Here is a 116,476-nt window from a genome sequence, read left to right on the forward strand (position 1 = left end):
TGCTCAGGACACGCTCCGCGGCGCGACTGGAGGCCACCGAGGGGGAGGTATCGTCTGGAACTTTGAGCTTGCTCACTTCGCCCCCATCGCCTCGTCTGTCTGGCCCCGCCCCGGCCTCGATGATTGAACAGCCGCCGGCACGTGACAGCCCGAGGGTCCGCCCTACCACCTGGGGGCGGGGCTCAGGACTGACTACCCCTACAGGGGGCGACTCTGATGATCCCACTCTAGGGCCAAAGCCACTAACTACCCTGAAACAGCCTCTGTGAAACTGCTTACTACAGATCCCTCAGCTCCAGGATGCTTAAAAGACTTCTTTGCTGCATTAAGTCATTTGGTCATTCATTCAGCAAATATTTACCTACTAAGCATCTACCGCGTGCCAGGAACCTAGGCTCCATGTGGCGCAAAAGGATGTCCCTGTGTGCACAAGCCATAGTCTCAGCCCTCCCAGAGCTGACATTCTAGGATAGGTAAGGGTATAACCCTGGATCCACAACCACCTCACTTACCTGTGCAGTGACTCTGGTGGAGGAAGAGCAAGAGGATGGGGTATGGGGCTGTGGGCTTTGATCTGCTTCACCTAAACCCTGGCTTCAGGAACTACTTAGAGTAGTGGGTACCTCACAGTAACCATATGCTAGCCCCACCAGGCAGCAAAAACAGGCTTGGGGAAAGGGGGCTAACTAACCATATTCTTTCTGTGTGTCATATATACAGACACACACAAAGCACAGGAAGTGGTCAGGGTAAGAAGGCTATAAGAAATCTGAAATTGTGGGGAGGACAGGACTATCAGTAGCTCCAACAACCATCTGAGTGAGGTCAGGGGTGTTTCCTTTGCACAATCCTGTCCCTTCTCCAACTTTTCCTTGGATCAAACTAGTTGGCTAAAACTAGAATAAATATCAAATTAATTCCTCCCCTGGCACTTTATAGAGTCATCTAAATATTGCCTGAACCTCCTCCCCATTTCTCAGTGGAGAACAGACACCTCAAGGTCATCCAGAGGATAAGTGGCCAAACTGAGATGTGGACCCAAGTTTACAAGCTCTTCCTGATGCTTTGAAATGTCTCTGAGACTTCAGTGAGCTTGCCTTTCTTTCTTCCTTTCTTTTTTTTTTTTTTTGGCACACCATGCACAGGATGGTCAGTTCCCTAACCAGGGATTGAACCTGAGTCATGGCAGTGAGAGCCCAGAATCCTAAACACTGGGCCACCAGGGAACTCCCTCAGTGAACCTTAAGATAGAAACCTAGTGAGCTAGGAGCTGGGCAGTAGCAGGAAGGCCCCTTCCCCCAAGCCACACCAGGTCAAGCCAGGTGTTTTGCTGAGCTCAGATGTAAAAACTGGGTCTTAGGTCATTTACCTTATCTCTGCCCCAGGGGCCTCAGACTGAAATCTAAAGCCCACCACTAGAGGGCAGGGAGCTGAGAAACCAGAGCTTTATATATCCCATTGGCTGCCCATGAAATAGGGAGCTGCTGCTGCTGCTAAGTCGCTTCAGTCGTGTTCGACTCTGTGCGACCCCATAGACGGCAGCTCGACAGGTTCCCCCGTCCCTGGGATTCTCCAGGCAAGAATACTGGAGTGGGTTGCGATTTCCTTCTCCAGTGCATGAAAGTGAAATAGGGAGGGAAAGGAATAAAAAAATCTGCTTTTTGTGGAAAGGGCATGTTGTCTGCTAACAATAAATATTGCCACTGCAGCAGCCACTGTAGCTGACCCCACAATGGTGTGCCCAGAGGGGAGTTCAGGATGAAGAAAAACAGGAAGAGTTATGTGCATTTTTTTAAAGAAAACTGTTTATTTTATTTATTTATTTTTGGTCACACCACATGGCATACGGGATCTTAATCCTCTAACCAGGGATCAAACCCATTCCCCCTGCAGTGGAAGCACAGACCACTGGACTACCAGGCAATTTCCAAATATTCAGCCTTTTTTTTTTTTTTTTTTTGCCATAGCATGTGAGATCTTAGTTCCAGGGCCACAGATCCAACCTGCGTTCCCTGCATTGGAAGCATGAAGTCTTAACCAATGGACTGCCAGGGAAGTCCCAGCAATATGTGCTTTGGTTACTGGTTTCTGTCTGACTTACTTCACTTAGTATAATAATCTCTATGTCCATCTGTGTTGCCATTATTTCATCCTTTTTTTATGGCTGAGTAATATTACATTGTGTTGGAGAAGGCAATGGCACCCTACTCCAGTACTCTTGCCTGGAAAATCCCATGGACGGAGGAGCCTGGTAGGCTGCAATCCATGGGGTCTCTAAGAGTTGGACACGACTGAGCGACTTCTTTCACTTTTCACTTTCATGCATTGGAGAAGGAAATGACAACCCACTCCAGTGTTCTTGCCTGGAGAATCCTAGGGACAGGGGAGCCTGGTGGGCTGCCGTCTCTGGGGTCGCAGAGTCAGACACGACTGAAGCGACTTAGCAGCAGCAGCAGCAATATTACATTGTATATATGTACCACATCTTCTTTATCCATGTCAATGGACATTTAGGTTGATTCCATGTCTTGGCTATTATAAAGAGTGTTGCAATGAACATTAGGGTACTTGCATCTTTTCTCTTTTTAATATAATTTTATTTATTTATTTTTGGCTGTGTTGGGTCTTCACTGCTTTTTGTTGTGTGGGCTTTCTCTAGTTGAAGTTAGCAGGGGATACTCTTTGTTCTGGTGCATGGGCTTCTCATTGTGGTGGCTTCTCTTGTTGCAGGGCATAGGCTCTAGGCTCTCAGGCTTCCGTAGTTGCAGCAGGTGGGCTCAGTAGTTACGGCACACAGGCTTAGTTGCTCTGCCACATGTAGAATCTTCCTGCACCAGAGGTCGAACCTGTGTCCCCTGCATTAGCAGGCAGATTCTTATCCAGTACGCCACCAGAGAAGTCAGCAAGCATCTTTTCGAATTATGATTTTATCTGGATATATGCCAAGGAGTGGGATTGCTGGATCATATGGTAGCTCTATTTTTATTTTTTAGGGAACCTCCATACTGTTCTCCATAGTGGCTGTACCAGTTTACATTCCCACCAACAGGATAGGAAGGTTCCCTTTTCTCCACATCCTGTCCTGAATTTATTTATAGACAATTTGATCATGGCCATTCTGACCCATGTGAGATCATACCTTAGTGTGGTTTTGATTTGCATCTCTCTAATAATTAGCCTTTCTCTTTTTTAAAAACAGTGTGTGCTGGAGATTTCTGAAAGACCAGGTAAGGGAGCTGCAGACCTAGACAGTCCCAGAGGACTCTTCCTAAAACAGCATGGTAGGGACCAGAGTTTTGGGCTAGTCCCTGCTACTCGGGATACTAAAGAATGGTCAGTTCAGGAGTGTCACAGAAGCCAGAGCCAATACAAAAACATGTTCCCTCAGTCTTGCAATAATCCCTTTCTAAATCTTTCCCTTCTTAGTTAAAAGTATCTCAAAAAAAAAAAAAATAGTCCATCTTCCCAGCCTCTACTCTTATCTGCACAGTACACTGTAACAAGTCTTTTGCCCTTTAGTAATCAGGAAAAATAATCTTAGTTGCTGTAACAAACAACTCGCAAACTCAGTGGCTTAGCACCATAGTCCACTGAGGGAGAGAGGAAGCGCTCTGTCCCATGCAACATTCAGAATTCTCTACTAACTACTTAACTGTATGTAACTATGATAATAGATAAGGCAAGAGAGAATGTGTCAATAATTTCACAGATTTTAGGAGCCAGACATTGAAGTGGCATACATCATTTCTGCCTATACTTCATTGGCATCATTTCTGCCTATACTTCATTGGAATCATTTCTGCCTATACTTCTCACCTAACTACTGAGTAGACTGGAATATAATCTGGCTGCCCAAGAGCAAAAGGAATGGATATGTGAATGTATAGCAACCCCTCTGCTACATGTCCCTCCTGAGAAACTCAATGACCATTTCCCATCATTTAATAGGACCACTCAATTATATTTGACTGTGTTGACCTCTCATTCCATCATTCTCATGTGCGAGGCTACAGTTTTCCAATTCTCTTCTCCTTTATGTTTTATTTATATAACTAGCACATGACAAATTGAAAAAAGTAGGGAAAACCGCTAGACCATTCAGGTATGACCTAAATCAAACCCCTTATGATTATACAGTGGAAGTGAGAAATAGATTTAAGGGCCTAGATCTGATAGATAGAGTGCCCGATGAACTATGGAATGAGGTTCGTGACATTGTACAGGAGACAGGGATCAAGACCATCCCCATGGAAAAGAAATGCAAAAAAGCAAAATGGCTGTCTGGGGAGGCCTTACAAATAGCTGTGAAAAGAAGAGAGGTGAAAAGCAAAGGAGAAAAGGAAAGATAAAAGCATCTGAAAAGCATCTGAATGCAGAGTTCCAAAGAATAGCAAGAAGAGATAAGAAAGCCTTCTTCAACGATCAATGCAAAGAAATAGAGGAAAACAACAGAATGGGAAAGACTAGAGATCTCTTCAAGAAAATTAGAGATACCAAGGGAACATTTCATGCAAAGATGGGCTCGATAAAGGACAGAAATGGTATGGACCTAACAGAAGCAGAAGATATTAAGAAGAAGTGGCAAGAATACACGGAAGAACTGTACAAAAAAGATCTTCATGACCAAGATAATCATGATGATGTGATCACTAATCTAGAGCCAGACATCTTGGAATGTGAAGTCAAGTGGGCCTTAGAAAGCATCACTAGGAACAAAGCTAATGGAGGTGATGGAATTCCAGTTGAGCTGTTTCAAATCCTGAAAGATGATGCTGTGAAAGTGCTGCACTCAATATGCCAGCAAATTTGGAAAACTCAGCAGTGGCCACAGGACTGGAAAAGGTCAGTTTTCATTCCAATTCTAAAGAAAGGCAATGCCACAGAATGCTCAAACTATACCCCACAATTGCACTCATCTCACATGCTAGTAAAGTAATGCTCAAAATTCTCCAAGCCAGGCTTCAGCAATACGTGAACCGTGAACTCCCTGATGTTCAAGCTGGTTTTAGAAAAGGCAGAGGAACCACAGATCAAATTGCCAACATCCACTGGATCATGGAAAAAGCAAGAGAGTTCCAGAAAAACATCTATTCCTGTTTTATTGACTATGCCAAAGCCTTTGACTGTGTGGATCACAAGAAACTGTGGAAAATTCTGAAAGAAATGGGAATACCAGACCACCTAACCTGCCTCTTGAGAAATCCGTATGCAGATCAGGAAGCAACAGTTAGAACTGGACATGGAACAACAGACTGGTTCCAAATAGGAAAAGGAGTACGTCAAGGCTGTATATTGTCACCCTGCTTATTTAACTTATATGCAGAGTACATCATGAGAAACGCTGGACTGGAAGAAGCACAAGCTGGAATCAAGATCGCTGGGAGAAATCTCAATAACCTCAGATATGCAGATGACACCACCCTTATGGCAGAAAGTGAAGAGGAACTAAAAAGCCTCTTGATGAAAGTGAAAGAGGGGAGCGAAAAAGTTGGCTTAAAGCTCAACATTCGGAAAACAAAGATCATGGCATCCGGTCCCATCACTTCATGGGAAATAGATGGGGAAACAGTGGAAACAGTGTCAGACGTTATTTTTGGGGCCTCCAAAAATCACTGCAGATGGTGACTGCAGCCATGAAATTAAAAGATGCTTACTCCTTGGAAGAAAAGTTATGACCAACCTAGATAGTATATTCAAAAGCAGAGACATTACTTTGCCGACTAAGGTCCATCTACCCAAGGCTATGGTTTTTCCTGTGGTCATGTATGGATGTGAGAGTTGGACTTTGAAGAAGGCTGAGTGCCGAAGAATTGATGCTTTTGAACTGTGGTGTTGGAGAAGACTCTTGAGAGTCCCTTGGACTGCAAGGAGATCCAACCAGTCCATTCTGAAGGAGCTCAACCCTGGGTGTTCTTTGGAAGGAATGATGCTAAAGCTGAAACTCCAGTACTTTGGCCACCTCATGCGAAGAGTTGACTCATTGGAAAAGACTCTGATGCTGGGAGGGGTTGGGGGCAGGAGGAGAAGGGGAGGACAGAGGATGAGATGGCTGGATGGCAGCAGGGACTCAATGGACGTGAGTCTGAGTGAAGTCCGGGAGATGGCGATGGATGGGAGGCCTGGCGTGCTGAGATTCATGGGGTCACAAAGAGTCCGACACGACTGAGCGACTGAACTGAACTGAACTGAGCACATGACACCACATGCCAGACATTAATTGCTTTGTAAATATTAACTGGTTTAGTCTTCATCACAATAAACGATGTCCTTTTATTCATCCCATTTTACAGATGAGAAAATTGAGTTATAAAGAGTTTAAACAACTTGTCCAAGATCACACAACTAGTAGGTGGCAGAGGCCAGGTTTTTAATTCAGTCTTTCTTTCTTATCACCGCACTATGCTGCCTTTTTTCTGCTGCTTCTGCTTCTCTTTCTTTATCACTCCCCCGCGGCTGATAACCTTCAGTTGGTTTACAAGGCCCTCCTCTCACATTTTGTGCTTCTGAATAAAGAATTGTCGGCCCCCGGTAAACCCCACGCTGTGTCTCTCCTCCATGCCTTTGCTCTTGGAGAAGGTCTCACTGGCTCACTGCAATGCCCTTCCCATCTCTCTTAAAGACACTGCTCAAGTGTCACCGCCTCCAAAAGCCTTGCATACGTTCCCAAGTTGAAGAGCCTCCTTCCCACCTTCTGTGCTAACAAAGGAGGGCATTTACCATCTCAAGTCCCGGAAGGCTCTGCTTCCGGGTTCACCTGCTTCACCAGTCAGTGAGCCCAGGACGGCCAGTCCATTCTGCGTCTCACCGCCACCCTCTCCTACCGCAAGTAGGACGGCAGTAGAAGAGACCCCGCCTAGAGGCCGGAAGGCCGGCAGCTCGGAGGGCTTGGCCCCGCCCCCTCGCCTGACGCGTGCGGCGGCTCCCCGCCCCCTCGGAGCTCCCGGCTCCCCACTCCCGGAGAGATAATGGTTCAACCCGAGAGGCGGTGCCCCGGCGCCCTGGCAGTTCCGATTGGCCAGGGCGAGCCGTACCACGGCGGTGGCGGGGGAACGGGTAGTAGACCGCGCGCCGCAGACTCGGAGGCAGTGAGAGTCACAGCCTCCCGCCTCGGCACCCGCTAGCGCTGCACTGTGCCAGGCCACCCACCGGCATGTGTTGGGGCGTGGGCCGGCGGTGGGCGTGGGCCGCGCTGCTCCTGGCGGTCGCGGCTGTGCTGGCCCAGGTGGTCTGGCTCTGGCTGGGCACTCAGAGCTTCGTCTTCCAGCACGAAGAGATCGCGCAGCTGGCTCGGCAGTACGCGGGTGAGCCGGCGGGTGAACGGGTGGAGGACCACGGGGTTGGGGCGGGCCGGGCCGAGCTGGAGGTTCCGAGGGCACCGTTTCCCAGTTCCGGACCGGTGCTGGCCCTGACTCTTGTTCCTCTACCCCCGCCAGGGCTGGACCACGAGCTGGCCTTCTCTCGGCTGATCGTGGAGCTGCGGCGGCTGCACCCGGGCCACGTGCTGCCCGACGAGGACCTGCAGTGGGTGTTCGTGAACGCGGGAGGCTGGATGGGCGCCATGTGCCTTCTGCACGCCTCCCTGTCCGAGTACGTGCTGCTCTTCGGCACCGCTCTGGGCTCTAGCGGCCACTCGGGTCAGTGCTGGCGGCGGGCCGGACTGGGAGGCTGGGGCTGTACAAAGGCCCATGCCCTCCTTTCTGCCGTTTGGCCAAGCCGTAGGATACTACGGATACCCTGGTACTCAGTGTCCATTTGATTGTTCCTCAGGGCGCTACTGGGCTGAGATCTCGGATACCATCATCTCTGGCACCTTCCACCAGTGGAGAGAGGGTACTACTAAAAGTGAGGTCTTCTACCCAGGTGGGTTGGGTGACTTTGTCAGAGAGGTGGTCTTTTCATTCTTGGGTACTTGTAGTTGGGGGAAGGAGCGATGCCATGGAAAAGGGGGTGCATTGAGGGGCCCTCCACCTAGTTCCTTTGCCCTCCAGGTAAGCCACAGGTGGTTGGTGAGGCAGTGTTGAGGGTTTCTGTGACTTTTCCCCTGTCCAAGTGCAAACATAACCTCCTGTTAACCATGTCTGATTTTTAATCATCCAGTATTCCCAGCAGTTACTGGAGTCAGTTGGGTAATCAGAAATGCTATCATGCCCCAAGACAAGGCAGACAGTTGTCTCCCCTTTTTTGTATAATGAAGCATTTGAACTGCTGAGTAACTTTGGTGTTGAATGTTACAAGCATGGCAGGCATGAGATTTCCCTGACAGTCCAGTGGTTACAACTGCACTCCTAGTACAGCAGGGCATGGGTCAGATCCCTTGTCAGGGAACTAAGATCCTGCATACTGCACAGCACAGCAAAAAAAAAACCAAACAAGTGTGGCAGGTATTGTAATTGAACAGCTACATTTCTCAGAAAGCCTAGCAAGTTTCATATTTATCTCACCCTATCTAATAGGCCCAGCCCAAGTTTAGCTAAACTTCTGCTTGACATGAGTGAGGCTTGGGAATGCAGACTTCCATGGCTCCCAGACAGTGGTGCAGGGCCAAGTGAGACTTCCCCCCCGAGAGGACATGAGCCAGGTGATGCCACAAAGGAAAGTTCAGGATTGGCCACCTTAGCCCCTTACCCAACCAAACCAGTGAGGTAAAGCTTTTCCTTTCCTGAAGTTGCCTGTCCATTCCCTACCCCTAGAGAGCCTATAGGCCAGGGGTGGGGGTGGCCATGGAAGGGGAGAGCAGGGCCCGGATCCTCAGGTGGTTGCTCCCTGTCCCCCCAGGGGAGACAGTGGTGCACGGGCCTGGTGAGGCAACGGCTGTGGAGTGGGGGCCAAACACATGGATGGTGGAGTATGGCCGGGGTGTCATCCCCTCTACCCTGGGCTTCGCACTGGCTGACACTGTCTTCAGCACCCAGGACTTCCTCACCCTCTTCTACACTCTTCGAGCCTATGCCCGGGGCCTCCGGCTGGAACTCACCACCTACCTCTTCGGCCAGGACGCCTGACCAGCCAGGCCTGAAGGAGGACCTGTGGATGGGCAGGAGCGGGCAGGCCCGCACACATCCACTTGCTGGAGCCCATGTGAACAAACAGGAACACACCACATGCAGATACTGAATTCCTGATGTATGAGCAGGGACATACATGCTTATACAACCAAACATAAAGAGTCATGGGAACACATAAGACGCACATTCAGATACTGAATCCTGTGTGTATGGCAGCATTCACACCCATCCAGAGAGGGAGCCCCACGTGTACCAAGGGAGCCAGTCATGTTCTAACACACATCCCACAAGCTCCACTCACTAACTCAGGCCTCTCCAGAACCTCTCTGCCCCTAGTCAGAGCTCTGGAGTTAGAGATGGGGGTGGCTATTTCAAACTGCCTGGGTGTGAACCTTCAGCCCAGCAGCCATTGCTTAGGGGGGATAGGGGAGAAGAGGGGCTGCCTTTGGAGGCTCCTTTCACCTGCAGCTATGATTCCCTTCCCCTTCATCTCCCATCCTCACCATATGCCTTACCCCTTTTTGTTCCCCTGCTATGCAAGTACCCTCATGATCTGTCCCCTACCCTCTGGAGAACCAGGAGAATGGAAAATGCTGAGGTCACACCTCCCTCCAGAGTATGATGGGGAAGCTGGCCTCAGCCCAGGGCCCACTGCTGGGATGAGTACCTGGACAGGTGGGCCCAGGTCCAAGGGGCTGTCGCTGGCCTAAAGAAAGCCTTTTCTGCGCACACACCCATCACAGCTTCTGGACACTGCCCTTGCTGCATTCTTTGTCCATCTGTCTATCTCTGTTAATAAAGACCTGTTGAACAGTTTCATTTCTTTTCGTCTCTGAGCAGCAGGAAAACCTCTAACTCCTGGAGGCCTCAAGAAGGTTTCTCCCTCACTGTGTGATTCAGTTTATATGACAGCGGCTTTTTACTCAATACTTCAGTGTTCCCAGGAATCACCCGCAGGCTCATTGTCTCTATGGATTATTGTGCCCAGTCCCCAGAGATCAGTTCTGGGTTGAGGCCTTGAGATCAGCATGTTTAATAAGTTTCTGTCCACCAAGTCTGAATGCCACAGTTTAAGAAATTCAAGGCTAACTGAGGTGTGTGTCTTCCTCTTGGTGTCTTGGTCTTAGCTCTGCTAGTGCTGTTCTGGGATCAGTCCTGGGGTTCCTACCCTGAATGATCACTGGGTGGCAGTGTGCAGCCACCTTTGAGCTGTAAGGCAGCATCATTCTCCATCTGCTTTGTACTAGGTTTCCAGGGTAGCATGTTCACCTCCACCCAGAGCAAGAGTTCCTCGTCTCCAGTCTGCTTTTTCCAGGATCCCTTACTTCGGTGGAGGCTCCCAGGAGTGGGCAGCAGGCACAGTATCTGGTGATGTCTGAGGTAGTGAGGGCTGGGACTAGGATGAGATCAGAGAGGTTCCTGAAGTGCACACTCCCAAGGGCCCTGCACTTGCCTCACCCTCCTACCTTGCTCTGAGGTTGAGCAAGACTCAGGCCTCACTTCTTTGCACTCTAATATATTTAAAATGGAAGAAACATGGTTATAAAAAATGTCTTATTCTAAAGATTTGACATTCTAATGAACAAAAATACAAAAGACTACATATATAACCACTGAGAACATCAAAAAAAAGTCTAAATTGGTCACACAGAATGAATGTGAGGCCCAGGCAAGAATGCCTCCTGAGAGTCCACCACCACCGTGTCGGCCATGACAGGCTCTGGCTGCAGCCTCTCCATTTGATCACAGGTTGCAAAGTCAAGCCTCAGAATTTCTCTCACCATGAAACCCACCTTTGCCACTAGGCTTAGAGCCCACATCTATTAGGGATGCCCCAGCTCCCTATGTCATTTCTTTCTTTCACATAGGACTAAGCTCCGAGGCTCCTCATCTCTGCTGCTATGTCCAGTGGTTATTTCTTCTCACTTTAACTTGATACAATCTTAAAACGCTCATGTCGCTCAGAGGACACTACTCTTCCTTCTTTGCCTTCTTTGCTAGATCTTGCTTATTTCCTCAACCTCTGACTTCCCAGGTCTATACTGCTCTGAGGTGATTGCAACCATTTCATGACTTTAAATACCATCTAAGGAATCCCCTAGCAATCCAGTGGTTAGGACTTGAGGCTTCCACTGCTGAGGTCTGGGTTCAATCCTAGGTCAGGAAACTAAGATCCCACAAGCCACACGGGACAACCATAAATAAGTACCATCTATATGCCTATAAACCAGCTATACTGAGATACAATTGATATGCAAGGTTTTATTAATTTTGAGGTATACAATGTAATAATTTGATAAATGTCTATATTGTGAAATGATTACAAGTTAACATTCACCACCACACAGTCATAATTTTTTTCTTTTAATGAGAGGTTTCAGGATCTACTCTCTAAGCAACTTTCAAATATGCCATATAATATTGTTGACTATAGTCAGTATGTTGTACATTACATCCCCAGGACTGACTTATCTTATAATTGGAAGTTTACCTTTTGACAACAATCATTTCTCCCCTGCCCCCACATTACCCCTAACCTCTGGCAACCACCAATCTGTTCTCTGTTTCTATGAGTTCAGTTTTTTGTTTTTTTTAGAGTCTGCATTTAAGTGAGAATGTATAACATTTGTCTTTATCTGATTATTTCATTTCACATAATACTCTCAAGAATGAATAGATAAAGAAAATGTGGTATATATCTATAAGGAATATTATTCAGCCATGAAAAAGAAGGAAACCCTGCCATTTGCAACAGTGGTTGGAACCTGAGGACCGTCTGTGTGTCTTGATGAGTCATTTTTGGTCTCCTCTGAGCTCCAGATTCAGATAGCTGATTTCTTTTATCTTCACTTGGTCATCTAATTGGCATCTCAAAATGCTCAACACAAACTGATTTCTCTCCCAATCCTGCACCTCCTGCGATCTTTATGGCCTCAGTTAAGAGCACCTCCACTTACCCAGGTGCTTTGGCCAAACACCTTGAAGTCATCTTGGATACCTTTCATTCTCTCACATTCTACATTCAAGACATCAACAGATCCTGTCAGATTTATCTTCAAAATATATTCAGCATCTTACCACTCCTTGCCACCTCCACTGTTACCACCCTGGTACAAGGCATCATCATCTCTTGCCTGGATTACTGCAATGGCCTCCTAACTGAGCCTCATGCTTACATCCATCGTGGAAGGTCAGAGTCAGACTCAACAACCAGAGTCAGACTTTCACTCTTTGCTCAGCCATTTCCAATGGCTTCCCATCTCATCCAGTCCTTTCACTGCCTCCAAGAGCTTACTCCAAGGTCCATGTTACCTCTGACCAAACATCCAACTGGTCACCTTGGCCACTGTGTTCTAGACCAGTGGCCTTACTTTTCTTCCAGTACATCAAACTTCCACTTCAGGATATTTGCACCTGCTGTTCTGACTGCAAGGCTCTTCCCTAAGTATCTGGATGGCCTTTCCTCCCCTCCTTCAATTCCTGCTCAGTGAGTCCTTCCCTTAACATTGGGTAATATCAGCCCTTCTGTGTTGGTTTTCAAATAGTAAATTTTTGATACTCTTCCTTTTAAGAAGTGAAGCCTAATTCCCTTCCCCTTAAGTGTAGGCTGGATTTAGTTATGTACTTTTAACAAATAATATATGGCATAAGTGACAGTGTGTGACTTCTAAAACTAGGCTATAAAAAGCTCTCTTCCCTCTTCAGTCACTCTCTCTGGGGGAAACCAGCTGCCAGGTTGGGAGGACACTTGGACACGAGGTCCTCTCCTATGGAGCGGCCCAGCTGGGGAGAACAGCCTCTTGCCAACAGTCATGCGAGCAAAGTGGATCTTCTAGTCCCAGCCAAACCTTCAAATCACTGCAGCCAACATCTTGACTACAACCTCATGAAAAACAGTCAGCACCCCTCAGCTAAGCCACTCTCGAATTCCTGATCCACAAAATAGTGAAAAAATAAATGCTGTTTCAAGCTGCTAAGTTTGAATGTAATTTGTTGCACAGTAATAGGTAACTAATACACTATTCCCTTTCTATTCCCTCAACCCAGATTTATTTTTCTCCATTTTGCTTACTATACAGACTATATATTTCTCCCACTGGAATTATGCCATTATAATAAGGACTTTGCTATATTTACTCCTGTGTCCAACAGTGCCTTGCATAATGTAGGTGCTCCATAAGTATGTGTTGGATGAATGGAGGTCTAGATCTATCTACCTGTGAGGTACAGGCTCAGAGGGGGGCTATATATGGGTATAAGATGCCTTTCTTCTTCGCAGATGGAGAGAGAGAAAGAGAAACCAGGTTCCAGTCAGCTTATTCCTTCTCCTCTGCCCTTCCCCGTTGTGCCTTCCTAGCCTAGACCCAACTGGAGAAGGCAATGGCAACCCACTCCGGTACCCTTGCCTGGAAACCCATGAACGGAGGAGCCTGGTAGGCTGCAGTCCATGGGGTCAGTAAGGGTCGGACAAGACTGAGCGACTTCACTTTCACTTTTCACTTTCATGCATTGGAGAAGGAAATGGCTGCCCACTCCAGTATTCTTGCCTGGAGAATCCCAGGGACGGGGGGGGAGCCTGGTGGGCTGCCGTCTATGGGGTCTCACAGAGTCGGACACGACTGAAGCGACTTAGCAGTAGCACCAGCAGCAGCCTAGACCCAAATGTGAATTTACTATGCTTCTTTTTTAAAAACATAATTTTATTTATTTTTGGCTGTGCGTGGTCTTTGTTTCTGCGCAGGCTTTTCTCTAGTGGTGGGCTGGGATTACTCTCTAGTTGTGGTTCGAGGGCTTCTCATTGCAGCGGCTTCTCTTGTTGCGTAGCACAAGCTTTGGGCACTCGGGCTTCAGTTCTTGTGGCACGTGGGCTCATGAATTGTGACTCCCAGGCTCTAGAGCACAGGCTCAGTAGTTGTGGTGTGACATGTGGGATCTTCCCGGATCAGTGATCCAACCATGTCTCCTACAACAGCAGACAGATTCTTTACCACTGAGCAACAAGGGAAGCCCCACTATTCTTGAAGCCCCACTTGATTCTTTTCCTTGGCGAGTAGCATCCCAGTCCCTTATCCCTCTCCATCCCCTCCAAAGCAATCTCCAAACCCTCAGAACTGGAATTCCCTCAAGCCAGTTCCTACCTTTCCAATAGCTGCTAAGTCACTTCAGCCCTGTCCGACTCTGTGCGACGCCGTAGACAGCAGCCCACCAGGCTCCCCTGTCCCTGGGATTCTCCAGGCAAGAACACTGGAACGGGTTGCCATTTCCCTCTCCAATGCATGAAAGTGAAAAGTGAAAGTGAAGGAACCTTACCTTTATCCCTCTCCGGGTACCTCCTCTCCTCTGAACAGCCTGAGAAGTTGGAGGGTGGGGAGCGAGGTGGGGCAGCAGAGGGGCCTGACTCTGCCGCAGGAGAACTTACACCACACAAAGCCGTGGGGGCAGGGGGCTTCGGATTTGAAAGTGGTGGGATCGCCAAGGCTTCTTGGTGGAGATGGTGTCTGACTGGCTGTCCGATCTGAAATCTGAGCAGGTGGGCACTGGAGTGATCCAAGGGTATGAGCAGCCCTGAGTCTCACTGTGACCAGGGGTGGGCTAAAAGAGAACAAGGACTTCAGCAGGAAATGAGCTGGGGACGGGATGGAAGCTGGAGCCAGGGAGAGCACAGGGGTGTTACCCACCACAAGATCCTGGTAAGAAGAGTTGGTGGTCCAGGCCAGGGCAACCTGGATCTGAGAGGAACAGATTGATTGGGAGAGGGTGGATGAGGAAGAAGAAGGTTAAACTCACCCCTGAATTTCTGCCTCCTAGAGGAATCTTGGCCCTGGCACAGTATATCTCAGTGAGTATGAATGACGTCAGGTGCCAAGTGCTGTGTTTGACACAGCAGAGTTTCACAACCATGCCAGCTATCACTCCTACAGAGGCCTGATGTTCACTCACGCACTTGGCATCACCACTGGGTGACCCTCGGTGCTTTTAGTAGGTCAATTTCCTTGGGCATAGGAAGAAACTGTGGAATGTATGAGGGTGCTTAAGAGTGGGGTCCAGGCTGCTAAGGAATGGCATCTCCTCATCTGGAGGATAACTGGGGGCGGGGTGAGCCTGGAGCAGTTGGAAATAGTTATGCAAACATGGGTAGAGGGTGTCTGGAAAAATGGGCAAAATCTGATCACCCTTGAAATTCATGAGGAGTGCCAGAGACTCATTATTCTAGTCACTCTTCTTGGGAATACGTTGACATTTTCCATAATAGAACGTCAAAAGAGCTAAACGTGGTGTAGCTTTGTACCTGCAGGTGGTATGTGTGCCCTGACGTTGGTGTGCAGTCAGCTCAGAGACCTCTGAGTGTGTGAGTGCAGAAGTGAGTTCACCATGTGTGAGTATGGTGCAAGCTGCAGCGTGCCTGCAGCTGGGGCCAGCACCTAAGCAGGGCAAGGGGAAGTTTCTGCTCTGTCCAGGCCCTGCACGGTCACCCCAGAACCCTGCAGTGATTCCCCTCCTGATCACAGCCAGTCTAGGCATTGGCACCACAGCATTCCTGTAGCCAAGTGTGAGACACGGCGGCTGTGTGCCTTGAACTCCGGACAGAGTGTGTTGGTGTGTGAACACGAATGTTGTTGTTAGGATGCCGGGCACGGAGGACTGGTGTGGGGCCCCTACGCTGGACGTGTGCGGCCGAGGAAGGACCCCGGACCGGAGTTCAGGGATGGGGGACGCCTCACTCTCCTTTGCACGATCCTCAGAAGCTCTCCAGCGCCCTATCCTCCCCGAATCTGGCTGTATGGAGGGTGGGAGACACCTGTTGGGGGGCTGGAAGCCGCAGAGGCCTCCCCCCGTCCCCGCTCCCGGGGCCTCCCCCTGCCTCCCCGCCCGCCCTGCCCCGCTCGGGTCCCGCCCTCACGGCCGCCGCCAGCAGAGCAGCGAGTGAGCGCACGGAGGCCGGAGGGGCGCGCGGCGGCAGGAGCGCACGGCAGGGGACTCTGCGCGGGGAACCGAGCCGCGACAGGGGCCGCCCGAGAGGCGGGCTGAACGGAGGGAGCGCCGTGGAGACTACGGGGGCAGCGGGCCGCGCCAGGCTGGTGAGTGTGGCAGCTGGGAGCGAGACCCCGGCGTCCCCGGCCCCGTCCCGGGGTCTGTCCCGGGGATCTTCTGTTCCCGCTCTTCCTCGGGTCTAGTCCGCAGCCTCTCTGCCTCGGCTCCGTCTTTTCCCCCGTCTCTGCCCCCTGTCTATTAACTGTTTTGCCCTGTCTCTGTCTAATCTCTTTCTTCCGTCTCTGCCTCCTGCTGCGGTCTTCTCCGGTCCCTCTCTCCCCTGGTCTTACTATTTGTCTGCCTCTGTCTCTCTGTGACTCTCCCTGGACAGCCTGTCACTCAGGTCTTTGATTTTTATCTCTTGCTCCTCTATCTCCTATCTGCCCAGTCTCTTTCTGATGTCTCTATTAATCTCATCTCTCCCCATCTCTGTCTCTGCCTCTCTCCACCTTGGTCCCTCTCAGTCTCTCGTCTCTCCCCATCTCTCAGGCCCGTCTCCATTTCTGTCCTCACATCTCCCTGTCATTCTCTCTCTCCCCTCCATTTCTCTCTGTTTCTTGGTCCTTGTCACCCTCTTTGATCTGCTCAGTCTCTACCTGTGCTCTGTCAATGTCCGTGTCTGTCTCTCTGGGTCCGGTCCCTGTCTCTCCTGCTCTTTTTTACCTCTCGGTGGATTTCTGAGAAAGCGATCTTTCTGACTTTTTCCTCATGCCCCCCCTTGGTGCTTCCCTGAATCCATGACCACCTCCCCTTGGTTGGATCCAACACCCATCATTCCCTCCCCCACAGGCAGCCCTTTCCTCAGGGCCCCGCCTGGTGCCAGCCCCTCCACCCGTGGGGGGACTGCGCCTGGAAGCTGTCATGGAAGCCCTGCAGAGGCAGCAGGCAGCCAGGCTGGCCCAGGGGGTGGGGCCACTGGCCCCTCCACACCCACCACCACCACCACCAGCACCACCAGGGCCTTCCTTTCCTGGATCCCGCACCCTGGAGGCCCCTGAGAGGGGGTTGGGGGAGGTTGGAGCTGAGGAAGAAGAGGATGGCCAAGATGAGGAGGAAGAAGAAGCTGGGGCAGAAGATGAGGCAGCTGAGGAGAGCCGGCCAGGGACCCGGGGCAGCAGCTCACCTTCCAGCCAGCCCCCTGGACCTCATCCCCACGAGTGGACCTACGAGGAGCAGTTCAAGCAGGTAGGACCCTCTCAATGTCAGGCCCTCCCCCTTCCTACTCTTTGGGCAAAACAGAGCAAGGGGATTAATAGCACCCCCACCCCCACTGCACTCTGCAGGATGGAAGGACAGAGACAGAGACCTGGAGAGAGACAGTGGGGAGACAGGGAGAGACAGTGACAGGAAGGAAGAGACAGACACACCCGAGAGACAGAAAGAAGGCATACACCATGAAGTGCAGGAGATACCCAGAAAAATGGAGGCTGACAGACTGAAGGCACTTGTTGTTGAGGCTGGAAGGGCAAGTGGGAGGGGTGTAGGAATCTTCAAGAATTCTGAGGAAGGGGGATCTGGGAACTGGGGATTCCAGTGCCAGCACTATGCCACCTTCTCCACATCAAGTCACAAGGTCAGAGTCCAGCGACCAGTCGAGGTGTCCTGGGATGCCTACCTCTGGCTTTAAAAGTGGAGTGGAGGTTGCCACTCCTTTGGCAAGCTGATATCCACCTTGTCTCTTTCTTGTCGCCTTCTCCCCATCCAAATCCTCTTCCTGGCCTGAGTCCTATGGGGTGACAGTTGCCAGCCCATGGTGACCACTACAGTCACAGTGGGACTGAAGGGCCCCTGGGCAGCTGGGAATGACAGGACCTTACTCACAGGGCCTTAATTTGAGGCTCTTCATCCCCTCAGAACCCATCTGGATGTTACTCTAAGGCACTACTCTAGGCTGTCATTAGGAGGTGTCATGCAGGGCACTGATTCTCAGTGTGCTATTCTGGTGGTGTTACTCATAGGGTGTTGGTTTGGGGTATTTTCCCGAAGTGTTAATCTGTGGTTAGATTCTGTGGCTTTTGTGTAAAACTTGGGCTGTTTCTCAGGGCTCTGTTACTCTGGAGATGTGGCTCTAGCGACTATTACTCGTAGGTGTAATTCAGAGGCTTATTACTTGGAAAGCACGCGTGTTATCTGCAGGTATCCATCTAAGACTTAGGGCTCAGTTCTTGTGGGAGTGCAGATCTAAAGGTGCATCTCTGGGGTTTGTTACTCATGGGTATTTTTTTACTCTGAGAGTTCCTATTAGGGGATGGAATGTTACCTGTCGGTGTTTCTCAGGGATTGTTACTTGGGTAAAAGACACTGTTAACTTAGAGATTGTCCCTCCTTGGGGTATTTGAGAGCTGATACTGGAAGTAGGTGACTGAGAAGGGGTGGGAGGATCCCTGGCCTTTCAAGTCCTCACCCTACAGGTCTTGGGTGGTCCAGAGCCATTGGCTCTGCGGCAGCTTCTGAAGTAGAGGAAACTGTTCCTGGAAGGAGATCAGACCAGAATGTGGGCTGAGAGGCCCTAGGTTTCAATCCAGCTTTCCTGAGCATCCACCCTGCCAGAGGGATGGGTTAGAGGCATCTCTGCCCCTCAACCCCAGTCCTGGCACACGGATGTGTGAGCAGCAAGAAACCCTAGCACAAATGAATCAGTGAATGAGTGACTCAGCCATATCTGTCAATTTCCTCAATGTAGAACACAGCACCAGCCTGACTTCCTCCCTAGGGCTCTGGAAGGCAGGCAGAACATCTGCAGCTTTCTCTTCCCTTACTCCCCTGGTGGGTGGTGTTAACTGCCCAGGGCACAGCACTGCTAGCCAGTAGAGGGTGTCTGTATGTATCAGGGGGAAAAAAAATGTCCCTACCTGCTCCCAGGGCAAAGAGCTCAATGCTTTCTCAGGAAGTCTATGTTTCAGAACCTCCTTGCCCCTTCAGCTGGGGTCCTTTATCCAGGGGTTGGAGTTGAAGGGGGTCCCAGTGTGTGTGGGGGGGTGGATACAGAGCTGGGAAATGACCTGTTTTTCCCCAGCTGTACGAGCTCGATGCAGACCCCAAGAGGAAAGAATTTCTCGATGACCTGTTTAGCTTCATGCAGAAGAGGGGTGAGTGGGTTGATGTAAGGGAGGGACCCTCACGTACCAGGTTCAAGGAAGGGAAACCCCAGGGTTTAATCCTCAGTTTGGGTCCTCTTTGCAGAGATCTGGGCTTGGCAGCACCTATCCTTTGGGTCCTCAATAGCATCTTTAACCTCTGACCCTGCCCCCCTTCTCCACCCAGGGATTAATTAGTGGGCAGCCTGCTGGCAGGTTAATGAGTGTGGGATCAATTGGGAGGGTGGGAGGGTGAAGTGGTAGGGGGCTGGCCTGGGGTGTGGGGGTTTCCAGAATTGGGGTACTGGAAATGCCTTGGTTCTCCTCCCTGGCCCTTCCTCCAGCCTTGTCTCTCCTCAGTTTCCCCTTGCTTCAGGCAGGAAACATCCAATGTGTTTTGCAGCAGGAAGGACTGGAATTAGACCCAAGGAAGGACTTCTCTCGAGGGGTAGGGGGTGCTGTGGAGGAGAAGGAATTCCTTTCCAGAAATCTCAGAGCCAGAAGTGAATGCAACAAGGGTCCATGAAGGGATCAGGGTGGGCGGCAGTTCATCACTTCAGCTTCTCCCCAGATTCATGGGTCCAGAAGACTGACTCATTATCTCTCTCTACAAAGCTAATTAACTCACTCCTAGAGCAGCCTGATAAGCCGCTAATTAACTGGCTGCACTGGCCCCCACCCCCACCCCCTTAGTGCAGCTGGCGGCCAAAGTCCCTCAGGCCCCCACCCCAGGGCCAGGCCAGCACCCCGCGCAGGTCCCTTCCCAACCAAGGACCCTCAGTGGGGCTCCAGGGCCTTTTGCTCCCCAGGAAGGCTGGGTCATTCTGATCCCAATGTCCCCTCCCTGCCCCTTCCTCCTGGTATCCCCTCCACTGGGTGGGATAGTGTGGTCTGAGCAGATCCCAGCCCCCTCTTCCCCCCAGCTCTGCCTCCCTCAGGTCCCTGCCTTACTGTGCTCCCTGTGCGGGGGAGGGTGTCCCGCGGGGCCGATAATTTCCCCCCATTAATCAAACCGCAGCTAATTGTTCGGGTCCAAAGGCGGCAGCGGAAGGGGCCGAGATCGGTAAGGAATTAACTGGGGCCCATCGCTCAGCGCAGACAGGCCCCTTTGTCAGGACCGGCCGGCGGGGGCGGCGGGGACTGCGGAGTCGGCGAGCCGCTGCGGAGGCTGTTTCTTCCATTCACCATCCCCCGGCCTCTGCAGCCACCCAGGGGCCGCTACTTAGAGGAGTCTGGCTCTTCAGCACTATCAGGAAGTCCTTCCTATGGTCTACCCCAGGGGGCGGCAAACTAAAGCCAGGAGGCCAAAGCTAATCGCCCACGAGAAAAAAAGGGGGTTTCACATTTTTAAATAAGGGGAAAATTTGAAAGACGAATAACCTTTCTGGACGTGTGAAATTTGAATTTGCTACTGCTGCTGCTAAGTCACTTCAGTCGTCCGACTCTGTGCGACCCCATAGACGGCACCCCACCAGGCTCCCCCGTCCCTTGGATTCTCCAGGCAAGAATACTGGAGTGGGTTGCCATTTCCTTCTCCAATGCATGAAAGTGAAAAGTGAAAGTGAAGTCGCTCAGTCCTGTCCGACTCTTAGCGACCCCATGGACTGCAGCCCACCAGGCTCCTCTGTCCATGGGATTTTCCAGGCAAGAGTACTGGAGTGGGGTGCCATTGCCTTCTCCAAAATTTGAATTTAAGAGTGTGTAAATAATAAAGTTTTATTGGACTAGAGCCGCGTTCATTCCTTTAAATATCCTCTATATTCTATTCCTTTAAATATCCTTTCAGCCTGCAATGGCAGAGTGGAGTAGCTCTAAGAGACTGGCCTGGAAAGCCTAAAACATTTACCATTTGTTTGGCCCTTTACAGAAGAAGTTTGCCACCCCCTAGTCTAGCCTCCCGTCCTTCCTGCTACAGTGGAGGCTCTGGAGGCTGTGGGCTCCGCCTGCAATCCCACCTCCCCATCGCCAGGGCCTTGCCAAGACTGGTCCAGGCAGCCAATTCCTCCACTCTCTGAGGATGCCGGCAGACAGGGTCTTAGTGTCCTGACTCTCTGCTCACCCCTCATCAGGGACACCCGTGAACCGTGTGCCCATCATGGCGAAGCAGGTGCTGGACCTGTACGCGCTGTTCCGCCTGGTGACGGCCAAGGGCGGTCTGGTGGAAGTCATCAATCGCAAGGTGTGGCGGGAGGTCACGCGCGGCCTCAGCCTGCCCACCACCATCACGTCGGCCGCCTTCACTCTACGCACCCAGTGAGGCCAGGCGCGCGCGAGCGGTGGGAGCGAGGCGCGGGAGCTGGGGGCCGGGGGCTTGGGGGGCCCCCCCGAGGGTTCTTGTCCGGGTGTGTGGCTTGATCAGCTGGGCCCAGCCTCCCACCCCACTCCACCCCACCCCACCCCGTCCGCTCCTAGGTACATGAAGTATCTGTACCCGTATGAATGCGAGACGCGGGCGCTCAGCTCCCCTGGGGAGCTCCAGGCTGCCATCGACAGCAACCGGCGCGAGGGCCGTCGTCAGGCTTACACCGCAGCCCCGCTCTTCGGTCTGGCTGGGCAGCCACCTCGGGGCACTCTTGGCCCCGCCCCCGAGCCCGGGCCCGCCCCGCCCACGCCCGGCCCACGCTCTGCTCATGGCCCCGCCTCCGGCCTGCCGGCCCACGCCTGCGCGCGGCTAAGTCCGAGCCCCGTTAAGAAAGGTGTGAGGGTAGAGCGGCTGAATTATGAGGGTCTCTGAGACCAGAAGAGTGCTGAGATAAAGGGAACATTAAAATATGTGAACACTGAGGTCTGGGAGGCATCGAAGTATGGGGACAATAAGGACTGATGGGCACTAAGGTTTGGTGTATGCTAAGGTTTAGGTGTCGTGATTTTTGGAATCAGTGAAACGTTGGGAGCTCCGGGGTAAGGGTTACCGCGCGGTGTGGGGCTGAAGCTCAGGGAAAGGTCCTTTATCCAGAGCAGCTTCATTCCACACCTGTTCACTGATGGCTTTTATCTGCATGTGGTTTCTGCCTGCTATTTTCCCTGGATTATTTAACAATCAAAAGCAAGGGAGGGGAGTTCAGGATGGGGAATACATGTACACCCGCGGCGGATTCATGGCAATGTATGGCAAAACCAATACAATATTGTAAAGTAATTAGCCTCCAATTAAAATAAATAAATTTATATTAAAAAATAAATTTAAAAAAAGCAAGGGAATTCCCCCAGATTGGACCAACCTAGTCAGGTATATTGGCCTTTTTGAGCTCTCCAGCTTCAGAGCCTCTACGCTGAGACTGGATGGGAGGGGAGATTGAATTTGGTGCTTGAACTTGGGTAACCTCCCTTGGTTCCAGGCCTATGGGGAAAACTAGATGCAGGGACAGAGTTGTTTGGGCCAGGGGAGCTAAATGATCTGTTTTTGGTTTTTTTTTTCAGAGGAGAGCAGAATTCCCACCCCTCGACTGGCACTGCCTGTGGGCCTGGCCTTTGGACCTGCATGTGAGAAGGTGGCACCAGAGGAACCCCCAGAGAAGAGGGCTGTGCTGATGGGGCCCATGGACCTACCTCGACACAGCACACCCCCCAGTTTCCTGCCCCGTGGCAAGGTTCCCCTTAGGGGTGAGGAGGGACTTGTTGCTGAGAGGGCTTAGCCTGTGCAATGAGGGAGGACAGACTCATCACCCAATAGGCATTGGAGGTGGGGCAGATAGATCCCTCAGTAGACACTTCTGCGATTACAGGTGTGGGGCTGAAGTGGGATGGGGGCTGTCTACAGGGATGGAGGGGGGAGCTTATAGCTGAAATCTAATTCCCCAAAATGTGACTTCCCTGCTCCCTCCGGGACAGAAGAGCGGCTGGATGGGCCTCTCAGTCTGGCAGGCACTGGTATCAGCAGTATCAACATGGCCCTAGAGATCAACGGGGTAGTCTACACTGGTATGGGTCCTGTAGGCTGTTTCTGTTCGCATGAGGTCATGGGTATTTATGCTGGCATGGAGGTTTTAGACTTTCTCTACTAGCATGAGGTTCAGGGATATCCAAACCTGCATGGGTAACATGGGGTTCAGGGAATTGCTACACTGACCTGGATTAAAGGGGGTGTCTACATGGCATGGGGTCCAAGGCATGACCTCTCTGGCATGAATACCATGGGATGTCTTATCATGGGTTTGTGTATCAGTGTAAATGTTTCTTGTTTACATGTTGGAGGGTATCTATATTGGCACAAGAGTCTTTAACTGACTCAAGGGACTTGTCCTCGTTGGTTGTGACAGGGCTCTGTGCGTGATATTCTAGCAATCAGGACACTGACTTTTGTTTCCCTCTTCTATTTCTTTGCCTTACTTTTACCTGCTTGTCTTTGCCCTCTACCAATTCCTCATCTCTTTGCTAGGTGTCCTCTTTGCCCGTCGCCAGCCTGTACCAGCTTCCCAGGGCCCAACCAACCCTGCACCCCCACTCCCGACAGGGCCCCCTTCCAGCACCTCACCCTGAGAACTCTTACTTGAAATTGAGAGTCCCCACCCCATTGCTGAGGGAGAAGGAGACCCATTCTTCCAGCATGCCCATTCTAGGACCCAGCCCTGGGAGGTGAACACTACCCACCCCCACCCCCCACTGCCATATGGACTTGAAGCCAAAGAGATTTCTTTTGATGTTACATCTACCTCATTGCCAAAAGGAGGGGACTCCCTCCCTGGCCAACTCCAGCAGCATCTACCAAAGAGTTCTGCCCCTGATAATAATAAGAGTTCTTACCATCATCTCCTCGTGTGCTCCCCTGTGCCAATGTCATCTTTAGAACGCCACCTCTTCAAGTCAGACCTGCTTCTCTTCAGGAGCCAGGTGAAGGGATGGGTTGCGTTGTTGTAAAGGAGATGTCCCTCAATTCATATCTGGATAATAAAGCTGCAATCCCTCCCTCTCCAGTGCCTCCTCTCCTTCTTGTTTGGATCTATGGGTTGGGGAGGAAGAGGAATTATATGGTATACACAGGCTGTGTTGGGCCAGGGGTTTTCAGGGAGGAAGACAGAATAGCAAAGGCCATGAATAGGAGAACTCAGTCTCATGAATCAGACTACCTGAGTTCAAATTCCAATCCTGCCACATCAGTACAGTGTTGAGTGTTCTTGGGCAAGACGCTTAATTGCGTGAACCTTCATTTCAGTTCAGTTCAGTCGCTCAGTCGTGTTCAACTCTTTGCGACCCCATGAATCGCAGCACACCAGGCCTCCCTGTTCTTCACCAACTGCTGGAGTTCACTCAAACTCATGTCCATGGAGTCGGCGATGCCATCCAGCCATCTCATCCTCTGTTGTCCCCTTCTCCTTCTGCCCACAATCCCTCCCAGCATCAGAGTCTTTTCCAATGAGTCAACTCTTCTCATGAGGCGGCCAAAGTACTGGAGTTTCAGCTTTAGCATCAGTCCTTCCAAAGAATACCCAGGACTGATCTTTAGAATGGACTGGTTGGATCTCCTTGCAGTCCAAGAGACTCTCAAGAGTCTTCTCCAACTTCACAGTTCAAAAGCATCAATTCTTCGGCACTCAGCCTTCTTCACAGTCCGACTCTCACATGCATACATGACTACTGGAAAAACGATAGCCTTGACTAGACGGACCTTTGTTGGCAAAGTAATGTCTCTGCTTTTGAATATGCTATCTGGGTTAGTCATAACTTTCCTTCCAAGGAGTAAGCGTCTTTTAATTTCATGGCTGCAGTCACCATCTGCAGTGATTTTGGAGCCTAAAAAAATAAAGTCTCTTAGAAGATTCCAAAAGTATCTCACGGAACTTCCTACTATTCTATGGGAATGGACCAATCTTACAATAATGGGTATATTTATATGTGCAACCTCGGGGAAAGGGCAGGGGAAATCTGTCTGGTACCCTGGAATTCGAAGAAGAGAGGCAAAGTTCGTCTTGACAAGCAGGGGCTGGAAATTAGCGCCTGACAGGTAGTCGTTGCCTAGGTTACCAGGCAGCTTTTCGTAGGCCCTGCCTGCCACTTCCGCATCGAAGGGCTGAATCGTTGCGTCACTTCCTGTATGCAAGGGCTCCTGTCCACTCGGATTGGCCCGCCTTCTCTATTTGGACGGATGTCCTGCCCTCTGGCTATTCCTGGCTGAGGCGGGACAGCGGGAGCCATGGCGGCTGTGACCGATGTTCAGCGGCTACAGGCCCGGGTGGAGGAGCTGGAGCGCTGGGTATACGGACCAGGCGGGTCTCGCGGCTCGCGGAAGGTGAGCGATCTTGGGTCCAGTGGTCCCTCACTGGGGCAAAGAGGAGTGGCCTATTGGCCTGGTCCTGGAGATGGATGCTGCAGCTCCAGCCCCATTGCTCGCAACTAGGCCATTGAAATAGCAAAGGTCCGAGACCTCCCAGAGCATATCGGACCCTTGGGATCCATTCCCATGGAGGGAACTGTGGGCTTGAAGTGGGCTCAAAGAGGAGACTCCGTCTTTACCCTCGCGGGATAGTTGGGGAGACCTGACACACTCGAGAAACTAATGAGTAAGAGCTTTCAGTAAGAGCTTAAGTCACAGTGAAAGGGACGTTGTGGAGCCTTGCCTAATTGCTAAGTGAATTGTGCAAAGAGAGGTCCATGGGACCCCAAAAGAGGCAGACCAGAGATGGATAAGGAAGGCTCCAGGGAGTTAGGGATGAGGTCTGAGAGGGCCAGGATTAGGAGGGGAAAGGATTGAATACTGAGTGTTCAGATATGGACTGACAGTCCTTCCCTCTAGTGGCTGAATTTTGAGAGCTCACTTCCCGTCCATCCCCGTTTTTAATTATGGAAAGACCTTTCACTGAATGTGGCTGTATCGGGCATACCCTGGAGTTGAGTGCCTCAGACGTAATGACGTACATGCGTACACTGCTTGTGGTATTAGTTGTCACCAGATTGTGTTCCATTTGAGAACTGTCTTCTCAAAACATTTTTTCCCTTTGACATCTATAATGCAAATCCTCCTGATTTGCCTCCTGTCTCTCTGGCTGCTTTTACTCAGTAAGATTGCAGGGAGAAATATCAATAACCTCAGATATTCAGATGACACCACCCTTATGGCAGAAAGTGAAGACAAACTAAAGAGCCTCTTGATGAAAGTGAAAGAGGAGAGTGAAAAAGTTGGCTTAAAGCTCAACATTCAGAAAACTAAGATCATGGCATCCAGTCCCATCACTTCATGGTAAATAGATGGGGAAATAGTGGAAACAGTGGCTGACTTTATTTTTCTGGGCTCCAAAATCACTGCAGATTGTGATTGCAGCCGTGAAATTAAAAGACGCTTACTCCTTGGAAAGAAAGTTATGACCAACCTAGACAGCATATTAAAAAGCAGAGACATTACTTTGCCAACAAAGGTCCATCTAGTCAAGGCTATGGTTTTTCCAGTAGTCATGTATGGATGTGACAGTTGGACTATAAAGAAAGCTGAGCACTGAAGAATTGATGCTTTTGAACTGTGGAGTTGGAGAAGACTCTTGAGAGTCCCTTGGACTGTAAGGAGATCCAATCAGTCCATCCTAAAGGAGATCAGTCCTGGGTGTTCATTGGAAGGACTGATGTTGAAGCTGAAACTCCAATACTTTGGCCACCTGATGCGAAGAGCAGACTCACTGGAAAAAGACACTGATGCTGGGAAAGATTGAGGGCAGGAGGAGAAGGGGATGACAGAGGATGAGATGGTTGGATGGCGTCACCAACTCAATGAACATGGGTTTGGGTGGACTCTGGGAGTTAGTGATGGACAGGGAGGCCTGGAGTGCTGCAGTTCATGGGGTCGCAAAGAGTCGGACATGACTGAGCGACTGAACTGATTTACCTCCTCATATATTTGGTCCTTGAATATCAGCATTCCTTACCCTCTAACCTAAAACCTGTGTGAGATCATTCACTTTCATAGTCTCTCCCTCTATTCAACCCTTTAATACTGGAATTCCTCACTCTCTACCCTTAAAGCCTAGATCAATTTAGCCAAGAGGAAGGGATCAGCGAATATATAGTATGTGCTGCTGCTGCTAAGTCACTTCAGTCGTGTCCGACTCTGCGACCCCATAGACGGCAGCCCACCAGGCTCCCCGATCCCTGGGATTCTCCAGGCAAGAACACTGGAGCAGGTTGCCATTTCCTTCTCCAATGCATGAAAGTGAAAAGTGAAAGGGAAGTCGCTGAGTCGTGTCCGATTCTTCGCAACCCCATGAACTGCAGCCTACCAGGCTCCTCCATCCATGGGATTTTCAAGGCAAGAGTTCTGGAGTGGGGTGCCATCGCATTCTCCAGAGTGACTAACACTACTTCATACTAGAAGAGGGCATGCAGACTGGCATGTAGGCCTGCATTTACTATATTAAGTGACCTATGATGGGGTTGGGAAACACTGGGTGGGGGCTGTAAAAACACATGGTAGAGACGTGTAGCCCGGAGGAAGAGAGGCTGTATGATGAGTGGATTAATAAATGTGGCATATCTGTAGAAAATATTATTCACCCATAAGAAGAAATGAAGTACTGATACCCTGCTACAAGGTGGGTGAATCTTGAAAGCATTATACTAAGTGAAAGAAGCCAGACACAAAAAACCACATATTGTATCATTCCATTCATATGAATGTCCAGAAAAGGCAAATCCACAGAGACAGAAAATAGATTAATGTTTACTATGGGCTAGGATGAGGGGGAATGGGCAGTGATGGTTAATGACTATGGTGCATCTTTTGGGGTGATAAAAATGGATGGTATTAAATAATGGTTGAAGTGAAGTCGCTCAGTCATGTCTGACTCTTAGTGACCCCATGAACTGCAGACTACCAGGCTCTTCCGTCCATGGGATTTTCCAGGCAAGAATACTGGAGTGGGATGCCATTGCCTTCTCCAATAGTATGTGCTAGTGCCCCATAAACCCTGAAGTAGTTTATTACTTCCCCAATCACACATGAAACTCCCCGAGGAGTACATGATTATCTACCCCTTCATACTGAGGATTCCCAGAAAGTTGAGTTGGATCTCTTAATACAAGAGAAGGGGGTGATTGTAGGGACAAGGAAGTTTGGAGTCTGAGGAAATGAAGATTCTTTATCTCTTCCAAGCCTTGGGCCAAGTGGTAAATCTTGGAATTAACTTCCACTCCCCTTACAGGTGGCTGATGGCCTGGTCAAGGTGCAGGTGGCTTTGGGGAACATCGCCAGCAAGAGGGAGAGGGTGAAGGTTCTGTACAAAAAAAGTAAGTGTTTCCATGAGGTGCCTGCCTGCCCTCCTCAAGTCTATGCTTCCTGATTCCCTGCCTAGGCCCTTAAGCCCAATAGGTCACTGGAGTTTCCCTTTGGGGATAGCAGGTGAAGACATTTTCCTGATGAAATGGTGAATTGGGGTATGCTTTCTACTTTGTGGTTAAACCCCAAGCCCATGGCAATGTCCTAAGTTATGAGATAAGAGCGCTGCCTGAAAGTCCACTGGGGAAGGAGAGAGGAGGAGTGTGGAATTTCCATAGGCAAGGTTCAGGGGCAGGAAAGAAAGCAGGCACCTTGAGAGCCCCAGCTTTGGCTCAGCCAGGCCTTTTTGATTATGTCAGAGCTAGCAACCTGTTCAGTAACTAGAATTTATATAAAGTTCTGGCACATCTTGGTGGCATAGAGGGGCAAGGTACCTTCTACCCTTGAAGATAGATCAGTGAAAATGCTGAGGGCCCCAGGGTATTGGAGGTAATTGTGTTCCCAGCTGTAAAATTTGACTCTGGCCAGCAAGATGGTTAGATAGCATCACTGACTCAATGGACATGAATCTGAGCAAACTCCCAGAGATAGAGAGGGACAGAGAAGCCTGGCATGCTGCAGTTCACAGGGTCCAAAGAGTCGGACATGACTTAGTGACTGAATAGCAGGTGATCAGAGGGAAGAGACAGGGAAGTGGGGATGGGGGCCTGGTGGACCCTGTGGGTATCAGTTCCTCACTCAAGGCTCTCCCCAAGGCTGACCCTTGCCCTGATATCCTTCCTTCAGAAGACTGATCCCCACTCCTCAACCTTATTCCATTTTCCATCTTGTTACTTTTCTAGTTGAAGACTTGATCAAATACCTGGATCCTGAGTACATTGACCGCATTGCCTTACCTGATGCCTCCAAGCTGCAGTTCATCTTGGCAGGTAGTGCTGGATAGGATGTGCATGTGCATGTGGGGGACGCTGGGCACAGAGATGGCCTCCCTCTCAGTCCTCTCCTGGATGCAGCCTGGGAAGCTGCTCTCTGGAATCTGGACTGAGGCTGGAGGTGGACTTGTGGTCCTCTTGTAGACACTGGGTACAGTAGAACCTGGAGCCAGCTGCAGACCAGAGTGCCAGCCACTGTGGAAGCGACTCCGGTGTTCTATCTATGGCATGCCTCTAGGATTTTCCTTCAGAACCTTCCTTACTTCTGCTCGGCAGACACAGAGCTTCTAGGAAAGGGTGGGGGCAGAGAGCATTGCCGTGGGAGAGATGAAGATATAAGCATGGGTTTCAGCATCTTGCAGGTGGGAAGGTGCTGGGATTTCAGAGTTCTAGGCAGGAACTCTTGTCTTAGCAATGTTTGCTTATCAGTTAGTTAGCTACTCCACAAGGTATGGTTTGCCATCACCTGTGTTTGTTCATGCATTCAAGTGCTCATCTGCTGAGATCCGGACATCCTAGGTGTGAGGTATACAGCAGTGAACCAGAACATCCCTGAACCACTGCTGTGGCTCAGACACCAAGTTCAGGAGGTCTTCTTCTGCACCGATTCTTGAGTCCAGCCTCTCCACCCCTCCGTGTGGCACTATCTCGGTGTTCATCCCCTGGCACTTGAACAGTTTCCTAAGTCCTCTTCTTTTCTTTCTTTTTTTTCCTTTGCTTATTCCTAAGTCCTCTTCTTGACCCTAGTTTCCCACTTCTTGCATGTGGCTCACTATCATCTTCCCAAAACACATTTCCAGCATGCCACAGTGTTTACTTTGGAACCTCAGCGTGTCTATATCTTTCTCTTCCTACTAGGATAAATTCCTAATTCCTTAGCCTACCATTCAAAGCTCCGTATAGACTGCCAGATCTCCCCTCCCATCTAGCTGTTTCCTGTGCTCTCCTTGCTCCAGTTCAGCCAAATGAATTCTTTTTCCTCTACTGATTGACATGCATTCTTGCCATCAGATGACTGACATAACTGTCCTCCCTTCTTGAATCCCCTTCCCACTCTGCAGTCATTAAAACCCCCTGTGCACAGGGCCATCCCAGTCCTGCTGCGCTTGTCACTGGACTCTCCTGTTACTGTCCCAGTTCTCCAGGAACTTGTAATTGTGCTCTCTGATCCACTGAGCACTACCTGCCAGGTATCTTCCACAAGTCCCCTCTTTCAGACTTTCCCAGGAGCCCTTGGGTACTTCAGGTCTGAAGTACTTTGTCTCCTGTGGCCTAGGAGGGGCTCTCTGAATTTGTGGATAGGAGGCTGGGGGAGAGGCCTGAGTTAAAACTTGGAGAAAGGTTGGATTTGGAGGCACTTAGAGATAGGGCTCAAGATAGGTCAGACCAGTGGCATCCAGGAGAGGTGGAGGCAGACTGGGGGAGTGTGCACAGAAAGAAGGGGGCGGTGGACAGAGTGGCTGCCCCTGGCTCCAGGACTCAGTCCTCTCCCTGGCCTGGTCCCCAGCTCCTCACCCAGGAGTGGCTGTGCCTGGGCCCGCCTCACTGCTACTCTCTGTCTGTTCATGCCGCAGAGGAGCAGTTCATTCTCTCGCAGGTTGCACTTCTGGAGCAGGTGGAGGCTCTGGTGCCCATGCTGGACAGCACTCACATCAAAGGTACCTTCTGGGGTTGCATCTCCTCTGCTCTACGTGGGGAGGTAGGATGGGCAGGACTTCCCTGGGATCAGACTGGCTCTGCTCCTTGTCTTTACCCTCACCTGGGGGGTACTGGCCGCCTGCACTAGGATTAAAATTTTCAGGGCATAGAGCTCAGCTTCAGAACTCAGGCAGTTTGGCCCTAAGGACACTCAGGTAAGCCCAGTGGCCTCCCACTCTAGGATTTCTTCTGTTTTCTACCCCACCCCTCAGCATCTGTCCTTCAGGGTGTTGCAGAGGCCAGGTTTTACTGTAAGAGTCCCTGCGGGGGGTGTGTGTGTGAATGTGTGTGAATTCTTCCTGCTGCACTGCCCTGGGCCGGGATTTTGACAAGCAGACAGTGACTTTAATTGAATCCAGATATCCATCTTGTCTGTCTCTGGAGGTATTTATCCCAGCTCCCCCTCCCTACCCCTGATCAGTTTCCTGCTGAGCATCTGACAGTGTTAAGCTGTGGGCCCTGCATGGTGGCTGAGGCTCTGGGTGTTGGGTTCCAGGTGACCAGCTTAGGGACCTTGCATTTGTCCTCAGCCCACCTGCAGGCTCCCTGTTCCCTGGGCCAGGGAGCTCTGGTCCCGCTGGGCTGAGAGCAAAGGAACAGATCCTATAATAATCAAAGCTTTCTTTACCTGTCCTGCTCACAGCACTGGGGTGGGTATATGGGGCACTTCTGGAAACCCCAAGGTTTTGTCTTCTAGGGGCCTGTATTTCCCCTCCCCTTTGGGTCCTAGAGTAGGACTGGGGTGGGCAGGGAGCCCCACCACCACCACCTCCGGCTGCAGTGGTCGATGAAGCTGGCGTTTGTTTAGCTTCTCCACTCAATACTCTAATCCTGCCGAAGACCTAATAGACTATTGAGCAGTCCCGGGGGAAGGCACAAGCATCACTGGGCAGTGTGCGTTGCGTTTTACAGCCGTTCCTGAGCATGCCGCCCGCCTGCAGAGCTTGGCCCAGATCCACATCCAGCAGCAGGTATGGAGGGGAGAGACCAGGTAGGAAAGTAGAGGTGGTGAGGCTCCTTGTCCCCACCCCTGTCTCCTGGGGAAGTAGCCTCAGGAGCTGATGTCAGCTTCAGGGGAAAGTTAGGGTTTCTCCTTTGTCTTGCATGCACCTTCCAGAGGGAAAGAGACTTGCCTAGGGTAAAATCTAGGCCTCCTGCCTCCAGATTAGGGCTGTCCTGAGACACCAGAGGATTGATGTTGGGAGGTGCCCAAGAATTCCTGGGGATGATGTATCCTTGACCATAGGTAGAGGAGCTGTTTTTTCACTATTGCCAGGCTCTAGTGTGAAGTTCAGAGAGGGTTCAGACATAGGGTACAGGGGAGAAGGAGGGATATACCGGTAGGAATAGGTCTTTAAATGTGTGGTTCGCTCCCTCTTCCATCAACCTCAGGACTGCAGTTAGGCTACCCATAGCGGAGCCTGAAAGTGCCTCTTTAGAAATTTGCTCCTTTTAGCTCTGAGGTTAAACATTACCTTTTCTGAGGAGCAAGGGTCCCTGATGAGGCAGGCAGTGGGGAGTGTAGGCTCTGTCTAACGCCTTTCTTTGCCCCACCTTGGCCCCACAGGACCAGTGTGTGGAGATCACTGAGGAGTCTAAGGTGCTTCTGGAGGAATACAACAAGACTGTATCCTTTCCGCTCAGCTGGGCCCCTGAGGAGTGCTGTATGGAGCCTGGCCTTTTATTCCATTCCTAGTTCTGTCTCTCAACCCATCCCGACCAGTCTGTCTGTTCCCCAGCTCCCCCTGCCTTTAGGCAGAGGCAAACATCTTTCTTCTCCCTCTCTCAGATTCTCATTCTCACCTTGACTTGTGACCAGACAATGCTTCTCTCCAAGCAGTTTGTGCAGTGGGATGAACTTCTCTGCCAGCTAGAAGCTGCCAAGCAAGTGAAGCCTGTGGAAGAGTGAATGGCGCTTCCCATCCCAGGGTGGGCTGGGGCAGCCAGGCTCCAGGACCTGTGCCAGCCTGCCCTTGTAACAGAGCAGAAAAGAGGTGGCTCTGTATTTATTGGATTCAAGACCTACCTGGCGGGACTCAGGTGGGGCTCTGAGGTCAGAGGTCTGGTTACTTGAGATTTGCTCTTTGCACCTCCTCCCCTCATCAGTGTCCTGTTCCAGTGACAATAAAACTGTAGAGATCACTGCAGGAGTGTGTTAGCTTCCTGGTCTTGGATGGGAATGGTGGTGGGGATGAGGGTGGTGGAGGCCAGAGTTGTCCATCTTCCTAGGAGTTGGACCACCAGCTATACTCATCCTAGTCTAGCTTTCTGGGAGATATAGAGCCCTCAGGATGAATGCTCTCATTTGCTTGATGTGAGTGGAACATTTGGTTTTATATCTATTTATCCCACATTTACCAAGTACACTCTAAATGTCAGATGCCATACCAGGTGGGGAGGTCACAGGTAAGGGTCCACCTGATCCTTGCCCTGAACAGGATAGCAGGGGAAACAGTCATGGAAAAGGCGAGGGAACCATGTGGCACAAGGGTTCTTTGGGGACACAGAAGAAAAGGATGTGGCAGGTAGCTCTGGAGAGTGATACGCAGGGTCTTTGAGAACCAAGGGAGCAGATGTGCAAAGGAGAGGGGAGCCTCTGTGTTGCTCTCCTGATGCTATAAGAGAAGGGGAGCCTAAAAGCGGATGCAGAGGGCTTTTGGACGGGGGTGGGGCGGGGCGGTGCTGTGGCTGGAAAGGAGGGAGAGTTGGCATGTTAGCAAAGAAACCGATGGCACCTCACTCCACCAAGTGTTTGCTGTCCCCTTGTGGTCTCCGGGACTGCTGCGGCTCCAGGCCCCTTTACGTCGACCTGCCCGCCACCGTACCGGCGCGGCCTCATTGGCATCTCAAATCCAACACGTCTGAAACTGAGCCATCCTAGACTCTTCCCTCCTCCATCCGAAGAGTCGCCAAACCCACCTCGTAGTGTCTTCCACCTTAATTTACTTTTCCCCATTCCCAGTGTTGTTTCTCTGGCTCATTCTTTCAACAAGTGCTTTAACAAATATTGGAGCACTTAAAGGCAGGGCAACTTACGAAGCACCGCGGACATGCCCCTGGGACGTGCGGCCAGGAGTCACCAGAGGGAGGCCCGAGAGCTGCGCACACGAACAAGTCTGACTTGCGCCTCGATGAAAGCCCCTGTGGTTCGCCAGTGCCCACAGGGTGAGGTTAAAGTTCAGAACTCGGTGATCTAGGCTCTCGCCCCCGCAGGGCCACATCACCCGGCACCTCTAGCTCCGGTCCAAAGAGAAACCCGCCACTCTGCTCTGCTACTGCGGTGTGCTCAGCGAGTAACGCCTGCCCTGAATCTTCTAAGGGCCAAATCCTCCGCATCCTTCCGACGCGGACTTCGGACGCGGGACTCCTCTGCTGGCGGCTCCTCTCCCCCGCAGCGTTCTCTCCGCTAGCAAAGGAATGCTCCTTGCCTGGGGCAGAACAGCAAAGACACCCTGCGTGCAGCGGATCCTCGCGTTCGGGGCCAGCTCCCTCCCCGGCGTCCGGAACCTCTCAGTTTGCGAACCCGGCCCCTCAGGCCCCGCCCCGTCCGGCGGGCGCGGCCCCGCGACCTCGGCGCGCTCTCGGCCCGCGCCATCTTGGCTTCAGATCGAGCGTAGGGAGTGCGCGGCCGCGGCGGTGAGAGCCGGAGCCCTGCGGGGCAGGGGCGCCTGGAGGTGCGAGGAGGAGAGGGGAGGCCGGGTGCTGGGCCTCTGCGGTGGCCCGTGGCGGTGGGGATCGCGGAGCCCGGCCTCTCGCGGCCCCGACGCCAGGGGTGGCCCGAGCAGTCGTTGGCGTCAAGCCTCTGCTTCCCAGTGTCTGAGGGACCCTAGGTTGAGGGGATCGACCCTGGAATCTCTGGATGAGAGAGGGGTGCCCGACCCTGTCCTCGGGGTCCAGGAGTTGGGGAGGGGATCGTTTCTGTCTTTGAGGAGCTTTTGGATGAGGGCTCTTGGCTCCGTTTGGTGGAGCATGGGGTGTGGGGGGCCGGGAGGGGGGAGCTTGGCCCTGACCTCTGGGAGCACGAAGTGAGGCGCCTTTGCCCGGTCGCCCCGTGGAGAGCCCAGGGTGAGGAGCACTCAGCCTTGTGCTTAGGGAGTCTCGGGTGAGGGCCTGGATCCAGTCCCCAGGAGCCCCGGATGAGAAAGGTTCATTCCCAGTGCCAGGGAGCTAGAGATGGAGGGGCTTGGCCGGTGTTCAGGGTCGGTGGAGGGTTATGGCCCTGTCCAGAGGACTGGGGTACATGCCCCCTAGGGGGAGGCAGGCATGACTCCTTGTCCTGGGGATGAGGGGTTTAAGGTCCCATTTCTGGGAAGTCTGGGTGGAGCAGCACCCTAGGGTGGGGGTGGCCTGGGACACAGTGCCCACCATCCTTTGACTTCCCTGCAGCTGGGCAGCAAGGCGGACACGACAGCAGGCTGGATGGAGCACTACCGGAAAGCTGGCTCTGTGGAACTCCCCGCACCTTCCCCGATGCCCCAGCTGCCCCCTGATACCCTGGAGATGCGGGTCCGAGCCGGCAGCAAGATCCGCAACCTCTTGGGCTTGGCGCTGGAGCGGCTGGAGGGCGGCAGCGCTCGCCACGTGGTATTCTCAGGCTCTGGCCGCGCTGCAGGCAAGGCTGTCAGCTGTGCTGAGATTGTCAAACGGCGGGTACCAGGCTTGTACCAGCTTACCAAGCTGCGCTTCCTGCAGACCGAGGACAGCTGGGTGCCTACCTCAGCTGACACTGGCCTGGATCCCCTCACGGTCCGCAGCCACGTGCCTGCAGTGTGGGTGCTGCTGAGCCGAGACCCCCTGGACCCCAATGAGTATGGCTACCAGCCCCCTGGGGCACCCCCTGACCTCGGGCCCACACCTGCCTCCAGCTGTGGCCCTCAGCCTCGAAGAAGGGCTCGAGACAGCCGGTTCTGAGGACCTGTGGGCAAGCTGTTGTCTAGACTGTCTAGGATGGCTGTACCTTTGAGAAGCCTCTAACTGCTCAAGGTCTCCAACAAAACTTGAGTTTATGAAAGTGGGCCTCCCTGTCCTGCTTCCCCTTCCCTCTGGCTCCTGGAAAGGGACTTTTGTGAAGAGTGACAGGTGTGGAGTCTCTGCCGGGTTCTAGATTGCTTAAGAAGCAACATCCTAAGTCAATGTGTAGGTCAACTTGCCACAGCGTAAATAAAATATTATGTAGAGAAAGAAGAAGGTTACTTTGCCTTCTACATACAGTGCCTTTCATCTGTCTTCTGACAGAGATCCAAGGAGTGAGTTAGGAAATAAAGGCTCTGTCTCTTTGTCTGATAAACCTCTGCTTGGCCTGCTGTGTGGAAGTAGGATTAGGGGAGTGGGAGTCCCTGCCCTTGACCCCCAGGAGCTCCCAGTCTGGAGACAGGAAAAGTAGGTTCAGATGGGTGCTGGGAGGATCTGGACTGAAGATGCAGCCTCAAGCAGTAACCTGACTGTCTAGATCCCTGGGTAGCTATCTGCTTCCTATTTGGGGCTGGTTGAAGGACTCTGCATTTTTCTCCACCTGCAGCATAGAGACATACCTCATTTTGTTGCACGCAGATACTACATTTCTTACATAAGAAGTGAAGTTCTGTGGCAAGCCTGCACTGAACAAGTCTGGCAACACCATTTTTCCAACAGTGTTCATTTCGTGTCTCTGTCACATTTTGGTAATTCTCAAAATATCTCAAACTTTAATTATTATTATATTTGTTATAGTGATCTATGATGTTACTACTGTAACAGTGAAAACTCAAATGATGGTTAGCATTTTTTAGCAATAAAATATTTTAAAATTAAGGTATGTATGTAGATTGTTTTTTAGCTATAATTCTGTCACATTCATAATAGACTACAGTATAGGGCTTCCCTGGTGGCTCAGAGGTTAAAACCTCTGCCTCCAATGTGGGAAACCCGGGTTCGATCCCTGGGTCGGGAAGATCCCCTACAGAAGGAAATGGTAACCCACTCCAGTATTCTTGCCTGGAGAATCCCATGGACAGAGAAGCCTGGTAGGCTACAGTCCACGGGGTCGCAAAGAGTCAAACATGACTGAGCGACTTCACTTCACTTCTTAGAGTAAACATAACTTTTTTAAGCACTGGGAAATCAATAAACTTCTGTGACTTGCACTATAGAGATCTTCCTTTTATTGAGGTGGTCTGGAACTGCACCCAAAATGTCTCTGAAGTATGCCTGTATTACAATATAGTGGTTGAGATCATGGCCTTGGTCACCAAGCTGTCTGGATTTGAATCCTGGTTCTGCCACTTACTAGGAAGTTACTGCTCTGTGCTTTAGTGTTCTCATCATCCATAGAACAAGATGTAGTGCTTGCCTCGAAGGATTGTTATGAGGATTAAATGTAGAAATATACATATGATTCTTAGATATCACCTGGGCCTGTATACCCTCAGCTCTCCATATCTGTGGATGTAGAACTCGTGGATACAAACAGCTGATTGTACTCCACCTTTTTATTTAAGGGACTTGAGTATTTTGGTAAAAAAAAAATTCATGGGGGCTCCTAGAGCCAGTTCCCTGAGGATACCGAGGGATGACTGTAAATGTTCATTGCCCTCATGAAGGAGTCAGCTTACAAACATGCTTTTTCCTTAAAAACATATGCTCAATTCTACCTTCCCCCTTCAGTTCTCACCCTTTTTACCCCTAGCGGTTCCTCTTCTCTCTCACCTTGGCTGTAGGTTCAGGTTCACCATGGACAGGTCAGGAGCGTAAAGAAAGGTGAAGACTGCAGTGGTAGCCAGGAGGCTACAGGAACCAGAGCAGGATCGTGGGCAGTAGTGGACTCAGTGAAGAGTTGAGCAAATTGGATCTTCCACTGGATTTTATGTTCTCCATTGTGTCCACAGCATGGGTGTTCAATCACTAGGAAAGCATAAAGTGTGGACTCTTCTGGGACCATGTAGCAGGGTGGGCACAGCAGTTGGAGGGTGTTGAAGTGATGTCTGGCTGAGGATCCAGGCAGGTGGGGTTGAAATATTGGGAGAGATGGAGTTGGGGGACTGGAGGCCTCAATAAGGTCTTAGAACAGGCATGAGGGGACCACAGGACCAGCAGGCTGTGGTCAAAACTTGGAATGCTGCATCTTTTTCTTGCCCGGAGTGGAGGGGTGAGAGATTCAGGGCATGCTAGGTAAGACAGAAAAACCCTCTGCTGCTTCCCAGCTGGGCCTCTCAACTGCAGAAGGTCATGAAGCATCTAATACCGTCCTAGTGGCTGTGGTTCTGACTCCGTGTCTGGCTACGAGCAACTGCCTGACTTACTCTCTGTGTCTAATTCATGTTTTTTGCTCCTGCTCAGCTTCTGCATATTGCCATTTCTCTGAATATCTTTACTTGCATGTCCTTTACCATCAACAGCCCCCTGTGTATCATTGGTCCCCAGAGATTTGGGACCAGGCTTCTTGCAGAGTATTGATCTTTGGCTCAGCATCCCATCTTGATCCAGTGTGTGGCGGCCAGGGTGGAAAGAGTATGTGAACTAAGCGTGGTGACTATGTTGAGGGAGTGATTCAGTTAGGCAGCATCACAGGCTCTGGGACTCCCCACTGGGCAGCTCCTCATTAAGGCACCACCTGGGGTCTTGATGATGGCAGGGGTAATGTGGAGGGAAACTGAGTTGCAGTCAAAATCCCTTGAGAAGAATAGGATCTGCCACTACTCGGAGAATCAGGAGAAAGGACACAGGCCGGGAGAGCAAAGGCTAGTGAATCTGGGGCCTTTTCCCTCCTTGGCCACTTTGGGGGCCCAAGTGAGTCCTATCAGAGGAATGTCAGGGAGGGAGCCAGAGTGAGGCGTTCAGAATCAGAAAGCCTGACCAAGCTTAGGAGGGAGGGAGCATAAGTACTATGTACATTTGCCAATTCAATTTCTTCTCACTTTCTCCTTCAGTTCAGTCGCTCAGTCATGTCCGACTCTTTGCGACCCCATGAATTGCAGCATGCCAGGCCTCCCTGTCCATCACCAGCTCCGAGCATCTTCCTCCATAATCTCTTAGAAAAGGTAATACCTTGGCACAAAAGGTAGGGAAGTGGAGATAGCTTTTTCAACAAACTATTGTGATAGGAGGAGAGAGATGATTCTGGGATACAGAGAGTTTTGTTTATTTTTAATAAATTAGCAGAGACTAGTTTATAGGCTGATGGAGGAAGCCAGTAGGGAAAGGCATGGAGATGCAGGAGATTGTGGCTAACTCAGAATGACACTCCTGGGGGCGATGAAAGGGAGTGGGTCTTAGAGTGGGGAGGCATGGGCCTTGCAAAGGGCAGAGGAGAGATGTCTGCCTGTAGCAGGAGGGACAGAGTTGAGGATGGCTATGCACGCAGGTGGGTATAGAGGTAAAGGTGGGACATGGAATTCAGAGTTCAGAGGCTTCTAATCTCAAAGCAGAAGTCCAGCTCTGCTGTTGAGAGTGGAGTAAGGAGGCTGGTAGAGAGTTGTTTCAGCTGGGGAAGACAGCTAGTGAGGTATAGGAGGATGACCAGGCAGAGCCAGAACCCCAGATGAAGTTGGTGACCATGAACTTACAATATCATCAGTCAGAGTGCACTCCAGCAGCACCCACAGGTCAAGTAAGACTCAGGGGAAGCAGGAATAGTGAGACTGGCAAGAGAGTGTATGTGAAGAAGGTCCAAGGAATCCAACCTAGGTCGGGAAAGAAGTGCAGCTAGAAAGGGGCAGGGGTCAGTGGCCTAGAGGTCCTTATAAAAATGGGGTGGAGTGAGGTAGAGTATCTGAGAGAAGTGGGACAGAGTATTGTATGCTTTCCTGGTAGCTCAGAGGGTAAAGCATCTGCAATGCGGGAGACCCAGGCTCGATACCTGGGTCAGGAAGATCCCTGGAGAAGGAAATGGCAACCCACTCCAGTATTCTTGCCTGGAGAATCCCCATGGACGGAGGAGCCTGGTAGACTACAGACCACAGGGTTGAAAAGAGTTGGACACAACTGAGCGACTTCACTTTTACTTTCAGTTTCATCATAGTGGTACCAGTTTCTAGGGCACCCATAACAAAGGACCACCAACTGGGTGGCTTAGAACAACAGAACTGTTCTGCCTCACAGTTTTGGAGACTAGAAGCCCCAAATCAAGGTGTCAGAGCCACTTCCCTCTGAAACCTGCCTGGGAATCCTTCCTTAATGCTTCCTAGCTTCCGGTGTGCCAGCAGTCTTTGGTCTTGGCTTTTGGCTGCTTTACTCCAGTCATTCGTCTTCACATCCGTCTTCCTTTGTGTCTGTTTCTGTCTCCAAATTTCTCCGTTTTATAAGGACACCAGTCATATTTGACCATTTGATCCCAATGGCCTCGTTTTAACTTAGCTCTGTAAAGATCCTATTTTCAAATAAGGTCACATTGTGAGGTACTAAGGGTTAGGACTCCAACATATTTATGGAGGGATGCAATTCAACACTTCATAGGAGCCAAAGGATGAAATGAAATCAGTGAGTTTGAGAGTTTTAGGAACTGGCAGGGCTTGATAGTGGGCATGAGAGTAGATACCTGGTAGTCTAGAGGGAAAGTCACTGAAGGTGAGGTTGAGGAATTTAAGAGGCTGGGAAGGGTGATCATGGGTATGTTGAGGAGGCAGGAGCATCCAGGATAGAATGTGCTGAGCATTCTCACTACCTGCCTTAGAGGTGGCATGCACAGTGAGTACCCTTGAAGTGAGGACTTCAGAACAATATGACTGGAGGAGCTAGACACCTCCCAAATGCAGGCAGGCGCCAAGTCCTGGCAATTTTGCTTGCTAGGTCTCTCCATTCCCACAGACTCTGGTGATTTGTGCCCATCGTTGTCTTACAACAGTCTCCTTGCTGGTCTCCCTGCTTCACTCCCCTCTGAGTTCTCCAACAGTCAGGGAACTGGCTGTTCTCTTTGTTTGGAATGCCCTGCCAGATACCTGCATTGCTATCTCCCTGCCTCTTTAAGGCTTTGCTCAAATGTCACCTCAATGAGGCCTGTTTTGACCACTCCATTTAAAACTGCAGTCAAGCACCTCTGATCTCCCTTCCTCTGCCTTTTTTCTTCTTACTTCCACAGCACAGTCCATCTTTGACTCAGTCCCCTTCGACCCGGGGCTCTGGCCACACTAACCCCCTACTCTTCCCACTTGTCATGACATTTTTCTGCTTCTGAGCCTTTGGTGTTGCCATTCTTTCTGCTTAGAGCTCATCAAGATTTTTCAAAGACACCAGTAGCACTCCCTGTTCAGAGCCTAGCTCCTCACTCCCCACCATTTGCCTGGAGCTCCAGGATCAGCCCCTGTTTGACAGCCCCAACCAGTCCATTCTAAAGGAGATCAGTCCTGGGTGTTCTTGGGAAGGAATGATGCTAAAGCTGAAACTCCAGTACTTTGGCCACCTCATGCGAAGAGTTGAATCATTGGAAAAGACTTTTGCTGGGAGAGATTGGGTGCAGGAGGAGAAGGGGACGACAGAGGATGAGATGGCTGGATGGCATCACTGACTCGATGGACGTGAGTTTGAGTGAACTCCGGGAGTTGGTGATGGACAGGGAGGCCTGGCGTGCTGCGATTCATGGGGTCGCAAAGAGTCACGACTGAGCCTGAGCGACTGAACTGAACTGAACCACTCCCGGGTAATGTCTGGCTGCACTTTTGAGTTTGTCCACAAGATGGCATCATTTGCGAAGGAATAGCGCATTCCTTCCCTTTGCAGGATCTGTGCAGTTAGGACACAGAGAGGGTAGTCAAGGCTTGAAATTTGGCCTTCCATAGGCTTAGTGACCTCTCAGGGCTTCCCAGGTGGCACTAGTGGTAAAGAATCCGCTTGCCAATGCAGAAGACATAAGAAACTTGGTTTCTATCCCTGGGTCAGGAAGATCTGGAGGAGGGCATGGCAACCCATTCCAATATTCTTGCCTGGAGAATCCCCATGGACATCCCCAGAGGAGTCTGGCGGGCTACAGTCCATAGGGTCGCAAAGAGTCAGACACGACTGAAGCGACCTAGCACAGGCTTAGTGACTTCTCAGTTATTCAACAAATAGCTAATTATCACCCATAATGTGACCAATATAGTCACTGGGCTTGGGAGCTCCAGCCTCATGAGGGCTATAAGTCATATATATCAGTGATTTCATTATTAGTGTGATGAGTATAGAAATTAAGCAAGTTCATTAGACTTCAGGAGTTCAGAGTCCCTCATCCAGTCGTTAGGAACAGGCAAAGCTTCAAAGAGAAGGAGGTAGTGCCTATGTAGGATCTCGAATAAGAGCTATGACTATCCTGAGAGTCCAGTGGTTAAGACTCCATGCTTCCAGTGCACGGGATGCAGGTTCGATCCCTGACTGGGGAACTGAGATCCTATATGGCATGTGGCATGGCCCCCCAAAAAAGCTGGAAGAAAAGTGGAAAGGACGTTCTGTGTAAAGGGCAGGAATGAGCTAAGGCATAGAAGTGAGAAGAGCACAGAAATGATCACTGGACTGTGAAATTCAAAGCAGGGAGTATGAGGAATGAGGCTCAGAGATGGGTGGGAGCCAGACTGGAAAGGCCCGACTGCCTGGCTGAGGAGCCTGCACGCTTTCTTGAGAGTGATGGAGAGTTTCTGAAGGTGAAGAGGAGGGAGTGGTGAGGGATATTTGATTGCTCTTTCAGAGAGAGCTCTGGCTGCTGCTGGGTGGAAAGTGGACTGAGGGCACTGGGCAGGGTGAGCAGTGAGGAGGCTGCTGCAGGGATCCAGGGGAGATGGTGAAGCCAAAATTACGGCTGGAGAAGGCCCTGGAGAAGCCCTGCCCAGGTTGCAAGAGCTTTCAAGGCTTGGCACTTTGAAAGGGTTCTTGTCCCTAGGCAGTCTCTCCCCCACCATCTGAGCCACCTCAGTCCTTCTGTTCTGGAGACTCCTTCAGGCTCTGTTCTAGCTCCTCGGGGTATTGCCAGAACTCCAGGTCTCTGTCAGTTTCCATGTGGAGGCCACAATGTCCTCGGTCCCTCTTTGTTGGTGTATCTGTGGCCTTCAGCTCTGCTTAGACCTCAGCCTCTGGAAGGTGATCCCTTCGTGCACTCTCTTCTCTGACTCCAGATGGGAGTGTGACTGAGGGGTCTCCTCCAGCAGGGAACCAAGGTGAGCACTGCTCCCTCGCTGTCATGCCCCCCCCCACCAGAGTTCATGTGCACACACGCAAGTGAGTGTGTGCGTAAGTGCCTGCATGCATGTACTGTCAGCAGGTCTGATGCTGAGAAAAGGACGTCAGCGTCCCTGGAAAGCAGAGGGGCCTCACCTGAGGAAAGGTTGGGAGGTAGGGAAGTATGGGGGAATGTTTGGGTGAGAGGGGACAAGTCAGGGCCTGTGAGATTGGGCCTGGAGCCATGCCTGTGAACTGCAAGCCAGGGGGCATCACAGCCACGTTTTGAGCAGGGACTGGGAGAGTCACCTTCATTCACGGTCTCATGAATATGCACGGAAACCTGTTGAATTATGCAGATAGAAAAGATGTAGATGTATATGCAAATTCAGCGCTGCCCTCCCTGTTTCTATGGAAACCAGAGAATAGCAAGGGGATGGGGGGTCCAAACCCTGGAGAGACCAGGCTGGAGAGACTGGAGACCAGGAGAGTCTCCTCTGTAACCTGCTCTCCCCATGCCTGCTGTTGACCTCACTCTCTGCCTCATTCTGTCTTTGTCCCCATTTGCCTTTCCCTCTCTGCATCGCTCTGCCTCTCTGGATCTTTCTGTCTCTCTCCCCATCATCTTCATTTCTACTTCTCCCTCCTGTTTTTCTTTTCCATCTCCTAGTCTCTGAGGGTCTGTCTATGTCTGTATATTGTTAACGCTGTGTCATGGTTCTTCTGAGACTCAAAGACAGTTCTCTCTGACTCTGTGTCTTGCCTGATCTTGGTCTCTGTGTCTTTAATTCCCTAGCTCTCCCTCCTTCTGCATCTCCGTATCTCTGTGTCTCTGACTCACATCTTATTTCTCCACATCTCTATTTTAGTGTCTGACTCTGATTGTATCTATTTCTTGGTCTCTCTCCCAAGGTTCTCTCTCTCTTCTCTTGTGCTCTGCCTCTCGGAACCCCTTATCCCAGTGCATGTCTCCATCTGATGGGAAAGACAGGAAACTGCACGTCTGTCCTTGCCTGATGGGATGCTCCAGCCCTGGCCCAGCTGCCAACATGTTCAAGGATTCCTCGGCTCTCTCCCCACATAAATGCCTGGTTTTGGTCTGGCCCCTGTCACAGTGTTGGCACAGGATCCCCGTGACAGACCCAGGCTGGCTGCCAGGACATCAGGGCTCTCAGCCTCTGCCTGCTGTGTGACCCTACCTGGTGTGTCTCCCTCTCTGGATCTGTAGCTCCAGCTCCCGTTCCACAAAGCTGGCGGGCACCTTGAGACAATGATGCACTGGGAATAGGGAATTGACCTCAACCCTGGCCCTCTTCCCAAGGGTTGACGTGAGGGGCCTGGCGAGGACTCAGATATGGGGGCATCTGGGACTAGTTGAGACCAATCCTGGCCCCCAGAGAAGATTCCTTGCTGAGCCACAGAATCAAACAGCAGCCTTTCCACAGCCTACCCATGGTTCTGCCTGCTGCAGCCTCAGCCATCCAATTCCCTGTTTGGGGTCCTTTGTATCCCCCTCCTCCATCTGGTTTATGATTCTAGAGCACCTATTTTACGCATGCCTTCTGCCTTCACAGGTCCTGTCTCCCCCAACCCTCCCAAGAAGGAACTCTTTGGTCCAAGTGAAGAACCTAGACTCTTCAACCCCCACAGTTTCCTATCTTGGTAGCCTCAGTTTGGGGGTGCAGAAGTCACGGATCAAGGTTGAGACAGAGACATGCCTCTATACAGGATTTGGGATGGTGTATGGGAAGCTAAGAACAAGACTTGGGGGTGAGGGTCGATAAGAGTGTTTTGAGGGCAGGTAGACCACCCCATGGAGAAGGAAATGGCAACCCACTCCAGTGTTCTTGCCTGGAGAATCCCAGGAATGGGAGAGCCTGGTGGGCTGCCGTCTGTGTGGTCGCACAGATTCGGACACGACTGAAGCAACTTAGCAGCAGCAGCAGACCACCCCATGGAAAAGGAAGTGGCAACCCACTCCAGTATTCTCGCCTGAGAAATCTCATGGACAGAGGAGCCTGGCAGGCTACAGTCCATGGGGTCGCAGAGTCAAGACACGACTTAGAGACTTAACATGCACAAACCACCTCCACATTGAAGTGAAGGGCTTCCCCTTTCAGTCCTGGGCTCTGAGCAGGTTGCCTTACCTCCACACAGGCTCTAAATACGGGGAATCTGGCTTGAGCCCAGGTGTGGGGGTGGCCAGCGCAGTCAGGGCAAGTCCCCTCTCCTCCAAGAGGCTGCCAGACTGAGCCCCCAGTCCTGCCCCTCCAGAAAGGATACAGACATAATCGCTCTTCCCACCAACTGTGATTCACCCATGTTCAGGCCCAGGCGTGAGCCTGCTGCTGGGAATTCCGTGTTTGAATTACAAACCTCCCCGGACACCCCACCTCCGTTGGCCTGGGCTGGTTGTATCAACATGGGTTGGAGCAGAGTCAACCAGGGCTGTCTGGACAGAGCTTGATATGGGGAGAGGACAAGAGAGAGAAAGGTGGACAAAGACTGAGAGAAATAGAGTGATATAGATGGCCAGATGGAGAGAAAGACCAACAGACAGAGGAGGAGACATGGATGGGGAGAAAGCCCAAGCCAGATGGGGCTCTAATACCCACCAGGTTGGTGCTGATCACTAGACTAGATTATCTCATTTCACTGAATCTTCACAACAGTCCTAGGTGTTAGGCGTGATTCTGATCCCATTTCACTCCCTGGGTAATTGAGACACCAAGACCGTAAGTCACCTGCCTGAGGCCACAAGGCCAGTAAGTGATGGAGTAGGTATTTGATGGGGCTTTCCTGATGGCTCAGCAGTAAAGAATCTGCCGGCCAATGCAGGAGACACAGGTTCGATCCCTGGGTTGAAAGATACCCATGGGGAAGGAAATGGCTACCCACTCCAGTATTCTTGCCTGGAGAATCCCATGGACAGAGGAGCCTGGTGGGCATCTGTCCATGGGGTCGCAAGAGTTGGACACAACTCAGTGATTAAAACAAAAACAACAAGGTGTTTGATCCCTTTGGTCTCCCTGAAGAGCCAAGGAGCGAGACAGACTTAGAGACTGAGGGGGAGACAGATTCCCACGGCAGCACTCCCAGGGAATTTGGGAATCCTGAAATGGCCAGACAGCTGTGTAGGAGGAGGGCCCTTCCCATCAGACCAGCAAACATGTGGCTTCCTGACCTTGTTGTCAGAGACATGAGGGCAGGGAGCGAGGGGGAAGGGGAACTCCACAGAACCTAGTGGACCTCCCTCCTTCCTGCCACCCTGAGGCACAGCCTGTCCTCGCCCTGCTTCAGATTCGGCCCAGCCGACACCTGGCTTTGGTGGGGCCCAGGTTGGAAGACTCATTCTTTCTTTTCCACGCCCTTGTGGATCACCTGCTAGCTGAGAGGCACTTCTGCCCTGCGTCTCTTCCTCTCTCTTTCCTTTCTCTATCAAGAAACCCTTCCCATGGTCTTCCTTCAGCACCCTAGAATAGCTTCTGCAATAAGGGACCCAGATTTGAATTGGGGGATTCTTTCATATGGAGGTCAGCCTAGTATACATTGAGGTTGTCTGAGCACAGAAATGAGGTCCCTGCAGGCTGGCTTTGGGGGTCTTCTGGTTAGAGGCCCCTGGTTTGGGGAGGAGGGTCATCAGCCCAGCTGGTGGGGGCCTAGAGAGCCAAGCTGTCAGCAGCAGAGAGGATCTGGCAAGAAGAAAACCAGGAGCCAGCCTGGGGGAGCCGGGGAGTCGGCGTTATGGTTTCTAATGTCTTAGCCCTGGTTTTAATTACCCCCAGGGTCCCCAGGGGTCCCAGACTGCTTCGGGCTCCCGAGCTCAAGGCGGGCTCAGGACCCTCCTGGGAAGTCCAGGGGCACAGGGATGGCAGTCTGGAGGTGGGGGAGCTTTTTCATCCTCTTCTTCCCCTGGCCCTGGCTGAGAGAGGTGCTGCCAGACCAAGCAGGGCTCTGGAAACAATGGGGAGGCTGGGGAAGGGGGCCCACCCTCTGCTCACAGGCCTCTGTATCAGCTAGCTCCAGAGCACCAGCTTGGCCCCGCTGGCCTCCCCCAACTCCTGGCTGCTAAAGCCAGGGCTCTTTCTTGGCCTCACCAGGCTCCTTTTAGATCCTGTGACAACGCTGCCTCCTGGCTCCCCTTCTCCCTCTGGGGCTACCACCCCCTTCCCTGCTCTCTCTGTCTTTTAATCATGCTTCCCAGAGTTTCAGCCTCAATTTTCTCCTCCCCTCCCCTTCATCACTGCCTTTCCCTGCTCTCTGGTCTACCCTGCCTGCTTCCAGCACCTTCATAGTGCTCAGGTCAGTCTGAGATGATGAATGTCGGTGCAGCCGACACGTGCTGGTGTAGAGAGTGTGGGGAGCTGTAGACAGGGACTGCACCCGCCAGCAACCCGCCCTCTCTCAAGTTCTCTGCCCTCCCCCTCCACACCCCTGCTGGCCACCATCCCACAGACCCTTCCACGGGCCACATCAAGCCCTGATCCCCTCTCCAGCCCTGTGGAAAACAACATCGTCTCCCAGCCACATACCAAAAACCTGGGAGTCCTCTGTGCTTCCGTACACAAATGTTCCCTCTGGGCTTGGCACATAGTAGGTGCTAATAAATGTCTGTTGAGGTGAATTTAATTGAGTTTTCTCTCTTGAACTCCCCTGCTGCCTCTGTCTGTTTCCCTGAGACTTGGTGTCTCTGGCATTCAGTCTCCACATCTCTAATCCTGTTCTATCTTCTGAATCACCGCAGTTGAGTTTCTGGGGGGAAAGTGGGGCCTCTTTTCTCCCCTCTCCCTCTGCCCCAGGGAATCACAGGCTGTCCAGGAATGGAGCTTCCGGAAATGAAGGGAGCTGGTTTTGGGGCCACATGGCCCTTAGTCTGGTTTGGAAATCCCAGCCCTCTTTCTTGTCTTGGAGGCAGCTCTACAGCAGCAGAGATCGAGGGCAGACTCTGGGCTGGTGCTCCAGGGGGACAATCCTTAAAGACGTGTGCCTCCCCTGTGAAGGAAGGGAGGGGAGGGGGGTCAGGGCCCATGAGGGTGGGTGTTTCTGAGCAGGGAATTAGTTTCATGCACATTTTTTGCAACACAGGAGGAAAATCTGCAGCTGTGACTGTGCAAGCCTGTTGCTCTTGTTCCCACCTCCCAGCACACAGAGCGGCTAACCCCTGTTGCCTTGTCCTCTTCTGTCTCTCTCACCCCACCAGCTCTGGATCCTCTCCTCCATCCCTGACCATCTACTTCTCTTTCCAGATAGCCCGGAGCCTGGGATCACCTGGGCCTCGGGACCTCGGAAGAGGAGACCCTGGACACTGAGTGTCTGGGGATCCTGCTCTCTGTGTATAGGGCAACGGGTAGTGGGGAGGGTTCCCTCCAGTGGTAATGGGAGCAGATGAAGCAGATGAATCTGAGTGCCCATGCTCCCTGCCTCCTCCAAAGCCTCGTATTTTCTCTTCCACCCCATGGCCCTGCCCCTAATCAGGATGAGGTCTCTCTCCCACTGGTCACTGCTAACACCTCCGCGGCTGCCCTACCTTCAGTCTTAGCCTTTCTCGCCATCTTCTTCCTGGCAGGCTCAACTTTCCCACTAGAAGGCAAATCTGGGTCTGTTCCTCACCTACTTTATGCCTTTTCAGGCCTGTGTGGCCTTGGCACCAGAGGTGCTTCAGGATGTGGTCTCCGAACCACTCAGGAAACCTCATTCTGCCTTCGAGGTCTCTGCTCAAGCCCCTGCTGAATACCAAAATCTGTTTCCCACCCCTGGGGGTTGTGACCCATCAAGACAGGCTCTCTCCCCCATGTCCTGGGACTCTACTTCCCCAGTTCCTGCTTGCATCAGTCATTCACTCACGCATTTGACATTTATTTAGCTCTGCTTCCCATGGGAGGAGCATCTGTTCTATGGCAGACCGGGCTCTAGGTGCCAGGAGATGGCGGCCATAGGACTACCCTCATGGAGCTCACAGGTGCCATCCAAGTAGCTAGGTAGTGGAACATCACGCTCACTACTCTAAGGGAAAAGAGTGTGGCACTCTGGGCAAGGGCAGAGGGGCTTATCCAGACTTCTTTTAGGTGACATGTAGGCTGTCGTTCCTTCCCCGAGGGGCCTATGGAGTCAGACTCAGCACTCTTACATGGACAGACATAACACTTACCTATTTTATTTAGTATTCATCTTCCCTGACTAGAATGTGACTCTCATGAGGGCAGGAGATTTTTAAATATCTTTTTTATTTTTTAACGGCAAAAAGTAAACAATAAAGCGCACACATCTTAAGATCACAACTTAAATTCTGACATACGTATGTATGCTCTTGGAAACCTCCCTTCCCTCCCTAGCCCCTCTCCACTCCCAGCAAAGGTAACTGCAATTCTGGCTTCTCACTGTAAATCAGCTTTGCCTTGAGCTCTATGGAAATGAAATCATTCAATACATACTCTTTTCTGTTTGGTTCTTGTTTCCCCCACCCCTTGCTCAATGTTTTGGTTGTGAGCTTTATCCATGTTTGTTGTGTGTAGCTATAGTTGTCCTTTTCCATTGTTGGAACTCTATCACAATCTATTCATTCACTTAGTGGTTTCCAGTTTGAGGCTATAATGAATAAACTGCTAAGAACATTCTTGGTAAATATGCACAGTAATGTCCTTTGGCTATACATCTAGGAGTGGAATTGCTGGGTCATGGGATATACATATGTTTAGCTTAGAAGATCCTGCCAAACAGTGTTCCAAAGTGGTTGAACCAACTTATATACCCACCAGCAGTGTGCGGAGTTTTAGTTGCTCCACAGCCTTGAGAGGGAAGAGATTTTCATCTGGTTGGTTCACTACTGTCTTGTCACTTAAGTCAATGCCTGGCATATACTAAGTGTTCAATACATATTTATTGACTGCCTTATGGATGGAGGAACTATCAGCTCTCCTGGGGTCCTGTTCCGGCTCTGGTACTAACTTGCTGTGTGACTCTGGGCAGGTGACTCTCCCTCTCTGAGCTGATTCCCTGTCTGTGCCATCAAGAGAGGGATACTGGGGGCTTTGCCTTCAGTACCAGCTGCATGTTGTGAAAGCTGGACACCTGCTCATTTGTTTACTCCGCTCCTATTGATTGACATCCTACTATCTCCTGGGGTGGCAGAGGTGTGATCTGTAACATGCTGCTGTTGACCTCTTTTAGGTCAGCCAAGACCAGGTCACTGCCCATCTTGTCCTGGAGACTGCTCCTCCTCCCTGTGTCCAGCCCTGACCCCAGGGGGAGGGGGTCTGGACTGAGCCTGCGGATGGAAAATGTGATTAATAATCAAAAAAACATCCAAGAGGAAGAGACCAGGAAAACAACTCAGGGAAGGCTTCTCGCCCAGGGGAGGGGGGCCATGTCCTGGGCCTCGGGACAGCGCCGGCCGCTCTCTGGCCGCCCTTTCTGGGAAGCTGCCATAGGAGTGGGTGATTTTAGCCAAAAGTGAAAAAAAAAGTCACCCTAATTATTGATGAAAAAAGATGCCCCCTTCAATGTAAATGACACTTCCCCCGGGGGCTTCCTTCTACTCTGTTACTCCCCTCTTAATGGTCCCCCTGCTTGGTCAGGCTGGGGGGTCCTGGAGACACTGGGCTGGGGGCAGAGGAGGAATTTCAACATGAAATGTTTTGTTCATTAAGAGAGAACATAGGGGGAAATTCCCTTTCTGCCTGGGCCTGGGCAGCCCAGGCAGATACTCAAAAGCTATTGTGAAAAATTGAGTCTGAGCTGCAGAATGGGTGGTGGTGATGGCAGGGTGGGGGCGGGGGGACACAGACAGTCTCTCCTCTCCTCTTAGACTCCTAACTGTCAGCAGTTTCCTAAGCCTTAATCCTTCCTCCTTTCAGGGATTTCATTCCCCAGTCCCAAGGTCTCAGGTTGCCCTCAAACTTCCTTCTTAGCAAAACAGGAGGAACTGGGGTTAGACTGGAGTTAGAACTTCCAACTAAGGAGGAAGGAAGGATACCAAAGGCGATGGGGGAGCCTTGGATCTATTTGAATAACTTAGAATTCTGATAGAATATGTTGGGAACCGTAGGCAGCGAATGTGAGGGGGCCTGGGGCAAGAGCAAAAGCATCTCTTTCTCACAGCGGCTTTAGAGAACCCCAGCGAGGATGAAGAGATGGCTCCAGAGAACTGGGGGCAATTCCCGGCTGAATACTTAAGCACCACCATTATGGCTTCAGCACTAACCCCTTCTCTACCTTTAGGTAATCTGCTCTTTTCCGGTGCCAGAGAGTGAAGGGGTCAGGGTACACTCAGGTGGCGATCCAGATTCCAGAAAGGGGTGGTCTGCAGGGGGTGTTGTAAATGGGCCCTAGGTGGTGTCCCAGGGTGTTGTGTGAGTCATCTCTGGGGGGCTGAGCTGGACCCTGAGCGTGCTGGGGGGCTGGTGCTCCAGGCCCCCCTCCCTGGCTCGGCCTGGGGCTATGTCGGATCGGGTTTCTCGGCGCCTGGAGCCTCCGCGAGGCCGAGCTGTTCCCGGGCCCCGGCCAAGCCGCCCCGGGCGCTGGCACTGTGTGAGGAAGCAGGAGGGGGGTGAGGGGGAGCAAGGGAGGGCTGCGAGGGCGTTTACGTAACTGCCTCTGGGAGCCCGCCCCGACCTGCCAAACCCCAGTGTGGGACTTTGTGTGATTGAGAGCGTGTGTGACTCTGCGTGTGTGCCACGTGGTGTGACTGAGTACTTGGTTGTGTGGGTGACCGTGTCTGTGTGTGGTGCGGTGTGTAAGTGTGTGATTCCAGGAGTTCGGTCCTTGAGACCTCTAACTCCCAGCCCCAGGCAGGGGTCCCGGACTCCCAGTGTGCCATATTGAGGTTCAATATACACATTTCACTCTTTGAGACTAGGTATGTAACATGATGGGCTTTCCAGCTGGCGCTAGTGGTAAAGAACCCACCAGCCAATGCCAGAGACATCAGAGACCTGGGTTCGATCCCTGGGTCAGGAAGATCTGCTGCAGAAGGGCATGGCAACCCACTCTAGTATTCTTGTCTGGAGAATCCAATGTACAGAGGAGCCTAGTGGGCTATAGTCCTCGAGGTTGCAAAGAGTTGGACACGACTGAGTGACTTAGCACACACACACATGTGATTTTAAATAAGGTGTGTCCAGCATTTGGAGGTAAGACAGTCTGGGTGTGTATTTGTGATTTTGGGTAGCCAGGTATGTGCCCCAAGGTGGACCTTTCTGATGGTATAACAGGTTAGAAATAAGCACCATTTCCTGAAGGAGCACTGGAAAATGTAGATGGGGTGGGGGCTCTCTTTCCTTGAGGACAAAGGAATCGGAAAGGGTCCTTGTCACCCAAAGGCTTAGCATGGCACAGCTATCTCCAGGGAAAGGGGGGTGGGTGGGAGGTGGTCCAAGTGTAGGTCAGGATGGAGGAGGGTGTAGCCAAAAGTCTTTCATGGTAGCCATAAAACTCAGGAGTTTTACAGAGTCAGGGAGAACCCCCACCTCCAATTTCCCAAGGCCTTCCAGAATGCTCAAATCTATAATCCCCGTCTCTTGCAGAGCACTAGGGCTCTGCACTAGGGACGTTATTCCCTGCTGACCCATAGGAGAGGCAGATGGTGAAGATGGCGTGGGGTTGGGGGAGGGGGTCAGCAAAGTGGGATGTGGCTTAAGGATAAGTGGGCACGAAAGAGAAGGGGACTGATGTAGAGCTGGGGCTACCGGGGATAGGGACGCCTATTAAAGCCGGAGAGGAGACAGGTCCAGCTCCTGCAAGGGATTTGAAGAGCCACCGACGAGGCTCGGCTTTGCCGCCAGGGGGATGGGGTAAAGGAGGGTTCAACACGGAGGCTTAGAAAGCTCAGAAGCTCGTTTGCAGACAGGGCACTGGAGCCAGCAGGAGCAGAAAAGCACGAGTAATTTGTTGCCCCAGCCAAGACGCAAGGAGAATCTCTTCTGGACCAGGCGGCAGGGGCAGGTGGGAGACAGGGGCCGCACCCTCGTTGCTCGTTTAGGAGGACGCTGCTGCCTCTTTGCTTGAGCTGCGGCTTGAGCGGGAACGCGCCTCCCGCACCGCCCGCCAGGTGTCGCTGTGGCCCTGGGGAAGCGGGCGCGGCCGCTGGGTACTGCGCCGCGAGAAGCTGCAGATAGACCGACGGTGGAATCCGTTCCGACGCGCGCCTCTGGTCCTCGCTAATCCTCGGAAACAGCGATTTACCTGGCTGCCGGACCCCGGTTACCCCGCCCGGACCCTGCCCCAGCACCCGCGGGCTTGGGCACGACCTATGGCACCCCAGCGCCCCCAGGTGGGGAGGGCACGTTGATCCGGGGCGGATCTCCCCTCTGATCTCAACCTGGCAGAAAGCTGCTGAGTCCAGGACACGGGAAGATCTGGAGGTCAAGTCAGCCCACCAAGAACCCCGCAGATCTCGACGCCAGACTGCGGCTCGAGGGGAGGGGCGCCGCCCCCCTCAGCACCCAACCTCTCCCAGGCCTAGTTTCGGCGCAGAAGGAGAGGCAATTCCTGACACCCCCACCGCCGCCTCCCTCACCCCCAGATTCTGTCGCAACGTTTCCACTCCTTCCCGGTGCCCACCACCCTGTCTCCGCCCGCGACGTGGGTACTTGAAGGCTCCTGATCCAGAGAGGCCAGATAGAAGACACCTACTGTGGGTGGGCGTGAGCTGATTTCGGCTGGAAGTCACTATTTCTCCGTGTGTCCCTAAGCCCCAGCTGGCCCTCTCTGAGCCCCAGCCCCGGCTGACCCCTGCTGGTTGCACTGATGGGATCCTGCGGCCATGGAAGTAAAAGTGAAAAGCCCGGGCAGTGGCGGGAAGGTTTTTTCCTCTGCAATGGGAGTCCCTGAGGCATTTGTTGGGAAAAGGGCCCGGGCGCTCTGGGCAGCCTAGTAGGGAAGGGTGTGAGGAAGTAGCGAGATACTTCCTTCCCCCTCTTCCCGGCCCGCAAACCTCGCACAGCTCCCCGGAGGGGCCAGGCAGCTGGGATTATGGGTCAAAGGTCAGATGAAAAATCCAAGGGGTGGGGATGGGGGTGGGCCACTCGTTCTCCGCCCCCTGGCATTCACCCTTTCTGTGGCGCTCTCCTGTAGCCTTAGAGGTAGTCGGGTTGTCTAACCTGAATGCCTCCCTGTAATAGCCAGACCCCAGGCCCCGGGGCGCGGGAAGTGAGCACACCAGCCCGCGAGAGGCCCAAGCTGCGAAAGGGAAGCTCGAGGGGTGAACCTCCAGCGCCCAACTCTGGCACTCGCGCTCTGGCACTGCCGACCCGGGCAAAAAGGGCGCACTCTCCCTACATCCCGCATCCCAGTGGCGGTCAATCCCCAGGCCGTGAGTCCGGGGATGGGTTAGGTGAGGGTGAAGGAGAGGGGAAAGGGGTAGTTGTGGTGTATCACCGGAAACTTGATGGGAGGAGAGGGCCTGGGTTTTCAGCCTGGTCCACTTCGGGTCGTGCGAGCAAACAGTACCCCTTCCTTCGATGTGAGGGGTGTACGTGTCTAAGACTGGGAGAGGGGGCGTCGTTGCTGGGGGCGGTAGGAGATCTGGGAAGGGCAGAGGCGGCTGGGCTCTTCGGCCCAAAGTAGGGCCTGGGGGCTCCTGCTCCAGCTCTTCTCACGGAGATGCTGGCGGGAGGACCCTGAGAGTTGGCCCCGCGTGTGCCAGGGTGTCCGTGCGAGGCACTAAGGGCTCGAACGTGCGGGAGTGTGCGCCGCGGAGACCTGGCCAAGGCTGAGCGAACGAGGGAGTGTGAATGAGCGACCCTGGGGGATTGGATGCGCGCCCGGCGGCCCTGGGGAATCCGGCGGAGTGGGTGTGGGTGTGGGTGCGCGCGCGTTTCTGAGACCCGCGGTCCCGGCTGCGCGTGAAGCACGGGGACTACAGCCGTCTGGAGGGCGTTCCCGAGAGAGGGTGAAGGCGAGGGGGCCACGCGTGCCAGTGCGGGCGAGTGTGCCCGCGGGGGGAGGGTGGGAGCCAGCCTGAGTGAGGGGGAGTGGGGGCTCACAGGCCTGCGCAGGATGACTGTGCCCGCGCGTGCCAGGAGCGGGAGCGTGCCACGGCGGGGGCGCGCGGGGGCCGTGGTCGGGAGGGGGTCGCGGCGCGCGGCCGCGGAGGCGCGGGGAGACAAGGAGGGAGGGGGAGGGGAGCGAGGGCGCGCGCGGCCGGGCGGGCGCCCGCGGTCACATGGGCGAGGGAAGGAGGGAGGGAGCGCGCGAGGGAGGGAGGAGGATGGGGGGGGTTAAAGCCGCCGAGCGCCGAGGAGCCGGTGCAGAGCGGGCGGCGGCGGCAGCGGAGGCGGCGGCTCCAGCCGGCGCAGCGCGGGGCTCGGCGGCGGGATCCGGCGGCGGTGCTAGCTCCGCGCTCCCTGCCTCTCTCCCTGCCGGAGGCGGTCGAAGGGCTAGGCGCGGAGCCCCGGCGGCCCGAGAGCGCGGTGAGTACCTCGCGCGGAGCGCGCGCGGCCGGACCCTCAAACCCTCAGGTTGACCGACAGATCCGCGGCCCTCGTGCGCGCGGGAAGAGGGAGGGGATGTGCATGGGCCCGAGACTGGGGTGGGGGGACAAGAAAGTTCACGGGAAACTTTGCCCGTAAACTCGGGGGCGGGGGCGCAGAAGAAGCAGCCCCCCACGTCCGGGCGCGCCGGGGGTTGGGCGTGGTGGTGGTGGGGCGGACAGTCGGCCGGCGGGAGGTGGCAGGGATCGATCGCCCTAGCACCGGGTTCTCCCTCACCTCTCAACGTCGCGCGCAGGGTTTGGGAAAATTCCGGAGCTGGGGGGTCGTAGTGACCCCCGCGCGCCCAGAGGCGGCTTCCTTCTCCAGCAGAAATCTGGACTTGAAAGCGCCCAGGGGTGTGAACGGAAGGTTGCGCGTCCGCCAGTATATGGGTGTCCATGTGAATCCGCTTGTGTGTGTGTGTGTGTGTCGGCGCGAGCCTGCCTGTGGTTTCCTCGTGAGTCCGCCTGGATGTATCTCCGTTTAGTGGGTCTCCTCCAGAATCTCTTTGTAAGTGCTCCCGTGTTGTGTGTCCGTGTGAGTCCGCCTGCGGTGTATCCCCGCCTCTTTGTGAGTCTGCCGGTGTGTGTCTTCCCCTAGTGCGGCTCTGCTGGAGCCAGCCTGGGTGCCCCTGTGCTGCCCGGAGTAGTGTAGCGCCCGGTGCGTGGGGGCTGGGCCGCGGGGAGGTCACCAGACGGACAGCTCTCCTCCTCGGCTCCGAGCCTCTCCTCTCCCGAGCCTCTCTTCCAGCGCTAGATCTCGCGCTCGCCCGCTCCCTTGGCCCCCTCCCCCCGTCAGTAGCTTCAGGCGGGCAGGACTATTTCACGCCTTGTTGAAAATTCAGGATTTTCTTTCTCTTTCCGTCTAGTCTCTCTCTTTTGAGAAGCGTCTGTGTGGCTGGCAGTGTTGTGTCTGCAACACTGGGTGTGTGTGTGCATGCCGCTGGAGAAGTGTGTCTGCAACACTATTTGCTTTGCCTGTAGTACTTAATGTAATTGTGTCTGTGTCACTGGGGGTATTCCTGTGGCTGTAATCACGGAGGTGGTGGGTGTATGAAATGCTGAGTGTGTTTGTGCATCTGTAATTGCTGTTTGTCGGGGGGTCTGAAACACTGAGTGCATTTTTGTGTGTCTAACTCTGGGTATGATTGTGTACCAATGCATGTGTGGGGATGATGGAGCTTGAACAATTAGATGTTTCTATGGCTGTATGGCTAGCCAGAGCTTGGTAGGTGGAGGGGACTGTGTCTCCATAAATTCTGCATACCTGTTCCACTGCCAAAATCCACACAGATCCTCTGGGCTGGTTCTTAGGGCTCCTGGTCGGGATTGGTGACATGCAGCCCTTCACTCACACTCCATCACGGTTAATACTCCGACTGGGACCCTGAGCCTTATGTGAAAAGTAGGAGTTTAAAGTTCACGTGCAAGACTTCTAGAGGCTCTGGAATTTATACTCAGCTTCATACTGGGACACTTAAACGCATATGGATTCACACTCAGAGTTACCACAGGACAGTGGACTTCCACTCAGATTCACACTTATATTCTGGTCATATCCAGTGATACATTTCAGTCCTGGAGTTTACACTCAGACTCACATTGGGACTCTAGGCTCACACTTAGATTCACATTTCTGTCCTGAGGCTCATAGGCTAATACTGAGACCTAGAGCCCAAGCTCAGAACTCCCAGAGGTCCTAAGGCTCACACTGGGACTCACACTGACACCATGGAGCTTTCTCAGATTCACACATTCTGGGGCTCACACCCAGACTCACCTGGGGAACCAGGGGTTCATTTGAGCTCAAGGACTCACATAGGACATTGGGGTTCATACATGCATGCTCACATCTTGGAGTTCACACTCAGATTCACACTAGGACACGCAAGATACTCACTTCCATCCTGGGATCACTTAGGGACCCATACTTATAAAGGGACCCCAGTGCTCATACTCAGACTCACGTGGGGAACCTTAGCTAACCCTCAGAAAGCCCCAAAGACCAGGGGCTTACATGAACACTAGGACTCTTGTCTGTACTGACTTGTTTGGGAATCCTGGGGCTCACAGTTAGACTCCCATTTCAGCCCTGGGGCTTATAGTCATATGCACAGTGAGACCAGCATTCACACTCAAACCTAAACTTCCATCTTGGTGTTCACACTCAGACTGACATCCCTGGTAGTTACATTAAACTTACTTCCATCCTGGGGCTTAGATTCAGAGTCACACTAGGGCCCCAGTGCTCACACTCAGACTGGTACTTGCACCCTGAGGCTTTCATATTCACATGGAAACCCTGGGATTCACACTTAGAATCACACTAAGTTAGCTTTCCATTCTGGGACACTCAAACCCACATTAGGATTATGTTCACACTCCCAGGGTAACTTAGAACTCACAGTTCAACTCACCCATGCTTTCACTGGTTTATGGTATGTCTCGGGGCAGCTGGGGACAGGAACAGAGACTATTACAAGATCTGTGTTTTCCAGAGGTGGGGAGTGGAAGAGATGTGTTTGGTCATGTCCATTACTTGGGTCGTGGGCTGGTGGAGAGTGGTGGGAAACACCCAGTTAAACCCTTCTGCCTGTTCTTCCACAGGAGACTAGGCTCTCAATCACTCTCAGGACGGCTGAGTGGCTTTTTGGTTCAGGGGTGACATGTACCCTTAGGGTTCCCTATGAACCATGTACATGCACAGTTTTGTTCAGTAGTTTTGGGTACCTCTCCTGTGATAGAGAGGGTCAGGTATTGGGGAAATAAGACTAATGTCTTCCCAAGACATCTCCCCCATCCCAGTCATCCTTCAGATGGGAGCAGTGTGAAAGCTGACTTGAGGGGGATAGACATCTGGCTTCTTTGACCTCTCCTAGACAGCGAATCTCTGATTCTAGGGGAGATGGTAGCCCCAGATCTATGGTGAGAAGGTGGCTGGGGGAGAAGACTGGAGTGGAACGCACCCTCTTCTCTCTCCTTTTCCCTGGCTGGAATGGGGTTGGGCCACGTTTTGTTATATCTCGCAGTGTCTCCTGGAATGCCTGAGTCCTTATCCTGTCTCCAGCATCTGCCTGGGGTTCTCCTCCCAGAAGAGCAGTAGTTCTGCGGGGGTGGGATGGGGTGGCCATTGGGTCAGGTTGCAATCAGTCTTAGGACTCCACCTGCCTTGAAGACACTGCCCGGGGCTTTACACCCTTCTTTTTATGGAGGCCAGTGCACCAGCACCCCACGAAGTAGGGATCTGGCTCTCAGGCTCAGATGGCTAGGCTGTAACTGCTCCTTGTCCCAGAGCAGGACACGTGCTCTCCAGCCCCCCTATGGGAGTGAAGGGCTTAAAGGCAAGGCGCCCTGCTCTGCCCCCCCATGGTGAGTTGAAGTGTAAATGAATCGGAAACAGATGGAGCGTATTTTCTTTGAAATGCAGATGGGTTTTGGGGGGGACCATGTGTGCCCGGTTGGGAGGGGGGTCCCAGAGAACTAGGAGGCTGAGAAGAGAGCTGACCCCTCCTCCAGACCCACCAAGGGATTGGGGGTGTGTGGGGGGAATACCTCAGCTGTGTAAACTCCAGGGGCCCTGAGTGACCACACCCACCCCAGACCCTAGCTTCCTGTGGGGAGGGGCTGGGGAGGCCGTGGTCCCAGTGGGCTGAGGGCACTGAGGTCATCGCCCCTCTTTACCTCTGCAGAAGGCAAAGAGGGCCCCCAAAGCATAGAGCCATGCTGGGTTGGGGGTCACCAGAGCCAAGGAGGTGAGAGGAAGAGCTGGGCAGACGTGGGGAAGAGTTGAACCCTACAGCTGTGAGGAACCAGCTCCTTGAAGCTGGGGCTGGAACACAAGTCCGAAGGGGCCAAAGTTGTTAATAGACTGGAGTGGTGACTCCTGGGGTTCAGGAATGGACTGAAGCATCCTTAGTCCTGAGGGAGGTCAGAATGCCCCACTGTACACTGCCTCTCCTTCCTCTTTGCAGTGCTTAGCAAGGCTGCAGAGTGACTAACTGCCTGTGAAATCTGGGACTTAGGGGTGGGGGTCCACAAGCCTCAGCTCCCACCGACCCTGCCTCTGGTATAGACAAGGTACGCAGTGGGAGGCCAGTGTTGAGTAAACAATCTTTCTCTACAACCAGACTGAGTAATGTTGGTGGGCAGGGCCATGTCCCTAATTCCCTGGCCTGCAGGGATTAGGTGCTCAAGAAATGTTGAGGAATGAACACTGAGTGGGACAGACTGTGGGGAGAGGGAACTCTCCAGGGTTTGTGGCTTGAGACTCAACAGCCTCTGTGGCCTAACCCTGTTTTTTGGTTTGAACCACCCCTAAGTGATTTGCAAGCAAGATTGAAGGAAGGACTTCCCTGTATTCAGGGAAGGAGTGCAAAGGATGGGCAGCTTCTTCCTTGAAAAGGTCTGTGGCAGAGATCAGAGCTCAATTCTGTCCTCTCCCCAGCTTCAGGATTTTTCAGAAGATGGGAAAATGCTTTCTTCCCCCACGTGGTCGTGAGCATGTCCCTTGCTTTCTCTAAATCTCGTTTTCTTGGACTCTAGCTAAAGCAGTGGACCCTAGGTCCGAGCCTTTGAGGATGGGCTTCCCTGGTGGCTCAGCTGGTAAAAATCTGCCTGCAATGCAGGAGACCTGGGTTCGATCTCTGAGTTGGGACAATCCCCTGGAGAAGGGAACGGCTACCCACTCAAATACTCTGGCTTGGAAAATTCCATGGACTGTATAGTCCTTGGGGTCGCAAAGAGTCGAACACGACTGAGCGACTTTCACTTCACTTCTGAGGTTTAGCTGCTGTGGGCACCATGGACTGTCTGTATTGGTTATTAATGTCTGTCTGAGAACACAGAGTTCAGATCCTAAAAATACCCTGTGCAGCCAGAGCCTCGGAGGTGCTGGGGTAGCAGTGGCTGCATCTTGATGGGATAGGCACAGAGGCAGGAGAGACAGAAAGAGTGCAGGGAAACTGAGGCAGGCAGCATGGGCCAGGAGTTAAACAGGAGAAAGAGCCTTCGCTTTGTAGGGAACAAAGGTTTCTGAAAGAGCGGTGCCAGTTAGTCACATTATGGCAACATTTAAGGTAATCTGTTATCTTGCGCCACCAAGAATTTCTTTCTCAGAGAGAGCCTGGAGATACAACTGATAACAGACACAAAAATCAAGTAGTCATTGGTAACCATTTCAAGTCCAGCTTCAGGATGTTCCAAAATGGTGTGTGACCAAGGAAAATATCTTCCCCAGGTAGCCTTTTCTGAGCCACTGACCCTATCCCTTCTCCTAGAGCTCTTCCTTGCAGCCCAAGTCCCAGTGAGTTTCTTCCACACCCCGTGCTATACGTCCCCACCTCACTTCTGACCCCCGGGCCTCTGTGGAGCCCCTCTCCCTCAGGAGAAAGGGACTCAGAGTGGTCCCGGAAAGGTAAGATGAGCCCAGCCTCTGAGGACAGATGTCATGTGACCTTGGCCCATGAGCTGACCTTTCTGGGCCCCTCCGTGAAATCGCGGGATGGGGGCTGGGCTCTGAGAGAACGTGGTTTTGGCACCCATCCAGGTCCCTGACGTCAATGACTCTCCAAATAATGGAATCAATATTGGGGGGGGTGGGCAAGCGTGAACCAGGCCCCAGCGATTAGAAACAGATCAGCACAAACCCACAGCTGACTCTGATAGAGCTGCCTTGGAGAGCTAGGGTGGGGGGCCTGGGAGGAGGTGGACTTGAGGAGGGGGCTCAGGAATGGAGGCAGAGCCACTGGGTGTCCAAAGCGTGGGGTACACAAGTGGGCAGAGACTCTGAGGCTGCCGGGGTGGGAATAATGAGATGGGGGGTGGGGGTGGGGCTGTCCTGGACCCTTCCTTGTTTGAGCCTGTGGGGTTCTGAGACTGAGGTAACTTGGTGAATGGAGATTTCTTTCAGCCAGTGAGTGATCAAGAGTTCATCTCTCTGCATCCCAGACCTGGGCCCCTCGGCCATATTAGGGCTCAGAGGTTATACCAGGGGAACAGAGGAGCTGGGGGAGGGTTCTGAGTGAGATCTAAATGGCATGACCTTTTTCTTAGAGGCATGGGGCATTAATCCAACATAGAGAAATGGGTATTCCCCTTCAGATTGGGAGTCTGGCCTCCTTCCCCAGCTCATGTCCTCTCAGCCCCCTATAAGGCAGCAGGTGAGGATGGAGGGGGCCCTGGGGTCTATTGGGGGCTGGCCTGGCAGCAGCTAACAAAAAAAACAGGAAGAAGGGCTGGGGGGAGCGGCTGTAATTATGGGGCATTTATTATTAATCAGATGAAACTGCTAGAAGCAGCTGGTGTAATGTGTGTAGTGATACAGACTCTGCATGCCCCCAACACAGGCACACTCGAATGCATACTCCCCTACACGTTCACTTATACACGAGTCCTGTTTTGCTTTCAGTTTGCTTTCCTGAACGTTGGATGACTCTCTGTTAGTCTGCCTGTGTACGTCAGTGTGTATCTGTCTGTTTTTTCATGTCAGCCTGCATCCTCCTCTCCCTCTGTTGTCTCCTTTCCCCACCGCCTCTGTCGTCCCTCAGCCCCATGTGTCTGTCTTCCTCTATGTCTCCATCTCTGTGGGCCTGTCGGTGTGTCTGTATCTCTTACCACCAGTCAGCCTGTCCCTAACACCTTGTTTGAGTTTCCGGCCATCTCTCCCTGGTTGGTGGTACCTCTGCCTCTCCGGGCAGATTTTGATGACATGGAGTTCCTTTTTCATGCGTATGTGTTTAGGCACCTTATCATGCCTTTGGCAGACACTGTGGTGGGGAATGGAGCAGTTGGATCCTGAGAATCTTCCAGGGTCTTGTAGAAGTCAAGGGCTCTGTCCAAATAACTGGAGTCCTAGAAGCAACAATGACTTTCAGAATAGCTTTCTTCAGCACCAGTCATGTGACGTTGGGCAAGGTAAAGTGCTTTTGTTCTCTGAGCCTCAGTTTTCTCATCTGCAAAATGGGAACAAGATTACCTTCAAAGGTTGTTTTGGTGATCTGGTACAAAACTATGTTAGGTCTTCATCATGGTGTTTGGCTCATCAGGGGTCCTGAGCAAGTGTTAGCTGTTCCCGTTATTATTGGGAAAGGCACTGTGCTGGCTGGGGAGAGATCTGCAGAGGGAAGCTGCACTAGTAGAAGGGCTCCAGAAGGAGATTTGCACTCAAATCTCTGCTCTGGAATTGATCGGCTGTGTGATCTTCGGCCAGTTAACCTCCCAGAATCTGTTTTTTCAGCTGTCAAATGGGAACAATAATAGAACCTACCTCATGGAGAAGTCATGAAGATTAAATGAGATCATGTATATAAAGTGCCTAACACAGTTCCTGGCACATAACAGATGCTCAATAAATCATAGTGGTGATGAGGAGAAGACAGCATGATGGTGTGTGTTTCTGCCTGCTGGGGGCCATGTGTCCCTGTGTGAGTGTGCATGGGAGGATGTGTGTGACGTGGAGGTACTTGTGTCTGTGAACTGGTTGTGTGGGGATTTCACATGGTCTGTGGGTTTGCATCTATGTGTGGTGTCAGGCTTCTGGCCTCTCCTTGTCCCTGCAGTTGAGAACCTAATGTCTGCAAAGGGTGCTTCAGGGAGTCTGGACCACTCCCAATTTTTTCTCCTCTGGACACTGACCTGCTACCTGCCTCAGTTTCCCCTTCTCACAGTGGGGTTGTGAGTGTGAAATGAGCTCTGAGTTTGACTAAGGTCTGCGGCTCCTCTGTGGCCTCTGATTTGTGCCCTTTGCCCTTCTAGAACCCAGCCTTGTCACATCATCCCACCCCCTTGGTTTCAGAAGTCTCCAGAAGAACCTGGTCTGGAGGAAGAGGAGGACATTGATGTGCTCGGTGTGCAGTGGTTGGTGAAGAGGTATGTGCTGGGGGCCCGAGGGAGGCAGGTCAGTTTCAGGGCAGCTGGCAGGTGCCATGGGGGCCGAAGGTCTGGGGATGTGAGTGAAGGAGGGTCTGAGATCCCTTCCTGTTCTTCCCCACTCCTTCCTCCTGAGGCTTTTCATGCCCCCATGACAGGCCTATAAAAGGGAGGAGACTTACTCACCATCACACAGGCAAGGGCAAAGCCAGGTCAGAAAACTCAGTTCTGCACTGCTGGGGCTGAATCCCGGATATGGGAGCATGTTTCTCTCTCATTGTCAGGCTGCTTCTCTGCCCAAAGCATCTCTCTGGCTTAATTGGTGGGGAGCAGCTGAGCTTGGAGGAGATGGGATGGAGGGTCAGAAAGTCCAAAATCTTCTGAGGCCAGCCTTGGGGGTTGGGCCTGACTCTCCCTGCCTTTCATTCAGGCCAGGCAAGGCCCCTGGATTGGCAGCCCCAGGGTGGGGGTGCTCAAGAAATCGAGGCGCTGGAGCGGAACGGAAGGGCCTATTGTCGAAAACCCGCCAGAGGCCCACAAAGGCCGGCAGGGCTTTTCATCTCAGCTCCCAAACAGACTGGCCATTTTCCTGGCCTGGAGGTGGGGTGGGGGTGTGTGGGGCTGACCCTTCAGAACTAGCAGTGGGGTGTTGTCGAGGGTGGGGTCCAAGCCGAGTGTATCTCAGGCTGACAACATTATGGCCATAAAAGGGACTTAAAATGGAGCTGGGGTTCTGAAGAGTAGAAAAGGGACTTTAGAAGGCTGGAGAGGGTTACTCACACTTTAGTCTCCCCGTTCCCAGAGGACCTGAAGACGGCGTGGGGTGTCCATCAGAAGTTCAGATTTGCACAACAATGAGGGGAATACCTGGGAGGAGCTTGGTGGCCGGTTGGGAAACTGAGTTGTTGAGCTGTGCTAATCACCCCACACACACTGGGGACACCTTAGGGAGCCGGAACTGGGGTTGGAGAACAGGCTAGCGGTCAGGCAAGAGAATGGGCTCCCTGGAGCAGGAGGGACTGAGGCCAGACAGCAGGAAGGACTTTCTGCCAATGAACAGTAGCTCAGACGCCCTGACCCTGTCCCTGGGGATCCCTGAGGAGTGCAGAGAGCAGGGGAGCTGGAGAACCCCCCTGCCCCCCAGGGGGAAAGGCTGAGGCGGCTTCTGTGGGGGCAGAGGAGGAGGCTGTGAGGGAGGACTTGGCAGTTCTGTCCACCCTCCCCCAGCAGCACCTTCAGCACCGCTTTAAAACCAGCTTTTTAATTTAACAAAGTGGATGAAAAACTGTTTTTGGAAATAAAGGATATCTGCTGTCTCCCAGGCTAGCACTCAGCCCTTGCAGAGAACCTCTCTCTCCGTTTCTCCTTGCTATTGGGGGCTCCTTTCCTCTCTGCGTCTGTCTCTCTCTTTTGTTTGTTTCTGCTCTTCAGCCCCCCAGCTTCCCCTTGGCCTCCCATCACCGGTCCCCCCCCCCCCCGTTGAGCCTCTGCGGGAGTGTCATCCTCAGCCTCTTATTTCCGTGTCTCTGCATCTCCTTCTGTCTCTCCACTCCCAGTCTCTCTCTTCCGGGCTTGTCTCTCTCTCTTCTGATTCGTCTCTGTCTCCCAGCCTGTCTCAATCTCTGTCTCCCTTCCCCCCCTCCTTTCTCCCCCAACCCCTGCTCTAAATGGGTCTATTTAAAACACCCGACGCTGCCAAGTCAGAAAAGCGTCTCCTGATAAAGCGCATTAGGCGGAGGGAGGGAGGAGGAGGGGGAGGGAGACGGCGGGCGGATGGATTGATCCGAGCCCGTAACCCCATTAATCAGGCATCGTGGATCCCCCTCCCTCCCCCAGCTTCGGCCCCTTCAGAGCTAAAAGCCCCTTAAATATTTATCACCCCTCCCCCATGGGGACAAGGGGAGAGCTGTGTGGCCATCCGTGTGAGCATCCCCAGCCTCCTGGTCTCCCTCCACCATTCCGTGGGGGTGTGTGTGTATACACACGTGTGCACGTGCTCCTGTGTGCATGCATGGGTGTGCACACACACCTGACAAGTCCAGGGACCAACTGCCATCTTGCCCTCCCCAAACCACTGGAGTGGCCTGTTCCCCTGAGCAGCCTCTGGGGACCTGAGGTGTCTGGCCTGGCTTCTGCCCCTCCTGAAGGGTTGGGCATGCAGAGTAGGGGGACCCTGGGGTCCACTGGGGGTCCTAGTGCCCCTCAAAGTGCAGGACTGGAGGACTGGCTGGCATTGAACTGGCATCCTCAGAAAGGAGGGAGGTGAGCTGTGGTTCAATGTCCGGATTCCCCCAAATTTCCAACGCAGGTCACTCAGGGAGTAGAGTTGCGGACTCCAGCTTCTAGAGTGCACAAGGTCCCTAGGAAGGCTGGTGGAAGTTCCCTCTTTCTCCTCAGAGGGCAGAAGTAGACCTGGGGTGGAATGGGGGCTTCCCCTGACCTCAGACAGGCAGGAAGGCAAACTGGACCGGGAGGGGGCTCTTCGTCCCCCCTAGAGACGAGACTCTCTGGGGTGATGTGGGACGGAGAGCCCTTCGCAGCAGAGGTCAGCCCTGAGTGAGACTGGCCGGAGTTGGTCCCAGTTGGCCTGAGAAGACTCGGCCCGGGCGGGGGAGGGGAGGCCGCGGCAGCCCCCAGGGGTGAGGAGGGGCGGGGGTGGCGGTGGGCCGGAGCCGGGAGGGTCCCTTCCCCCTCCCCTCCCCCTGCCTCGAGTGCCACATCTCCTCCTGACTCAGACAATTAGATTCAAAGGATGACCTCACTGCCTGCCGTCCCTCACTCGCTCCCTCCGCTCGCTCGGCTCGCTCGCCCGCCGCGCGCTCCTTCCTCCCCGCCTCCCGGCCCGCTCGCCGCCCAGCTCGCTCGCAACGGCTCGGCCCCCCGCCCGCCGGGACGCTCGGGGGTGGGGGGGACACGCCTGCTCCCCGGGCCGTCCGGGCCCCAGCCCCGAACCCCGGGGGGCCCGATGCCCGCGGGCGGACGGGCGGACCCACGGAGCGCCGGAGGCACCGACGGGGCGCCTGCGCGGGGACCCAGGTCAGTGGCCGCGCGGCCGCGGGGCCGGAGAACTTGTCACCCCCGCCCGCGCCGCCCGCCAGCCCGCCCCGGCGCTTCCCGCTCCTTTCTCGGCCCCCGCCCCCCGCGGCTGCTCAGCGCTCCCCCTGCCAAGCTGTCTCTCTCTCCTCTTCTTTTTCTCTCCCCCCAGCAGCCCCCCTCTGCCTCTGCAGCCGGTGGGAGGGACTGGGACTTCCTGAGGTCCCAGGGATGGGGCCGGGGCCCACTGGCTGCAGCCGGACCAGGCCTCCAGCAAGAGGAGGGGTCTGGCCGTGTCCACTGGCCTGGGGGAGGGGACCACCACCGGGGTGGGAAGGGGGCTACTGAGAGAGAGGCCCCGGTTGTGGGGGTGACGTCCGGACAGAGGGATGAGCTCCCAGTATCTTTCTTTTCCTACATCCTGTGGGCCTCTTGCTCGGCTCCGTTGGTCCCCACCTCTGAGCTAAATAACTTCGGTCCCTGCGGCCAGGTCTCATTGGCCCCCACAGCCTGTGTTCTTTGGAGCCTTGTCACCTAGTTTCCCTTAACCCGGCTGCCTGAATTCTTTTGTCGCTTTCCTTAAGTCTCGTCACCTGGCTTCCTGGGCTTTGCCTTGCTTGGTTTCCTTGGGCTCTGCCGCCGGGTGTTCCCTCCCAGGCCTGGTCCGTGGAGCCCAGGCAGGCTCTCTTTAGGATGGGGCATCAGGGCTCACACTACACCTGGAGCAGCAAGTGGCGAGGACGTCAGCAGCACTGATGGTTGTTCCTGGGTTAGGGCCTGGCCAGCCCAGCCTGGATTCCTTTCTGCCTGGACAGCGACACAGCGTCTTCTCTTGTGATGGGGGGCGGGGTTGCAGGGTCCAAGGACGCTTTAGGATTCTTGTCCTGATGGTTTGTTAAGGCAGCGCTGGCTTGGCCAGGGCTGTCCCCATTTCTCTTCAGGTTGGACAGTGATGACAGGGCTTTGGCAGGGGCTGGGGCTTGAGGTCAAGGTCTCATCTCCTTCCCCTTCCCCCACTCCCTGCAGCCAGGCCTGACATTCAGGTGCCCTGTAGACAGCTGTAGGCACAGAGAGGTTTCCGAGGCCCGGGCTCACACAGCAGGCAGCTAGGCTGTGAGCTGCTGCTGCTCTTCTTGGAGAAGAAGTGGTGAGGAGGGGCGGTGGGAGGGCCCTGGGGAGCAGGCTGGCTTCTGGGGCTTGCTGGCTCCTGCCGCTACCGTTGCCACTCTCTCTTCGCCTGGGGGCTTCCTCACCGCTCCACTCTGGCCAGGATCTCTCCTCATTCCTGAATGCTGGTGAAAGCAGGGTGAGGAGAGAAAGGCGCCAAGTAGGGAATAGTGTTCTGTTCCCTTGATTTTTAGAAACTTTCCCTTTCTGTGTTAGGCACCCTGAGCTTTATCTTCCCTTCCTCTGAGCACGGGCCTGGCAACCCAAGGTCCCAGCAGGGAGTGACTATTCTGGGTGTGTATGTGTGTGTTTCTCACTGCCGGGTGTAGAGGTGTGAGGGCTGAGGGTAATGGGAGTGGGCGCTGTGGACTCTGAGTTTCTGGAGGTGCTACAGTATCTGTGTGCAAGGGTGACTGTTCTGAGTGTGTGCTGGTATCCATATGTGAGGCCAGAACTGTTTTGATTGAGCATGTGTGTGAGAGTCTGTGTGTGTGACTGTGATTGTGATTCTTGTGTGCGTGCACACCAGTGTGTGCGAGGATGTGGTAGTGGGTGTCCACGTGGGAGGCCATGATGAGTGGCGGTAATGGCAGAATATGATGCCAGTGTCTGCGAGAGGGGCGCCTGGGTGTGTCTGTGAAGCTCTAGCTGCATGGTGGAGATGGGGGGATTTGGGAGCTCTGCGATGGTAGTGAGAGCCTGAGTGTGCCTGTGTGTCTTGGGGTGAAGCGAGCGCCGGGTGTTGTGTGCCCCTGGATCGCGGGTGTGTGTGTGTGTGTGTGTGTGTGAGAGAGAGAGCGTGTGTGTGTGAGAGCATGTGTGCGCACATACTCATGCCTGTGTTTACCCATCAGGAACAGATTGCTCTGGCTTCCCCACTGTGCGGAGGGGAGGAAGGGGGAGGAAGGATGGCTTGCTTTTGCCCAGCAGACCAGAAGCTTCCTCAGTAGTGTGTGCAGTGTGCGTGCGTGGAGGGGGGTTGAGGAGAACAGCACACGTGAAGACAGTTGAAGTTTCTGTTCCCCTCGCTCATCTCGGACTCTGTCCGAAAGACCATCTTTAGTTCCTTTTGTTACACATCGACGCTTCACACACACTGCCCACCCCTCCCTGTGTGTGTGTGTGTGTGTGTGCATGCGCCCACATACAACCAGCCTTGCAAGCGCCAACCTCTGTGTATGTATTCGAGGTTGTGTCTGCGCCATAGTGGTGATGGGGCCCTGCGTGGGGGGTAGTGGGAGAGGCTGAGGCAAAGAGGTCTTTGTCCCAGCCCCCAGGCCTAGAGAGCGATTCTGTCCATCCTTCTGTCTCCACAGAGGGCTCTGCAGCCTCCTGCCTGCCTCATCTGCTGTGAGTCTGCTGCAAGCCCCCTCCCCTGTCAGCTGAGGGAAGTCTTGGTCAGCCCCATTGACCTGCCCATCCCCCACCTTCCATGGAGGCCTTCCAGCTGTCTGTAACCTCCTGCAGCGTCTGTTCCTCCATGAGGAGCCGCCTGGCTCCCCCTAGACCTAACCTGACTGGTGTGTGGCCCTCTTCTGCATGGAGAGATCCTCCTGATTCTCCTAGAAGACAGGAGGGACTCTGGACTGGGGCTAGGGGGAGGGGAGTTAGCACTTGCGTCTCGGATGCTGTGAAGCTGTCCAGAGCCCATGTGCCCACGGGGAGGATATGAACTTCTCTGCCCCTTCCTGCTCCCCATTGGAGAAGCAGAGGGTTGGGTCAGATGACTTTTCAGGGAGCAAGCCTGGACCTTTCTAGAGGACTGCTCTTGTCCAGGCCTGCATACATGAGCGTGGACGAGCCAGCGCCCAGGTCACAAGCAGCACAGGGCTCGAGTGGGGCTCCACGTGTGGGCCCGGGTGGTGTGATTCGGATGGGTATCTCCGTTGGACACCTCCCAGTGGCCCAGCCAGGCCCGGCGTGGGAAGCGCGCAACACGCCAGCACACATGTGCAGCAGGGCACGCACATGCTGATCTCAGGGTCCCCACGGTACAAGAGGTTGGGGGGTGGGGGGCGTGAGCACTCAAGAGTCCAAGCCGCTGCCAAAATCCATTGGAATCTTGTCCCCCACCCCCAGGCCCCCATCTCCGGCTGTGGAGGTCACAATAGCAGGTGCGGATACCCCCCCCCAATTCACTCACGTTGGGCCGCCTCCTTTTCCACAACCTCAGCCAGAGACTGGAGCTGGGGGACTGCTCCCCACCCGCCGCCTCCCTCCTGGCCCCCCTCCCACTGGTGCTCAGCTTCATCCTGCCCCACTTCTATAAGGGAGGAGTGGCTCTATGTTTGGGCAGTGTCCTTCCCCCAGAGCACAGGGGGCTTGCCCCTGGAGTGTGTGGGGATGGGGTGGCATTGGAAGAAGAGATAAGGCTTAAACCCAGGCACAGCTTCTGGGTCCTGTGCCCCTTAAGGTGGGCGGGGGGTCGCTGAGAGGAGGGCCGGGTCTGGATTCAAAGAGAAAGAAAGAGACCAGAGACTCAGAGACAGGGAGAGACGCCATGGAGAGTGGGAGCCTGCCCCATGGCCAGCCAGCCCCAGCCCAGGAGCTGGCCCCTGACCTGGGCCCGCCCCCTCCCCCATGGGGGGCCTGCTGGGCCAGCTGCCAGGGGCCAGGCCTCCTTCCTTGGCCTCCCCCCAACCCCCGGCCTCTGGACTCCTCCGGCCTCTGCCCCCGCCCTCACCGCCCACGCTGTCCAGGCTGCCTAGGCCTGGTGGGATCTGGGGGCCTTCTGGCCTCAGCCCCTCCTCCCGCTCCTATAGCTTCCCGCCCGCCCAGACTGTCTCTCCCAGGCTCCCCCTCAGCCAGCCGGGTCTGAGCCTCCCTGCCCACCATGCCCTTGTCCCTATCTCTGCCCCTGCTCTGTCTCTCATTTTCTCTCTCCGTCCCCAAGAGTAGGTGCCTCTCTTCCTCCCTTCACCCTAATTCCTCTGCAGGTCAGAGGCCTGTAGAGTTTCCTAGGCCTTTCAATCCGTGGGTCCTTTTGTCCCGGGTTCTTGCCTCATTCTCAGGATGTGTCCTCTAGAGCCACTGCAGGGCGAGGAGAAGGGGATGAGGCCCCGAGAGAGTGCCTTTCCCCTTTCCTGGAGGATTCCAGAGTCCGGGTTTGCTGAAGGGGACTGGAAGCCATGGAGATGTCCCCATGGCCCCCGCTGTAGGCCAGATGCTCTCCATCAGAGAAACACTCCTGACCTCACCCCAGCCCCAGGCCGGGGGGTGGGGTCCAGGCCAGTGACCTTCACTGGGTCTCAGTTTCTCAAAGGCACCACGTAGGCCCTCGCTGTTCATTCATTTTCCAGGCCAGACTGAGCCCACCTGACCCACACCAACCAACACCCTGAAGCCTAAAGCTCTGAACACACTATTGCACATCAGCACACGCCCAGTCAGAGCTGGGCTCCAGGCAGTGATGCTCAGAACTCCCACCCTCACCCTGGATGTGGCAGGGACTCCTCAGGGTTGGGTTGATTAACTTAACCTGCCCTATTTCTGCAGGATGAATAGGGGCTTTCCCAAATTCACACTTCCCTTTCTCAGGTTTTGCCTTCGGCTGGGCAGGGGGTGAGGGTCGGGACTCAGGGTACCTGGGAACTTGCTGGCACTGGCAAGAGGGGTCTTGGGCCCTGGATCCTAAGCCAGAAACTTGGTAGTTGAGATCCCTGATCCGGAGCCTGTCACTCTATCAGTGTCATGGCTGGAGACTATCAGCCTCCATGGTGTCAACATTTCTGCAGGCTGGTGTTACTCTATGTGACTGTCCATCTTACCGAGTCTGTCAGCCTCCCTGTATCACTGTGGGTGTCACGTCATTGTCAGCCTGAGTGGCTGGCAGTCTCATTGCATCTTTGATACCAAGGTTACTGTCACTGTGACTGTGTCCGTGTCAACAGGTGCCATCCCCCTGTCCGGTGGTGTCATTGGACGTGACCGTGACTCAGTGCCTCACTATCACTGTAGTGACTGTCAGTACCCCTGTGGGCATTGTCGACTGCACACCTGTGTCAGTTGTAGTGAATGTTGTTATTCCTGTGTAGTGGTGTCCTTGTGTCGTCGTGGGACATGATGGTAAGTTGGGGGCCAGGATGGCCTCTTGATGAGTCACCTATGTGTATGCATGTGGCGACACTGGGCTTCTGTGTCAGGAGAGGTGCTGGGCTTCTGCTCACAAGGGGTTTGGGCTGCTGGGCACTTGTTAGTGGGGTGCCTTCTGCTCTCTCCTCACTGCTGGGTCTGGGGCTGGAAGCCAGGCTGGCCCTCTGGAAGGGCTTATGGAGCCTGGGCCAGTTCGCATAGCCCTCATCTGGGGCTTTACAGATTTATGCTCTAGATCTATCCCAGAGCCGTGGGTGTGGACTTGGAAAATTCCTGGGAAAGATGCTCTTTGCCCTGGGATGGGTGACCTGAGGTGAGCTAGGGCCGGGCAGAGGTGTAGCCTAGATGTCTCTGGCCTCAGCTTCCCTAACTGGGAATGGGTCCAGCTGGGACTCGGAGGGAAGAGGGAAGTCAAAGTGCCTGGGACTTCCTGGACCTGTAAGTGGGGTGGGGTTTCCATCTACTCTTATCCCCTAGGGGCGAGGCTCTTGGCTTTATGGGCAGAAGCCCCCCAGCCCCCTGGAAGCCCTGCTTTTGTCTCAGATCCGCCAGTACGGCTGCACTGACAGCATCCTCCCCTTACACTGCCGGAGCTGAGTGGGCTTCGAGAGATGCTGTCAGTGGGCACAGAGACCTTGCTTGTGTCTCGTTTCTGTCGCTCTCTCCAGGTCGTGTCTCTCCCGCTGCCCTTGAATCTCTGCTAGTATCCTGTGCTCCCTGTGTCTTCCTGTGTCTCTTCTTCCATTTCTCCGTGTTGGTCTTTTCTTGTCCCTCAGGGTCTCAGCTCACAGCTTTCCCTCTCCGTTCCCCTCTCCCCAGGTGTCTCCCTTTTCTGGGTGCCCCCAGCCGTGCAGCATCTGCTTGGTACCCCATCCCCCTGTCTCTGCAGCGCTCTCAGCAGTGCTCGGCTCCCATGGCTGCAGCCTCTTTGGCCCAGGGCCCGGCCCTTACAGTAACTCATCGGGCTGATGGAGCCGACTTTGATGAAGAAGCCACCCCTCCCCCTGTGGGGACCCGCATGTGTGTGTGTGTGTGTGTTTGCTTGTATGCATTTCACTCATGCCAGGCCTTGTCACCCCCCACACCCCTCCCAGCTGGGACCAGGAAGGAGCTGGAAGAAGAGGACCACCCTGTCTCTCTACTCCCATCCTGTCATCTAACCTCTGTCCCCTCTGTCTGCCCATCTGCCTCCCAGGCCCTGGGTCCTCTCCCATGTGCTGGGCAGCAGGTTGGCCCTGAGATGGAGTCTCTTGCTGGCTGTGAGGAGAAAAGTGGATGGTAGAGGTTTTAGGGGAGGGTCTGAGGGCCCCCTGCAAGGGTTGAAGGCAGAGGGAAGCTGTGGGGGGCGGGGGGAACCAGGTGGGCTTCCAGCCTCTTATCTGTTTTTCTCACACCAGCTCTGAATTTAGAGCTGGCTCATCCTGGGTTCCTTTATTGGCCCCACCACTTGCTGACTGTGTCCTTGGCCATTGTCTTAACCTTCTAAGCCTGAGGAGTAGCTGGAGAGGGGGGAGTGGCTGAGGGTCAGGAGCCAGGCCAAGTGGTAGCAAAGGCCTCAGGAGTCGCAGATGTGGGAGGGGTTGCTGAGGCCAGTCGGGGCCTAGAGAGGTGAGCCGTGCGGGGCTCCAGCGCCCTGGCTGGAGGAGCACCAGGTGCATCGGGGAAGACTGGCCTGGGGAGGGGCAAGTGCAGCCGTGGGCAGGCAGGAGCCCTTCCCCAAAGGAGCCCCCAGAAGTCAGAGTCTCTGCACTCCCCCACCCCAACCCCGCTCCAGGCTGACACCCACACTGCTCTAGCCCTCTCTGGCTGTTTCTCTGGCAGCGTTTCTGACGGTGTCTCTGGCAGTGTGTCCGACTGTGTGTCTGAGTGTCCCTGGCAGTGTTCTGAGTGCTATGGAGACTTCCTGACTGAGCATCTGGCTGCGTCTCTGGCCCTCTCTCCGGCTGTTTTTCTGGGTGTATGCCTGTTTGCGTCTGTCAGTTTCCCTGGTGTTTCTCTGCTTGTGCGTCAGGCAGTTTCTCTGGCAGGGTTTCTGACAGTGTCCCTGGCCTGTGTCGCTGATGGCTGCTTCTCTGACTGGGTTTCTTGCTCTTTCTCTGATACATCTGCCTGCATCTGGCTGAGTGTGGTACAGTGTTTCTGGTGGGCCCTTTGACTGTGTGTTGGCTGTTCTCTGGTGTGTCTCTGGCTGGTTATCTGGTTGATCTACCTGTTTCTCTGGCTCGTGCCCCACGCAGTCTCTCCAGCCTGTGTGTAGGCTCTTTCTGTGGGGCTGTGTCTCCTGTTGGGGGCAGAGTCTTTGCTGTGTGTCTGACTGTGCCTCTGGTAGGGGCCCTGGTTGAGTGTCTGGGAGTGGTCTGTCTCTGGATCTCTGCTTCTGTCTTGTTGACAGAACTTTGTCTCTCTTCAAGACTGGAATGAGAGAGATTTGGAACCTCTTGGGCAGGAGATGGTTGTTTCCCTCTCCTTAGGTATAGGTGTGTGCTGGGGTGGAGCAGTGTGAGGGCAGCTGGACCCATCCTAGGAGCAGGACAACGCATTGAGGGGCCGCTGGATCCATCCTGGCTTCTGGAAACACATCCTGACTGTGCAGTGTGTACCCACATGGGAGTGTGCAGACACTGACGTACAACTGGGGCTCTCAGGCTCCTAGGCTGAAGGGTGATAGGCTGGGGTCCCTGACTGGGACATAAATCTGAAAAGCCTTCATCCTTCTCATGATCACTGGTGTCCACTAAAGCAGAAACCACTTCTGACCTGCTCACAATGTACCACTGCCCTGATACCCTGCTGCTCTGAATATCCCAGAGCCCTGCTGGGCAAGGCTCACCTGGGGGTGAGGGGGTGCAGGTAGGGGTAACATGGTAGGGCAGATCCAAGGGTCTCTCCCCAGGAGCATGGCAGGGGCCTTCTGTTCAAGGCAGTTTGGAGATGTATAGACTTCCAATCAAGTTAAAGCATTACCCTTTCAGTTTGCAGTGTTTATAGCTAATTAGCTAACCTCACCAGTAAAGTTATCTTTTTTCTAGAAAAATGGCCCTAGCATTACCAGTGTTCTATAACTCATCTGTGGTTGACTACATCCTGCAGCCAGCTTCCTTATCGAACAACAAACCGCTGTAGGTTGCCTTCTACCATCTCAGCAAACCTTTGCCTACAGATGCCAATAAGGTTATTTTCTGTTGCTTGAAGAGGGTCCTGAGCTCCATTAAGAAGGGCGCTTGGGGTCAAGGTGCCCTGGCCCTAGGGCTGGGATTTCCCAGTCTTTCCTGAGAATGGGGTGGGGGGTGCTCCCCAAGCGGCCCCGCCTGGGCTGATGCTGTCCCTTTCCCCGCCGCCCACTTTTTTCCCAGCAGATGGCTGCTCCGGTCCCGTGGGCCTGCTGTGCCGTGCTTGCTGCTGCTGCTGCCGTGGTCTACGCCCAGAGACACAGTCCGCAGGGTGAGTGCTGGGTGGGCGGGGGACAAGGGGCGCTCCCAGAGCTGAGCAGGACCCTCTCTGGCATAACTGTACGCACCCACCCAGGAGCCACATACTGCCATGTGCTGGCATTGTCACACATGAACATGAGTCGTGTGACTGATACACGGGGTGGCCCACTGACATTGTCCCATAAGCACAACCCCCCAGTCACTGCTGAGTGGTTTCATGCTGATGGCATTGTCTGATCCTCTTCCCACTAGTGTGGATACAGGGTACAGGTGGAGTAGATGGTAAAAAATCTGCCTTCCATGCAGGAGACCCGGGTTTGATCCCTGGGTCAGGAAGAGCCCGTGGAGGAAGGCATGGAAACCCTTCCAGTATTCTTACTTGGAGAATTCCAAGGATGAGAGGAGCCTGGTGGGCTACAGTTTACGGGGTCACAAAGAGTTGGACACAACTGAGGAACTACATTGAGGGCGGCTAACTTTTCTATGCTTAAATGCGGGTTAATGACATGATAGCAGAATTCTAGTAATTACCATATATTGGTCTAGTTAAAATCAGCCTCTATAATGAAAAATTCTGAGCAAAAATGGATTTTTTCAGATTTCTATTTACCATTTACAATGACATTAATTGTGGGCTGATAAAGAAGAGGACCGGAGAAAGCAATGGCACCCCACTCCAGTACTCTTCCCTGGAAAATCCCATGGACAGAGGAGCCTGGTAGGCTGCAGTCCATGGAGTCGCTAAGAGTCGGACACAACTGAGCAACTTCACTTTCACTTTTCACTTTCATGCATTGGAGAAGGAAATGGCAACCCACTCCAGTGTTCTTGCCTGGAAAATCCCAGGGACGGGGGAGCCTGGTGGGCTGCCGTCTATGGGGTCGCACAGAGTCGGACACAATTGAAGCGACTTGGCAGCAGCAGCAGCAGCAGCAGGGGCAGGGCCTGGTGAAGTGGGGTCCCTTCACGTTTATGGGGGGTGCAGTGGGAGGCACTGGGAGAGACAGTGGGTAAGAAAGCCCCTCGCTTATCCTAGAAGGAATACTGGGACAGGGATGGTAGCCCCAGAACATGCTGAGGGGATGGGCAGGTGGGAGAAGGCTGGCCCACCAGTGAGATGGGATGGCTGAAGGGGTGAGGGGGTGCCCAGGCGGGGCCATTGATAGCCTCCCCCATTCCCCGACCACTTGTCCAGTGCAAGCTGTGTCCGCCTCACAGGGACACAAACACGAAGAGCAGAGACTGCATGGAGCTGCACCCCTGCTGGGAAGGGTGACCACGTGACCCCTAGCCCATCTGCATTGGAGGCAGCACTTCAGGTGGCCACATGAGCCCAAGTTCTGACCTCAAAACTCCTCGAATGAGGCTCCAAGTGTAGGGAGCTCCCCCCTCGGCTGTGTCCTGCCCCCCACCTCAGCTGGCCCAGGTAGAAGCAGAGAAGGTAGGGCCCAGGCACATAGCAGGCCCAGATGACTGAGCTCCATGACCCTCAAGGCTGTGGGTTCAAAGAGTTTAGTAGGTCAAGGCTCCTATGGCCTCTTCCTTGTGAACCCAATGCCGAGGCCCAAAGAGATCCTGGCCTATCTCAGGGCTGCTCCCCAGTGGGTAGGGTCTCAAGGAACCACCAGGCCAGCCCATTGAGCCCCACCTGCAGTCGGCGTATGCCAGGGGCTCCTGCATTGACCCGACCAGCCCAGGCCTGCCGGTGGCCTCTCCCAGTGGCCTGGCCCCTGCCCTGTGTGGGGATGTAGGCTGCATCTTTGGGTGTGAGACTGTCCTTGTGCACTGGACTGTGTTCTTGTGTGGGTGAGGCTGTGTCCCTGTTGGAGTGCATTTCTGTGTGGTCATATCCTTGTGTGTGACGTGGCCGGTATGTGACTGTGGCCTGTGACTGAGACTGAGTTGTGTCCTTGTGGCTGAGACTTTCCGCCCTGCCTGATTGTTTCTCTTTGTGTCTGCTCTCTGTGTGTTTGTGTCTCTGTGTGTGAGACCATGTGTCCGTGTGTTACTGTGCCTCTCGCTGACAGTGCCATTCCTCTACACGTATGTCATCATCACGTCCCTGCCATGGGACAGTGTCCCAGTGTGTCCTTGACCTGTGGACGGTTGTCCCGTGTGTGCGTGCTCTTCTTACGGTGACGGTCCTCATCCTATGTGTGTGGTGATGTGAAGTTGCTTAGGACGCCCTGGAGGGGGGACTGTTTCCGGCATGTGGTCCCCATGTGAGCCTGTGTGCACAGGTGTGAGGGAGCCGTCGGCTCTGTCCCTGTGCGTTCCCCGTGTCCATGACCTCATCCTGTCTCTGTCTCTTATCCTGGCTTCTAACAACCTTTTCACAGCTGATTCCTTCGGAGCATTTGTCACTGCGTCAGGGCCAAGAACCCCATCCTCCCCCTGCGGCTTGATTTAATTTCTGAAATGGACAGCACATCAGGAGGGGCGCCCGTGGGGCTGGGGGTTGGGGGAGCTGTCCAGGGACGAAGGATTGAATCACTGCCATCTTTGGGGCTGTGGCGTGGCCGTGTGTATTGCTGCTGTGGTGTCCCTACAGCGGTCGTGGCGCCGTGACAGCCGCCTCACGTTTTCCCCTGCCTCTGCGCTGTGGCCTGCGGTGGTCATCTCATTGTGTTGTCATGCTTCTACTCCTGCCCTGCCCTTCCATGGTTGGTTTGTCGTTGTTGTCAGATTGTGTGTTTCCGTTTCCTTTGTGAGGCAGACAGGGTTTCCCTGCTCTGTATTACCCCACTGCCATCACATCTGTTGTGCCGTCGGGTGGGTGTCCTTCTCTCGTGGCTGTTCCTGCCTGCCCCGGTATTAGTGAGCCATGCTGGGGCCACGTGAGTTCTGAGCCTCTATTGGTCAGTGTCGGTGCAGAGCCCTTGGGACCGTAATGACCATGCCCCTCTCCCCGCAGTCTTCCTGACCCCCCGACGGTCAGTTTTCAGCCTCCTCCTCAGGCAGCTGGATACAGAATCTCTGCTGGGGGGCGGGGCGGTGTGCAGAGAGAGGGGCTTGGCCTGCTTCCTGGAAGCTCCAGGTTTTTGGAAGGGAGGCTGGAGGGGGGCTCGGGGGCTAGGGCTGGTGGACTGGGGGCGGCTCTATGGCTTGAGCCCTGGACCCTGGGCCTCTGGTCAGAGGGAGGCCCCCAGTCAATCTCTGCTCTAGCCTCACAGCTGCGGCCTCCAAGGTCCTCCCCCCACCCCGAGCCGCCACCCTTCCGCCTGTTCATCCTCTGTTCGGCTGGTCCCAGGCCCCACGGACGAGTGGTCAGGGCTGGCGGGGTTTCCTGCTTCCCTCTCCTTTGACAGGGACAGAGAGGCTCAGAGAGGGGCAGAACAGGGCCCTGCAGACACACAGGGATCCTGGCCTGGGGAGGGCCACAGAGGCAGCAACTGGGGACAGATGTTCCAGCCCAGAGAAAAGCAGGGCTGGGGAGAGGTGTGTGAGGGAGGGGAAGGGGGCCGCTGGCAGCATAGGGGGATCCCTACCTCCTGTGGCCCCGGTGGTGTTAACAAGTCTAATTAAGAGGCCACTGGCCCAACTTAATTGGCTCGTTAACAGGAATTGCCTCTGAAAATCCCCCAACTCAGCGGGGTGGCTCTCTGGAGGGGAGACCGAGGGAGTGTTAACGAGGGATCCCGCAGCCCCCCCACCCCCCTTGCTCTGCCCCTCCCACCCTCACTACACAGAACTACAGGTCTGGGGAAGCATCTATCCTTCCAGGCTGGGGGGCGGGATGAGGAGGGCAGGCCTGTGTCTCCCCATGCCCTGCTGCTCGGCCATGTCTGGAGGTCAGTGTCCAGGACTTTGTCTCACTGCCTCCCCACCTCGCTCTCCTCTCGACAGTTGCCCCCTCCGCCCTTCCGCTCCAGTCTCCTGGGCTCTGTCCATCATGCCTGGGCGGCTGAGGCCAGGGCTGGGCTTTGCTGTGGGCTCTGACAGGCCCCTCCTGGGGGCAGGAGAGGCATGGTCAGAGCTCCCGCAGTCCCTGGGCTTCCCCACCCGCACCCGCACCCCATGCAGTTCCTGCCTCACCACCGTGTTGACAGCTGCCAGGAGGTCCCTAGGGCTCCTGTGCCCACTCTTCCTCCTTCTGCTGCCCTGGACCGCTGGGGGACAGGGCCTTGTCAGGGGTTCAGAGTTGTCGGGGAGAGGGAGAAGGGCAGGACACAAAAACAAGGATGGGGAGGATGAAGAAAAGGGAAGAGACAGAGGAAGGAGTTCAAGAGGGGGCCCCTTGGCTCAGCTTGCCTGGCTAGCAGATATCAGTGACTGGGGCTGGGCCTCTTGGTGGCGGGAGGCTGGGGTTTGGGGGGTCAGGAGAACTTTCAAAAGGACCTGGTGACTGGAGGTGACTTAGGTCTTCTGTCCCAGCACTCTACACAAACTCTCTCTCATACACGCATACAGCATCGCCCAGTCACACACACGGTCCCCGGACGCACACATCCAAGTTTGGAGACACTTACTTGTGCCCTTGCGTGCCATGAAGGAATTTTGCAGATGCCTTGTCTCCCCAAGACACTCGCACCCTGAGCCTCAGGGCGCCTGCTGTCGCTATCATCTGGAAGTGCTGGGCCAGGCTGTGACCTGTGACTTCTGCCTTGTGCCCTCCCCACCCCCTACAGAGACTCCCCACGTGCAGTACGAGCGCCTGGGCTCAGACGTGACTCTGCCGTGTGGGACCGCCAGCTGGGACGCGGCGGTGACGTGGCGGGTGAATGGCACAGACCTGGCCCCTGACCTGCTCAACGGCTCTCAGCTCGTGCTCCAGAGCCTGGAGCTGGGCCACGGCGGCCTCTACGCCTGCTTCCACCGCGACTCCTGGCACCTGCGCCACCAGGTGCTTCTCCATGTGGGCTGTAAGTGTGACTCCCAACCCCTCGTGTGACCCCCCACTTCACTTAGTGGGGGAGTCCGTGAGGCCCAGACCCTTGGCCCAGATCACATCCCCTTCCTGGTGGTGGTGGAGGTCCTGACCCCTGTCCTCTGACCTTGTCTAAGCCTATTGTTCCGACCTCTGAGCCCAGTGTCGCCCCCTGAGTGCAGACCTCTGGCATTTTGCACTGGTATCCACCCTCCACTGGAGGTCTTTGAGACCCAGAAATCCTATCCCCTACGACAAGATGGGCTCAGGAGGGCTGGCAGGGCACTGCCCATGTGGGGCCTGGTGGGAGGAATCCTAGGTCACAGCTCCGAGCTGGGTTGGCCTCGTTCCAGTGCATGCTCTCCCAGGGGCTGGCTGCGAGGGCCTTGGGGGAGAAAATGGGATATCTGGTGATGCTGGGAGAGGTGTGGACAGTCTAGGAGGCCCTGGGGAAGAAGGAAGGCTTCCTGGAATGGGAGGCACGTGGAGACTTGGGGAATTTGGAAGATACATTGAAAAAGTTCTTTCTGGCCGAGAGCTGAATGTGATCATAGTCCACAGAGGCTGAAAGGGCCTGGGAAGGCCACTTGGGTTGGTGTAAATGGCAGAAGGGAGCTGAAGGAGGGGAGGGACATGATCAGGGTCATGTTGTTAAAAGATCTTTCTCACTATGCTGCAGGGCTGGCAGGTGGGTGGGCAAAGCAAGGGGCAGGAAGGAGGCTGTTGCTCGGATGCAAGAGAGTGGAGGAAGACCTGGGACTGGAACATGGGGTTGGGAAGCTGAGAAGAATGATTTTGCCTCCAGCAGTCGCTGATGGATCAGAGGTAGGGAGAGTGGGAGAGTGGACAGTGGAGTCAAGACAGCTGGTAGGACCGATTGCTGCAACGGAGACAAGGTGCAGGGGTCAGCGGGAGGAGGAGGCAGTGTGTTCTGTTCATGCGGTGTCTCAGTTTGGCTTTCCCTGGAATCAGAACCCAAGATGATAGTTCACAGGCAAGTAGTTTATTTGGCAGGTGACAGAAACATCATTATGGCATGGGAGAATGATAGAGAAAAGGAAGTGACGTTAGCCAATAAAGAGGGAGTTACCTAGCCATTGCTTCTGGGTGGCTGGAGCCCACCCTGCTGGGGGAGCTCTAGAAGCTGAGGAGGCAGGGCAAGTGCCTTGGAGTTCTCCTGCCTGAGGGCTGAGGGAGCCCGGATGCTTACACACTGAGGAGTGGGGGCGGGGGCAGGGAGGCTTTCATTCCCCAGCACTTTTGGCCTGATGCCCCGGCAGGCAATGCAGGTTTTGGTGGCCAAAGAAAGCTCTTAGGCAAATAACTGCAGAGGCGGTCAGCGGGTGCGGGTGAGGGATCTGCGGCACCATCTGCTGTAGATGTTGGGTTTTGGTCCCTGGGGGACAACTAGGAGTAGATGGCTGGTAGCCAATGGATCTGAGGTTCTGGGACTCAGGGAGAGGCCTGTGCTAGAGATGGAAATTGAGAAGGGGGTGGTTGTCAGCATTAATTCTTTGGGAGGGGATGAGATGGTCAAGGGTGAGACTGTGGGATGAAGAGAGAAGATGACCCAGGACCGAGCCCTGAAGACCATCGCTGTAAAAGGGGTTGATCGAAGGAAATGAGCCACAAAAGAGATGAGAGATCAGAAGGAGCCCGGCAGGAAGGGAGAAGGGGAAGCAAGTGAGTGCGATTCAGAAGCGGTGTTAGGAAGCTCCGGAGGAGGAGGTTATCAGTGTTGCTGAGGGTCAGCTGGGCAGGTCCTTGGTGCTCAGCTGGAGGCATCAACTGACAGAATAAATACTCTGAACATAGTTTCATTTCTTTTCTTCTTGAGGCAAGGATTCAGGCTTCTCTGGCCTCATCCCATTTGGGCGATATACCCCACTCTACTTACTCCCTCGGAGCTGCCGATCTGCCGAGGAGAAGAGATGCTTGAGGGGCCTGAGAGCGGGTCCTTGCCCCATTGTCAGGCGATAGGTGTGGACAACCGTGGGAAATGTTAGGCTGAAGGGTTGCTCAGCATCCTTCACAAAAACACTGACCCATCAGTGGGGCCAGAGGAGAGGGGAAAGTATGTTTTGGTAGGGATGTTCCTTTCCCCACAGAAAAGCCTTTTTACATGTTTAAAGTGGAGAGACGGCAGTCATAACCAAACGTCTTAGTCGCAAGCCCAGGGTGGAGTGACTCCTGCCCACTGGAGTCTTCCCTGGCCCACCACAGGGTGCATCAGAAGTGGACCCTGCAGCCTAGCCCTGGTCCCTCCTGTGGGGAAAGAGGCCACATGCTGAGTGGCATGCAAAGGAGGATGAGGCCAACTTGGCACAAGTCACCCACACCCGTGTCTTATCAGCTTGAGCCCCAGAAGGCTTCTGATGGACAAAGCTGGCTGTGATGGCCAGGCCTGGGTGACTCCGGCCCTCATTCCCAATTACTTGCTTTTCTTTGAGAGGTCACTGAAGGGAGATTGGGTCTAGAAGTAATGCCGGTAGCCATGCCCACAGGCCATGCCCACAGCTGCTCTTTGTGACCAGAGCCCAGACTTTTTATATATAGCGCTGACCACTCTTCAGGCCCTGCCTGTCAGAGGGGTGCTGGCCGTGAATTGGCTGTAGCATTAGTTATCAGGTACTTATCTCACATTGCCTTGTTTCCTTCTAGGGTTGGTCAGAGGAACAGGGGACATTAATCATGATCATTTCAGTCACTTTATATTAGTAACAAGAGACCGGGTTTGGCAACATTCAATATCAAATTATCCTTCTCACCAGCTTTCAGAGAACAGGACAGAGTTACCCCTGATTTGTGGGCCATTCAGACTAAAAATTATTTAATATTTATCTTAAACATGTAAGATTTTTGTGTCTCTATTTCCAAGGGAACCTGATCATAAAAATATTCTGTTGTAAGTCCCCTTAACCAGGCTGATCCCTGAACTGCTTCCTCTTGACCCACCTTTCTGCCCTCGGGCAGATGATCACACCCCCTTCTAAAGAGGCCCCTACCCAAGGTGATGAAAGGACACCCCCCCACCAACACACACATTAGGAAACAGGATCACAAGGTTTCTTTTAGTAGCATCCTTTTGTTTCCCTAGACACTGCTAATTCCATGTCATTCTGATTTTAGGCTGAAATAAATCAGAGACTGACTAATTTTAAATAGACAGTTCCTTGTCCAGTTTTAAAATATTCGTGTTTGATTGGTCAAGACAGGAACTCTAGTCCCCCCTCAGTTCAGCATCGCTTCCTCCTCAGTTCTGTTTGCTGGGAAGGAAAGAACAGCCCATGGTTGAAGAAGTTGGGGAGAGAAAAGATGGGTGGAAGGTGGGCATTTGGGAGTCCAGAAGAGATGTCACGAGATAAGGTTAGGATGGGCCACGGGCCCTGAATGCCCAGGCAAGAGGAGGAGTAGTGTGGGTGCGGCCCGGGAGGGCTGGAGCTGGAAGGGTCACCCCGCCCTGCCTGGCCTGATCTGGCCTGGCCAGGGGCGTGGGCAGCCTGCCCCTCCTCCTCTCTGAGCCGTTGGGCAGGCCTCATGCGTGCCGGGGGCTCCAGCCCAGGCGGGCTGGCGAGATGAGAGGAAAAACATGCGGTTTGGTGGGCTGGACATGGAAAAACAAGCCAATTAGGAGGAAAACAAACAAACCCTGGGCCAGCGAGGGTACACGCACGCATGCACACGCACACGCGGCCCCGCATGGGGCGCTCGGACGCCCTACTGCAGGCTGGTGCCGTCGTTTGGGCATCTCAGGAGCCCCCACAGGGGCGACTCAGGAGGTCTGGGCACCCCGGAGCGTGCGTGTTTGTGATAACGTGACACGCATGCGCACGGGCTTCGGCTCACGCACATGCTCTCAAACGGTGTGTTCTGCTAAATGTGTGAACACACTGGGCACCTTCCCACACCCACGGTTTGAAAAACACCTTCAGGCTTCAAGTCTGTCTCTCACACAGCGTCGCAGGTCCGTGGTCTTGCTATCACTGTCTCACACACAATAGCGCGTTTACATGCCTCTGTACAGAGGACCTTGGCCACGCGGCCTCAGACATGTTGTTGAACAGTCCCCACATCGCACAGCCTCACCCCGAGTCCCACACAAACACGGTCATCCGGCCACACACGTCCAGTCGTGGTGACACAGCTGCCCGGACTCCCAGTCACACACAGGAAGCCCATCAGAGTTCCACACGCCGCCTCACAACTGCAGTCTCTCACAAACAGCTTCTCCCCTGACGTGCAGCACACTCACAACAGGCCTCCTAATTGCACACTGTCCCACAACCTCACACTTGGTCTCTCACAGCACCCCACCTCCACCCACCCAGTCCCTCAGCTGGGCTCCAGCTGCAGCGAGTCACTCCTTTTCTTCCTTTTCTTTGTTTTTCTTTCCTCCTTTTCCCTCTGAGAAACCTGGTCCCTGTCAGGAAACCCAAGCCCTTCCCTACTCAGGGCCCAGGGCCAGGCAGGAGTAGCCAGATGACAGACAAAGCCCTGCTCCCCCCCCCAAACGCCCCCCATGACCTGCCCAGTCAGCCAGTCAGAGAGGGGAACTGATTTGAGGGGGAGGTTTGAGAGGAGGCTCGTCTGAGGGGGGAGGATGGTCAGAGGGGAACGGAGGGAGCTGGTCAATGGGGAGGCGAGTCCGTCCCTGCTCTGCCCTCCAGAGTCCCAGGTGGCAGGGAGCTGACTCTGCAGGCTTCAGTCCTCACCCCCCCAGCGCCCTCTCCTTTGAAGCCTGGGCTAAGGGAGGGTGGGGCGGGGTGCAGGGGGGAGTGGAGGCTTCTCAGCCGACCTCGGAATGTCCTTTCCTCCTGGGGTGACTGCCAGCTCTGGCCTGGCCCACAGGTCCCCACAAGGCACTTCCTGTGTCCTTGGCCGCCCCCCCCACCCCACCCCCATGCCTCTATGCCCCTGGGCAGATAGGCAAGGGATATGTGAGGCACACAGGATGAACACAGGACAGACACAAGATGAACTCAGGGCCAGGAAGGCTTCCCAGGGGAGACAGACCGCAGTGGGCAGCAGGCAGGTTGCCCGTTATGCAGGCTCCACTGGCCCCCAACTCTCCCTGCAGGCCTGGGGCTGGAGACATCTCAGCCCACACCGTCGCCCACTCTGCCTGCTACACACAAGCTGCTGTCGTGCCACTCTGACCCCCTCATCACTCCTGATCTGCTCTCATGCCTATCTGACCCCCTCATCACTCCTCAGCTGGCCTCATGCCCCTCTGACACCCCTCATTGCTCTCGAGCTCCTCTAATGTCCTTCTGACCCCCTCATCACTCCTGAGCTCCCCTCATCCCCCTCTGGCCCCCTCATCAATCCTGAGCTCCCCTCACGCCCCTCTGGCCCCCTCATCACTCCTGAGCTCCCCTCGTGCCCGTCTGACGCCCTCATCACTCCTGCTGCAGAGCTGGATCGCTCCCTGGGGGTCTGAGCACATACATACCTCACACATACTGGGCATGAACATGAAATCACACAGAGTCACTCATAATCACGTGCACCCTGGATGAGAGCCCACAGTTCGCCGTGTATCACCACAGCCACTCAGCAGGCGTAGACATGCCCTCCCCTTCACCATCCCTGGCTTCTTGAGCTGCCCCCTCCCGCTTCCTGTCCACCTGTCAGGCAGGGGGCGGGGTGGGAGGGCACAGAAGGGAGGTGTCAGTATCCCCGGAGCTGTGGACGGACATTCCTTGCCTGGGTCAGATCACAGAAACTGCCTCCTTCCAGGAACCTGAGCCGGCTGTCCTCACGCCTTACCCAACACCCGAGGGTGGGACAGCTGGGCTGAGTGCTCACAGCAGCAAAAAGAGTGGTTAGGACACAGGGAGGACTTCCCAAGTACGTAGGTGTGGTCATGCCAGTGGGTATTCCCATCCTGCTGCTTGGCACTGGCTCCGGCTTGCTGTGTGACCCCAGGCATGTCCCCAGCCCTCTCTGGCCCTCTGCGGTCCCCAGAGTAAGGCAGCTGCTGACTGTATAACCGGCTTCTTGGGGACTGGGGCTGGGGTGAGTACATGCCAACGGAACAACACACACGCACACAGTCACACGTGTAGGCATGTGGTGTGAGCTGCATATACAGACCCGCCTACATACATTCCCACATTCCATCACATGTCACTCACGTCACACACACACATGTAACACATACATGCGCGTGAACAGTGCTGTCATTTGCGTGGCGCCCCCAGGGCTGTCTTGTGTTCCTTCTTCTCTTCTGAGGGGAAGCCTGGAATGTGTCTTCGGCTGGGAGTGCACCCTGATCACCCCAGCAACCAGAGGACCCGGTGGAGCCCCCCACCCTTGACCTCTGTTGCAGTCTCCCTCTGGAGATGGACGAAAAGTGGCAGGAGACGTGGGGCTGGGGCCAGTTCCTCCAGACATCACCTCCGTCCCGTGATTGATGAGCTGAGGCCCGCAGCCCCCTGCTCCCCATGGTTCCCGCCTCCATTGAGCAGGTGGAGGGGGGGCTCCCTCTCCATACAGCCCTTGTTTTTCTTTAATTAAACATCTGGCTCTCTGTGGCCTGGGAAGCCTCAGACCCTCGCTGACAGCACTTCCCACCCCCACCTCTGGCATTGCTGTTGGGTTGAAGAGGGAGAGCTGGGGTTTTGGGGCCCACCTGTCCCCACACTTGCACCAGGGACTGGGGGGCTCAGGAACGCCCTGACCGTGCTGTCCTCGCCCCTTCCCCCCAGTGCCACCGCGGGAGCCTGTGCTCAGCTGCCGCTCCAACACTTATCCCAAGGGCTTCTACTGCAGCTGGCATCTGCCCACTCCCACCTACATCCCCAACACCTTCAATGTGACTGTGCTGTGAGTAGACATACCCAGGACCCGGTTCAACCCTGACCTCTCCCGGGCCCCCTCCATGCCCTCCATCCACACCCTGTAGCCCAGCCTTGGGCTTGACCTTCTCCCAGCCTCCACCCTGCCTGATCCTTGAGGTTGGTGATGGTGCCTGGGCTTCACCCCTCCCCAGGCACGGCTCCAAAATGATGGTCTGTGAGAAGGACCCGGCCGTCAAGAACCGCTGCCACATCCGCTACATGCACCTGTTCTCCACCGTCAAGTACAAGGTCTCGATAAGTGTCAGCAATGCCCTGGGCCACAATGCCACAGCCATCACCTTTGATGAGTTCACCATCGGTGCGTGGGGATTGCGGGGAGGGAGGGGCTCCCTGCTGCATCCTGCAGTGGGAGTGTGTAAGTGGATGTTTGCCAGAAGTGTGTATGAGCACACGTGGGGATGTTCATGAGTGTCTGCCCAGATGTGTGTGGAATGTATAACATGTACGTCCACGCATGGCATGTACACACCTGTGAACATTTGAGTGGATGCCCTTTACCTGCTGGGGCCGAGAGGCCTCTCCAGCAGCTCTTCTCATCTCTCTGGCTCCCAGAGCATGCAGGAGGGGGAGGGGGGCAGGCCGGGCCAGACCCTTGTGCAGCTGCAGCCTCCAATCCACGCCCCCCACAACCACGCTAATGGCTTCCTTACGGCCTGTGATGAATGAGGTGTCAGAATAGGAGACAGGACTGGGACAGAGACCGCCCTCCTCCCAGCCCCCATCCCAACCAGACCCCCTGCCTGCCCCTGTCCCATCCCAGCCAGACCCTTTGCCTCCGCCCACACCCCTGCCATGGCTGGATCCTCGGCCAGACTCTACATGACCTCAGCCCTTAGCTGCTTCCATCAGATCCTCAGCCCACTTCCAACCCAGATCTGCAGCACCTGTGAACTGTCTTTTAACCTTGACCCACAGAGCAGCTTCAAGCCCAGAGTCTTCCAAGGGAGGCCGTGTCTCAGTTGGGAACTGGAAAAGTTGAGGTGGAAAGCCAGATTTGGGGGCAGTATATGATGCTGGTACAGGAGTGGGTGATCTGGGCGCTGAGGAGGGTCATGATAGAGCATGACACCGGCTTAGTAATCGGGATGCTGGTCATCATGAGGATGGGGTTGGGATGAAATTTATGATGTTGATATCATGAGCTGGTGGCAGTGACTGTGGTGACAGTCATTGGTGATGACAGGGATGTGAAAGGTGGAAGGAATGAAATGGTTGTTAACAGTAGTTGCCAAAGCTAACAACAGAGGAGACCAATGATTATCGATGTGCGCTGGTTGTCATGGTGGCTGGGGCTGTTCCAAGAGATCAGTGTGATACCAAAGCTGTGTTTCCTAAACAGTGAAGCCTGACCCTCCGGAAAACGTGGTAGCCCGGCCAGTGCCCAGCAACCCTCGCCGGCTAGAGGTGACGTGGCAGACCCCGTCAACCTGGCCCGACCCCGAGTCCTTTCCTCTCAAGTTCTTTCTGCGCTATCGACCCCTCATCCTGGACCAGTGGCAGCATGTGAGTGCCCCGCCCGGATCCCGAGAGCCGGAATCAGAGCCACACAGCATGGGAGTCCTTGCTGCTGGCTGTTCCGGTGGGAAGCCTGAGAGCAGTCGGAGAGGCTTTCTGGGGTGGAGGGTCGGCCTGGAAGGATGGATGGAGCTGGCTGGGGGCATCCTGATTGACCCCCATTAGGACAGTCAAACACGCCTGTCTATGTGACTCCCCAGGATAGTGGAGAGAGATGCTGGGGGCAGATGGTGGCAGTTTCCCTTTTCCTGTCTCTGGCTTCAGCCCTGATCAGACTTCTCTCTCCTACACTCTGGACCAGGCTCTGGGCCTGGACCCAAGGGATAGGATGGTCCCTGTCCTCACAGATGGGCTCCAGGGGTCAGAATCAGGCAATAGAGTCAAGCTCAACCCAGGGTGTGAGTTCAGGCCATGACTAGTGTCATGGCTCCAAAGTCAAGCCTCGCTTAGGTGTCAGCTTTAAGTTATGGGTCAGAAGGTGATTTGGGCCAGAAAGCAAGCCGTGGACAGGGGCAGCACGGGGTCAGGCTGTTGTCTGGGATGTTGATCAAGCTATGAGAGAGAGCTCTGGGGATCTGCCAAGGGTTTGGGGCAGACTGGAGTTTCTCTCTCCTTGAGAGCCTGGGGTTGTGGGTTCTGTCTTAGGGCTGGAGGTCTGAAGGCAAGGACTGGGGCTGGGAGGATGCTCCCCAGGGCAACCCAGGCTGGCACTCAGGGTCACCCTGTACCCCCACCACGTCTACCTGGTTCCAGCCCCATCTCCTCATGCCCCTGTCCCAGCTGGCCTTTAAAGTATGTAATTCAATTCCAGGGCGCCTGTCCTGGTTGCAGGCCTGGCCCCCACAAGGCTGCTCATATGCTCATATGTTCCCTGACAAGAGTCCGGAGTCCCTCCTGCCTGGCCAGCTGCCCGCGACTAATGCATTGCTAATAACCAGGGTCTAGTTTCACAAGCCCCCCTCCCCTGCTAACGAGCTACAGGCAGCAGCCCTGCGCGTCGCAGCGCACACGCCTTGCCGTGGACCTGGCACACTGCCCACCACACACACACGGGAACATGCACACACACACGTGGTCCCCAGCAGGAACCATGCTCCCACCATGCATGTGACTAACGTGCCAAGGCCACGCACTGGCCTGCACCGTGGGCAGAACTGACCCCCACGCTGACATGGGCAGAGCAGAGTATGTGGGTTCCATGGCAAGGATACGTGTGGCCTGTGGCCCACGTTAGCCCTGTTCCATGTCACGTCAGCTTGGTGGTTGGCTAGATATATGGTTCTTTTGAACTTGAGGTTTGCTCTGAACAGCATTGACTGTCCCCAGTCTTTAGTCTTTGGAGAAGGAAATGGCAACCCACTCCAGTGTTCTTGCCTGGAGAATCCCAGGGATGTGGGAGCCTGGTGGGCTGTCATCTATGGGGTCACACAGAGTCGGACACGACTGAAGTGACTCAGCAGCAGCAGCAGTCCTTAGTCTTGGGGAGAGGCAGGTGTATGATGGGGAGGGGCAAGCAGAGAAAAACATCACTTGGCTTTTCAGGAGGAAGTGAGAGATACAGGCCAGGAATCACACAAGAATGGGTGCCCTGAGGTCAGGCAGGGGCTCTCAAAATGGACCCGGGAGACAAGCGTGGGTTCCCTGCATCTTTAGGCCCTGGGCCTCACTCAGCAGGAAGGCTGGAGGCCATGTGGCCACAGACTGGAGGGAGGCCTCCTAGTCAAGGCAGATGCCAGCAATTCGGGAGTTCCTGCCACTTGTGGAGCCGTTCTCTGAAGGGGGTGGATTAAGGGATCACTGACAACCTGACTAGAAGGGCCCACGCCTAGGAGACGTGGCTTCCTGGAGAGCCATGGGCTTATAGGCCACGTCACTAGAGGTGTGGTGGGTTGCCCACCCTAGGCCTGCCAGTGAGGTGGTCATTTGAACTGCTCCCCATGGTTCTCTCCATTTGGGGAAAGATCTGGGGGACAGAATCAAAGCAGGGGGCCTGAGGGTCGAATCCTGGCGAGGGGGAAGAGCTGAATGAGCTGGGTCTACTTAGCAGAGAGAGTCTTTGCAGAGCCAGAGGGGACCAGAGGTGGAACTGGGCTCCAGCTCCAGGAGGGGAGGGTCTCTGAGGCCCACCCATCTTCTAGGGCTAGAGTAGGACTCACTGAGCCCAGGTCTGGGTCCAAACTGTCTTCCATACTGACTCTGGTTCTACCCACACCTCCTACCTGAGGCCCACGGACCCTGGAGGGGTTGGGAGGCCTTCCCGCCCCACTTGGACCCAGCTACACACACACATACACACACTTGTACTCACAGGCTGTCAGGTCAGGTAGCCCAGACCCTGGCTTGCTGGGAGAAGACTGGAATGGGGACCAAAAAAGCCCTGAAGCCAGACGTGGCCCAGAGCGGCCCCTCCTCCGCCCCTGCCGGCTGCCCCTGTTTACGAGGCGGCTTAATGAGGCAGCGGGTGCCGCTGAGATGAACCAGAGCCCAGCCTGGGCCTGGGAGGGGCGCCGGACAGGCAGGCCAGCCTGGAGGGTGGGGGAGACCAGCATGATGGGGCTGGCCAGGCGGAGGCGGGGTAGTGATGCCTCCAGGAGGAAATGGAGCAGCTGTCCCTCTGCCCTGGAACCGCCCCCCACCCCTTTTCCGCCTCAGGCTGGAGGCCTCCCTGAGGGAGAGACCCAGCTGGGGCCAGGCTGGTGGGTGCGCTGGGCATCTGGGAACCCGGGCTCCGAGTTGGAACCCGTGATAATGACAGAGCTGGCTGAAGTCTGTTTGGCCCTCGCCCTGTGCCTGCATCCTTATTACAACCCTGTGAGAGAGATCGTTAACGCCATTTTACAGATGAGGACTGCAAGGCAAGTGGAAGTTAAGTAAGTCACCTAGCGAGGAGGGGATGGATGGAGCTGAAATCTGGGCTCGGGCAGCCCAGCTGTGGCTTTCCCGCTAAACAGCTTCTTCATGGGGGAGGAAGAGGGCAGCACCGCACTAACCCTCTCTCACCCCAACCTCGTGTTGCCTCCTGCTGGGACTGAGGTCAGGGGCTTGTGAGAGAGCTTCGTGACAGCAGAGAGGAGACGTGAGCACAGTCCTGCTGACTCTCGCCTCGGGGTGCGGGTGCTTTCGGTCTCCTTAAAGATCTCCCTCAGGACTGTCTTCGCTCCCTGGTGGGGGGTCTCCCCTCTCCTCTAGGGGTGTTCTCATTAGCCCCTCCCTCCCCCAGGGAAGTCCTCATGCCCTCCAGGGGTATGTTCACTCCTCTCCCCTCCCCAAAGTATCCTCCTGTCTCCCGGGGGTGCCTCACTCTCCTGACCTCCAGGGTCCACCGTCCCTCTCCCCGCCCCTCTCCGTGGTGGTCTGGCTGCAGGTGGAGCTGTCAGACGGCACGGCGCACACCATCACAGATGCCTACGCTGGCAAGGAGTATATCATCCAGGTGGCGGCCAAGGACAACGAGATTGGGACGTGGAGCGACTGGAGCGTGGCTGCCCACGCGACGCCCTGGACGGAGGAGCCACGACACCTGACCACTGAGGCCCAGGCCCCCGGTGAGCCTCCCCTCACCTCGTGCTGCCTCCTGTCCTCCTGGGACTTGGAGCGTCTGCCCTAGGGCTCTCTGAACCCTGTGTGGCTGCCACACTCCCCTCGGTCTGTCCAACCCCTGCTGTTCCTTGTCCTTACTCTTTGGACATTCTCAGCAGGGGTCACTGGATGGAGGGGTCATCTGTGTGCCTGGGGGAAGCAGCAAGGACCTGCCTGATGGGTGAGGCTGGGGCTATCTCACGAGGGAGGCAGCACTGGTCTGACACAGGAGGCAGGAGCCATGTCTCCTGGACCCCCAGATCCGGGAGGAATCCCAGCCCTGGCCCAGCCCTTCCCTGAGTTTCCTCCATGTTCCCCAGAGACCACGACCAGCACCACCAGCTCACTGGCACCCCCGCCCACCACGAAGATCTGTGACCCCGGGGAGCTGGGCAGCGGCGGGGCAGCCTCGGCGCCCTCCTTCGTCAGTGTCCCTGTTACTCTGGCCCTGGCTGCCGCTGCCACCACTGCCAGCAGTCTCCTGATCTGGTGAGTGGAGTGAGGCTGGGCGGCAGAGAGGAGCCTGAGGGGACCCCCGGGCCAGCCGCTTCCCTTATGGCCTCCTGCCCTGTTCGCCCCCCAGAGCCCGGCATCCTGTGAGGACACGCCAGCGCACCTGCAGAGGAGCAGGAGGCCGGAGCTGAGCCCGAAGACCCCGGTTTCTATTTTGCACACGGGCAGGAGAGCCTTCTGCATTCTCTTCAGACACAATTTGTAGAGACCCCGGCAGGCCTGGGCCTGCCGTCCCTCCCCTGGCCCCGCCACCCCATGCCGGCCCACCTCCCTCCCTCACGGGAGGGGGCCATGCAGCTAACCCACCCACCAAAGACCCCACCACTCGCCCCTATCCTGCCCCCCTGGGGCTGGACCCTCCAACGCCAGCGCTCCCAGGAGCCCTTGGGGGGCCTGAGGGGAGCCCCTCACCTCCAGTCTCTCCTCCTGTCCCCACCTCCTGTCTGTCCCAGGGTCTCTGTTGCCACCATCAGATTATAAGCTCCTGATGCTGGGGGGGCCCAGCCATCCCCTTCCCCCAGCGCCCACACTTTTCAGCCCCCCACCTCTGCCCCTGTTTTTGTACGACCCTCCACCTTTCCTGCTCCCACCCCACAGTATTTAATGCCCTGTCAGTCCCTTCTAGTCTGACTCAATGGTAACTTGCTGTATTTGAATTTTTTATAGATGTATATACAGGGGTGGGGGTGGGGGGGTTCTCATTAAACGTCACCATTTCATGAGTCCTTGGAACAGACCCGCTTTGGGAAGGTAACCCTCACCCCAGGACCCCTCCCCTTCCAGGCCTGGAGGAGGGAAGAGGTCGGGACGGGCAGGTCAGCTCCCAGGAGGAGGTGTCTGGGATGGGGACTTTCTGCTTCTGGTGGGGAGGGAGCACTCCCTGGAGGCCACGGGCAGAGTTGTGGGGAATGAAAGGTCCCAGCTGGTGAGGCAGCTCTCACCTGGGAATGTCCTGACAGCCCTTGCTTGCTTGCTTGTTTAGTTGCTCAGTCGTGTCCGACTCTCTGCAACCCCATGGACTGTAACCCACCAAGCTCCTCTATCCATGGGATTCCTCAGGCAAGAATACTGGAGTGGGTTCTAGTCAGTCCTGCAGGCTGCTAAATCCTGGCAGGGCCGTGGCCTGTTAAGGGATGTCTTCAGAGCTTCTGCATCCACAAGTGCCCAGGCCTGGCTTTACCCACAGGGCAGAGGGGCATGAAGGGGAGGAGATAAGGCTCCATCCTCTGGATGGAGGGCTTGTCATCCCTGCCAGCCAGGAGACACAGACCAAGGTTCAGCCTGAACTCGGGGCTCAGTGTGCAGAGGGGCCTGGGCCTGGGCGGGCAGGGAGGTTGCCCGGAGGAGGCCACCTGGCATGTGACCCAGGACTTGACTCAGGACGGGGAGTGTGGACTGCGTGGTCTACCCCGGGGTTAGGTTACAGCGAGGATTCGGTGTGAGTGGGAGAGGAGCGGGCTTTGGCTTCATAGAGTGCTCAGTCTTTGGTGCAGCCCCATTCCCTGCTCATACCCACACCCTTCCAGTGCCCAGGCTGGGACTCCAGGTTCCCTTTGGTTGCTCCTCAGAGGAGGAGCCTCTGGCTGCCCCAGGCCTGCTCCTTGTCAGAGCCACCCCCTGCCGCTCCTTGGCTGAGAAGGCCCAAGGCTGGGGCCAAGTTGGAAGGCACCTTTGGCCTGGGGGTAGGGGCACAGGGTTAGGCCAGAGCCGCAGCCAGAGAGCCAGACCTGGCCGTGCTCTGGGCAGCGGGAGCAAGGAGAGAAGTGGGGTCAAAGCCATTAGCGTGCAGGCTGGTGCACACTTCTCCCACCCCCACCCCCCGGCATGCACCGAGCCATACCACCACTGAGCCACTGACCCTTGGGCCACACGTGCAGCCCGGGTTCCAGCCCTCCTCCTCAAGCCAGGGCCAGGAAATGGGCATTCCATTGCTGGTCTCCATGCCCCCCTGGGATGATGTCCTGGGAGGATGGATTCATGGTTCCAGAAGCACTGATGAGTCAGGCCTGGACAGGACTCTGGGTAGGTGAAGGCCTGAGAACAAAGGGGCCCAGCCCTCCTCTAGCCCGGGCACTGGAGGACAAGGGGGCATTCCAGGCTGAAGATGCTGTGGAAGGCAGAGGCCGGTGTCAGGCTAGAAACACCTGTGGTTTTTCAAGCCAGATAGCCCCAGCTATATGAGCACACTGCTCCTCATCGACAGGAAGGGGCTCCCAGGAAGAACCTCCTGAGAAGCGACTGTGGACCCATCTCTGTGTCCTGGATCCCCAGTGTCTGTCTGGTCTCTGTGAGGTGAAGCTTGGGCCTGAAACCTGCATTCCAGGCCCAGCAGGGGTGGAGGGCATAGGGGGGGTCACCAACTCTTGAGAAGGACATTGTCTTCTCAAGGTTGGTCCAAACCTCCCTCTTCCCTGTCCTGTGGTAGGAGGGCTATAGTAGGGGGTCTCAGGCGCATGCTCTTTCCTGCCTTGAGAGCCCTGGTCAGCCCTGACCCACCCACCGCCCGCCCAAGGCTTGGGCATCATCAATCTGGCCTCCATTAGCAACATGGGAAAGCAATTATGTGGGGCCTGGGGAAGAGAAGGAAGGGAGGGGGCTTGCAGGAACCTCAGAGGCCGATGGAGAGGAGGATCAAGGCGTCTCCCTGACTCCATTCCCAAGGGAGAGCCCCAGCCCCATCCCAAGCCCTTAGGGGGCTTCAGGGACAGTGTCCCCACATCTGACCAGACTGGACCCGGGCCCAGCGGTGGTCATCCCTCTTTGGGGGTCCTGATCCCCGACCTCGCAGAGGCTGCTTGCCTGGGGAGGGTCTTGGCTGCTGTCAGTGGCTGCCTCCTTAGGCTGGCTCTTCTGCATCCGTTGTATCTCGTCGTGGTTCTGGGAGCTGAGGACAGCCTTGGCATCAGTTTTTGGAGCTCAGTCAGAACCTGGAGAATTAAAACACTGCTGGTGGGGGTGGGGGAGGGGTACTGCTGGGGGAGATTTGGATCCCACCCCACGGAGCAAGCAGCCCAGCTTTCAGCTCGCTAGTTCTTGCTCTCTCAAGGGGCACGGGAACCTTCCTCTGTGCCATTCCTGTAGCACTACCGTGTCTGCCCATCATCTCTGAACCCATTGCATGCCTATCTCTGAACCTTTGTTCTGGTCTCCATCCTTGTGTTTCTCTCTGTATGTCTCCTGTGTCTGCTGCCCTCTTTGTCTTTCTAGCCATCTCTTTCTCTGTCTCCATCCCTGTCTTTGCCTCTGTCCCTTCTCTCTCTCTCTCAGTCTTGTCTTTTCCTGCTTCCCTCCCTCGGTCCCTGTGGGTCTGTCCCCATTGCTCAGTCTCCGTGTCTCCCCCTGTGTGTCTGTCTCTGTGTATATATATCTCCAGCCCCAGCTGTGTGTCTCTCTTCCTCTTTCCAGACTCTGGCATCCACTCCCTCTCTCTGCCTCTCTCTCCATGTTCCTGTCCTGGTCCAGACCCCAGCCCCTGGCTGCCATGCCTCCCTGGCCTGAGCCAGGGGCTGTCCTGGCTTCTGCTGCCCCCTCTCGGCTGCCTGCCCGCCCTTCATCCTCCCGGGCAGGCAATGATCAGTGCAGGCATTCACGCCTGCCTCCCAGCAGCCAGCTAGGAGAGGGAGGTGGTCAGGAGACTGCAGGCAGGAATACCTCCATGCAACCCCCAGCATTGAGAACTCCCTAGAGCTCACTAACTCCCTAGGCTGGGGCTCTGAGAAAGCTTATCTTCACATGTAAAGAATAGGATACTGGCTCCAAAGCCAGCCCTGGGGCCGGCACCTGTGTGTCTTTGTGTCTTGAGGTTCATGTGGATGCTGGCTCCAAAGCCAGCCCTGGGACCAGCACCTGTGTGTCTGTGTCTTGAACTCCATGTGTTCACTATGCCCAGAGCTACTGAACATGGACAGGTAGAGACAGAACCTTCAAGAGGTAGCACCTCCCTGAGGATGTAGGGCTAAAGCCTGGAAGGACTGGAGTTCAATCCTCACCGCTTTTCTCAGAGGAGGGCAGAGAGGAGGGAGGTCTGAGGAGAGAAGTCTGATGGAGCTGGTCTGAGGAGGGAGGCTGGAAGGGAGGCTGACAGTCACTCTGATGGGGAAGGCTAATCTGGAGGTGAGTGGGTCTGAGAGGGCCTGTGTGACAGAACTGGTCTGAGGGAGGCTGGCCTGGGACACTTGCTGCTGAAGAGATCTTGTTTGGAAGGGCCAATGTGAGGGCCTAGGCCGATCCAGAAATCTCTGAAGGGACCAGTCTGAGGAGGGTCTACTCTGAAGACACAAGGGTCTGAGAACAGGACCAACTAGCCCTAGTTTGCCTGGGACTTTCCCAGGTTTAGCACTGAATACCCCCTCGTTCCCAGGAAAATAGAATAGTTGGTCACTCTATATGAGAAAGTCTTGGCCAACAGCACTGGTCTGATGGGAGAGGCCTGTCTATGAGCAAGCGATCCAAGGGAGCCTGGTCTGACAGTGCCTGAGGTCTGAAGGTAGAGGTTGCTCAAGGCTAGAAGCTTCTTTGAGCAGGAGGAGAAGGGGACGACAGAGAAAGAGATGGTTGGATGGTATCACCGACTCAATGGACACGAGTTTGAGCAAGCTCTGGGAGATGTTGATGGACAGGGAAGCCTGGCATGCTGCAGTCCATGGGGTCACAAAGAGTTGGACAACTGAGCGACTGATCAACGACAAAGGCCCTGAAGGGAGTGGACCAAAGGGCAATGGCTTGAGGAGTGGCCACCAGGGGGCAGGGCAAGCTCTCAAGAGAATCAGAGCCAAAGGCTCCAGAGGGAGCCAGACAGTGTGGGGCTGTGCGAAGGGTGCCCGCAACATCGCGGACACGTCTGTGTGATGCTGGGCAGCTGTGCGGTCATGCTTTGGTGTGGCTGGGTGAGCAGGGGCACGTCTGTGATGTGGCAGCATGTGCCCAGTGCGGCTGCAGCTGAGGCCTTTGCGTGGCTATAGGGGATGGAGCAGGAGTCTCTCGGGGCACCTGGAAGGGAGGCTGTGGGTGGGCCATCAGAGAAGTTTCCCTGGGAGGAGCTGAGATGGGGAGGAGAGGTGGACCCGGGCCTCCCCATCTGTGCCCGCGCCTGCACACCAGAGGATCCTTTAGAGTGCAGACACTGAGTGCTTTGGTCACGCACAGGGGCAGTCAGTCCCCAGGCTAGTCTGCACGCCTTGGCCCTGCCTGCCCTCCTCTCCAGTGCTTCTCCTTCTGCTACCTTCAGCTGGTGCTGCTCCAGCGGAACACCCCACCCCCACTCCACTACACCCCGTTCCTCCATCACTGTTTCTAGTGCTCCTATCTCCAGGTCTTGGTTCCTGCTGTCCCCTACCCGATATCTCTTCTGATGCTGCCTCCGTGAAACACTCCCTGCTCATCCCTCTTCACAGTGGGCTGGTTACCCACTCTGTGCAGAGGCCTAGTCCTGTGGACCCCGGTCTCACCACTGGGACCTAAGAGTCATGGGGATGGGGCTGGTAGGATCTTGTCCAGAGTTGCGGGGGGGGAGTCCGTCAGGGGAGAGGCATGGACCAAACAAGGCTGGGAATCTCCGAGTTAGGACAGCAAAAAGACGTCACCATCACAGAATCACTCCACTTGGTCCTACCCCCCACTAACAAACTGAACAAAAGCCAAAACAAACCAAAACAAAAATGCTGTTACAAGCTCAAGTCCAACCAAACAAGGAAGTTCTTTTTATAAACCTTCAAATGCGATAGCCAAGGAAAGGAACAGAAGATTCTGAAGCAGTGCGTGAGTGGTATGTCTCCTAACCCCATGGCCAAAAGTAGCACTGAGAAAAGGCGAGTCAACAGAACACCAAGAATTCTCACTAATACACTGTAATCTGAGAGAAGTGGACTGTTGAGTGAGTAGGTAGCCTCAGGGAAAATCGGGGGAGGGGTGGGGAGAAAAAAATGCTTTGTAAATGTGCATGCGTGCTAGGTTGCTTCAGTCAGTCTGCAACCCTATGGACTCGTCAGGCTCCTTTGTCCATGGGATTCTCCAGGCAAAAATACTGGAGTGGATTTCTCTGCCCTCCTCCAGGGGATCTTCCTGCTGTATTCGTCCATGAGACCTCAGGAGAGGCAGGAAGAAGTGCTATGGCTTGGCATCTTCCAGGGTACTGGTCTGAGGCTGGGGGCTCCATGCATACAGGATGGGGAGTGCCCCACCCACTAGCTGCAGCAGGATTTCTAACATGGCCTCAGAGAGGGAGCGCTCAGGCCCCATCAAGGTCAGCAGGCAGCCCCACCCAAGCCACCCGCAGGCCACAGACATGGGGTGGGTGGACTTGAAAGCAATAGCCAGCTTTTAAACCATAGCTCCCAGGGGAAGACAAAATGGTCCAGACAAGATGGGCAGGCATTTGACTCCAGAGCAAGGAGAGGTCTGCTAAATGTGAGCATGGCAGATGTAAGAGGAAAGGAAACAGCATGGCCTCTAGGCGCATGGATCATAGCCATGACATAGGTGGGAGGGAAGGGAAGGAGGCAGGGAAAGAAAGGAACAGGAGGACAGAAGGCAAAAACAAGATAAACAGCCCAATCTAGAAGAAGACACAACCAAAGGAATAAAAGCAGATTTCTGGCAAGTTCTTCCTGTTATGGAAGGCTGTAATAATAGTTTGAAATCAATAAAACAGGAACCCAAAGACAGGATGATAAAACAACAATGAGATGAAAGAGAGATCACAGAACTAAGGAAAAATAATAAAGGACCCAAACAGTACCATTACAGATATAACAAATAAACCAGAAACAGCAAAGCACAGAATGGATATGACTGGACACCAAAGTAATGTGTAGGAAAGACTTGAAATACCAAGAGTAAATGTGATTGGAAAGGTAAAGACATTCAAGCAATTAGAGTGAAGGACAAAGACAAGCTACCATAGCATAATTAGCAGCCCTAAAGCTGAGGTTCCAAAAATGGAACAGCAAGAGTTATTAAGGTATGAAACACAGGAAGGCTTCCCCTGAAATGAAACAAGAACTGAATATTCAGATTGAAAGTGCACACCATATGCTAGAAGAATTGATACGGAATAGCATTGACATTAAGACACACTGATTTAGTAACCAAACTTAGAGGATAAAATAAGAATACTTGAGAAATCTAGGCAGAAAAAGCAAGTCATGTCAGTGGAGGGGAAATTCAGTCTGAACTCAGATCTCTCCAAGGTAACATTCATCAAACGAAGATATTGAAACAAAATCTACAAAATTCTGAGGGTAAAAAAATGTCATCCCCCAAAACATAATGAACCAAGGGGTTGATCTCAATCATGAATTTAGGGATACAGAACTCAGGAGTCCTTCTGGAAAAACTAGGCAAGGACAAAATCCAACCAGCCAAGAGATGAACCAAAATAAGGAGCTGAGGAGGGGAAGTTCATGGTAAAGGACTGGAGCATGCTCAGGCACTCAGTCATGTCTGCTTTGCGACCCCGTGCTCCTCTTTGCATCCCGCCAGGCTCCTTGGGTCACCGTGTCTTCCTCCAGCAGATCTTCCCAACCCAAGGATTGCATCTGTGCCCCCTGCATCTCCTGCGTTGGCAGTTGGGTTCTTCACTACTGAACCACCTGGGAAGCCCCAAGAGGACTGGTGGTGAAGATTAATTCCTTTAGATTAAGATTTACCTGTTAGGAATTTTAGTTGCAGAACAGAATGTAAATATTATGCTGCTGCTAAGTCGATTCAGTCGTGTCCGACTCTGTGCGACCCCATAGATGGCAGCCCATTAGGCTCCTCTGTCCCTGGGATTCTCCAGGCAAGAACACTGGAGTGGGTTGCCATTTCCTTCTCCAATGCTTGAAAGTGAAAAGTGAAAGTGAAGCTCAGTCGTGTCCGACTCTTAGCGACCCCAGGGACTGCAGCCCACCAGGCTCCTCTGTCCATGGGATTTTTCCAGGCAAGAGTACTGGAGTGGGGTGCCATTGCCTTCTCCAGTAAATATTATAAATCCTGATAAAATAAAAACAACATTGGCAACACAGTCTTGAATGGAGGAAAGGGGCAGGAGGGAGTGCAGAAAATCACATTTTCTTTCATAGTTCAGAGCAACTAATATGCAGATAAAACCAAAACATAATTGTAAAAATCCTACTCTAATCTCTTAAGTGAAATTGTTTTTCTTAACTTGAGAGGGTGCTTTTAAGAATGAATAGCTTTTTGAGGTGAGGAAATATTTAGTTGAAGTTGTTTATTTCTTCATTTTCACTTTAGTTTCTTTCCCCTCTTAAATACAACAATGCACTTTGCCCTTTGGTTTTTTAAAAAAAAAAAAACTTCTAAGTGTGTCTCATTCATTTTTGTGTCTGGCTCTATTTTTACCTCTCTCTCCATCTCTCAATCTCCGTTAATGCTTTATGCATACAAATAATACTGACCATTTCTGTCTGGTGAGATCTTTGAATGACCAGTTGAATTTTTCTCTGTATTCTTTTATATGACTTAAAAATCATTTAAAAAATAAATTTGCATCTTTTTTCTGTTTTTTTAAAAAAACTTATCTTTCTCTTTCTCTCTCCCTTTTGGTTTAAGGTAAATCACCTAATCTTGAGCCTAAGATTCCTCTTCAATCTGGGGATAACAAGATTTACATTAGAAGATGTTATGAAGATTGTGAGATAATCCACCACTCACCTTGTGGTAGGCTGAATAATGGCCCCCAAATTAGTCTGCATCCTAATTCCCAGAAACTTTGAATGTTCATTTACATGGTAGAAGGATTTTACAGCTGTGATTAAATTAAGGGTCTTAAAATGGGAAGATTATCCTGGATTAACAGGTGGTGTGGATGCAATTACAGCTATCCTAATAGAAAAGATGCGGGAGTCGTCAGAGGAGAAGGTGATGGGATGATGGAAGCAGAGGCTGGAAGATGTAGGAAGGGCCCACAAGCTAGGGAACACAGGCAGCTGCTAGAAGCTGAAACGGCAGGGAAATTGATTCCCCTCCCAGGTCCACACCTTGACATCGGCCCGGTGAAACTGATTTCTGTCCTCTGACCTTCAGACTGTAAGAGAATAATCTGTTGGAAGCCATTAAGTTTGTGGTAATTTATTAAAACAGCAACAGGAAACTACCACCAGACATTCCTATGTGCTGTTGCTTTGGTCCAAGTTGACCTCCATAGCCATCTGCCTCATCCTCCCAACTCCTACTTGTTCAGTGTTCAAGTTTCCAATCGCCCAGAAGGGGTTGTGTATCCTCCTTCACGACACTCACCACTCTCTGTTAGAGCTGCTCATGGATAGGTGTCTCTCGCTCCCAGGCTGTGCATGTGAGGTCAGGGCTGGAGACCAGGCTCCCTGCTTCCCAAGCCCAGCAGAAGACCCAGCTCAGTAACTGATAAATGAGCAGATGGGTAGGTGAGGGCAAGGTGAGCAGTTGGTGCCATGTAAATAATCATTACTCTCATTCCTTGGGGTTAGGACCTCTCCCTTCCCGATTTCCACCTGGCTCTCTCCCAGCAGCCTCTCCTCCTCATTACTCGCATGCTTCCAATCTCTAGAAAACTGATCTGTGTGTTTATCTCTGAATTCTTTTCCTTGGTCATTGGTCCAAAACACATTTGCTGATACCTGTTGAGTCTATGGATAGGTTTACCTTTGGGTATGCACGTGTGTGTGTGTGTTATGGAAACCCGTGAACCCCTTTAAGTGTATTTTCCTGGATATGCAGGACGTGTGCAGTGAGCATTAGACATATGTGTACTGTATGAACGTGTGTTTTCATGCGCCTGCCTGTACCTGTGGGTAAGCTTGTTGTTTCTGCACACATGTGCCTTTGCTTGTGTGCTGTGTATCTCTGACTGTGGGTTATGTGTCTGTGTTAGTGTGTGTCTGTACATGCAGGGAGAGACACCTTTTGATTTCTGCTCCCAAGCGATTTTGCCACCTGAGGCAGACATTGGTATGCCAGCTTAGCCCATAGGGTTGCTGTCTTCCCTTTCCTGTCTCAGGCATACGACTGGGCCTTTTTCCTCCTTTTCTCCTGGGATGACAATCTCAGTTTCAAGGTTGAGCCAGCCACAGACATCTTCCCGACTCTGGCCTTCTGGAGGCCTAAGCTTCTTGAAGTGATTTTGCTAAGAAGAGAGGCAAAGTCACCCAGAGTGTCCCTCCCAAATGAAGAGGGGGGTCTGCTTTTGCATGGGTAAGTGGGACCCACAAGTACTCCCTAATGATGACCTAGGAGAGGGGTCAGGGCAGGCTTGGGAAGAAAGGATCCTGGACATTGAGCTCCAACCTAGGAATCTCAGTAGAGACCGTGTACACCACAGCATCAAATATCCAATGTCTCTGCACAGTTAAAGAGGATGCAATGGGGTGGTGCCCCCCATGACCTTCCTTCTGCTTGGGACCTTGGAGAGGAGTTACATTTAATTTGGTTTGGATTTACCACTTGAACCATTTTAGTGCTTAAAGTGTGGAAGTGTTAGTCACTCAGTCGTGTTTGACTCTTTGTGACCCCGTGGACTATAGCCCACCAGGCTTCTCTGTCCATCGGATTTGCCAGGCAAGAATACTGGAGTGGGTAGCCATTTCCTTCTCCAGGGGATCTTCCCAACCCAGGGATCAAACCCAGGTCTCCTGAATCGCAGACAGATTCTTTATCATTTGAGCCACCAGGGGAGCATAGTTCTGTGTTTTTGAGTATATTCACACTGCTGTGCAACTATATATTTAATTTATATAATATTGTTATATAGGGCTTCCCTGGTGGCTCAGTGGTAAAGAATCTGTCTGGAAATGCAGAAGACATGGGTTCCAAGCCTGATCTGGGAAGATCCCACATGCTGCGGAGCAACAAAGCCTGTGTTCTGAAACAATTGAGCCTGTGCTCTACAGCCCACAAACGGCAACTACTGAGCCTGCATGCTGCAGCTGCTGAAGCCCATGCACCCATGCTTTGCAACAGTAGAAGCCACCGCGATGAGAAGCCTGTACACCTCAACTAGAGAGCAGCCCCCACTCGCTGTAGCTAGAGAAAAGCCTGTGCAGCAACGAAGACCCCGCACAACCAATAAATAAATGATTAATTAATAATTGTTCTACATCTGGCTTATATATTTATGTAAATATATATAATTTATGTATTTTTATATAAAACAGCTATTGTGCTTCATTGACTACATGAAAACTTTTGACTGTGTGAGAGTGAAACTGTTAGTCATTCAGTCGTGTTCGACTCTTTGCGACTCCTTAGACTGAAGACCGCCAGGCTCCTCTGTCCATGGAATTCTCCAAGCAAGAATATTGGAGTGGGTTGCCATTCCTTTCTCCAAGGGATCTTTTGGATCCAGGGATCGAACGTGGGTCTCCTGCATTGCAGGGAGATTCTTTACCATCTGAGCCACCAGGGAAGACTGTGTGGATCAAAACAAACTGTGGAAAATTCTTAAAGTGATGGGAATACCAGACTACCCTACCTTTACTCTGAGAAATCTGTATGTGAGTCAAGAAGCAACAGTTAGAACCAGACTTTGAACATGGAAAAGGAGTTCAACAAAGCTGTATATTGTCACCCTGCTTACTTAACTTCTATGAAAAGTACATCATGTGAAATGCCAGGCTGGATGAATCATAAGCTGGAATCAAGATTGCTGAGAGAAATATCAACAACCTCAGATATGCAAATGATACCACCCTAATGGTAGAACATTGTGTGTGTGTGTGTGTGTGTGTGTTAGTCGTTCAGTCGTGTCCTACTCTTTGTGACCCCATGGACTGTAGGCCACCAGGCTCCTTTGTCCGTGGGATTCTCCAGGCAAGAATACTGGAGTAGGTTGCCATTTAGCTTCTTGATAAAGGTGAAAGAGAAGAGTCAGCATTCAAAAAACTAAGATCATGGCATCCAGTCCCATCATTTCATGGGAAATAGAAGGAGAAAAAGTAGAGGAAGTGACAGATTTTCTTTTCTTGAGCTCCAAAATCACTGTGGACGATGACTGCAACCATGAAATTAAAAAACACTTGCTCCTTGGAAGGAAAGCTATGACAAACCTAGACAGCATATTAAAAAGCAGAGACATAACTTTGCCAACAAAGGTCCATATAACCAAAGCTATGGTTTTTCCATTAGTCACATATGGATGTGAGCATTGGACCATAAAGAAGGCTGAGTGCTAAAGAACTGATGCTTTTGAATAGTGGTGCTGGAGAAGACTCTCGAGAGTCCCTTGGACAGCAAGGAGATTAAAGCAGTCAATCCTAAAAGAAATCAACCCTGAATATTCACTGAAAGACTGGAAAAGACCCTGATGCTGGGAAAGACTAAAGGCAAAAGGAGAAGGGGACGACAGATGACAAGTTGGTTAGATAGCAAGTCCAACTCAATGGACATGAGTTTGAGAAAACTCTGGGTGATAGCGAAGGACACAGGAGTCTGGCTTACTGCACTGCACGGGATCTCAAAGAGTCAGACACAACTTAGGACTCAACAACAACAATATAATTTATATAAAATACATTTCATTTATATAAGTATTTGGTTTATAAAATAGAAAAACATTACCCATTTTGCCAGCCTGAGCACACCCAATCTCTGGACTCAGTGTTAACAGAAAAGCAAGCACATACCAGTTGTAGGAGAGACTGCGGAGAAGCAGAGAATGCCACCCTGGGGAGGAAAGTGGGAACATGAGGCTCCTCCTGTGGGGAGGAGCGACTGGGTGCAGAGTTGGAGCAGCAGAGAAGGTGGACATGGGCAAGCTGGGCTCTGAAAGCCAGGCTGAGGTTCAGGAGCTTCTGCTGAGAGTCAGGGGGCCCTGGGAGCTGGGGAGGTTGTGTTGGGAGAGACTGCGCTGGGGCCATGCAGAGGAGGCAAAGAGGAAGTGACTTCAGAACCCACGGTGGTGAGAGTGGAAGCAGGACTGCGTGAGGTGCTTTGAGAGAACGGTGTGTGAGCACTAGGGCCGGGGCAATGAGAACCGTGTCTTTTTTTTTTTTTTTTCGCCTTTTAAAAAATTTTTTTAAAAAATTGAAGTACAGTAGCTGTACAATATTATATAAGTTCCAGGTGTACAATAGAGTGACTCACAATTTGCAAAGGTTATGCTCCATTTATAATTTTTATAAAATATTGGCTATATCCCTAGTTGTACAGTACGTTCTTGTAGCTTATTTTATACGCAGTAGTTTGTACCTCTTACTCCCCTACCCCTGTGTTGCCCCTCCACACTTCCCTGTCCACACTGGTAAAAATCAGTTTGGAGAACTGTGCTTTTAGAGCACAGAACCACCACGTCTTGAGCGTAGGGAGGAAGGGAGGAGAAAGAGACCCGAGCAAGCCCTGTTGACTGGAAGACTGTAGGGCTGTTTCTTGAACTAGTGAGTGTAGGAGGAGGATAGGCTGTGGGGAAGTTGATAATAATTGTGGCTCAGACATTCAGTCACTTGCCTGTGGTTATGTAGCATGTAAGAGGCAGCCAGGCTCAGATGCAGACAGGTCAAGTATAAGTATGGAAGCATCCAGTCAGTAGTTACTAGAATGTGCTCAGGGGTCAGGTAACCCGGGCTCCTGTTGACCTGGGACAAGGTGATTAATCTCTCTAAGGCTCAGTTTCCTTAAGTGGAAAATGGGAAGAAAACACTTATCTCATTAGGGTTGTAAGGATTTAATGAGATGACGTATATAAAGAAGTTAGTACAGTGCCTACTATGTTGTAAACACTCCATAAATCTTAGCTTCTAATAACCTCAGCAGCAACAAATACTAGTCTGGGACTTGGGAGTGAAGGTCTGGGTTGGTGTTAAAGCGCTGTTGGCACAACAATGTGTGCTGAACTCATGATGCCGGGGAGGAGCTCACTGGAGAGGAGAAGAGGAAAGGAGGGTGGGTGCAGAGAGGATAACCCACCTCGGAGGCTGCAGAGGGGCCAGAGAAGCAAGATAGCCACGCAGCATGGCAGAGTTGAGGGTAAGGCAACAAATTCATTTTTTAGAAAAATTAATTAACTCACTTATTTTTGGCTGTGCTGGCCCTTTGTCACTGCATGCGGGCTTTCTCTAGTTGCAGCGAGCAGAGACAACTCTCTAGTTGTGATGCTCAGGCATCTCATTGCAGTGGCTTCTCTTGTTGCAAAGCACTGGCTCTAGGGCACGTGGGCTTCAGTAAGTAGTTGCAGCTCCCAGGCTCAAGAGCATAGGCTCAGTAGCTGTGACGTGCAGGCTTAGTTTCCCTGTGGCATGTGGGATCTTAGTTCCCAGGCCAGGGATTAAACTCATGTCCCCTGCATTGGCAGGCAGATTCTTAACCACTGGGCCACCAGGGAAGTCCCTCAAATTTGGGTTTTAATCCGGGATGTCACTGCTGCTATGGGGCTTTAGAAAAGCCCCCCAATTGCCTTGATCCCCCATTCCTTCATCTGCTCCATTGACCTGGTCTGTGTGCAGGTGAGGGAAATTGTGATGCCTGTACAGCTCTGTGTGCTTCATAAACAACAGTTGTTGTTTTAGGAGGAGGAATAAATGTTCCCAGAGACAGTGGCTTCGTGGAAGACAAAGAATGGTAGTGTTTTAAGAAGGGATCAACGGCCTCACTACTGCCAAGAAGTCAACAAAGATAAAGGCAGAAGTGTATTCATTAGCTATGACAAGGAGATGAAAATGACCTTGGTGAGCCAGCTTGAGGGATGCTGAGCACAGAAGGTGGGGGCAGTGGCTGAGGAGTGATGGGAGGTAGGGAGTGGAGCTGAGCAAGCAGGTGACTGCTTGGCAGGGAGGAGGGAAGATGATCAACTGGGGAGTGGGCAGCGACAGGCATGGTTCTGAGATGGGGAACCAGAACACGTGGCACATTTGCCCATCCCAGAGTGTGACTGCTTTGTATCAACCCGGCCACCACCTGAGGTGCTGGCTCCAGGCCTGGGACTCTCTGTTGTCTACACAAAGCCTCTCTGTCTGGGCACAGACCATGTTACGATCCCAGGGTGCTCTGGGCCCCAACCTGGGTCACCCAGCGTCAAGGCCAGGCACCTCCTCTCTCCACCCTACTTTCGGATGTGGCTGAGGAAAAGTCAAACTGGTTCACACCTTCTGCCAGGGCCTTGGCTTCCATTCCTCTCCATTCATGCCTGGATCTGTGCAGCCCGGGGGAGGCAAGAGAGTAATAATAAAAATAGCTATCAATTATATCCTTTGTCCTGGTTCCTTCTCACCAGTATTTAAACAATCCTGTGTTAGAAACACATAAGATATTTTTATTTTATTTCTATTTATTTAAAGAACCATCTTGCCTGAGTTGGAATTCAGGGTTCTTTTTTTAAATTTATTTTTATTATTTGTTTATTTGGCTGTGCTGGTCTCAGTTGCGGCATGTGGGATCTAGTTCCCTGACCAGGGATTGGGGCTTCCCAGATGGTGCTAGTGGTAAAGAACCCACCTGCCAATGCAGATAGAAAGACATAAGAGTCTTGGGTTCAATCCCGGGGTCGGAAAGATCCTCTGGAGGAGGGCACGGCAACCCACTCCAGTATTCTTGCCTGGAGAATCCCATGGACAGAGGAACCTGGTAGGTTGCAGTACACAGGGTTGCACAGAGTTGGACACGATTGAAGCAACTGAGCACAGTATGCACAACCAGTGATTGAACCCAGATCTCTTGCATTGGGAGTGTGGAGTCTTAACCACTGGACCACCAGGGGAATCCAAAAACATTTCAGAAAAAAAACTCCTCTAATTCCACATCCTTCTGTATCTATTCTCCTTCCACCCAATTTTTCCAGTCAGTAATCTATATTGCATGCACTTCTTATTCCTGAAGTAAGAAAAAGCAAGAGAGTTCCAGAAAAGGAACAAGAGTTCCAGAAGTAAGAAAAAGCGAGAGAGTTCCAGAAAAATATCTACTTCTGCTTTATTGACTATGCCAAAGCCTTTGACTGTGTGGATCACAACAAACTCTTGAAAATTCTTAAAGAGATGGGAATACCAGACCACCTGACCTGCCTCTTAAGAAATCTGTATGCAGGTCAGGAAGCAACAGTCAGAACTGGACATGGAACAGACTGGTTCCAAATAGGGAAAGGAGTACTTCAAGGCTGTATATTGTCACTTATTTAACTTATATGTAGAGTACATCATGAGAAACACTGGGCTGGATGAAGCACAAGCTGGAATCAAGATTGTCTGGAGAAATATCAATAACCTCAGATATGCAGATGACACCACCCTTATGGCAGAAAGTAAAGAAGAACTAAAGAGCCTCTTGATGAAAGTGAAAGAGGAGAGTGAAAAAGTTGGCTTAAAACTCAATCTTCCTAAGATCATGGCATCTGGTCCCATCACTTAATAGGAAATAGATGGAGAAACAATGGAAACAATGACAGACTTTATTTTAGGGGGCTCCAAAATCATTGCAGATGGTGACTGCAGCCATGAAATTAAAAGACACTTGCTCCTTGGAAGAAAACTTATGACCAACCTAGATAGCATATTAAAAAGCAGAGACATTACTTTCTCAACAAAGGTCTGTCTAGTCAAAGCTACGGTTTTTCCAGTAGTCATGTATGGATGTGAGAGTTGGACTGTAAAGAAAGCTGAGCACCGAAGAATTGATGCTTTTGAAGTGTGGTGTTGGAGAAGACTCTTGAGAGTCCCTTGGACTACAAGGAGATCCAACCAGTCCATCGTAAAGGAAATCAGTCCTGAATATGCATTGGAAGGACTGGTGTTGAAGCTGAAACTCCAATACCTTGGCCACCTGATGTGAAGAACTGGCTCATTTAAAAAGACCCTGATGCTGGGAAAGATTGAGGCAGGAGGAGAAGAAGATGACAGAGGATGAGATGGTTGGATGGCATCACCGACTCAAGGGACATGAGTTTGAGTAAACTCCAGGAGTTGGCAAGGGACAGGGATGCCTGGTGTGCTGCAGTCCATGGGGTCGCAAAGAGTTGGACATGACTGAGCAACTGAACTGAACTGAACTTACTCCTGAAACCACTATACCCCATCTCCACTGCCCACTGCAAATATAAAGTGAGCTGCTTTTTGCCAAGATAATAACCTCCTTGTTCTGACGTCCAATGGTCCCTTCCTACGAACTACCTGGCCCTCTCTTTGGCATTCTGGATTGCTGATCTCTCCCTCCTTCTTGAACGTCTGTCCTTTCTTGGCTTCCTTAAAACTATGTTCCTTCCTGTAAATATAGTAGAACATAAAACTACTTTTCCCCTGTATCCATGAACATCAGTATGGTATCCTCCTTCATGTTTCTTTTCCCTTCTGGTGAGAACAGCCTTTTACTCATATGGTTTCATGGGAGTCACATCCTATGACCCCACCTCCCTTCCCTCTCCACAGGTCATTGGTGTTGTGGCCCAAGCATAGGCTGGAAAACAATTTCCAGACATGAGGCAGAATGAATGGAGAATAGAGTTTATTAGAGCAGAAGATGCTGTTAGAACAGCGGGTTCATCCCCTGACAGACCAGGGAGAACCAACACCTTTCATGGGCTAGTAGCCAATTTTTATAGCCTCAAGACAAAGAAAATTCCTGCTGGAAGGGTGGCATTAGGTGATTGGTTAGGGTGCTATGACAAATCTAGACAATGTATTAAAAAGCAGAGATATCACTTTGCTAACAAAGGTCCATATAGTTGAAGTTATGGTTTTTCCAGTAGTTATATATGGATGTGAGAGTTGGACCATAAAGAAGGCTGAGTGCTGAAAAATTGATGCTTTCAAATTGAGGTGTTGCAGAAGACTCTTGAGATGCCCTTGGACTGCAAGGAGATCAAATCAGTCAATCCTAAAGGAAATCAACCTTAAATATTCATTGAAAGGACTGATACTGAAGCTGAAGCTCCAATAACTTGGCCACTTGATGTGAAGAGCCAGCTCATTGGAAAAGATCCTGATGTGGAAAAAGACTGAAAGCAAAAGGAGAAGAGGGCAGCAGAGGCTGAGATGGTTAGATAGCATCACGAACTCAAAGACATGAATCTGAGCAAACTCCAGGAGATAGTGGAAGACAGAGGAGCCCGGAGTGCTGCAGTCCATGAGGTTGCAGATTTGGACATGACTTAGTGACTGAACAACAATATCAATAGGGTGTTATAGGGTGCGTAACAAGGTGGGTATTTTTATCTAATACGGAGTCAGAGGGCTGGCTGGTTTAGATCGGGGGGCTCATGGCAATGGTTGCTATGGGGTTCAGTCAGTTTCAGGGATGACCTTGGTGCAGGGCTCCACATCTGTGACCTTGGTATAGGGCTCCATAATTGGTGCAAGGAATGGCACCTGACCAAAGCCAGGCTGATGAGAGCAAGTCCTTAGAAATTTTGGAGTTTGAACTGAGAAGCATAAACCTGAACTGGAACTGAAAGATGAACCAACATTTTGTTAGGTACCTGGATTTAAACTATCAACTTGAGCATTATCAGAAGTTGGTTTGTTATTATTATTGTGGTGACTGAGGAAGTGCAAGATGCTTGTCTGGAGAGAAGAAAGGGGAGGGAGAAGGCAGGTGGGGATGACAAGCAGGGCTTGTTCAGTGCCTCTGGTTCTTGCAATGTACCTCCATCTTGATTGCTGGGACCTGGGCCTCTCAGGTCCAGGGCATCAATATCAGAGAACAGCTGATAACTTAGCTTCTGCAGTTCAGCAAGGTGCATAAATGATCTAGCTCCTAGCAGTCTGAGGTCAAGACTGAAACATTTCCATATCTGAGTTAAATAAGTTAAAACTTGCTCTGTAGTCCTCTAACTGCTTTCAGACCGCCATTTGGGATATCTCTACCCTGCCAGGTGTGGCTCCCCTGGTGACTTAGCAGTTTAAAAAAAAAAAAAATCCACCTATCAATGCAGGAGACCCGGGTTCAATCCCTAGATCAGGAAGATCCCCTGGAGAAAGAAATGGAAACCCACTCCAGTGTTCTTGCCTGGGAAACCCCATGGACAGAGGAGCCTGGAGGGCTACAGTTTATGGAGTTGCAGAGTCGGACATGACTTAGCAACTAAACAACACCACCACTACCACCCTGTCAGGCAAACGTGATGATGCCTCTCACCATAAAGTGACTTGAATAGGATGCAGGAAAGCCAAGGGCATCATTCAAGGACAGGTTGAAGAAAGGTTTCCAGCCTTGTCACTCCAGCCTGTGATGTCCCAGGAAGCCAGAAACCACAGTCAGAGGGACTAAAAGTGCTTCCAGACATAGTGCTAAAAAGGAAAAACTGCTCCAAGAGCTGGCACAAACCTTGCATCTTCTTGGCAAACCTGAAGATTCAGAGAGTGTGGTTCTACAAAATTCTAGCATTGATTATGGAAGTGGAAGTCTTGCGGTATTCATGGATGTTTTCAACTTTTAAGTAGTGTTTCTATCTGGGCAAAATTCTCATTTAAAAACCTAGCCTCCTCAACACAGAAGTCAGGACTAAAATTCCAAGCACTCCTTGCATTTTGTCTACAGGCATGCTACTTCCCCCACGTGAATCTTTGATTGGAAGTGAGCAATCTGAGCGAGGTAAATATCACTAAAGTTCAGCAGTATTTCTGGTTCTCCTCTCCTTCTAAGCACCAGGAGGACTGTGCTTGTGGTCATGAGATTTGTTTTGATCAATGCAGTGTGAGCAGAAGCCAGTATACGCTTTCCAACCTCACTCTCTTCTGCCACAGCCAACTCTGAAGGCTCATATCAAGAAGGTAGCATCAGGACTTCCCTGGTGGTCCAGTGGCTAAGACTCTGTACTCCCAGTGCAGAGGGCCCAGGTTCAGTCCCTGGTCAGAGAACTTGATTCCACATGCTGCAATGAAGAGGTCACATGCCACTACTAAAAGACCCTGTGTGCCTCAATTAAGATCCAGTGCAACCAAATAAATACTTTAAAAAATTATTTAAAAAAGAAGAAGGTGGCATCATAAGCTGGTGGAGCTTCCAATAGCTGAGATCCCTCAGTGACCACAGTGAGAAGATTCTTCCTCTCCCTTTCACCCATACTGGAACTGTAGCTGAACAAGAAATACATCTTTGCTATTTTAAGCCAGTAAGATCTGGGGTTTGTTTGTAACTACTGTGTTATTTAATGAATTCTGACCGATATTGAAATGAGGCAGGTTGGACATAGGACTTCAATTTCCTATAGCACAAGTGTCTAGCTTTTGGAAGTGGTAGTCGCAACAGCAGTGGCTTCCTCGTGGTTACAATACGGAGTTCTTGATGCATGTTGACGTATGGCAGAAACCATCACAATATTGTAATTATCCTCTAATTAAAAAAAAACAAACACTGAGTTCTTACCACTTAAGTGCCATAGGGCTTAGTGTTTGGAGCGGTGATGACTGCCACTTCCTCATCAGGTTGCGCCATGTGGTTTGGGTGTTGCTCCTAGAAACAGCCTCAGGCCCGTTCCCTTAACCCTCCTAACAACGCTGAGCTACACGATATCTTTGAACAAATCTCTTTCATGCTTCAACTATTCAGAGTGGATTCCATTATTTGTGAGCAAGAACTCTGACTGATAAAATTGCTATATTTAGTAAATCGCATGTTCCATCAATTATAAGAGGCAAGTTATTTGAATTACTAAATGAATAATATGAATCACTAAAAAAAAATAGAGGCTTGAAATAAAAAAATAGAGGCTGTTACATGCCATTAATGGTAAGATATATTCTGATTTTAGAGTTGTTTACATTAGAAAAAAAATGGGCCTCAAGATCAATGAAATATGATATTAGCCAACAGAATTCTCCCCACCCCCACCCCAGATGAAATTGACAGATGGCTGATTTTCAACGAATAGTTGTAAAAGAATAGTGTCATCTGGGAGGAAAAATAAAATCATATCCAGTCCTTATAAATGCAGAGATGTGTGACTGCTCAATTCCAGAAAAATCCCTAAGACACCACTAGAAAGTGGAGTGCTAATCAGTTCAGTGTCCCATAGAGAAACCCTCCCACAATGGTGCTCTCAGAGCACTGGATAAGGAATCTCATCTTTGTGGGCAAAACCTGGGGCAGCCAGATTGGCTGATGGAGAACTCTGTAGTCAAAGAAGTGAGTCAACCAATAGCTGCCAAGAGATTTTCTAGTCCCATCATTTTCACTGTTACTCATGGTCAAAATACATTCTATTATGGCCACTATATAATTAGTGGTCACTATACAATGCTTTCTTTCTACTCCATTTTACTCTCTATTTCTTCCATCTCTAAATATCAGGAGGCTTTTTTGTGGGCGGGTGGGGAGGAGTTGTTTAAAGGATACGAAGAATATTGGTCCTGTGATTTACCCTCCAGAAGCAGCAGCTGGATGTGTCATTGAGCTGTCCTCCATTGAAAAGGAAGTTAATTTATTGGCATATATATAGTGGGATAGTTGGATTATATAGGTGAGGGCATTTTTGGAATCATACATATAGGGAAACAATGTGTTTGTGTTATGCAAACAATGAACTATAGTGAACAAATGCCATTCAGCTTTTTCAGAATTTCTCTTCTTCTGTTCTACTCATCCCGAAGTCCATGCAGTTATGACAGTAGGGCCATGTTAAGCAATCTGATCCTCGTCCATTCCTTGGACCCAGTTAATTGGTCCAAGCCTCTAACTAAGCTGAGCCAATCAAAGTGCTTCCTGAGTAACATGCAAACTGCAGCCAAGAAAACAAAGCCAGTGTCTTTTTGGATGCCTAGACAGTACAATTTTAAGCTTTGGGGTTGTCTGAAGTTTTGTTTTTCAGCACATGGACCAGAAGAGCACTGGAAGCCAGTCTTGGGGTGGGGATGACAATGTTGAGGCAAGGCAGAGGATGGAAATGAAGGAGACAGGCAGAAAATAAGAGAGATGAAAAGTGGAGAGAGAAGTTAATGGCTTTTGACCTATTAGTTTCAGTTGTCCTTGAGGCATCCTTGTCTTTAGGTTTCAGGTATCTGATTATAAATGTATCTTTTTGTTTAAACCAGTTCCTGTTTTTCCTGGGTGAATTCTTTCACTCTCCTGGTTTGACTACTGCTCCTTTGCTAAAACTCACAAAATGTTATCTTCAACCTGGACCTCTCTCCTGCACCTCAGACCTGTTCATCCAACCTTCTAGTCAACATCTCAACTTGGATGGCCAATTGGTACCTGAAATTCAACATACCCAAAACAGAACTCATCACCTCTCCACCTCAAACCCCTGCTGAAACTTCCTCCTGTTCCTGTGTTCTCTTAGCAAATAGCATCACAGTGCCACCATCATCGGGCTTCCCTGGCGGCTCAGCAGTAAAGCATATGTCTGTAATGCAGGAAACCCAGGTTCCATCCCAGGGTGGGGAAGATCCCCTGGAGGAGAGCATGGCAACCCACTCCAGTACTCTTGCCTGGAGAATCCCAGGGACTGATGGGCCTGGGGGACTTCAGTCCATAGGTCACAAAGAGTCAGACACAACTGAAGCATCTGAACACACACACATGCATCCCTATCACCAGGGGGTTATCCCAGACTTTTCCTCCCTCTTACTCCCCGTATCCTATAGGTCTAGGGCTCTAAGTCCTGACAATTGTAACTTAGAGAATTATATTCTCAATGCTTTCTTGATCTCCCCATTCCTATTTCCCTACGTCATTTCAATCCCTTACCTACACTCTCAAATGCCTTCAATCCCTCCTTCTACCCAGCAGCCCAAATCATCCTTCTAATTTCTGAATATGATCACATTTACTCCTCTGTTCAAAATTTCTTCAGTGGCTCCCCACTGTCTTCTGGATAAAATCTAAACTCCTGCAGCTGGGTCACAAATTCACTCATATTACACTCAGATGTGCAATATTATTAGTCTTCTCTCTTTCCTAGAACTGATTTGATCTTGTCCACAGTGCCCCCACCCTGCTGGGTAACAGGAGCAGGGGAAACTAAAATTAATCCTCTCTGGTAAATTCAGTCGGGTCTGAAATTTTATTTTAGACAGGTCTAAGTAACTCAATAGGTTTGGATGACTCAGCCTTTCAGGTTGTTTTACCCTTCCTTGTCTCATTTTCAAGACAGCACTTGGATTTATAGAGATGTCACTGAGGGAAGGGGGTCCCTTACCCATGTGATCCCTGGGGTTGTGTCACTTGGCATTTGTTGAGATGCGGCATTTGCTGAGATGTGTCTGGTATAAACACCATCTTCAGAGGTAGCTATTACAGATGAGAAAACTGAGGCTAAACTATTTTACACATGAGGAAGCCAAGGCTAAAAGAGGTTGAGTAACTTGCCCAAGATCACAAAGTTAGTTAAGTGGCAGAACCAGAAATCAACGACACTGATTCTGGCTGGCACTTGGATTTGCATCTAGAAGTCCAGAGATAAGTTAACATTGGATTTGGGAGCACTGAGAAGACTTCACAGAATAGCTTCAGAGCTGTGCTTACCCATGGGAGAATACGTCTAGTGGAATGAAAAAAGGGTCCATTCAGAACACGAGGAATCGCTGGCATATGAAGGTGGGTAGGAAGCCCTACCTGATGGCTCCTGCCCAAGCAGACCTTTCTCTTAGGAGAGCTTCTAGATGGAGGAGTCAGGAGCTTCTAGGATGGACAGTCGTGCCTGATTCTATTCTAGCCGGGACTAAGCCATCCCTCAAAATACCCCATTCCCCTCTGTCCTAGGCTCCCCCATAGAAGGTCAGAGTACGAAGCCCTGACCGATACTGGGTGGGAACTCAACATGTGTCAAAACAACTTAGGTTGTCAGAGCTGCTCACACCTCCTGAGGCGAGGGAATGTGGAGCCAACCACAGACCCTCTGAAGTGGGGATGCAGGGTTTACACTCAGGTGAGAGTGGACGTGCGGGGTATAGGGGACTTCAACACCAGGAGAGGTTCGGTCTCCTCCCGGATGTGGTATCCCAGTGCCTTCCTGCAGATGAAGAGGACAGAGACCTCTCGCAGATATGAAGGGGTGGTCCCCTCAAGTAGAGGGATACAGAGGCTTTGGCCTTTCTCAGCTTTTGGGTGTGCAGATCTTCCTGGTGAGGTAGGTGCAAGAAATCCCCGCAGGTAGGCGGGTCCGGCTCCTGTCCCTTTCCCCGGGGGAGGGATCCAGACTGAATAGCCCCTTCAGCCCTC

General features: G+C 53.0%; 6 protein-coding genes across 17 annotated transcripts in view; 5 read left to right on the top strand and 1 right to left on the bottom strand.

Annotated features, from left to right (window-relative positions):
- LOC120860315 (galactose-1-phosphate uridylyltransferase) overlaps positions 1 to 110 on the bottom strand; it is a 3,355-nt gene extending 3,245 nt beyond the window's left edge. The window contains exon 1 of one of the 2 annotated variants that reach the window (XM_040236110.1): positions 1 to 110. This exon is cut by the window's left edge and continues 53 nt beyond it. The gene's annotated coding sequence lies outside the window, so the exon portion shown is untranslated. The other variant, XM_040236111.1, reaches the window with a different exon arrangement.
- A 6,832-nt stretch (positions 111 to 6,942) lies between these two features.
- On the top strand, positions 6,943 to 12,982 carry LOC120860316 (sigma non-opioid intracellular receptor 1). 2 transcript variants are annotated; one of them, XM_040236112.1, is made up of 4 exons: positions 6,943 to 7,301; positions 7,434 to 7,634; positions 7,768 to 7,860; positions 8,776 to 9,822. In XM_040236112.1, the coding sequence occupies exons 1-4, from the start codon at positions 7,151 to 7,153 to the stop codon at positions 9,000 to 9,002; spliced, it is 672 nt and encodes a 223-aa protein (XP_040092046.1). In that variant the 5' UTR covers positions 6,943 to 7,150; the 3' UTR covers positions 9,003 to 9,822. The 2 variants fall into 2 exon arrangements, with proteins under 2 accessions (XP_040092046.1, XP_040092047.1); XM_040236113.1 differs by lacking the exon at positions 8,776 to 9,822 and adding an exon at positions 12,711 to 12,982 and having other exon boundaries at positions 7,033 to 7,301.
- Positions 12,983 to 16,898: 3,916 nt separating this feature from the next.
- On the top strand, positions 16,899 to 24,072 carry LOC120860314 (AT-rich interactive domain-containing protein 3C-like). 2 transcript variants are annotated; one of them, XM_040236108.1, is made up of 7 exons: positions 16,899 to 17,222; positions 19,054 to 19,126; positions 21,184 to 21,367; positions 21,527 to 21,810; positions 22,535 to 22,717; positions 22,946 to 23,035; positions 23,493 to 24,072. In XM_040236108.1, exons 1-7 carry the CDS (start codon positions 16,899 to 16,901, stop codon positions 23,591 to 23,593), a joined length of 1,239 nt encoding a protein of 412 aa, XP_040092042.1. In that variant the 3' UTR covers positions 23,594 to 24,072. The 2 variants fall into 2 exon arrangements, with proteins under 2 accessions (XP_040092042.1, XP_040092043.1); XM_040236109.1 differs by lacking the exon at positions 22,535 to 22,717.
- Positions 24,073 to 25,191: 1,119 nt separating this feature from the next.
- On the top strand, positions 25,192 to 33,087 carry LOC120860320 (dynactin subunit 3). Its single transcript, XM_040236117.1, has 7 exons — positions 25,192 to 25,340; positions 28,237 to 28,321; positions 29,153 to 29,239; positions 30,817 to 30,900; positions 31,853 to 31,911; positions 32,508 to 32,567; positions 32,760 to 33,087. Exons 1-7 carry the CDS (start codon positions 25,245 to 25,247, stop codon positions 32,847 to 32,849), a joined length of 561 nt encoding a protein of 186 aa, XP_040092051.1. The 5' UTR covers positions 25,192 to 25,244; the 3' UTR covers positions 32,850 to 33,087.
- A 1,423-nt stretch (positions 33,088 to 34,510) lies between these two features.
- LOC120860321 (ribonuclease P protein subunit p25-like protein) lies at positions 34,511 to 36,224 on the top strand. Of its 2 annotated transcripts, none has more exons than XM_040236118.1 (2): positions 34,511 to 34,614; positions 35,327 to 36,224. In XM_040236118.1, exon 2 carries the CDS (start codon positions 35,360 to 35,362, stop codon positions 35,849 to 35,851), a length of 492 nt encoding a protein of 163 aa, XP_040092052.1. In that variant the 5' UTR covers positions 34,511 to 34,614; positions 35,327 to 35,359; the 3' UTR covers positions 35,852 to 36,224. The 2 variants fall into 2 exon arrangements, with proteins under 2 accessions (XP_040092052.1, XP_040092053.1); XM_040236119.1 differs by having other exon boundaries at positions 34,517 to 34,614; positions 35,330 to 36,224.
- A 19,058-nt stretch (positions 36,225 to 55,282) lies between these two features.
- On the top strand, positions 55,283 to 93,151 carry LOC120860312 (ciliary neurotrophic factor receptor subunit alpha). 8 transcript variants are annotated; one of them, XM_040236102.1, is made up of 11 exons: positions 55,283 to 55,443; positions 63,255 to 63,368; positions 68,885 to 68,918; positions 75,017 to 75,101; positions 79,720 to 79,953; positions 86,669 to 86,786; positions 86,953 to 87,119; positions 88,161 to 88,324; positions 91,701 to 91,881; positions 92,236 to 92,404; positions 92,499 to 93,151. In XM_040236102.1, coding segments are annotated over exons 4-11 (1,119 nt in total). In that variant the 5' UTR covers positions 55,283 to 55,443; positions 63,255 to 63,368; positions 68,885 to 68,918; the 3' UTR covers positions 92,500 to 93,151. The 8 variants fall into 8 exon arrangements, with proteins under 8 accessions (XP_040092036.1, XP_040092034.1, XP_040092038.1 ...); XM_040236104.1 differs by having other exon boundaries at positions 55,289 to 55,443; positions 63,295 to 63,368; XM_040236100.1 differs by lacking the exon at positions 68,885 to 68,918.
- Positions 93,152 to 116,476: the final 23,325 nt, after the last annotated feature.

This window comes from Oryx dammah, unplaced genomic scaffold (assembly GCF_014754425.2).
Source record: "Oryx dammah isolate SB20612 unplaced genomic scaffold, SCBI_Odam_1.1 HiC_scaffold_11056, whole genome shotgun sequence".
Classification (NCBI taxonomy): Eukaryota; Metazoa; Chordata; class Mammalia; order Artiodactyla; family Bovidae; genus Oryx; species Oryx dammah.

Bases quoted from the DNA above. Each gene is read 5' to 3' on its own strand.
- LOC120860316 (XM_040236112.1), top strand. From the start codon at position 7,151: ATGTGTTGGGGCGTGGGCCGGCGGTGGGCGTGGGCCGCGCTGCTCCTG. The intron at 7,635-7,767 runs GTCAGTGCTGGC...ATTGTTCCTCAG, and splicing joins GGGCTCTAGCGGCCACTCGG to GGCGCTACTGGGCTGAGATC. The intron at 7,861-8,775 runs GTGGGTTGGGTG...CTGTCCCCCCAG, and splicing joins AAGTGAGGTCTTCTACCCAG to GGGAGACAGTGGTGCACGGG.
- LOC120860314 (XM_040236108.1), top strand. From the start codon at position 16,899: ATGGAAGCCCTGCAGAGGCAGCAGGCAGCCAGGCTGGCCCAGGGGGTG. The intron at 17,223-19,053 runs GTAGGACCCTCT...GTTTTTCCCCAG, and splicing joins ACGAGGAGCAGTTCAAGCAG to CTGTACGAGCTCGATGCAGA. The intron at 22,718-22,945 runs GTGAGGAGGGAC...CCTCCGGGACAG, and splicing joins TGGCAAGGTTCCCCTTAGGG to AAGAGCGGCTGGATGGGCCT.
- LOC120860320 (XM_040236117.1), top strand. From the start codon at position 25,245: ATGGCGGCTGTGACCGATGTTCAGCGGCTACAGGCCCGGGTGGAGGAG. The intron at 28,322-29,152 runs GTAAGTGTTTCC...TTACTTTTCTAG, and splicing joins GAAGGTTCTGTACAAAAAAA to TTGAAGACTTGATCAAATAC. The intron at 30,901-31,852 runs GTACCTTCTGGG...TGCGTTTTACAG, and splicing joins GGACAGCACTCACATCAAAG to CCGTTCCTGAGCATGCCGCC.
- LOC120860321 (XM_040236118.1), top strand. From the start codon at position 35,360: ATGGAGCACTACCGGAAAGCTGGCTCTGTGGAACTCCCCGCACCTTCC.
- LOC120860312 (XM_040236102.1), top strand. From the start codon at position 75,017: ATGGCTGCTCCGGTCCCGTGGGCCTGCTGTGCCGTGCTTGCTGCTGCT. The intron at 87,120-88,160 runs GTGCGTGGGGAT...TTTCCTAAACAG, and splicing joins CTTTGATGAGTTCACCATCG to TGAAGCCTGACCCTCCGGAA. The intron at 91,882-92,235 runs GTGAGCCTCCCC...CATGTTCCCCAG, and splicing joins CACTGAGGCCCAGGCCCCCG to AGACCACGACCAGCACCACC.